Genomic DNA, 143,545 nt, shown 5'->3' with positions numbered 1-143,545 from the left:
TAGCATTTGATAAAATTCAACATCCTTTCACAGATAAAAACCCTCAAAAAACTGGGTGTAGAAGGAACATACCCCAACACAATAAAAGCCATATATGACAGATCCACAGCTAGTATCATACTGAATGGGAGAAAACTGAAAGCCTTTCCTCTAAGATCTGGAACACGACAAGGATGCCCACTTTCACCACTGTTATTCAACACAGTACTGGAAGTCTCAGCTGGAACAATCAGACAAGAGAATGAAATAAAGGGCATCCAAATTGGAAAGGAAGAAGTCAAATTATCCTTGTTTCCAGATGATGTGATCTTATATTTGGAAAAACCTAAAACCTTCACCATAAAACTATTAGAACTAATAAGCAAATTGAATAAAGTTGCAGGATACAAAATCAACATACAAAAATTAGTAGCATTTCTATATGCCAACAGTGAACAATTCGGAAAAGAAATCAAAATACTAATCTCATTTACAATAGCTATGAATAAAATAAAATACCCAGAAATTAACTTAACCAAAGAGGTAAAAGATTACTACAATGAAAACTATAACACATTGATGAAATAAACTGAAGAGGACACAAAACAATGGAAAGATATTCCATGTTCATGGACTGGAAGAATTAATATTGTTAAAATGTCCATATTGCCTAAAGCAATCTACAGATTTGATGTAATACCTATCAAAATACCAATTACATTCTTCCCAAAAATAGAAAAACTAATTATAAAATTTATATGTAATCACAAAAGACCCAGAATAGCCAAAGCTATTCTAAACAAAAAGAACAAAACTTGAGGAACCACATTTACTGACTTCAAATTATACTACAAAGCTATAGGAACCAAAACAGCATGGTACTGGCATAAAAACAGACACATAGACCAATGGAACAGAATAGAGAACCCAGAAACAAATCCATACATCTACAGTGAACTCATTTTCAACAAAGTTGCCAAGAACATACATTGGGGAAAGGATAGTCTCTTCAATAAATGGTGCTGGGAAAACCAGATATCCATATACAGAATAATGAAACTATTGCCCATCTCTTGCCTTATACAAAACTCAAACTGAATCGAATACTTAAATCTAAGATTTCAAACTATGAAACTAGTAAAAGAAAACATTGGGGAAACTCTCCAGGACATTGGTCTGTACAAACATTTCTTGAGTAACACCCTACAAGCACAGGCAATCAAAGCAAAAATGGACAAAAAAGATGACATCAAGTTAAAAAGCTTTTGCACAGTAAAGGAAACAATCAACAAAGTGAAGAGACAACACACAGAATGGGATAAAATATTTGAAACTATCCATCTGACAAGGGACTAATAACCAGAATACATAAGGAGCTCAAACAACTCTATAGGAACAAAATCCAATGATCTAATTTTAAAAATGGGCAAAAAATCTGAATAGATGTTTCTCAAAAGAAGACATTTAAATGACATATAGGTATATGAAAAAGTCCTGAACATCACTGATCATCAGATAAATGCAAATCAAAACTACAATGAGATATCCTCTCACCCCAGTTAGAATAGCTTATATCCAAAAGACACATAATAACGAATGCTGGTGAGGATGTGGAGAAAAGAGAAACCTCATACACTGTTGGTAGAAATGTAAATTAGAACAACCACTATGGAGAACCATCTGGAGATTCCTCAAAAAACTAATAATAGAGTGCCATAGGATCCAGCAATCCAATCCCACTGATAGATATATATCCAAAAGAAAGGAAATCACTATACTGAAGAGATGTCTGCACTCTCATATTTATTTCAGCACTATTCACAATAGCCAACATTTGGAAGCAACCAAAGTGTCCATCAATAGATGAACAGATAAAGAAGATGTGGTACATATACAGAGTGGAGTACTATTCAGCCATAAAAAAGAATGAGATCCTGCAATTTGCAGCAATGTGGTTGGGACTGGAGGTCATTACATAAAGTGAAATAAGCCAGGCACAGAGAGACAAAGTTTGTATATTCTCACTTATTTGTGAGAACTAAAACTTAAAACAAGTGAACTCATGGAGATAGAGAGTAGAAGGATGGTTCCCAGAGGCTGGGAAGGGTAGTGGGGGGTGAGAGGAGTAGGAGGGATGGTTAATGGGTACAAATATATAGTTAGAATAAATAAGGTCTAGTATTTGATAGCACAACAGGGTGACTATAGTCAACAATAATTTATATGTTGTTAATAATTAAATATTATAATTGGATTGCTTGTAACACAAAGATATGATAAATGCTTGAGGAGATGGATACCCTATTTACCCTGATGTGATTGCTACACATTGTATGCCTGTATCAAAATATCTCATGTACTCCATAAATACATATACCTATTATGTACCCATAAAATTAAAAAATTAAAAAAAACAAACAAGATTTTTCACTGCACAGGGATCTGCACCCTGACTCTTGCATTACTCGAGGATCAACTGTACAGCTATGTCTGTACATCTCACCCACTGAAGTTATCCTCACTATTCTTTTACCTCTATAAGTTGTAGAAAATGGATAATAACGTGAATTACTCTTGTTCATAGAAATGCAAATTAATTTGTCCCCAATGGGATACAATTGACCATTGCCCTATGGAAGAGCAGTTTTATGGCTATTTGTAAATTCATTTTACAATTCCTTATCCCTTGTTTATAAATGTATGGTTCTCAGAATTCTCTATTGAACCCATTGTAACATTTAATTAAAGAGTGAAATAACATCTTTGACATGTGTTCATTTTATATTTGCGCAAGAGTCTGCAAATCACCCTTTAACACATTTCATCACTACTCTTGAGTTCACTCTTCCCTCCTTCATAAAGCCACATCACCTTCTGACATGAAGCAAACCCTGAAACAAGGTCTGCAAATCACAGGCTCATGATGGCCCAGATCCTCTGGCAAAAAAGAAAGGACATCACATTAGATAGATGTCATAAAGTGATTGTCTTCATTATGAGCAGTCTGGAAACCCAGTCTCGGTAATGGTTTGAAGTCATCCAATATATATACTCCCCTTGTATAAATTTTACAGTTGTGTAGGTATGTTAGGTTGAACCACATGAAATTGCTGCTCTATAGGTTAAAATGTTCAACATCAGCAAATCCACATGATTTGACCTAACAGATATGTATGCAATTATAACATTCACATGGATGTGTATGCAGAGACACACAAAGTACGCATTCATACAGAGTAAAACTACATCATGAGCGGAAGTTCTGGGCTAATTTAGGTGTAAGCAGAAAGTCATGTTTCTTGATGAATGTGTTTCTGTTCCTTTAAACTCTAATTTCTGGAAGTTCATGTGAAATGGGGAGAGGGGTCTGTACTGTATTGTGGGAAACTTTTGAGGCCAGGAATCAGGAAACCTACAGCCTCACTTGCTCTAAGATGTATCCATCCCTTTAGTGGACATTACTTTAGTACCTTTTTCTTGGATTCTGAAGGGTTTTACAAGGACTCATGTGTTTTTTCCTGAGGATCCAGAATGGATAGGAGATTGGGTTGAGTTGAAGCTTAAAATTATGTTTTCCTTTTGTTTTGTTTCCTTCAGTTTTGAAGAAAAATATTTCCTGATATAACCTTTTTTTCCCCCTGATTGGCCTCTTTCTACCAAACTAAGAGAGCAGCAAACACAAAATGTGGTTGAGATTCCATTCGGCAGGAATCCAGTGATTCTGAGTTTAGCTCTCCACATTTTGCAGAGCACATCCTCATGATTCACAAACCTACACTCTCCCATGTCCATCATGGCGAAGGTGCCAACATGACGCTACTGACTCATGCACCAGAGGAGGGTGACACTAGATGCCCTCATGGAACCACTCGTGGTTGGTTTTCTAGTTATGGGAAAGGCTTGTGTTGAGTCATCTTCATGTTCTCACCTTCTCCTCTGCAATGTGTGTGACCTTCCAGCACAGGCCCTAGCCCTTAGAAATATGTCAGTCCATCTGGCCAACACGGTGAAACCCCGTTTCTAATAAAAATACAAAAATTACCGGATGTGGTGGCGGGTGCCTGTAGTCCCAGCTACTGGGGAGGCTGAGGCAGGAGAGCAGCGTGAACCCGGGAGGCAGAGGTTGCAGTGAACCGAAATCACACCACTGCACTCTAGCCTGGGTGACAGAGTGAGACTCTGTCTCAAAAAACAAAAACAAAAAAGAAAAAGAAAAAAGAAATAAATATGTCAGCCCGTAAAATCTGTCTCCAGAGAAAGGGAAGAGAAGGAATCACCACATGTTGGCATGGGTTATAATTGGTGAAGTTTACTATTGTGTACAGAGGAACTTGAATTTTCTCCAGTCATTAGTAGTAAGTAAAACATGCTTCTTAATGGAGTGACTGTTGGAGAGACATAGAGAAATACATGAAAAATATTTTATATGTATATGTATATATATGGAACAGGGTGAGGGAGACAAAAGAGAAATAATACACACTTTTTTACATAATAGCTTTTTAGAGGTATAATTCATACCATAAAATCACTCTTTTAAAGTGTGAAATTCAGTGTTTTTTAATATGCTTGAAGAGTTGTGTAACCATCATGACTACGTAATTTAGAACATTTTTATCACCCTTCAAAAAAAAAATCCCACATCTATTAGCAGTCACTCCCTATTTTCTCTTCCTCCCAGCCCCTGGCAATCCCTAATTTGGTTTCTAGCTCTGTGGATTTTCCTTTTTCAGACATTTCACATCCATGGTCTGATACAGCATGTGGTCTTTTGCGCCTGGCTTCTTTCACTTCACATTTTCAAGGTCTTCGGGGGTCATCAGTGCTGTGCCATGGATAAGAACTTCATTCGCTTTTGTGGCTAATAGTCTCTTGTATGGATAGACCACGTTTTGTTTCGTCACTCATCAGTTGATAGACATTTGGGTTGTTTCTACTCTTTGGCTATTACAAAAAATGCCATTTATGTACAAATGTTATGTAGACATATGTTTTGATTTCTCTGGGGTATACACCCTGGAGTAGAATTTTTAGGTAATATAAGAACTCTGTTTAATATTGTGAGTAACTGACACACTGTTTTCCAAAGTGGCTGCACCGTTTTACATTCCCATGGTAAACTAAGAGGGTTCCAATTTTTCTGTGTCCTTGCCAATACTTCCTGGTTTTTTTTGAGATGGAGTCTCACTCTATTTGGAGTGCAAGGGCGTGATCTCGGCTCACTGCAACCTCTGCCTCCCTGGTTCAAGCGAGTATCCTGCTTCAGCCTCCTGAGTAGCTGGGATTATAGGCACATACCACTTTGCCTGGTTAATTTTTGTATTTTAGTAGAGACGGGGTTTCACCATGTTGGTCAGGCTGGTCGCAAACTCCTGACCTCGTGATCTGCCTGCCTCGGCCTCCCAAAGTGCTGGGATTACAGGTGTGAGCCACTGCGCCTGGCCAATACTTACTATTATTTGTCTAATTATAGCCATCCTCATGGGTGTGAAGTGATATCTCATTGTGGTTTTGATTTTCACTTCCCTAATGGTGGATAATTTTTGGGCATCTTTTCATATTCTAATTGGCCATTTATATATCTTTCTTAGAGAAATGTCTGTTCAGATCCTTTGTGCATTTCTTAAAAAATAGTTTATTTTTATTTTTGTTATTGAGTTGCAGATGTTCTGTACTTATTCTAGAAGCAAGTTACCCTTCTATTCTGAATATATTTGATTTGCAAATATTTTTCCCATTTTGTGGGTTGTTTTTTTCGCTTGATGGTGTCTTTTGCAGAACAACAGTTTTTAAATTTGATCATGTCCAATCGATCTATTTTTTTCATTTGCCACTTGTGCTTTGTCGTTTTATCTAGGAAGACTTTACCTAACTCAAGGACATTAAAATTTACCCTTAGTACTTCTTCTAAGAGTGTATAGTTTTAGCTCTCACATTAAGGTTTATGACTCATATGGATTTAATTTTTGTGTATGTAACAAAGGAGTCCAACTTTATTCTTTTGCATGTCTATATTCAGTTTTCCCAGTACCATTTGTTAAAAAGATGCAAAGAGAGGAGGGTGATGCTGGACCTACTTATAAAACTACCAGTGTTTGATTCTCTAATTTCTAATTTAAAATTATATCTATGAGTCTAATAATTTTATAATTTTTAAAAATATTTTAATTTTTAATTTTGTGGGTACATAGTAGGTGTATGTATTTATGGAGTACATGAGACATTTTGATACAGGCATATAATGTATAACAATCATATCAGGGTAAACGGGGTATCCGTCTCGTAAAGCATTTGTCATAGCTTTGTGTTACAAACAATCTAATTATAATATGTTACATATTTTAAAATGTACAATAAATTACTGTTGACTGTAGTCACCCTGTTGTGATATCAAATATAAGATGTTATTCATTCTAATATATATGTGTATACTATAATGTATACATATGTATTCTAATTCCTACATATACATATATAATAGAAAAGAAATATATATATATACACACACATATATACATCTTTTTGTTTTTTAGATGGAGTCTCACTCTGTCACCCAGGCTGGAGTGCAGTGGCATGATCTTAGCTCACTGCAACCTCCGCCTCCCAGGTTCAAGTGATTCTTTTGCCTCAGCCTCCCAAGTAGCTGGGACTACAGACGCACGCCACCATGCCCAGCTAATTTTTGTATTTTTAGTAGAGACAGGGTTTCACCATATTGATCAGGCTGGTTTCAAACTGCTGACCTCAAGTGATCCACCTGCCTCAGCCTCCAAAAGTGCTGGGATTACAGGCATGAGCCACTGCACCCGCCCATTCTAACTATATTTTTGTACCCATTAACCATGCTTCTACTCTCCCCACCCCAACCCTTACTAACTTCTGGGAACCATCGTTCCCTTCCGTATCTCCATAAATTCAATTGTTTTAGTTTTTAGCTTTCACAAATGACAAAGTTTGTCAGTCAGTGCTTGGCTTATCTCACTCAACATGATGACCTCCAGTCCCATCCATGTTACAGGATCTAATTCTTTTCTATGGCGGAATAGTACTTCATCGAGCGTCTGCACCACGTATCCTTTGTCCGTTCATCTACTGATGGATACTTAGGTGGCTTCCAGACCTTGGCTATTGTGAATATGCTGCACTAAACACGGGCACGCAGACATCTCTTCAGTAGGGTGGTTTTCTTCCTTTTGGGTGTACACCTAGCAGTGGGATTGCTGGATTCTAGGCAGCTCTATTTGTCAAAATTGATTGGCCACAAACATAAGGATTTATTTCTGGACTCTGAATTCTACTCCATTGATCTACACGTCTGACTAGTACCACACTGTCTTGCTCACTGTCACTTTGCAGTAAGTTTAAAATCAGGAAGTGTGAGTCTTTCAACTTTGTTTTTATTCTTCAAGATTGTTCTGGTTATTCTTGGTGCCTTGCCTTTCCATATGAATTGTATAATGAGCTTGCCAGTTTCTGCCAAAAAAAAAAAAAAAAGCCAGCTGGGGTAATGCTAGGAATTATATCGAATCTGTAGATCAGTCTGGGGAGTACTGCCATCTTAACAGTAAATATCGAGTATTCCAATCTATGTTCACGAGATGTCTTCTGCTAACTTAGATCCTCTGTAATTCCTCCAATGATGTTTTGTACTGTAGTTTTCAGTGTAGAAGTCTTGAATATTTTGGCAAAATCTATCCTTAAGATATTTTATTCTTTTTGATACTATTATAAATGGAACTATTTTCTTACTTTTTTTTTCAGATTGTTCATTGCTAGTGTATAGAACCAACCAACTTTTGTATATTGATCTGCTACCTGGCAACCTTAAGGAACTCATTTTGTAGTCCTAATAGTTTATTTTGTGGCATGCTTAGAATTTTTAATATTAGATCATGTCATCTACAAACAGAGATAGTTTTACTTCTTTCTTCCTTATCTGATGTCTTTCACTTCTCTTTCTTGTCTAATTGTCCTGGCTTGATCCTCCACTACGACGTTGAATGGAAGTGGTGAGAGTGGACTTTCTTAGGGCGAAAACATTCCGCCTTTTACCACACACGGAACGTTAGGTGTGGATTGTTTGTAGATTCCCTTGATCAGGTGGAGGAAGTTCCCTTCTGTTCTTAGCTTTTGTGTGTTTGTATTATGAAAGATTGTTAGATTCTGTAAAATGCTTTTTTCTCTATCTCTTCAGATGACTCTGTGGTTTTGTTGTCATGCAGTGCATTACATTGATTGATTTTTCAAAGTTAAAGCATCCTTATATTCCTTGGATGAATCTCACTGGATTCAGTTTGTGTTTTGTTGAGGATGTTTGTATTGATTTTTATAAGGGATATTGGTTTGTACTTTCCTTATGATATCTTAGTCTGGTTTTGATATCAGGGTAATACTGGGGACATAGAATAAGGTGAAAAGTACTTCTTCCTCTTCTCTTTCTAAGAGTTTATGAGAGGGTCCAGACCTGGTGGTTCACACCTGTGATCCCAGCACTTTGGGAGGCCAAGGTGGGTGGATCACTTGGGGCCGAGAGCTCAAGACCAGCCTGACCAACATGGAGAAAACCCATCTCTACTAAAAATACAAAATTAGCTGGGCATGGTGGCACATGCCTGTAATCCCAGCTACTCAGGAGGCTGAGGCAGGAGAATCATTTGAACCCGGGAGGCAGAGGTTGCAGTGAGCTGAGATCACACCATTGAACTCCAGCCTAGGCGACAAGAGCGAAACTCTGTCTAAGAAAAAAAAAAAAAAAGGTTTGTGAGAGTTTGGTGCTAACTCTGCATATGATAGAATTCACCAATGAAGCCATATGATTTGATAGAATTCACCAATGAAGCCATGCGATTTGATAGAATTCACCAATGAAGCCGTGTGAGTCATTTGATAGAATTCACCAATGAAGCCGTGTGAGACTGAGCTTTTTGGTAGGAAGTTTTTAATTACTAATTCAATCTCCTTACCTGCTACATGTCTATTCGTATTTCTTATTTACTCTTCTCTCAGCTTCGATAGCTTGTGTCTTGTATACACATGTTAAAATAAAAATGTTAATTTGAAATTTCTCCTCATCCCTGTCCCCTACCTATTCTCCTTATTACTTGGGCTCATCTCCTTGACAGCAACTATAAGAAAAACAAGAAAGCAAAAATATCATCTCTGTACATGTGACAGATTCCTTTGGATTTTGCTCCCCTGTGGCTTCTTTTGATACGTTTGGTCACCTAGCCCCTCTTCTTTAAAACTTCTCAACTCTAGAAAAACAGAAGAAAAAAACTGAACGAGAGAAAGAGAAAGATTGCTGTAGTGAGATTTGAATCCATTCTGTAGTGCCGCATGGATAAAAGTAGGCCTATCAAATGTCACAAACGGGTTTGACTCACTTGGCATCTCAAAGCCCTCACAGCATGTAACTGCTAGCAAAGGTGTGGTGATTCATATCTTCTGCAGAATTGAGAACATGAAACTCTACATTGCCTTCCTCCTGAATTGTTCAGAGGAAATGTTATTTCTTCCCTGAAAGCTAGTTGCAAGTGGCTTTCCTTTCTTACTGAATCAAATGTCACATGTATTGAAAGATGACCACTTTCACACAGAGCTAGGTAAATAAGATTATGATTCTTATATGAATTCCAGAGTGATGATTTGATAAAGAGAGGAGATAATCCATCATTTCATCCTTGCAACAGACATCTCAATTTTGTTGTAATTAGAGATGAATTATTTTTCCTTTAATGTACTTTAAAAAACAAAAACCAACCACCATCAACAACACAAACACTCTCTAAGCTTGTGTTTAAACTGCAGTGGAAAAACTATTTTAGTTAACTTAGCATTTTCCTAGTATTACCTCACCTTAGGATTTGAGTTTTCCAATGACTGTGGCAGTGCCTTGTTATTTTTAGGGATTCGACAGCCTCTTCTGCAAACCATTCTCTTGAACTCTCCCTCATCTACCTCTGCATTGTGATATTTTATGTGTCAAAAAGTTTCGTTTTCTCTAAGATGAAGCTGGCTTATCTTTATTCAGTCTAGAAGATGTGATTGCACAGAAATGATCTAATAGTTGCCCACTGAAGGATTTCGCTGCACCTGAACTCATTCAAAATGCTTCTTACCCTCACACAACTATTGGGTTATGAAAGGAAGACCAAAGTGTCTCCACAAACTGGACTCTAGCTTGTGATTTTGCAATTAACTCTCTGCGGAACCTTGAGGTAATAATTTAATCTCAATTCTAGACTTTTTCTTATCTTCTCATAAAAGCTGATATTCTTTTTCTCTATAAAAATAACACTTGATCACTGATAGAAATGTTTTTAAATGAGCCTTTCAAACATTACCAGTCTTGCTCCACTGGCATTCCGATGCCTATATTGATTTTTGGCTCTATTTCTTTACTTATAAACTTGTTATTTTGAAATAATTTCAGACTTATAGAATAATTGTAGAAATAGTACATAGGATCCTTACATTTCCTATGCCCAGAATCGCCAGATGTTAATATTTTAACAGATTTGCCTTCTCTGGATTAATGTTTTTAATAAAGCCGTGATCTCTAGGATGGATTATGGAACACGGATTCCCATTCCATCGAGTGGCAGGCAGTCAGCACTTTCCTAGTCACTTTGTTCTTGTTTTCCTTCTAAGTTTTGTGTGCTTTTTAAACCCTGTTTCAGAAAGTCAAAGAAACATACCTTCTTATTCATTTAAACAACACTGAAGGATCTGGAAAAGTCTGTCCTTAATTATTTCATAACCGAAACGAAAACAAACTTTAGCATGTCAGTCTGATATTGTAAGCCATACACAGGAAGCCCAAGGTCAATGTAGAGCGTCTTATTCTAGAATGGTAAGCCAGGCTTTACTGTTTCTATTATTCTACAAATTACAGCTGACAAGCATGTATGAAAGCTTAACACAGACATTAAACAAACCAAAAAGACTTTCAGTTTCTACCTACACTGACAGATTATTTATCTCAACAGGTAAAATCGTAATAAATCCAAAAATCTTAGGAAAGGTATGAAAAGTTTATTTTCTAGTTGGAGAGGAAATTATGCTGACACCATACTTATGTTTTATTTTCCTTTTTCATTCATGGACCTCAGTTGCACAGAATCAGATGATTCATAATTCTTGTTTCATCACACAATTTCCCCACTGATCCATGCATGGCCCTTTTCTATTAATTTACTCATTTATTTATTTCTAGTAATACAAAAAAACCCCACGAACCCACCACCCATCACCACTGATCCATAAGCCAGGACTATGAATTTATTTTTTTTTTTGAGACAGAGTCTCGCTCTGTCACCCAGGCTGGAGTGCAGTGGCATGACCTCGGCTCACTGCAACCTCTGCCTCCCAGGCTCAAGCAATTCTCCTGCCTCAGCCTCCCGAGTAGCTGGGATTACAGGTGTGTGCCACCACACCCGGCTAATTATTGTATTTTTAGTAGAGAGGGGATTTCACCATGTTGGCCAGGCAGGTCTCGAACTCCTGACATCAGGTGATCTGCCCACCTTAACCTCCCAAAGTGCTGGGATTACAGGTATGAGTCACCGTGACAATGACAATTTAACTCAGGTTTTCTGCTCCTTTGCGATCTTCTATCCCTGCTCCACCCCACCTGACTTGCAGGCTGGTAACTGTGACCCTAAATGCTTGTCTATCATTCCCTTGCCTCCCTGTTTAACATGGGGTTTTCACTTTGTATCCCCTGATTAACAAGCCAATTTATTTTGTTTTATTTTTAAGTCCCTCCCAGATCCCACTCAGATATGCCTTTCACATTTTTGTGTTAGAGGGAATGGCTTGGCTCCTCCATTTTGGGGAAATTAATTCCTCATTTATTCATACTTAATTCTTCATTTATTCAAACAGGGTTTAAGAGCACGCACACCGGCAAGGGCAGAGAACAATCCCAGCTCAAGGGACCATAAAACCGAGAAGTCTTTTGTGGGCTGTCTCAGTTGCCTCATACTGGTCTCTTCATGACACGCCAGCACTGGGCGGCTCCTCCTCCGTGGGCTGGATCGTGTCTGTGGCCGGCCAAGCCCATGGTGAGCAGCATCAGGAGTTTCCTTTCTGAGCGCTTTTCCACATGAGAGCTGAATTATGAAATTATGAATCTGTATTAAGGAGGTTTTAAAGAGGGGAGGCTGACTTTGGGGGCTTTTTGCTTTCTTGAGGTCAATAAAAGTTGGTTTGGCAGGAAGGGGGCATCCCAGTGTAGGGGAGAGGACATTGGATTTTGAGCTTAGAGACGTGAATTACAGTTTCAGTTCTGCTGCAAGTAGCTGTGTGACCTTGAGCAAATGATTTCTACCTCACTGGACTCAGCTTCCTCTTCTGTAGAATACACATTTGAACCAAATTATTTCTTGTTTGTTTGTTTGTTTTGTTTTTGAGAGAGTGTCTTGCTCTGTTGCCCAGGCTGGAGTACACTGGTACAATCTAGCCCTTGACCTCCTGGGTTCAAGCTATCTTCCCATCTTGGCCTCAAGTAGCTGGGACTACAGACACACACACCATCATGCCCAGCCATTTAATTTTTGTAGAAACAGGGTCTCACTATGTTGTCCAGGCTGGTCTTGAGCTCCTGGGCTCAAGCAGTCCTCCCACCTCCCAAAATGCTAGATTTACAGACGTGAGCCGCCGCGCCCAGCCCCAGATGATTTCTAAGGGTCCTACCGGAGAAGGAACTTGGGGAAAGAATGAGTCAGGGCCTCACTGTGCTTCCTTCATTCATTTGGTTGTGGAGTCAACACACATGCCATTGGGTTCCTACAGCGTGTCGGGGGCGCAGGAGCTGAGCCCTGCCCCTCAGTGAAGTTCAGTGTCCTGCAGTGTATTTTCCAGTCTGTCTTCCTAAGTTGAGATCTGTTTATGAGCAAGGACACTGTCAAGCCTCGACTGTGAGTAACAGAAGCTACTGGGACTAACTTAAGCAAAGAGGTAGATTTGCTGGAAGACTACAGGAGTTGGAGTATTTCATAAAAGTCGTAAGCAGGACCACAACCGGGCCTGGGTAAAAGGCTAGAGACGCCACCCTGAATGTGGAGGGGAACCAGAAAGTCACCCCTCCATTTCCGTTTCCATGTCTTTTTGGGCAGCCTGCTTCATTCTTCACTTTCGCCGTAGCTGCTACTTCATGGAAAATAGCCTCGACAACCGCAGCATTTTATACAGAAGGAGACAAACTCTCTCTCGTCTCCATTCTGAATTCCTAGGGAATAACTGTGATTCCCTCCAATCCACTCTACTGTGGCCTGGCTGGCGTGGAGGTTGGGCAGGTTAAGGTCACACAATGGCCTTTCATCCTTCCCCCATGAGGACGGGAGGGAAAGACACGCCTGGGGAGGTGTCGTGTCCTCCGGCTCTGGCAGGGCCTGTGATCAGGGCTGGTTTGCTCATCTCTCTGTGCCTGGTGCTAGCTCAGAACGGGTATTCAGAACCTGCATTCTGAATGAATGAACGCGTAAATATAATCAACGAAGAGTGAAATTACAGGTAAAGAAAAACATGCCAAGTGAACCCCGCTCTTGGCTTTAAAAGGAAGTTAAAAGAATATTAGCGGAAGAGAATAAGCCACACAATTTTGAAACAGCGCTTCCTGGAAGGCATGAAACGCGACACGCGACACTGCGCATTCACAGTTTACAGCCGTGTGTTACTATCGTGCAATGGAGAGAACGCAAGTGTGTTTTCTTATAAGGTATCAAACAAGTAGGAAGTGATGACGGATGACATTTCTTTCGAGTTTTCAGCGACTTAGAAGTCTTTCTTAGAGCTTTTCATGTCCATGTCAAAATACTGATATCAACGAAGAACGACCAGTGCGGACAGAGAGGCCCGTTTGCCTTCTCGTAGCCGTGACCCTGAAATCCAAAGAATGTTTCTAATGGAGAATCGAGGCATTTTAGAGCTAAAGTGAGCCTGTCCCAGCGTCTCAATCTTTGCCCTAATTTTACAAAGGTGGTTAAACTACCTTCTGCCAGCTAGAGACAGAGGGGACCCCTGGCTCAGTGTTTTGGAGAATCGTGAGCTTCAGTTGTCACCAAAGCCGTGTGTGGATGACATCGAAAGTTGTGCCTGATTTGTGCGTGAACACCTCATTGTCCCAGGCCTGGCTAACACGTGCTACATCAAAGTTAGGATGCGTGGGTCTGAGCCTTGCCAGCCCAGAGTCAGGGCCCCAGAGAGGTCACAGGTTTATACTGACACTGTCTGCCAAGCAGGTAGCACATGGAGACACAGTGGTGGGGGAGCTGTCTTTTTTTTTTTTTTTTTTTTTTTGAGAGAGTCCTGTTCTTGTCGCCCAGGTTGGAGTGCAGTGGTGTGATCTGGGCTCACCGCAACGTCCGCTTCCCAGGTTCAAGCGATTCTCCTGCCTTAACCTCCCAAGTTGCTGGGATTACAGGTGTGCACCGTCACACTGGACTAATTTTTGTATTTTAGTGGAGTTGGGGTTTCACCATGTTGGCCAGGCTGGTCTCAAACTCCTGACCTCAGGAGATCGTCCCACCTTGGCCTCCTAAAGTGCTGGGATTACAGGCGTGAGCCCCCGTGCCCAGTCAAGAGCTGTTATATTTTATGTCAAATTGTATTTATTTGACATATATTTCTATAAATGTATTCCATAATTTTGTTCAATATTAAATTATATTTAACATATATTATACACACAATTTTGTGACAGTGTTATACTTTCCATAATTTATCTATTTCATATCTCGTGGGGACTTTTTAAAGAAAGGAATCTTTGACATTAAAAAAAATGTAAGCTGATCATGATCTTAAATCAATAGTCTAAAATTTTAACTTAGATCTAAAATTCCTTGAAGAATAAAGTCTGTAAGAAATTTCTAAGCATGACAATTCCACTCATGTTATTGAAGGACAACATATCCATTTACAAAGTCAACACATTTTCCTCCAAAACACTAAATGTGCTAGAAAAAAATACTTCCTGGAGAAGCGGTTTCCTTTTTGAAATAATTTCATCTTTTTCTGACTGCCTTTGGTTGACTAATCATGAGAAATCTCCCCTTGATGCGGTAATTCTAATTCTGACGCTGTCTCCATGGGGAAAAGAAAGCTTCCAATTTCTCTTTAAGAGGAAGTCAGTGCCTCAGACAGATAATCACTTCCCTGGAAGAACATCTCCTCACAAGTGGAGTTTTTAAGTTAAGAAGTTAACTTTGTAATGTTTAAAAATGAAAACTGCTGCTGGATTTGATAAGCTTAGGAGGGAAGCCCAGAATACCTTCGTCACTACTCATCGGGCTGATGGCTTTGTTCGAGCCTCAGGTGGGAACGGGAAGTGCTAATTAGGGCTTCCACAAAGACACCCGCACTGACTAGCACCCAAGTCCTCCGCGTCTCCAGAACTAAACCTTGACTTCAGCCTTGCCAAAGCCCTGCAGAACTATATTATGTAAGGGTACTGGCTAATCTTTATTTGCTGACTTTTAAACGTCTTTCGTGCCTAAGGAAAATCAAACCCATTGTTGGGGTTTGAGAAGGTAAATTTACCACACCTCTGCCGGTTACAGCTTTAAGACCAGGTACAGAAAGCAGATACAAGTCAGTGTATGAGCTTTATTTCTGGCAAGGCTGAGTTAAAAAATCTCCACTTGGACCCAAGGTCCCAATGGTCTTCCACTGAACTTAACCAGACCCACCCACCCACAGGCAGGACAGCTGTGGGCCTCCCCCTTCAAGGGCTGCACCTGGCTCCTTGGGCGCACCCCATGGAGGGGAGGAGGGCAGGTGCATCCTGTGACCAGGCTGTTCTAAAAAACCATGAGAGAGAGAGAGAAAGCACACCAAGGGGAGGGGAGTGGTGAACTTTACACAGTGACCCCAACCCTTAATGAGCAGCAGAATTAGTCATCCATACTGAAGAGTTAGAAAGGGGTAAGGAGAAGAAAAAAGTTCTTTCCGATGTCTGAAAGGTCAGGCGTTTCCTTTTCCTTGGCAGAGGCAGGAGCAGGTGGGGACAAGAGAATAGGTCTCCCTGTGGTTGGCCACTCCAGTGGGTCACTGCAAATGCTGCCATGCACACTAGGCTTTGCCAAGTGTAGCTTTGTCCATAGGGCATCAAATTTTGAAAGCCCAGAAAAAGTTTTATTTTATAATTTCGACTTGTATTTTAGATTCAAGACGTACATGTGCATGTTTGTTATATGGGTTTATTGCATGATGCTAAGGCTTGGGGGTGTGAATCATCCCATCACCCAAGTAGTGAGCATAGTACCCAACTTAGTTTTTCAGCCTTGTCCCCATCCCTCTCTCCTGCCTCTCGTAGTCCTCAGTGTCTACTGTTCCCATCTTTATGTCCATGTGTACCCAACGACCAGTGCTTAGCTCCCACCTATAAGTGAGAACATGCAATGTTTGGTTTTCTATTCCTGTGTTAATTAATTCACTTAGGATAATGACCTCCAGCTGCAAAGCACATTTTATTTATTTATTTTTTTTGGTAGAGGTAAGATTGTGCTCTGTCGCGCACTGCTGCCTTGACCTCCTGGGCTCAAGCAACTCTCCTGCCTCAGCCTCTTGAGTAGCTGAGACTACAGGTGCATGCCACCACACTTGCCTAAGCTTTTGTTTTTTACTTTTGTAGTGACAGGGTCTTGCTCTGTTGTCCAGGCTTCTCTCAAGCTCTTGGCCCCAAGTGGTTCTTCCACCTTGGCCTCCCAAAATGCTGGGATTACAGATATGAACCATTGCACCTGGCCAAGTTCATTCTTTTTTATGGCTGCATAATACTCCACACAGTATATGAACCACATTTTTAAAATCTGCTCCACAGTTGATGGGCACCTAGGCTGATTCCATGTCTTTGCCATTGTGAATAGGGCTGTGATGAAGTTTTAAATGATCGTTTGAAAACTCTGTGAAAGCCATTATATCTCACCTCTTCAGTAAACACTCTGTTCCCAGTATGGCCAGCATGGTCCCACCAACAGAGGCAAAGGGCTGAGCTCCAACCTCAGACCAGGACAGGCACCAGCAAAGCTGAACAGGACCAGGGACCCTGTCCGGAGCTGCACGCCCCGGCCATAGCGAATAATAATTAAGGATTAAACGCCTGAGCTATATTCATTTCCACCCCACACCTTCTCCCTAGATTTACCTTCTTCCCTGTATTAATACCGCCATTAAAAGATGGTGCTCTTCCTGCTTCTTCTTCATTCTTTTTTCCCGCGCCCGCGAAAAGACTACCTGACAGCGCAGGCGCAACATGACGTCCGACCGGAGAAACCGAGGCTTATCTGGCCATGCCTTCCTCAATGAGGTCATTTCCGCCTTAGCCCAACCCCTTCCCCTCCAAATGTATATAAGGCATTGCATTACCGCCATTAAACGAGACTTGATCAGAGCACTATCTTGTCTCCATTTCTCGTGTCTCTTGTTCCCCAAATTCCCACCCCCTCCTCCAGGGCCTACACTGACTATCCCGCGGGCCGGGATAGGACCCAGTACCCCTCTGTGGGCATGGGGACAGGCAATCGCGTCCTCCTCCCCTCTTCCCTTTCCCTGCTGCTGACACTGGTGCCTCTTTTGTTTTGGGAGTTTTTCCATGCTGCTTGTACCTAACATCAAAATTACAGGCTAAGACGCTGAAGACAGAAGGATTTCTTTCAAATTAGTGTTAGAATTCTTTCAACAGTTATTTATTGAGCACTTACTATATGCTATTCTAGTAGCTAGGCATGCAGCACTAAACGAAATAGAATGTACATTCTGGTGGAAAGAAACTGCAGTGATCAAGTAATTAATCTTCAGAGAGAATTTCACGTATGTGTGCATTTGCCTCTTATGTGTGTCCACGTAAATCCAGCTTGTCCAACCCACGGCCCACGTGCCACATGCGGCCCTGGGTGGCTTTCAATGTAGCCCAACACAAACTTGTAAACTTTCTTAAAACATCGTGAGATTTTAAAATTTTTTTGCAATTTTTTTTAGCTCGTCAGTTATAATTAGTGTATTTCATGTGTGCCCCGAGACAATTCTTCTTCTAGTGTGGTCTAGGGAAGTCAAAAGATTGGACACTCCTGCATGAATCAACATATTAATAAGGCACATTACAGTTACTTTGAGGGTTCTCATTGAGACAGTTCTTCAGGGGACATATAAGAGGGCATAGGTGACAAATCACAGACACCAACAAGATTTACACAAAGAATTTATTGACCATCTAGGCTGTGCAAGAGACACTTCCGTTTTAAGGCTTTTACTACATCGCAGGAAGCATGTTACAACCACAAACTGATTGCTCTTTAATGGTAAAAAATAAACCCCAAACTCACATCTTTGTTTTGTTTTAACCAGGTAGCTAAAAAGCAAAAATGAAAGTTTAGATAAATTTTACTGTGGTAAAAGACACATAACATAAAATATACCATTTTAACAATTTTTAAGTGTACAGTTCAGTGGCATTAATTGCATTCACATTGTAGTGCAACCATCACAACTCTCCATTGCCAGGACTTTTTTCATCTTTCTGAACTGCAACTCTAACTAATAAACAGTAACTCCTCCCTCCCTCCACGTTCTTGCCCCTAACAATGACCATTCTGCTTTCTGTCTATGAATTTGCCTAACACAGGTGTCTCACGTAAGTGGAATTGTACAGTATTTGTCTTTTTGTGACTAGTTTATTCCACTTAGCATAATGTCTTCAAGGTTCAACCATATGTAGCATGTCTCAGAATTTTATTCCTTTTCAAGGCTGAATGATATTCCACTGCACGCATACACCACATTTTGTTTATACATTTATATACCGATGGATATGGGGTGTTTCCATCGTTTGGCTATTGAGAATAAATCTGCAATAAACACTATCATACAAGTAGCTGAGTCCCCACTTTCAGTTTTTTGGTTACGCACATAAGAATGGAATTGCTGGGTCATGTGGCAATTTTACACTTAACTTTTGAAGGACCCAAACCAAACTGTTTTCCACAATGACTGCACCATTTTAAATGCCTGCTATCAATGTACAAGGGTTTCAATTTCTCTACACCCTTGTAAACATTTATTTTGTGTTTTTAAAATTATAGTCATCTTAGCAGCTGTAAAGTGGTGTCTCGTTGTGGTTTTGATTGGCATTTTTATAATGATTAATAATGTTGAGATTAATGGCCAATGTGCTATTTGCAAATCTTCTTTGGAGAATTGTCTATTCAGGTCCTTTCTCCTTCTTATTTATTGGGTTACATGTTTTGTATTTTTGTTGTTGAGTTCTAGGAGTTATTTATATATTCTGGATATTAATCCCATTCCAGATATATGATTTGCATATATTTTCTCCCATTCTGTAGTTGTCTTTTACTTTCTTGGTAATGTCCTTTGATATACAAATATTTTGATGAAGACAAATTGATCTAATCTTTCTTTTGTTTCTTGTGCTTTTGGTGTCCTGAGTGTCTACTACTGAACTCAAGATTATAACAGCTTATTGCTATGTTGTCTTCTAAGAGTTTTAAGACTTTATTATTTTAGAGGAGTTTTAGGTTCACAGCAAAATTAGGCGGAAGATACAAAAACTTTCCGTGTGCCTATTATCCTACGTATGCACAGCCTCCCCCACTATCAAAATCTCTCATGAGAGCTGTTCATACAATTAATGAACCTACCTTGACACCCCGTAGTCACCCCATAACCACCCCAAGTTCGCAGTTTACCTTAGAATACAACTCTTGTGTTGCATATTCTACAGGTTTGAACAAACGTATTCATCATTGCAGTATTTCACAGAATCTTTTCACTGCCCTAAAAAAAAAAATCTTCTGTGTCTTCAAAGATTTTATGGTCATCAACCCATGAGTTAACTTTTATGTATCATGTGAGGTAGGGGTCCAGCTTCATTCTCTTGCATATGGAAATCCAATTGTCTTTGCACTGTTTGTGGAAAAGACTATTACTTCCCCATTGAATGAACTTGGCATATATGTCAAAAATAAATTGGCCATACTGGGCACGGTGGCTCACGCCTGTAATCCCAGCACTTTGGGAGGCCGAGGTAAGCAGATCACGAGGTCAGGAGATTGAGACCATCCTGGCTAACACAGTGAAACCCCATCTCTACTAAAAATACAAAAATATTAGCCAACTGTGGTAGCGGACACCTGTAGTCCCAGCTACTTGGGAGGCTGAGGCAGAAGAATTCTGTGAACCCAGGAGGTGGAGCTTGCAGCAAGCTGAGATCGCACCAGTGCACTCCTGCCTGGGTGACAGAGCAAGACTTGGTCTCAAAAATAAATAAAATAAAATAAAATAAAATAAAATAAAATAAAATAAAATAAAATAAAATGGCTTATAGATACCTGGGTTTATTTCTGAACTCTCATTCTATTACATTGGTTTATATGTTTATACCTAGGCCAGTACCACATTGTTTTGCTTTTTGTAACTTTGTGAGCTTTGAAATCAGGAAGTGTGACTCCTCCAAATTTGTTTTTCTTTTTAAAGATTGTTTTGACTATTCCAGGGCCCTTGCAATTGCCTATGAATTTGAGGATTGACTTTTTCATTTCTGCAGCAACAGCTGTTGGAATTTTGAAAAGGATTTTATTGAATCTGTGTATTGCTTCAGGTAGTATTAACATCTTAACAGTATTAAGTCTTCTAATCTGTGAACACAAAATGTCTTTCCATTTATTTCTTTAATTTGTCTTCAATTTCCTACAGCAAAGTTTTACAGTTTTCACTGTACAATTATTTCACCCCCTTAGTTAAATTTATCTCTAGGTGTTTATTCTTTTAGAAGTTGTTATAAATGGAATTGCTTTATTTTAATTTTCTTTTTTGATGGTTAGTTGCTGGCATATAGTATATTATATACTGTATATATGTGTGTATATGTGTATATATATATTTCTGGTATAACACAAACTAAATTTTTTGTGTTAGTCTTGTAGCCTGTAATTTTGCTGGATTTGTATTCCTGTCGACTCTTTAGAATTTTCTATATATAGGATCATGTCCTCACAAATAGAGATAGTACTGCTTTTTCCTTTTTCATTTGAATGCCTTTTCTTTCTTTTTCTTGTTTAATTTTTCTGGCTAGAACTTATAATGTTGAATAGAAGGAATGAAAGTGGGCATCCGTGTCTTGTTAGGAGGAAATTTAAAAAATCTTAAAGGAGAAAGCTTCACTATCGAGTATGGTGTCAGCTGTGGGTTTTTATAATTGCCTTTTATCATATTTAGGCAGCTCCTTTCTATTCCTAGTTTTCTGGGCTTAAAAAAATCAAGAAAGGGGATTGAAAATGCCTTTTCTGCATCAATTGAGATGAGTATGCATCTTTTCCCTTTGTTCTATTAATTTAATTGATCTGTTACACTGATTTTTAAAAAAATTTTGAGCCACCTTTGCATCCTGGGTTAAATCCTACTGAGTCATGGTGTATAATTCTTTTAATGTGTCATTTGATTTGGTTTGCTGGTATTTTGTTGAAGTTTTTGCATCTCTATTCATATGGGATATTGGTCTATACTTTTCTTCTGATGTCTTTTTCTAGTTTGACATCTGGGTTATGATGATGGCCTTATAATATGAGTTCCCATAAAAAGTATTCCCTCCTCTATTTCAAGGATGGGAGGAAGAGTTTATAGAGAATTGGTGTTAATTTTTTAAATGTTTAGTATAATTTACCAGTGAAGCCATCTGGTCTTGGACATATCTTTGTTAGGAGGTTTTGATTACTGATTCAATCTCCTGTTTTATGTTTGTTGAGATTTTCTATTTCTTCATGAGTCACTTCAGGTAATTTGTGTGTTTCCAGAAATTCATCAATTTCGTCTAGGTTATCTAATTTTTTGGCACACAGTTGTTCATGGGATTCTCTTATAATTTTTATTTCTGTAAAATCTGTGCGAATGCCTCCACTTTGATTTCTGATTTTAGTTATGTGCGTCTTCTCTCTTTTTGGTTTGCTACTTTAGCTGAAGACTTGCCAATTTTTTTGCACTTTTTAAACAAGCCAGCATTTGGGTTTATTGAGTCTCTATTTTTTATTTTTTGTTTTGAAACAGACTCGCTCTGTCACCAGGCTGGAGTGCAAAGGCGCGATCTTGGCTCACTGCCACCTCTGCCTCCTGGGTTCAAGCGATTCTCCTGCCTCGGCCTCCTAAGTAGCTGGGACTACAGGTGTGCACCACCACACCCAGCTAACTTTTATATTTTTAGTAGAGACAGGGTTTCACCATGTTGGCCAGGATGGTCTCCATTTCTTGACTTTGTGATCCACCCGCCTTGGCCTCCCAAAGTGCTGGGACTACAGGCGTAAGCCACCGTGCCCAGCTTATTTTTTTCATTCTCAATTATATTTATCTCCATTCTAATCTTTATTTCCTTCCAACTTTACAGAAAGAAGTTTAGTTTTCCTCTTCTTTAGATCCTCAAGGTGTAAAGTTAGGTTTATTGATTTGAAATCTTTCTTCCTTTTAAAGGTAGGCATTGGCCAGGCACGGTGGCTCACACCTGTAATCCCAGCACTTTGGGAGGCTGAGGCGGGAGGATCACCTGAGGTCAGGAGTTCATGACCAGCCTGGCCAACATGGTGACATCCTGTCTCTACTAAAAATGCAAAAATTAGCTAGGCGTGGTGACGTCCACCTGTGATCCCAGCTACTTAGGAGGCTGAGGTAGGAGAATTGCTTGAACCCAAGAGGCAGAGGTTACAGTGAGCCGAGATCACACCACTGCACTCCAGCCTGGGTGACAGAGTGAGACTCCATCTCAAAATAAACAAACAAACAAACAAACAAAAAAAAAGGTAAACATTTACAGCTGTAGATTTCCTTGTAAGCATTGCTTTTGTTGCATTCATAAGTTTTTGTATGTAATACTTAAGTTTTTAATCATCTCAGTATATTTGCTAATTTCTCTTGTGATTATTTCTTTGATCATTGGTTGTTTAAAAGCATGTAATCTAATGTCCACATATTTGTGACTTTTTCATTTTTCCTTCTGTTCCTAGTTTCTGTTCCTGGTTGAAGGACATACTTTGTACACTTTCTTTTAAAATTTGCTGAAACTTGTTTTGATTCAACATATGATCCATCCTGGAAAATGTTCCGCCAGCATTTCGGAAGAATCGTATTCTGTTTATGTTGGGTGGAATTGGGTGGAATGCTCTGTACATGTTGAGCAGATCTAATTGTTTATTATGTTGTTCAAGTTCTGTGTTTATCTTTTGCCAAGTTGTTCTATCTATTCCTGAAAGTGGGTATTAAAATCTCCAACTATTATTATAGAACTCTGTCTCCCTTCAATTCCATTAGTTTGCTTCATATATTTTGAGGCCCTGTTTTTTATGCATATATGTTTATAATTGCTGTATCTTTTTAAATGAATTTATGCCTACACGTTTCCCAATACAAGTCTTGCTATCAAATATTTTCATCTCTGCTAATGTTCTTGGTTCTTGAATTTTCATTATTGAGTGCAATTGAGCATCTTTTCACAAGATTAAGTCATTTTTTTCCTTTTTCTATAAACTTAAGGCTCATAGCCTTAGCTCATTTTTTATTTTAAAATTATTGTTACACATAACAATTATTTTATGCTATTGTTGTAATAACATAATTACGTTATCTTAATTTACTAGAAAAGTTACTTCTTAATTCCAATGTACTTTGTAAACATTCATTTCCCAGTATGCCATTTGTTCCTTGACTTGTTCATAATGGCTTTTGCCATGCAGAAATACTTGACTTTCATGTATCTGAATTTATAAAAGTTTTCTGAGTTGTATAATAGCCAATGATTCTTCATTCAAAGGGTGTTTTGAAACATTTTTCCTTAAATGATTTTAGTACTTTTCTCATTTCTTTTTTTCTTTTTTTTTTACCTATTATTGATTTCTTCAGAATGTGTGCTGATACAAAGTGTGAGGGAGGGATCTATATTCACTCACCTCTCTGGGTGGCTTTCTAGTTATCCCAAACTATATAGTAACAAGTATAATCAATTAGCTCTGATGTGATCTAATTGTGAAAACAATGTGTTGTATCTGCCGAAGCCGACTTCCACTTACCAGATAATTTTCTAATGCAAGACAATGAAGCTGATCCCGTATTTTGTTTCCAAATCTGTCCTTAGTAGAAAAGACATCTAAGGGTTCCTAGGTCAGCAAGGCAGATAATTTGTCAACAAGTCAGTATTCCAGTATATTCCATTTAACCTTCTATTCCAGGCTGGGAAATGGGCTTGCTACAACCTGGACTTTATCTGCACTTCATTTCAATGATCGTATCTTTTTACAGCCTTCAGTGGGTCACTGCCTTGAAAACCTGTTAGGTGCCATTAGGTTTGCTTTTTTTTTTTTTTAATGAATGAGGAATGCAGCCCTATCGTAATCTGCTGTGAGACCACCCCAAGATCAACCATTGATCTACTGAGTTGTATCTCTGTTTTCTATTCCTATTATGATGTGCCACCCATCTAGAAGAAAATATTTTTAAATCACATACATGATAAAGAACTTGTATCTGCTATATACAAAGAACTCTTAAAGTCCATTTATAAGAAAACAAACAACCATTAAAAATGGTAAGTTTTTACAGACATATGAACAAAGACGATCATATGAATGGCAAATAAGCACAGAAAAAGATATTCAACATTATATGTCATTGGGGAATAAGACACCACTTGATACTAATTAGGATATCTCAAATTATAGATGCTGACCAAGCCAAGTATTGGTGAGGATGTAGAATAACTGGAACTCTCACTAATTACTGGAGGGAATGTAAGTTAAACACAGTCAAATACAAACCTGCTACATGATCCAGGCATTGAACTTCTAGTTATTTACCTAAGAGAAACAAAAGCATAAAATGTGTACATAAATACATATGGCAACTTTATGTGTAATCACCATAAATTAGAAACTACTTAAATGTCCATTAACAACCGCATGGATAAATAAATTGTAGTATGTCCAGACACATACAAAGGAGTATTCATGCTGCTCTATCATAAAAATGAATTAAGTATTAATGCATGCAGCAACATGAATAAATCTCCAAATAACTATGCTGTGTAAAAGCAGGCAGACAAAAAGAGTGAACAAAGTACATTATTCCATTTATGTAAACTCCAGAAAATACAAAATACTCAAGAGTTGGTATGGAGTCGGCTGGGTGCAATGGCTCACGCCTGTAATCCCAGCACTTTGGGAGGCCCAGGTGGATGGATCACTTGAGCTTAGGAGTTCCAGACCAGCCTGGGCAACATGGTGAAAACCTGTCTCTACTAAAAATACCCAAAAAAATTAGCTGGGCATGGTGGCACATGGCTGTAATCCCGTCTACTTGAGTGACTGAGGCAGGAGAATCGCTTGAACCCAGGAGGCAGAGGCTGCAGTGCCTAGAGACTGTGCGATTGTACTCCAGCCTGGGCAACAGAGTGAGATCCTGTCTCAAAAAAAAAAAAAAAAAAAAAAAAAGAGTTGCTACGGAGTCTGTCTGCAATGGGAGAACCACTGGAAGGTGTTGCCCATGGTGCTATGTTTTAGGGCTCTCTGGAATTAAATGTAAAACTGCATTCATAAGCTGATATTTCTGAGGAAAAAATTTCAACATATCACTCCTTGGGAAGGCTAGAATGAACTCTGTGGTACTGGTGGTACTGTATTAGAGTTGGAGACATCAGTATGAACTCAGCTTAATATAGATGGAGAGATACAGAATAATTTTAGCCGCGTGTGTCCATGAGTTTGTATACAATGTACATCCTAGGTCTGCCCAATGAGAGGGCCTTGAGTCAGTGAGCCCCCAGTGGCAATGGGCACCCCCAGGACCAAGGTCTTAATTTCTAATCATTCTTCAACAAAAGGAGCCAGGGTTCCTTGGAGAATTGGCTGACTATGGGACTGACAGGGAAAATACAGGATAGACCCGGAGTGTCTTGCAGTGCCAGCAAGAAAAGAAGTACCAAGAAACAAAGCAATTGGGATGTGAACAAGGGACACAGGAGCCAACTTGGAAGAGCTCCCAACAGCCAAAGCTGAAACCATTTGAACAAGAAAATAGAGAACATAGGATTGAATTATAACCCAAAGTGTAAAATAAACATCACGAGTCTATACGAACATAAACTGCATAAACAAATAAATACGTAAATAGATGAGAACAGACAAATCTTTCATATGGAAGGATTACAAATAATTTGTGTAATACCTTGCCCTCCAGGAGATGTGCTTTGTCCTCCCTCCCCGCCTCTGCCCACTCGTGCATGTGGGGCTTTGCTGGATGACTTGGTCCCAAAATGCAGAGCACGCCACATTCTGTTTCCTCATTTATTCATCAATGTGCCTTTGGGTTACTTCTATTCTTGACTAATTTTGAGTGATACTGCTATAAACATGGTTATAAAAATATCTGTTTGTGTTGTTGCTTCCAATCCTTTTGTGTATCTATACAGAAGCAGAATTTCTGTATCATATGGTAATGTTAAGTGTAATTTGTTGAGGAACTGCCACGCTGTTTCCCACAGTGGCTGCATCATTTTATATTCCCACCGGCAATGCACAAGAATCCCCATTTCTCTGCATCCTTGTCAACACCTGCTTTTGTTTTCTATTGCTTTTATATTTTTTATAATAGCCATCATAATGAGTGGGAAATAGTGTTCCTTTGTGGTTTTCAAGTGAAATTCTCTAATAATTAGTGATGTTGAGCATCTTTTTACGTGCTTATCAACCACCTGCATATCTTCTTTGGAGAAATGTCTGTTTAGTCCTTGGCTCATTTTAAAATTGAGTTGTGTGATTTTTGCTAATGTTCTTTATATAGTCTGGGTATTAAACCCCATTAGATGTGCAAATATTTTCTCTCATTAAATGGGTTGCCCTTTTAACTGTGGTTATAGTGTTTTCTGGGCAAACGTTTTTTAATTTTGATGAAGTACAATTTGTTTATGTTTTTCTTTTGTTGCCCATGATTTGGTGTCATATCTAAGAAATATTTACCAAATCCAATGTAATGAAATCTTTCCCCTATGTTTTCTTAATTTTATAGTTTCAGCTTTTATGTTTAGGTCTTTGATTCATTTTGAGTTAATTTTTGCCCATGGTGTTAGGTAAGGGTGCAACTTCATTTTTTTACAATACGGATGTTCATGGTCCCAACACCATTTGTTGAAAAGATTTATTTTCCCCTTGAATGCTTTTGTCATCCATGACAAAAATCTTATGTCCGTATGTATGAGGGTTTGTTTCTGGACTTTCTTTATACTCCATGGGTCTATATGTCAGTTTTCATGTCACTACCACACTGTATTGATTACCCGTAGCTTTGTAGTAAGTTTTGAAATCAAGAAGTGTGAATACTCCAACTTGATATTTCTTTTTTTTAAGGTTTTTGTTGACTATTCAGGGTCCCTTAAGTTCTATGTGAACTGTAGGAGTTTTCTATTTCTCAACATAAAACAATGTTAGGATTTTGATAGAGATGTCATGAAATCTGTGGATTATCACTTGGGGGTAGTCTTGATACCTTAACAATATTAAGTCACAATCCATAAATATGGGATGTCTTTCCATTTATTTATCCCTAATTTATTTTCAACAAAGCTTTATAGTTTTTGGTGTACACATCTTTGGTTAATTCCTAAAGATTTTATTCTTTTTTAAACACTATTATAAATGGAATTTTTAAGTATTAATTTTGAATTGTTCATTGTGTTTAGAAAAGCAAATAATTTTTGTGGTTGATTTTGCATTCTGCAACTTTACTGAATTTTTATATTAGTTGTGTGTGTGTGTGTGTGTGTATATAATCTTTCAGGTTTTATGTGATATAAGATCATGTCATCTACAAATAGAAAGAATTTTACCTATTCCTCTCCAAATTAAATGCTTTTTATTTCTTTTTCCTGCCTAAGTTCTATGGCTACGCTATGGGCTAAGTGTTGTATCCTCCCCAAATGCATTTGTTGAGGCCCTAATCTGAATTGAGATAGTAATTAGAGGTGTTGCTTATCCATGAAAAAGAGTTAAACTTTGTCAAATGCTTTTTCTGCATCAATGGAAATTATTGATGAAGAAGAAGAAAACTTACTTCTATTCTCTATTTCCTTCATTCTGTTAATGTCATGTATTACATGATTGATTGCCATATGTTGAAGCATCTTTGCATTGCAGGACACAGTTCCATTTGCTCACTGTGTATGATCCTTGCAATATGCTGCTGAATTTGGTTTGGTAGTATTTTCTTGATGATTTTTACATCAATGTTTATAATGGATATTCATCTATAGCTTTTTTGTCACGTTCTTGCCTGGTTTTGGTACCAGAGCAATGCTGTCCTCTGAATAAGTTAGGAATGTTTCTTGCTCCTGAATTTTCTGAAAGAGTCAGGAAAGGATTGGTGTTTTTTCTGCTTTTAATATTCGGTAGAATATATCAGTAAATCCATCTGGTCCTAGGCTTTTCTTTGATTGGAAGTTATTTATTTATTTATTTATTTAAGTTTTTTTGTTCTGTTGCTCAGGCTGGAGTGCAATGGCGCCATCTCGGCTCACTGCAACCTCCGCCTCCCGGGGTCAAGCAATTTTCCTGCCTCTGCCTCCAGAGTAGCTGGGATTACAGGCCACCGCCACCACACCCAGCTAATTTTTGTATTTTTAGTAGAGACAAGGTTTCACCATATTGGCCAGGCTGGTCTCGAACTCCTGACCTCAGGTGATCCACCTGCCTCGGCCTCCCAAAAAATGTTTTATTTCTTTATGACTCAGTCTTGGTAGATTTTGTGTCTCTAGAATTTTGGCCATTTTGTCTAGGTTATCTAATTTATTGGCATACAATTATTCATGGTACTCTCTTATAATCCTTCATATTTCTGAAAAATTGGTAGTAATGTCTCCACTTTCATTTCTGATTTTAGTAATCTGAGTCGTTTCTCTTTTTGTCTTAGTCAATCTTGCTAAAGTTTCTCAATTTTGTTGATCTTTTTGAAGAACCAACTTTTGGCTTCACTGAGTTTCTCTATTGTTTTTCTATTCTCTATTTCATTTATCTCTGCTCTAATCTTTATGATTTCCTTCCTTCTGCAGCTTTGGGGTTAGTTTGTTCTTCTTTTTCAAGTTCCTTAAAGTGTAAATTTAGGTTGTTGATTTGAGATCTTTCTTCTTTTTTAATGTAAGCATTTACAGCTTTAAATTTCCCTCATAGCAGTGTTTTCACTGCATCCCATAAATTTGGGTATATTGTTTTAATTTTCACTTATCTATAAGTAATTTCTAATTTCCCTTGTGATATCTTCTTTGATCCATTGATTGTGTAAGAACATGTTGTTTAATTATCACGTATTGTGAATTTTTCAGTTTTCTCTCTTTTTGTTACTGATTTCTAACTTCAACTTGCTATATTCAGAGAAGATACTTTTATAAAAATAACATCAATCTTTTAAAAATGTACAGACACTAGTTTTGTAGCCTAACATATGTTCCATCCTAGAGAATGCCCCATCTGCATTTGAGAAGAGTATGTATTCTGTTTTTGTGGGGTGGGACGTTTTATATATGTCTGTTGGATGTAGTTGATTTATTGTGTTTTTCAAGTCCTCTATTTCCTTGCTGATTTTCTGTCTGGTTGTTCTATTGATTATGGAAGTCTGCAACTATCATTGTAGAACCATCCATTTCTTTCTTTACTTCTGTCCATATTTGTGTCATGTATTTCATGGGTCTGTTTTTAGGTGTGTAAATGTTTATGACTGTTACATCACCTTGCTGTATTAAAACTTTTATTACTATCTAATGTCCTTCCTTGTCTCTTTTCAACATTTTTTTTTAACTTAACTCTATTTTGTGTAATATTTCTATCCCTTCCCCAGCTCTCTTTTGGTTACTATTTGCATGAAGTATCTTCTATCACCCTTTTACTTTCAACCTTTTTGTGTCTTTGGATCTAAAGTGAGTCTCTTGTAGACAGCACATAGTTGAATTATTTTAAAAAATTTCTTCATCAATCTCTGTCTTTTTGTTTGATGATTGAATTCATTTATATTTAAAATATTCACTAGTAAGGAGAAACTTATTTCTGCCATTTTGCTATTTGTTTTCCATTTTGCCTTTTGTTTTCATCTTTTACATTACTGTCTTACTTTGTGTGTGAGTTTTTGTAGTGAAACATTTTAATTGCTTTCTCATTTCTTTTGGTGTAAATGTTATAGCTATTTTCTTTGTGGTTTCCATGGGATTTACATTTAACATCTCATATTTATAACAGTCTAATTTGAACTCACAGAAGCTTACAGTTCTGTCTTTACCTTTTAATTATTGATGTCATAAATTATACATGATCAAAAACAATGACTAAAAATTGTTTCTCTATGTATTTGTCTTTTAAATCAGAAAATAAAAGGGGAGTTACAACACAAAATTACAATTATATTAACTTTTATAATTGCCCATGTAAATCCTCTATTGGCTGTCTTTATTTCTTCATATGGCTTTGAGTTTCTGTCTAGCATCCTTTCATTTCAACCTGAAAATCTTCCTTTAGCATGTTTTACATTTATAGCCACTATATATTTAAATCTCTTTCTTTCTCTCTTCTTCTTGAACTGACACAACACATATGTTTGTCTGCTTGACAGTATCCCATGGGTCCCTTGGACTCTGTTTACTTTTCTTCAGTCTTTTTCTGTTCCTCTGACTCAGTAATTTCCATTGTCCTATCTTCAAGTCTGCTGATTCTTTCTTCTGCCTGCTCATATCTGCTTTTGAAACTAAAGAGTTTCAAAACTTTACCAAAGTGAATTTTGTATTTGTTATTGTACTTTTCAGCGCCATAATTTCTGTTTTCTGTCTTTACTGATATTTCTATTCATTCATACCTAATTTTCATGAATTTGTCCACGTATTTGTCCATGTCTTCCTTTAGCTCTTAGAGCATCTTTAAGACAGCTGTTTTAAAGTCTTTGTGTCGGCCGGGCGCGGTGGCTCACGCCTGTAATCCCAGCACTTTGGGAGGCCGAGGCGGGCGGATCACAAGGTCAGGAGATCGAGACCACAGTGAAACCCCGTCTCTACTAAAAATACAAAAAACTAGCCGGGCGCGGTTGTGGGCGCCTGTGGTCCCAGCTACTCGGGAGGCTGAGGCAGGAGAATGGCGGGAACCCGGGAGGTGGAGCTTGCAGTGAGCTGAGATCGCGCCACTGCACTCCAGCCTGGGCGACAGAGCGAGACTCCGTCTCAAAAAAAAAAAACATAAAAAAAATAAAAAAAAAATAAAAAAAGTCTTTGTGTGGTAAGTCTGACACCTGGTCTTCCTCAGGTGTGGTTTCTGTCCATTTAGTTTGTTACTCTCAATAGGCAACTATTTCCTATTTCTTTGTATGCTTTGTGATTTTTGTTATCGTCATTGTTGAAAACTGGACATTTGGAGCTTACAATGTAGTAGCTTTGGAAATCAAATTATCTCTGTTTACCAGAGTTTGCTGTTTTTAAATATATATATATATATTCTATACTGGGGATTAGTCTGAGATGTAAACTTAAGGATACCTCAGGTCTTTTCTGAGTCTGTATCTTTCCGTAGACATGCATACTGACTTTCTAACTTTCCTCATATAAGCAATTTCTTTTGAATGTCCTAATCCTTAAATCTCAGCCAAGCCTCTTTCTGGAAGCTAGACACCTTCAAAGAGACTCCAGAGTTCCAAACCTCATTACATCAGTCAGGTTCTGGCAATACCATTGTTGACTAGGCAGAGAGAACCATTCTTGGAGCTTCCTACTTGGCCATCTTCCTTGACATTCCTCTGTAGGTATGTGTGCATATATATATATATATATATGTATATGTAATATGCACACTCAGACTGAAGATGAGTCCTTAAAAGTGGAAGACAGTGAAAGAAGAGTGGGTCAGAGTGATGCAATGTGTGAAGGATTCAAGCCACCATTGTTCGAAGATGGAGGAAAGGGGCCATGATCAAGGAATCCTGTGACCTCTGGCCTCAATTTACAGCAAATAAGAAAACATGGGCCCATGTTCTACAGCTGCAAGGAACTGAATTCTTCCAACAGATCATATGGGGAGGAAAAGTTCTCCCCTACAATCTCCAGAAAGGAATGCAGTGTGCTGAAACTTTGATTTTAGTCCAACAAAACCCATGTCTGACTTCTTTTATTTTTTTTTTGAGAGACAGAGTCTCACTCTGTAACCCAGATTGGAGTGCAGTAGTGCAATCTCAGCTCACAGCAACCTCTGCCTCCGAGTTCAAGTGATTCTCCTGGCTCAGCCTCCCAAGTAGGTGGGATTACAGGCATGCACCGCCACACATGGCTAATTTTGTATTTTCAGTAGAGATGAGGTTTCACCACTTTTGGCCAGGCTGGTCTCAAACTCCTGACCTCAAGTGATATGCCTGCGTTGGCCTCCCAAAGTGCTGGAATTACAGGTGTGAGCCACTGCACCCAGCCCATGTGACTTCTGACAGATGTTACAGTTACAGAACTGTAAGCTAATAAATTTGTGTTGTTTTACGCCATTAAAATTGTGGTAATTTGTTATAGCAGCAATAGAAAACTAATACATGCATCCAGTATTATTCTAGTAAATTCAATTTCTTTCTGCTAAAACCAAAAGAATCTTTGGTTATTTAAGAATTTAAGATCAAATCTATATATTCTCTGAATTAGAAAGAAAATGTGTTTTCCTAAAACCTGTGATATGTGCCTCGACGTGCTCAGTGTTATCTCTCCTTTGTTAGTCCATAATCTATGAAGACAAAGACATTTCTACACTACCATTGATTTTTCTTCAGAATTAGATCTGAAGTTTTGTTTTGTGTTGTTATTGTTGTTGCTTCCTCTACCAACTTGGATAAACTCAGCCAAGCAAAGACAAATAGTTAGCAGATGTTCTTCTTTTAGCAGAATTAGGATTACAGCAGTTAGAAATATACGTATATGAAATAAAAATAAAAAATTCTCACCTGTGATTCTGCTAATCGGTTTAATCTATGGGAATTTTTTTTTTTTTTTTTTTTTTTTTTTTTTTTTTTTGAGACGGAGTCTTGCTCTGTAGCCCGGGCTGGAGTGCAGTGGCCGGATCTCAGCTCACTGCAAGCTCCGCCTCCCGGGTTTACGCCATTCTCCTGCCTCAGCCTCCGGAGTAGCTGGGACTACAGGCGCCCGCCACCTCGCCCGGCTAGTTTTTTGTATTTTTAGTAGAGACGGGGTTTCACCGTGTTAGCCAGGATGGTCTCGATCTCCTGACCTCGTGATCCGCCCGTCTCAGCCTCCCAAAGTGCTGGGGTTACAGGCTTGAGCCACCGCGCCCGGCCATCTATGGGAATTTTAATGATGCTATTAAGAATTAAAATAACTTTATTATTTGTTTTAAAAGTAATGATTAGGATTTTGGGTAGGGTTGTTCTGTGATTATCTCTAGTGGAATACATCATAGTGAATGAGTGTGCATAAAAAAGATGGAGGGAGTTCACGTAGCAGACTAGTAGTCAAGTGTTCTCCTCTGAAGCCACACTACCTAAGTGAAAATACCACTCTTTCCACTTAGCACATCATTTTGAAGGCTTACCCTCTCTTCAGTTTTTGATCCATTGAAATGAGGATAAATATAGTACCTGATTTATAGAACTGTAAGTATTAAATCAGTTAATATATTTAAATTACTTAGATGAGTTCTGGCCCATAGAAAATGCCTAATATATTCTATTATTATCATAATAAAAATTATTATTACTATTCAATAAATATGAAGAACATTTAAAGTGGCTATTTCAAGTATTTTCAATGGGCTGATTCATTATTCTGATTCATTATTCTGAATTTTACCTTCAGATATCAAGCAACGTCATTGCCAAAACAGTTGATTTCTTATTGGTTAGGATGCTTTTCACTATAACATAAAACTCAGCTAAATGTGACTTAAGCCATAATGATATTTATTGTTTACCCAACGATTACAGTTTCTTTGCCTTCCATACAAATTTTAGAACAAGCTTATTGATTTCTACAAACAATCCTTCAGGGATTATAACTGGGATAGCACTGAATCCCCAGATCAACTTGGGGGAAAACTGGCACTTTAGAAATATTGCGTCTTTCAATCCATGAACATGGCATACGTGGTGTACATCCATTTATTTAGATCTTTGATTTCTCATCTCAGTGTTTTATTATTTCCAAACATACAGACCTCATATAAACTCTATTAGGTTTATATCTAAGTGTTTTCTGTTTATTGGTGCAATTGTAAATAATACAGTTTTTTAAAATTTCAATTATTGCTTTTTATTGGTATTATATAATAAAACTATTGATATTTTAGCACTGACCTCGTATCCTCTGGCCTTATTAAATTCATTTGGTAGTTCTAGCCATTTTTATGTATTATTTGAGATTTTCTAAGTAGGTAATCATGTCATATGCAAATAGAGATAGTTTTATCTCTTTCTTTCAATGTGTATTCTCTTCCCCACCTCACTTTAGTGTTTTGGCTAGGATCTCTAATATGAGGTTGAATAGGATTGGTGAAAGTGGGCATCCTTGTCTTGTTCCTGATCATAAGGGGAAAACATCTAGTTTCTCACCGTTAAGTGTGATGTTGGCAAAGTTTTGGTAGAAGCTCACTTGGAGGAAGTTCCCTCATATTCCTAGTTTGCTGAGAGTTTTTATCAAAAATGGATTTTGGATTTTGTCAAGTGGTTTTTCTGAATCTAGTCAAATGATAATTTATTTTCTGTACTCTATTGATATGGTGAATTACATTGTTTAATTTTCTAATATTTGAACCAGCATTGCATTCATGGAATAAATTCCACTTGGTCATGATTTATTATACTTTTATATGTTGTTTATTTGACTTGCTAATCCTTTGTTGAGGATTTTTGCACCTATATTAATGATGGGACTTGGCCTGTAGATTTCTCTTCTTGTAATGTTTTCATCTGGTTTTGGCACCAAGGCAATGCTAACTTCACAGAATGAATGGATAACTGTTCTCTCTCAATTATCTGAAAGCTTTGAAAAGGAATAAAATTCTGATACATGAGTGAACCCTGAAAACATTACACTAAGTGAAAGAAAATTATTATGCTAAGTTTGTGTAAAATTGGCACTATTTCTTTCTTAAATGTTTGGTAAATCTGCCCATGAAGCTATCTGAGCCTGGAGATTTTTATGAACTCTTTTAATATAAAATTTACCATTTTCACTATTTTTTATATTTTTATTTTTTGAGACAGAGTCTTGCTTTGTCGCCCAGACTGGAGTGCAATGGTGTGATCTCGGCTCACTGCAACCTCCACCTCCTGGGTTCAAGCGATTCTCCTGCCTCAGCCTCCCAAGTAACTGGGATTATAGGCGCCCGTCACCATACCCAGCTAATTTTTGTATTTTTAGTAGAGATGGGGTTTCACCACGTTGGCCAGGCTGGCCTCAAGCTCCTGACCTTAAATGATCCACTTGCTTCAGCCTCCCAAACTGCTAGGATTACAGGTGTGAGTCACGGTGCCTAGCCCATTTTGACTACTTTTAGATGTCCAATTCGGCGGCATCAAGTACATTCACAATACATGCAACCGTAAGCACCATCCATTTCTATAACTTTTTATCACCCCAAATAATAATTCCTCACTTTTACCTCCCCCAAGCTCCTGGTAACCTCTATTCTACTTCTGTCTATATGAGTTTGACAACTCTTGGTACCTCTTGGATAATTACTGTGGAATTATACACTAATTTTCCTTTTGTTCTAGCTTATTTTACTTGGCATAATGTTTTCAAGATTCATCCAAGTATCAGAACTTCATTAGTTTTTAAAGCTGATTAATATTCCATTGCATGTATAAGTTTTGTCTATATTTTGTCTATCCATTCATCTGTTGATAGACATTTGGATTGCTTCCATCTTTTTCTCCTAGGAAATTTGGCCTGAAGTATCTTTTTGAGTTCCTGCCTTCAATTTTGTTGTGATATACTGAGGTACACAGTATCTACCCCTGGAAATGGTTATAACTCTCCTTCTAGGTAGTTTATTTGGGAACTTGACTCAATTTGGTCAGGAGTTGAGTTCAGCTGGGCTTCTGTTGCTGCTCTGGTTCACTTCAGTGCACCACTGGCTTCAGTGGTCTCTGGTGTTCCTTTGTGCTGGGGATGGCTGCTCAGGTCCTGGAGCATTTTCCTCAGTGTTCCTGCTTCATCCTCAGCTTTGGCCTCCTTGGTACTCCTGCACCACAGACATTTTCTCTCTCTGTGCTCTTGCCACCTCCCAGAGGTAGACTGCTTCTTCTTACCTGCTACGAACAATCCTTGTGGTGGGAAGCAGGAGAATTCTTTGTTCTCAGCTTCAGGCAGGCCCTGTGTGTCTGGGACTTCAGGGTTGGGGTTTCCGCTCCTTCCCTTGGAGCTGAATTATCCTGCATGTCTTTGGCAGAGCTTGTGTGCCTAGGGTTGTCAGGTAAAATACAGGATTCCCACTTAAATTTAAATGTCATGTAAACAATGAAGAGTTTGTTAACATCACTATGTCCCAAATATTGGAATATACTTATAGTAAAAATTATTTATTGTTCCACGAAATTCAAATTTAACAGTATTTTTATTTGCTAAATCTGGTAACCCTAGATGTTTGGTGTTTTCTACCCTCCCCCAGTAGTAGGAGGCCCAGTAGGGCTCTGGGACCAGGATTGTTTTCTTCTCTTCCGCAAAGGTTAGAGGGTTTCTTGAAAAAATTCTTCCTCAGACATATGCATGTTCACCTGTGCCCTGGGATTGAATGTTTCCTGCTCCTCAAAGTGAATTAAAGCTTTAGTTCCACAGAAAAGAGGGTCTGGGGGGGACTCACGAGTATCCCGCAGTGACAGCGCATTCCCAGTCCATGTCTGCACCACCGTGAGGCACTTTCTAATCCTCCAGCTGCAGCCCTGAAATTTCTCTCATGGGAATCTGGTGGAAGCCCGTGGAGAAGAGCCTGGAAGTGGCTCTCGTGAGAATCTGGTGGAAGCCCGTGGAGAAGAGCCTGAAAGTGGCTCTCATGAGAATTTGGTGGAAGGCTATAGAGAGAACCTGGATGTGGCTTCTTGTGAGAATCTGGTGGAAGGCTGTGGGGAGAGCCTGGAAGTGGCTTTCTCTCATACTAGCTCATTCTTGGTTTCTAGAAATCTGTCTTGAAGGTTTATCTTCTTACCTACTTGTATGGTAGCTGGGGTTCTGTTTCTCCCATTTACCACTGGTAGACGAACGCTCAAATCCTTTCTACCCTTGGAAGGAATTGTCTTTTTTGGATATGGAACTATTTGATTGCTCTATGACCTCAGGTGTTTGTGGAGCTCAGGAAAAGTTATAATTCTATGGTATATCTAGTTTTTACTTGTTAGAGTGGGGGCAATACTCTTGCCTTTCTGTATATTTTCAACTCCTTATCTGTCTTTCTTTATGAGTAGAAATCTCAATGAAGACATCATAAAACAGAGCTTTAAATGTATGCATTAGAATGTTCTTTAATTGGTCTTGCAAAGTGCATAGGTTCCTCTGTTGTAATAAATAATAAAGATAGTGCCTTATCTTTAATATTCTCTAAATATATGTTAGGGACATTATTTGATCAACAGTATAACTGCAAGGATGTTATTGTAAGGAATTTTCAGGAGGACTGAGAGCCATCTCTCTATGAGCTTGTCTCTCTTTCAAACTGTTTCATTCCTAAGGCTATCTGCCGAGCACAACTGGGGTTGCCAGAACTACCAAACTACTGGAAATGAGGTGCATGATAAAATAAATTATTGCAAGTTAAGATCTCATAAAACCATCTTTGAGGTTACTTATTTAGCATACATTGACTTTTAAAAATTATCTTTACAATTTAGGACATTGCATAGTCCACTTCCTTAATATCCGTTGCTTATTTAAGCTGACAAATTTGAAATGATAGATCAGAAAGAGGCCTGCTGCATGACATGTATAATTCACTCTGCCAGTCAAATTTAAGAGTCGTTGCCTTCATCTGGCCTTTTTGCTTAGCATTACCTTCCACTGCTGACAACAGGACTGGCAGTGGCTCTCAGAGAGGCGGCCTGTGAGGCTGGAGGCTGGAGGTTCAAGATGCAGGTGTGCGCAGAGCACGTTTCCTCTGAGGCCTCTGTCCTTGGCTCATTCTCCCGGTGTCCTCACATGGGCTTCCCTCTGTGTCTCTGTGTCCCCACGTCTTCTTGTAAGGACGTTAGTGGGATTGGATCCAGGCCACCCCGATGGCCTCATCTGACCTGACTGACCTTCTGAAAGGCCCGATCTCCAAATGCACTCACGTTCTGAGGTGCTGGGAGTCAGGGCTTCATAGGAATTTGGGGAAGGGGGACCCAACTCAGCCCCTAGTGATTCCCACCTACTCCACAGGTGGCCCCTCGGCCGTGGCTCCAGGGGTCACTGGGCTCCAACCACGCTGTTCTTCCTCCACCCCTTCAGGCCTGCGATGGTCACAGCTTCCCACTGTCTGGTCTCCAAGCCCAGGGCTCCTCTGGGTTCTCTCCACCCTGCCATGCTGTTCATGAAGTGACTCTCACTGAAGGTGCTTCCGCTGACTGACTGGAGTTTTGTTTGCTGCTGCTGGGACACCTGATGGTGCCGTGGCCGTGAGTACCTTGGGCCACTTTCTTTCTCCCGCCCTGAACACCTAGGCGTGCAGCTCTGTGCTCCCTGTGGAGATGCAACTTCCTTGGGGTAGAAACCATTCTCGCTCTTCGTACGCCCTCAGGACCTTGCCCGGGGTCTGATGTATGTAGAGTGGGTGCCGGGCGTTTGGTTCAATGCCATCACTGACGATGGTTTCTGGCGCCACTCTCCCCAGCACTCTCTCCAGCCTCCTGAGCACTGAGTGTTGTGGACTAGGAAACAGCTCCTGGGGATCTCCTGCTCCCACTTCTTCCCCTACAGTCCTGCTCCGGTTCATCTCATGATGCTCAGAGAGACCTGCCAAGCAAGGCATCCTGACTCAGCCTCAAACTACCTTCAGTTTCTCCTGCTCCTGCCGTGACGGTCACCACCACCTCCCACTTTTCAGCACATCCCCGGACTCCAGCCTTTGTGTGGCTGCTCACATCCCTCCTCCCACCAGAAGCAGTGGCTGCTCTCGAGGGGAATTGAACTCAGCCTTCCGGGGGATATGCTCCAAATACCACGATACCGTGGATACCGACCAAACACAAAACAGCTTGGAGCAGGAGTGGCGTTTAAGGTCCTGTTAGTTGCTAGACAGTGGAAAGGTAGGGGAGCCCCAGAGGAGGGAATCTGCACAGCACATATTTTCTGATTCTGTCACTTTGTGTGGCCGTGAAAAATCACCTAATGTCTCAGTTGCTCAGTGGCTTAGACTAGCGTCTCGTGATCTTCAAGGACCTTTCAAGCTCTACAGTTTGATTTTCTTCAACACACGTCAACTTTGACTTGCTGATTTAGCTCATTACCAACCATCCATCTCGCAATGCTGAGTTTTCCTCAAGAAGAAAAGGTTTCCTTTCACAGGCTAAAACGTTCCCAAACCTGTATTCATAGAATTATGCCACTTTTATAGATTTGTAGCCTTTCTAAATTCAAAGGCTTTTCTCAGAAATGGTACTTGTGAGCACCCCATATAAAGGAGAAGGGAAGGCGTGGGGACAGTGACAGGCAGAAATTCACCAAATCAGCTGTGGCTTAGAAGCAGGAGCACAGCCATATGGCCCTTCCACTTGGCATACGGCACCTGCATCCCTCCCTACATATGGCCCCTTTGGAGGCGATGCTTCGTAAACCAAGAGCTCCAGAACTGACCAAGACAGGCCAATCTTATATTCTTTGCCCTAAATAACAAAAGTTGTTCATCTGGAAACACATAGAAGTATGTATGTTTGAAATAACTTCACAGAAGTACAGAAAGGGAAGGATGCTTGTTTTCACGGAAAGGAAGAGCCAGCTGAGCCAGTTCCAAGCATGCCTTCCTCTAAGCTCCCAAAGCAAATTTTACAAATTCAGAGTATACTTCATGACACGGAAATCATTTACGTGTGGGTCCTTGTTTCCTTGGAGTTATAAAGCAACACTGAGTTAAGAGTGGGGCAGGTTTTCATTTCTGTATCCCCAGTTACTAGCACAATGCCTAGAACATACGAGGTTCTCAATAAATGTTGGTCGAATGAATTAAAAAGGGCCCTTAACGCTTGGAGATAGAGAATGCGCACAGGGCTTGTGAAACCCTGTTACCTGGGGAGCTACTGGGGCTGAGGGACGGTATGGAGGAGGAGACTTAAGAGGGGAAATTAAAAGTGATTAATTACCAACGCATCGATGCACTCAGCCTCTCCATTTTATGAAAATCTAACAACTTTTAGGAGGCTGTCCATCTCCTTTTAAACAAATACTGTTTGAAGCCTTGGGATTGACTCAATTTAATGTTATAAGAAAAAGTTATTAGACTCTCATAGTTATTGTAAGATGTTTTCCAGGGAAAATATTCAAATAGAACCTGATACCTTATTGACTCGGTTGAGGAAAAGATCAAAATGTGTTTTTCTCCATGAAGCAATATTGACATTGAAGTTTCCTCAGCCAGTATTTCCCTTCTGAAAAGCATCAATTGCCCGGTCCAAGCCTTGAGTAGAAATTCATTCCTGCCATGTGTTCCAAGCAGCTGAGGGTGCCTGGCCCTGCCCAGCAATGGGAGGCAGCTGCTCTCCTTCAACCTCTCACACAGTGAATTATTTGTACCTAAAGAGGATGGGGTTTAAATCATAACTGTCTTTTTCTCGTTAAAGCTAAAGTATATTTCACCAAAATATACCACAGTTATAGGGTAACCAACTGTCCCAGATTGCTCATGACTAAAGGGGTTCCTGGGACACAGAACTTTCAGTTTCAGAATCAGGAAAATCCTGGGCAAACCAGGACACGCTGGTGATCCATAGCTCAGAGGCTTTTATACCAAATGGAAGAACCAAATTATGCCCCCTTTTAATGTGGTGACTAAACATGTTAGAAATAAGAAAATCTAACAAATTAAATAGAAAGTAACCGATACAACTAAACCCAGACATTTAAGAAAAGAGAAAAAGAAGGCCAAGGGATTATGAATGTTAAGTCTGTGACAGAGTTGCACTTAATCCACAACTAGAAGAAAGCATGTTCTGTTTCCAAGGAGCTGTTCTGCGAGCACTTGCTCAGACGTCTTACTTCCACAGCCCTGTGATACTCAGATATGTAATGTTACCAATTAGAATCAACACTTACACTGACTCGGAAGTTCTAGAGTTGCTATTACTTAAAAAACATACTTTTAGACCAAAAAGAAGCTTCGTACCGTGGCTCGGGTAAAACGCCAACAATGCTGAGAGCTTCCTGCCCCTTTGGCTTCGTGGTTATCACAGCAACAAAAACAGTGAAATTTTGAAAGCAAAAGTTTATTTTAAATTGTACATATTTTTAAAAGCACTACAGTAAGATGTCCACATATCTGTCTTATATATCAGTTATCTCTCTGCCCATCACTGCACCTGCCCACCTGTTAAGCTGCCCTGTAAACCTCAACAAGCAGGAGGGGAACTGCCATTTAAAAGTTACGTTTTCTGTCTGTAGAGATAAAGATCTCATCTCACCTTTAAGACAGACTGTGGCTTTGCTTGGGAAAAATTACCATCGTGGACACTTTAATCACATCAGAGGTAAGACAGGTACTGCTTTGTATTTTGGGGAAGGAGGGCAGATAAACTGTTGTCATTTAAGCCAAATATAAATGATTTTAGATTGACACATTGTTCTAGTCTGTTCAGTAATGCAAACTGTGCATGGATGAAACAGGGCAAGCTTAGCCCCAGACTTTTCTGCCCCCCTATTTTTTGCAAGGGGCATATGAGAGATGAGAAAGAAATCTATCCCAGCCTTGTGTGATCATGCTGCAATGGCTTGAGCCTCTTCCCAGCAGTTGTCCTCATGTTAGTTGTTGTTTGCGGGGTCTGGAGTTGAGGCCCCATGCAGAAAGGGCACACAGGTATGCAGAGAAGGTGAAAAGCACAGGTCAGACTGGGCGCAGTGCTCACATCTGTAATCCCAGCACTTTGGGAGGCCAAGGGGGGTGGATTGCCTGAGCTCAGGAGTTTGAGAGCAGCCTGGGCAACATAGTGAAACCCTGTCTCTACTAAAAATATAAAAAATTAGCAGGGAGTGTTGGCATGCTCCTGTAATCCCAGCTACTGGGGAGACTGAGGCACGAGAATCACTTGAACCCAGAAGGCAGAGGTTGCAGTGAACCAAGACCGTACCACTTCACTCCAGCCTGGGGGACAGAGTGAGACTCTGTCTTAAAAAAAAAAAAATGCACAGGTCAACCTTCGCTTGAAGGCCAATGGTCAATGGTATTCTCACGAGTAAACATGATATCCTGGAACCAGGTTGTTGCTTCAGATGAGATTGTCTCATCTGGGCAAGGACAGCTCCTCGCCTGCAGGCCAAGTGGTGTTTGGTCAAAACAAAACAAAACAAAAAAACCCAGCAAGTTCTCTGTTGTAAAGAATAGAGAAAATGATTCTGGGTCCATCATCTAGCCTGAGGAGCCCTCGATACGTGATGATTTTCTCAGAATTCACAGGGTTTTCTTGATGAATAACTAATCAAAAGAAGGATAAATATTAACACATGAAACCCAATGGAGAGTTTATAATGACAGTGTTATATCATGTCATACGAAACGGACTTCCCCTCTCATGGTAAGTGAAATTTCTCATGGGACATTCCATTCTCTCAGGAAAACCCCTGCTCCCTGTAGCCCCTACCCAGACATTTTTTAGTGTCTTCAGACCCACTTCAATTTCAGTTTTGCATGAAAGAGTGAATAACGAACACAAACAAAAGCAGGGCAAAGCTCTGCACTGGGGAAGAGCTCAACAGTGACACACGGCAGGCAGGCAGAAGCATCTCTGAGGAGGGCCACCCTAGCCCAGTCGCTTCTTTGAGCTGGGGCTTCCCTTGCTGTCCTCCCTTCTGTCTTCACTTCTGGACTGCCCCCTGGTCCCTGCAGGCGTTTGAAGAAGCAGAAGTGTGCCTCAGAGAGGGTGGCTGGCGGTGCAGGTGCAGCAGGCGCAGATGGTTAGGACTCTCTGTGCAGACACCTCGGGTCCCTTTCCTGCTGTCCACGAGACTGCAGTCCACATGATCATTTTGAACAGGATTTTAAGAGAGTTGGAGACCTCAGAAAGAGTACCACATCCAAGGCAAATGGTAAGACCTTCCGGCCATGCCTCCTTTTGCCCAGGCGAGTTAGGCTGAGAAAGCCCAAGCTCTGCCTCACAGGAGTCCTGCCAGACACTGATGAAAATGATGATTATTCTCCTGAGATTAAAAACGCATTCGTGGTTCAGCTTTTGTTAATTGTTTTGGACTGGAGTCATTAACCATAAAATGTTGTTTTTGTTTTGTTTCGTTTTTAAACCATGGAAAGTTTTAAGGGCCTAGTTTGTTGTCCCAGGTAGAGCTTCCTTTGTAGAGACAGAGAAGTACCTGGGCCAAGTCACACCACTCCACACATGGAAAATCAATGTAAGCAACTTCCATCATGGCCATGCATAAGTCAGGCATGGTTTCTTAACCAAAGATCAAAGAACAACATGATGCCAAGAGGCAGAACCACAGAGAGTATTGTGCTCTGCCAAGTATGGCTGTGGCTGCAGACCAAGGGGTGGAGTACAGCAATACGTGGAAGCATTGTGTGCGAGGGCTCCCTCCTCTCTCTCCTCTCTCTTCTCATCTTCTCTCTCCTCTCTCTTCCCTTCTCCTCTTCTCTCTCTCTCTCGTCTCATCTTCTCTCTCCTCTCTCTTCCCTTCTCATCTTCTCTCTCTCTCTCTCTTCTCTCTCTCATCTCATCTTCTCTTCTCTCTCTCTTCTCTCTCTCTCTCTGTTGAGTGTGCCCTATGTCTGTTTCAGAAACAAAAGACAACAGGATTCTGGTTTCTCCTAGAGAGCCGTCTCACATGGAAACTACGTTGCTCAAGAAAAGGAAACATGAGGAGATGGCAGCATTGATGGAGTCTCTGGCATATCAAAGGATGAATTATTTGTGATCCTTATGCCTGGACAAATTCAGCGGCCTCCCAGATGTGTTTCTTTCCTAAATGGACAAACATCTACATGGCTCCCCTCACACTAGGAACTATTTTAGATGCTGGACACTAAGACTGATTAACAACTGGTCCCTGCCCTCAGGCAGCTACCATTTGGGGGAAAACAATAGTTGTCCTGAGAATACACAGGGATACATGTTCTGACCTGCAGGCTGATAATAATGTGACCTCCAAGTTTTAGGAACCAGGGCTCTGTCTTATTTCCCCTTTGCTTGACACTGTTTTATAATCTGCCTGATAACTTCACTCCTGCAAGCCTCTGCCAATCCTCCCAGGAACTCTGTCCACAGACTTTTGTTGACTCCCAACTAAATGCCTGACAACATTTTCCCTTTACCTCTCCCAGATTCTCTGCCCTCCTGCTCACTTACCTGGACATCCATTCCTCTTGCTGCTCTTCCCTGACCCCACACTCTCCAGATATCTGTGCTGAGATCTGAGCCCCCCAAATCTCTTAAGTGAAAGGAGAAAACCATGTTCGTAATCAGAAGACTGCTTGGAAGACTGGAAATCGTGACCTTTGAAGAGCTGAGGTCGTACACCACAGGGGCCCATCCTCATGGTCAGGCTGCTCTGCAAGGCCCTGAGAACTCAGGTATTCAACTGGGCCGCCTCTGTCTGGACAGTGCTGGAGAAACAGAGAAAATGTTTTGCGCTTTTGCTTCCATAATTCCAGGTTCCACCTTTTTTCTTCTTTCCACAATTCATCAGATTCTAGCTTTCTTTTACTTTTAGTCATGCTTTAGCTAGATTAGCTCCTCATTTTAGCTTCTTGCTCTGAATTTGTTAATAATGAACAATTGTGGCTTAAGAATTCTGCAGAGGCCGGGTGCGCTGGCTCAAGCCTGTAATCCCAGCACTTTGGGAGGCCGAGATGGGCAGATCCCAAGGTCAGGAGATCGAGACCATCCTGGTTAACATGGTGACACCCCATCTCTACTAAAAAATACAAAAACTAGCCGGGCGAGGTGGCGGGCGCCTGTAGTCCCAGCTACTCAGGAGGCTGAGGCAGGAGAACGGCGGGAACCCGGGAGGCGGAGCTTGCAGTGAGCTGAGATCCGGCCACTGCACTCCAGCCTGGGCGACAGAGCGAGACTCCGTCTCAAAAAAAAAATTAAAAAAAAAAGAATTCTGCAGAGAACTAACACGATCTATTAGTGTAGATTTAGCGGGTTATTGAAGAGAGGGGGTTGGAGACATTTCTGACTGTCATGACTGAGAGGGTGCTACTAGAATGCAATGAGCAGAAGTCAGGGATGCTTCTGAATATGCTGCAGTGCACAGGACAGCCTTCTAGAACAAAAATTTATCCAGCCTCAAAAGTCAGTTTTGCCGAAGTTGAGAAACCCTGGACTGCAATATGTTCAAGAGGCCAATGAAGATTACATAATTACTTCTCTGTTGGGTAGAGGTTAATCTCAATGCTCTGAAATTATCACTAACACCTACAATGATTTGGCTAACTCTAATGGTTGAGCTTCTGTTTGTGGGCTTTTATACACCGCCACCTTAAAGTTTAAGGTTACTACTGCTCACTAAACACACCATTAACCAGTTATCCTTAGCCATGTGTAAGTACGGACTCAGCTGTCCTACACACTTTGTAGACCATTCCTCATTGTGCACACATGAAGGCTTTACCTGTTTTGGAGTTGTTGCCAAAATTTGTGATGTTGATAGTACTGAGAGGAAGAAAATAACAAGAAGAAAAGTGGAAGTAAAAATCTTACGTAGTGTGAAAATCCACTGGGCTTGTGATGCCTTAAAATTTTTATGAGTGAGATAAAGCACAAATGAATAAAGATTCTACTTTGGATGTGAAAAATGTCGGCTTTGTTGAAGAGTCTCCTCTCTTCCTTTCTTTCCATAATCAAGAGCTAGAGAGTAAAAGTTATAGAACTACAAGACGTGAACATCGGGAATTATTATTATAATAAAGAGAGGTGTTCCAGGGTTAGGGTGGAGGAGAGTACAGGGAGTCTCTTGTGGGAAACTCCCGAACCCCACAAAATCAGTAACTTTTTTTTTTTTTTTGAGACGGAGTCTTGCTCTGTTGCCCACACAGAAGTGCAGTGGCACAGTCTTGGCTCACTGCAGCCTCTGCCTCCTGGGTTCCAGCAATACTCCTGCCTCAGCCTCCTGAGTAGCTGGGATTACAGGCACACCCCACCAAGCCTGGCTAATTTTTGTATTTTTAGTAGAGACAGGATTCTGCCATGTTGGCCAGGCTGGTCGAGAACTGCTGACCTTAGGTGATCCACCCACCTCGGCCTCCCAAAGTGCTGGGATTGCAGGCGTGAGCCACCATGCCCAGCCAAAACCAATACATTTTTTTAAAAAAATCTTCCTCGTCTGACTTCTGGTGTTAACAGTCTCCTCTTTTCTCATTTAACCAAAAAGAAAAATTTGAGATTTTGATAGCAACTCTGGGCATGTGGACCTTTTAGGACCATACTGAATGCTGATTTTGACTGTAAGGAGGAAGCCATGGCAGGTTCTGAGTTTAGGGGGAATTGGCAAGCACATGGTCCAAGCTGGAGAAATATATCTATAAGAAGAGTATGAATAAGAGAAGAAATATTCCAAGCAGATGACATAAGAAAAAAATCGGTATGAATTTGTCATTCATGGTCAAGTACCAGTTTATGAACTGGTTGCGTTCTTAAACATTCATCTGACTGTTGGATGAACAGCCCAAGGAGGGCAGAGGGCTGCAGAAGTAATTCATTGGTTGCTGGATAGAAGCTTCAAAAATTCACAGTTTAATGGTCTTGTTTTAAAGAGAGGAAAAAAAAAAGCTAGATCAGAAAAGTTGATCATCTTGCTCAAGACCTCCTTAAGAATCAGAAATAGAGGCTGATTACGGGATTCCCCAGGCAGTCCACTAACTATTCTGTGCTGTCTCTAAGCAGGAAGGCGGTAAAAACAGTTACTTAATGGCAGTGTGTGGCAGAGGGGAAAGCAGGCTGTCCAGGTGACTGAGAAGCAGGCGGGAGAAGAGGAAGTGAAGGCAGTGAAGAAGGAACACGCTCCCAAAACAAGAGGCAGAAAGGGCACTCTGGGTCTGGTCCCATCCTACCCACAGAGAACAGGCAAGCCCATACTGAGGGCTTTCCACACGGAGGGTTTTGATACCATTTCTTGCCCAGAAGATATGGTGTACAAGGACAGATCAGAACTTCACCTGTTTTCTCAGCCACAAGAAATTATTAATTTATTTCACAGATATTTACAAAATCACTATTTTGTGCTAGATTCTGTCCCAGGCCACATGGCTGTAGTATTGAATAAGACAACTTTTTTTTTTTTTTTTTTTTTTTTTTTATCTGAAAGTTGCTGGTGAGTGAGACAGATAAAAAGAAAGCAAATACATATATTTTCCGATCAATAATACTGAGTAATATGACAGTGACTGGAGGACCCACCTGGAACTGGGTGGTTAGGAAAAGCCTCTTAGGAGAGATGGCATTTGGGCTGATACCTCAGAGATAAGAGGCAGCTATGCAGAGACCTGGGGATCCAGGTGTCTGGATAGTGAGCACAGCCCAGCAAGCCTGACAGGTTCAAGGAACACACAGGAGACCAGCATGTCTGTAACTCGCTCAGCAAGAAGATAAAATGAGGTCAGCAGGAGTGAGCCAGGACACATCAGATTGATGCATGTACTCATTCAGCAAATATTTATTAAGCACCTACTATGTTCAGGACATTGTTGAGGATACATACATTAAAAAGAAAAAATACTGGCTCAAGGATTCTGTCCCCGGAGAGAAACTTAGAATTTACGAACGTTGATAGAATGCCCAGAACAATTCTGCTACAGGTTAGAAATTGATCCGTTCCAGACGGAAGCACGATGCAGACATTCAGGGGCACACATCGTCCAAGGCCGTGGGGTCTGCGGTCAGAGATCCAGCCATCTGCTCCCCCAGCGTAGGGAGGTCAGGCCTCCCGGGGGTGAGTCACGTAGCCCACCTCTCCCCACCCGCGAGCCTTCTCGTCTTGGTGCACCGGGCAGGGCCGCAGGAAATCCCCCGGCCTAAATCTGTCGCCCTCAGAAAACCCAGGCAGGGGAGCCCCCAGAGACCAGGCCTCTGATTAGCACCTGATTCACGGAGGCAGCCAAGGCAGGCCAGCGACTGCTGGTAACCGGCCCCCGGAGTCGCCCCGGGGGAAAAGGCCAAGGGGCTCTGGGCACCCCCGACCTTCGAGCGGGCTCGAGACCAGCGCAGCCGCCGGGTCAGGGCAGCGCCTGCGCGTCCGCCAGGCCCCGCCCCCGGGCTCGGGCGCCCCGCGGGCGGCTCGGGCCGCGCACGCGCCGTGGGCTTGGGGCCGCCCGAGAGCCCGAGGCCGAGCCTCCCCCGCCCGGCGGCCGCGAGCCGGGGTCCGCGAAGGCGGAGCGGGAGCCCGACTACAAGTCCCAGGGTGCGGGCGGGCGGACCGAGGAGGGACGCTGGGCCTGCCCGGTGCGCACGGGGCGGGGACCGGCCAGGCGGGACCACTGCCCGGCACGGGCTCCGGGGCCCCTGCGCTGCTCCCGCCGGGCCGGGAAGTTCCAGGCCGCGGACGGAAAGCCCAGCCTTCCGCGCCGGCCTCGGGAGCGCGCCGGGTGGCCCGGCCGGTCCCCGCCGCCGACTTGTCGACACTGCGCGCACTCAGTCCCGCCCGCGCCTCCTCCCCGCCCGCCGCCGCCGCTCCTCCCCGTAACATGCCATAGTGAGCCGCGAGCACACGGCCAGGGGCGCTAGGGTTCGCCTTCAGCCACCATGGGGAATGGGATGAACAAGGTAACGTCTCCCCGCGTTCGCGCTGGGTGTGCTCCGCGCTGCAGCCTCCTCTGCGGCGGGTGCCGGCCCCCCGTCCTGGCTGCCCGGCGACTGGAGCCCGGGGCGCCCCTGCCCGCGGGGGGACGGGCGCGGAGGGAGGGGCGGCGCGCCGGGGCGGCGACTGCGGATCGGGGTTCGGAGGGGGCCCGCCCCGCCCTCCCGGCTTCCGGGTGGGCAGCCCGAGCCGCCGCCTTCGCAGCCGGTGCGTGTCTGAGGCTGGAGCGAGCCGCGCGCTTCGAGAGCCTGGACGCGTTCCGCCGGGAGAGCAGCCGAAGGGATGTGGTTTCTGTTTTCCCTCCTCTTCGCTCCCGAACTGCGCTCTGGAAGCGTCACCCCCCACACATCGTTAGCGAACGGGCGTCCGCTGTCATGTCCTCTTTCCCTTCAGAGTCTGTGCGGCCGCCCGTGGGCGCAGATAGTTTTTCTGTGGACAGAGAAGTTAGCAGAGGCCTCGGCCCTGCGCTGTTTCTAGATAAGTGGGAAGCGGAGGAAAGGTTCGGAGCGTTCGGTCGTGTGACGCTGCGACGAGGGCAGCCTGTTGCTGGGGGCTGCCCCGCGGGGCCTTCCGGAACGTCTGCGCCGCTCCCTCTGTCCCGTCAGTGTCTGGGCCCCACCCTGGGTTCGCCGGGCCCCGCACCTCCCGTCCCAGCCCGTGGGATCCCTTTCCTGTCCGCGGACGCTGCCAGATGCCAGCCCCGGCGGCGGGGAGTTGCCGGCGTGTGTTCGTGTGAACCACGAGGTTAAGGATTTTGTTACTTGGCGCTGGGCTGGTTTCAAGGAAGGAGTCACCAGACTTTACAGAGCCCACAACACAGACAGTAGCTTTTGCAGGTCTTTGAATGGTCCTGGGTTGGATGAGTCGTCTTTCCGCTTCACTTTCTTTGCGCTCCGCCCACCCGCCGCTCTACACGCTGTCGGCGTCCACACTTTCTGCGTGGGGATGGCAGTGCGGCTGTGTTTCCTTCCGTGTCCCTCAGCACGGGGTCGGCAGTGGTTTGGGAGTTTGGGCTGGAGTGTTGCAAATGCGGATTCCCGGTAGGGAAGGGGAGATGCAGTGGGGAGTCAGTCCAGGGAAAACCTAACTTTTCCCGTGCCCATGTCATGTTTATTGTGTCCTGGTTACTCAGTTTGTGAAAGAACTATTGTGTGTTTGGGGCTTGCATACCAATACTGAGGTATTTTGGTAAACAGAATTGTATTCACTTTTTTTTTTTTTTGGCGAGTGATCAAGTTTGGAAACAGACTCTCTCCGGCTAAATACTTGTATTATATTCCCATGAGCACTGGAATCCATCGCACCACGAGTCTCCTGCTTTTTAAATTAAAACAACAATAAAGATGGTCTTCGTAAGTTTGTGGGCTCCGTTTGCCTTGCCATTGATGACGGCGGTATCTCAGCTTTCCTTTGGTTATTTCTACAGTTTTTCCCACTTGAGCTGTTCACTCTCCACCGTTTTCAGCATTAAATTTATAGTATTTGTGTAATACAATTCAAAAAATATATTTAGGAATACAGATGGTTGCCTAAGGGATCAACGTTATTTTCATGCTTTTCAACAAAAGCAGTAATATTCATACACTTTTTACCTTTCAAAATGGGTAATAAATTGCTTGACTTTTAGTATCTTGTGAATAGAGACTCACAGTGTATAAATGAAGAAATATATGTATAGAGAGATTTAGAGACTTCTCTGCTTCAACGCTTGTTTATTATGTACATACTGTGAGCCAGGTGTTGTGCTAGTGGGTGGGGAGGCAGGAAAAGGGAGTGCGGTGGTAAGTGACCCAAAAATCCTTCACAGAACCTTCAGTATAGATCAACGCTTGTCCAGCACTAATATGATGCGAGCCATGTATATAACTTAAAATGTTCAGGAGCCACATTAAAAAATAAACTGGTGAAATTAATTTTAATAATATATTTTATCGAACAATATATTAAAACTATTGTTTCAACATGTAACCAATATATAAAATTATTCGTGGAAGATTTCATGTTTTTTACTATGTCTTTGTGAAAGGAAAAATCTCGGGATCCCCAGATCACTTATATATTCAAAGCATAGCATGTATTTTATACCTAAATCACGTCTCATTTTGGACTGGCCGCATTTGAAGTACTCAATAGTCACTGTGGCTGATGGCTGCTGTGTTGCACAACACAGGGTGTGTATGTGTGTGGGAGTGAGAGAGAGAGAGAGAACACAAGGTGGGGAGGAGTAGAGGCTCCAGAGGATAACATAGGCAATTTCAGAAAAGTGGGGGAAGCAGAAGATGGGATGAAAGTGACCTAGAAGGGGCATTCAGCCCAGGCAAGGAATCCTGCTGCAGTAAACATGTTTACGTGAGATCAGGAGGAACTACCCCAAATCACAAGGTTAGTTCGTGGCAAAGTAGATTGCTGGAGGCCAGTGAGTTAAGAACCTTAACCAGAACTTTTCCACATATTACTGTGTGACTTGGAACGAGGCTTCATGTTTTTCCCATCTGTAAAAAAAAAAGAATGTTGATTTGCAGAATCAGTGGAAGGTGCTACCCCTAGAAATCCTTTTCTAAGAACATTTATAAATATGTGCAATGCCTCGGGAACTAACGTAACTTGGAATGTGTGTGCCCTGAGGTTACTGGGACAAGATTTCTTTCCAATCTCATACGCATTGGTCATTTTTGGCAAAAGAACGTTTCTGGTCTAAACAGTGCAGGCTCCATTCTGACTGCTTTGGGAGAGCAGTTTCTATTATTTCACATCCCCATGATGGCTCTTCTTGTCAGTACATTCCGGTCTCCTGTATGGCAAAATACTGTGCCAATTCCCATTAGGTATACACAGCAGATTATCAGAAGATGGAAGGGAAAAAAGGCTTTTGTATTGTAGAAAATTAAAGATGAGGAAATGAAGGCAGGACCGGGTGCGGTGGCTCGTGCCTGTAATCACAGCACTTTGGGAGGCTGAGGCAGGTGGACTGCTTGAGTCCAGGAGTTTAAGACCAGCCTGGGCAACATGGCGAAACCCTGTTTCTATCGAAAATACAAACAAGCAAACAAACAAAATCAGCTGAGTGTGTGATGGCTTGCATCTGTAGTCCCAGCTGCTTGGGAGGCTGAGGTGGGAGAATCACCTGAGCCTGGGAAGTCTAGGCTGGAGCGAGTCGTGATTGTACCACAGCACCCCAGCCCTGAGCAGCAGAGGGAGACCCTGTTTCAAAAAAAAAAAAAAAGCAACACCATTGTGAACCATTTGTTTTTTTAACACTTTATAAAATCTCAGCCTCACAATAGCCCTATAAGGTCAAACGACCTTATATTTGCCCAGATTGGGGAATGGAGATTTGGAGAGGTTAGGTAAGATAAGGTCCAGTGCTAGGCAGGGCGGAACTGGGTTTGGACCCCAGTCTCTACTGATTTTCAGGATAGGAAAAGTCTGTCCTTTGAGCTGGGTGCCAATTCATCCCAAGTCAGTTTTAAAATTCCTAAAAAGTAATTTGAAAAGCTCCTCATAGCTTCGATTACTTGTCAAATAGCCCAAATCACCTCTCTTCCTTCATGTTTGACATTGATAAGGAAGGGGGTAAAAGGCAGCAAAACTAAAACTATTTTTTTATTGTTTCTGTTTGTGTGTGCAATTCCTAGGTAGATGCCCCACGCTGGCCAAAATTATAATCGCCAGTGAGTTTATGGTGTGTTTTGAGTACGTTACCACGTAGAGTAAGCCACAACGCCATGAAGCAGGTCCTGTTATTTCCGTGCCTGTTTTCTCGATGTACACAGAGGTTAGGGAACTGCCAGGGTCACCCAGCTGGTGGGTAGCAGAGCCGGGACTCGAAGCCACAGTGGCTCAGCCACAATGCAGAGTGCCTCTAAGATACTCGTCTGCTGAGATGTTCGTCTAGTAAATGTCTCTGGTAAGATTAGGGTTAAAGTGAGCAGGGTGTTGCATGCAAATGTCGTGTTCCTGTGGAGCCTTTGAAAACTCCTAGTTGACTCAAAGTTCTCTCGAGTCTGAACCCTCAAATCTTTTGGGGGAGAGCCTGTAAACAAAACTCCTGTCCTCACTGTCTACTTATTAGTCTTCAGTACTACAATACCCCATTAAAAACAAAACAACGACTAGTCTCTAGCCAAACATTATGTCAGAGAAGGCTGCCCGAAATGCTTCTCATGTGCCAGCAGTCTTTATCTTGATCAGCCTCAAAGTGGGCTGAAGCCTCGTGTTCTAGGGCAGGATATGAGGACCCTCTGGTTGGCATCTTGCCCTCCACTGACTGCCAGGGTTCGTTCAGCTCATCAAGCATCCGGCCTGCCTGCTCTTGTGGCCTCTTCCTTCCTCCCTGCTGTGTGTCCTCTGAAAGCACCCTGCCTGGTGGGAATGGCTGCCATCCTGTATTTCTTCCTGCCTGGTGGGAATGGCTGCCATCCTGTACTTCTCCCTGCCTGGCGGGAATGGCTGCCATCCTGTACTTCTCCCTGCCTGGTGGGAATGGCTGCCATCCTGTACTTCTCCCTGCCTGGTGGGAATGGCTGCCATCCTGTACTTCTCCCTGCCTGGCGGGAATGGCTGCCATCCTGTATTTCTCCCTGCCTGGTGGGAATGGCTGCCATCCTGTACTTCTCCCTGCCTGGCGGGAATGGCTGCCATCCTGTACTTCTCCCTGCCTGGCGGGAATGGCTGCCATCCTGTATTTCTCCCTGCCTGGCGGGAATGGCTGCCATCCTGTATTTCTCCCTGCCTGGTGGCAATGGCTGCCATCCTGTATTTCTCCCTGCCTGGTGGCAATGGCTGCCATCCTGTACTTCTCCCTGCCTGGTGGGAATGGCTGCCATCCTGTTCTTCTCGGGAAGCCTCTCATGGTGCTGGGAGGCCTCACTTCAGTGGGTGTGTCTTGTTCCCTTGGGGAGCCCACTGTTGCTGAGAGGGGCTGGCTACCAAAAAGCCTGACCTGGGGAACCTCCGCCTCTCTGCTGCTTCACGGCTGTGATCTTGAACAAGTCACTTAAGATGTTTCTCAGCGTCAGGATTGTTTTCCTTCCTGGATTCGTAGATGTGTAGAACTGAAAGACCTTAGGAGGTTAGCTAATCCAATCTCCTCCTCCCTGGCTCTGAAATGAGGGTAATGATACCTTCCCCAGTTACTACTTGAGTTACTGGGAGAAGCAAATGGGAATTTATTAGAACACAGTTTTCCAAACTGTAAAGTTCAAATACAGTCTGTTTTGAGTATTCTTGGATGTGACTGACACTTGTTTGAGGATGGCTTTTGCCCTGTTAGGAAGATGAGGGAGTGTAGTTGGGAAAGGATTATAATTCAAGGGGAATATGTTCCCTCTAGGCACAGACCGGTGTTCCTCAACGGCTGCTCCTGTAGACATTTCAGGATAATAACTTGTGCGACTGCCCTGTGGATTATGAGAGGTTTAGCAACATCTCAGATCTTCACCCAATAGTTGCCAGTAGCACCTCCTCCCCACCTGTGACAACCAAAAATGTCCCTGACGTTGGCAGATATCCCCAGGGAGTGAAATCATCCCCAGTCGAGAACCACTATCGAGGGTTCTTCCTCTCAGAATTTCCTGAGGCCTGTGTGGTCTGGAACTGGAGAGTTAGCAAAAGGTGGAATAGGGCTACAGGGTTGAGAAGCTGTATTTTCATACGGGAAGGGACTGGAAGGTCAGGCACTTTTGTGCTGCTAAATTCATGTGTTTCCACCTGGCGGCAGGTGACTTGGTTGCCTGCATAGTCCAGTCATCCATCCATTCACCTGTTCATGATATTATTATTGAACACCTGCTATTGTCAAGGCACTGTGTTAGATCCTGTAGTGGGTGGTTACTATGAAAGACACGAAGACCCCGCCATGCAGATTAGTCCCAGGCAGCTTGGAGAGGGGCCTCCTGCAGGAGGTGAACACTCAGCCGCTGCTGCGGGACTGACAGACAGATGGCCACGTGCTGGTGGGCTCTGGTTCCTTTCCTCTACACCACCCCCGAGGGCTCTCTTTTCTCCATTTAATATTACATTTTTGTTTCATGTTGAAGAGCAGATGTTAAAGGCAGTGTTCTAAGGGCCCAGGAGAATATTCTCATATTCTTCCCTTTTTATATGCAAACTGGTTAAGTCCATGGCCAAATGGCATTTAAAAAGTCGGTGTGACATTTAACCCTTCAAGGAATCCACCAGAGTTTTTCCCCTTCCTCCCTGGCTTTGAAACCCAGAAAGTCCTTTCCGACATAGAAAGAATTAAGATTCCACCGCCACCCCACCCCACACACGGCCTTCTGCGGCTGCTTGCTCAGGAATTCACTTCTCAACATCAGTTTGGGTGGGGTTCTTAGATTCCATGCATCCTGAAGGACTAAAAGAAATGTTTAAAAAATAAACTCAAAATATTTCCTGCCTTAGAAGCAGTATTCTTTTGTGCTTAAGTGCGTTTTTGTGGCTGAGGATTTGTGTTTTTGCATTTCTGTGAAGCTGGAGTTAGCACAGTGTAACACGTGGGTGTGAAGCTATCCGTCAAGAGGAACCATCAAGCATGGAGAATCTTTAGGATGATTTCAGAGCATTTCTGCAGAAGGGTTCTGCCTATATTATCTATGCCCAGACAGTCTTGTAACAGAAAACAGGAATCTTTGACCTGCAGAATGCCAGAGACCGTCTTCCTCTGTGGCCTGTGCTGTTTCATCACCGTTTGTTCACTGACTTCCTCTCAGTGTGTTCGACTCTGGGCAGGTTTTAGGGACACATTAGGAGACAAGACAGATGCAGCCCCTGCTGCAAGATCAATCCGAAAGTCAGGAAATGAATAAAGCCATTTAGCCACTGATAACTGTGGTGAAGAAAATAAAACAAGGCGATATGAGAGAGAGAGTGCCGGGGAGTTCGGTGGTCAGGAGAGACCTCCCTGGAAATGGTCATCTTGTGGGAGGCTGCTCAGGACCAGCATCCCCAGCACAGGGAAAGGACAGTTTCAGAGGCCTGAAGAGGATTAGCATCAATTCTGTGCTTTTTACTTTAGCGTAGTGGGACATTCCCGAGTTGCGTTTACAAACTCTTTTTTCCGACTTGGCCTGGCTTTCTACCAGGTGGTCATGATTTCGTTTTCTCTCTGTGTTTCTTGCTTCTGGCTTGAGCTCAGCTCCTGCATGGGCTGACTGGTCAGCCGGGTTGTACCAGATGAACACCTTGTTTTTCCCAGGTCTCCTCTGCTGGAAGTTACTCGATTTTATTTCATGTTCTCTTTCTCTGTACACAGGGATTACCAGCAACAAAAATATCGTGAAAGTAGATGGGTCAAAATTTTTGTGATTTCCAGGTTGAAAGCCCACATCAGGGTCCGTGGTGGTAAGCAACAGCATCCAAACGTGGTTACCTTGGGTGGAACAGAGCAGAGCAGACAGCCTGGTGGCTGGAGAGCCAGACTCGGGGCAACCTTGGCAGGAGCAGATGCTTAAACTGGTCACTGAGAGCATTTCTGGGGCTACTGCAAGATGCTGATGCTGCAGCCAGTGGACTCTGAAGGTGCCAACAGCCCTGCTGCCTCTGTTGCCAAAGAGGACACTCCAGGCTGTCCCTGCCGTCGGCGAGCAGACTTGTCACACACGGGGCACACCCATGTAGCAGCGAAGGCTCATGTGAGCAGGTGTCCGGCTTTGGCAGCTTCTGTACTAAGAGCCGGGCTCTGCTTCCCACCCAGACTCCCTGGGCCCAGGATATCCCCAAACCTAGGAAAGGGTTTCAGAGACTGGAAAACCACTAAAATAAATGGCCATTACAGGGTTTGTGATTTTCGAGCATACCCAGGGGATAAAGGACCCCACACAGTGGGAACTTCTTCTCTGTTTAGAACGATTATTTGGGGCAAAGAAAGTGCTCTTGCAAGGTGGGACCAGTAAGGGGTATTGGGAGAGTGGGGGTGACCTGGCTCGGCTGGACGTGAGAAGGAAGTTAGGGGAACCCTTCAGAGATACGTTGGAGCCAACGTGCGAAAGCCATGCTGAATATGTATTGAATGTTTGGCCTTGATTTTTTAAGTAAAAGGGTTGTCACTGAACATTTTGAGGTAGAAAATCACCCAGGAAGAATATGGCTTTAGAAAATTAATTTGATAGGACAGAGGAGTGAGTTCAGTGTTTACTACTGTAACCCCCGTGGGAACTGAGGCTCTGGGCAAGGCCGAGGAGGGATACCGTGAGGGTCTTCTAATTCCCGGGAGGAGGGGAGCGGAGAATTGAGAGAGGTGCCACAGCGGTGGGAGCCCCAGGTTTTCCATGCAGGGTGACTGGGAGAAGGTGGCATCATCGGGGCAGGAGGACTCGACACGGGGGTGGGAAAAGAGTGGTTTGCTCGAGATGGTTCTGCAGCAAGCCGGGCTCCAGACGGTGAATTTAGGAGTCAGAACATCACGGTTCTACAACATTAGAATGTGGAGATGGTCTACTCTCATGCCCTCATTTAATTTTAAAGATAATATAAAATTTATTAGTTTGTGTTTAGTAGAGAAGACAGTAGATGTACAAAGAAAAAAAGCAAAGATGGGCCGTAATCTGTTTTCCAAATAATCCCTCTTGAATTAAAAAAAAAAAAAAAAAAAAACCACCATAAACTGGCATAGTGCATGCACAGGACTAGCGCGTCAGGTGGTGTAGGCAAGCTCAGAGAGAAGCGCAGAAGCACCCCTCCGGGACGCTGCCGTCGCCGTCGCCGAGGTGCGCGTGATGACGAAGGGAGTGTGCTGCGCACAGCTCTGCCTTTCCTGTTTTTCATACCATTTTCAAGATGTATTAAGTTAAAATGCATGAGATTGTCTTCCTCACAGTCCCATACATCTTAGGCATCTTAGTAGTATTTCATTTCATGGCACCTAACTCGGAGTCTGGATAGCGGCCAGTGGCCACGGTGTCCGCTGTGCAGGGCCATCTCCTTGCACTGGCCCCTGCCTTCTCTCCATCTCTCTCCCACTCCTCCCCATTAGAGACAGGACCCTTTCTCCAGGCTGACTGTTCTGTCCCCTACCTGTCTGCCCGCTCCTCTTGGGCTGCAGTTCCCCTGAGTGCCACTGTCCCCAGGAAGCCCTCTGTGACCCCAGAGTGGTCAGGTCACCTCCACTTTCCCTACATGAGCTGCTCCGTGAGGGCAGGACCCTGTCTCTCAGTCACACCGGTACCCCGAGTGTGCAGCGTTGTGCCCGAGGAACTTTATCCACGGCAGTATGTTCTCTGACTTTGGGCAGATAAACATGCTTATGGTCTGGAAACATTTTGATCTAGAAAATCACCCAGTGATTGTAACTGTAGAGATATGGAGCCATTTGCAGTCACTGCTGTAAAAGAAAAGTGTTTCTGACACTTGCTTAAGCCAGCAAGGAAGACTCCATTCAAGACTATTGCAACAGGGGAGGACTTGACTCCAGTGTGGCAGGGACGAGGGTGGATGGAAAGCCGAGGGCAGGGTGAGGGAGTGGGTGGAACGCCACTCAGGGGAAGTGGATTAGACGTCAGGGTGGAGGAAGGGGCGCTTGGTGGGGTCTTAGGGGATACACTCAGCAGGTCTCTGCTCGCCAAGGACCGGGCCTTCTTGAGAAAAGGACTCAGGAACCTGGCTAAAGTTCGGTCAAGGAGGGGTCATTGCACTGCCAGCCAGAAGAGCCACGTGGCAATGATGCTCTTTAGTATCTACTGCCACATCCTGAAAAAGACAGGAGAGACCCTTGGGAATGAGAGACTACACACAGCAAAGCTCTGTGCAGCCAAGCATCGCCAGAGAACGTCAGCGGGATCCACATCCAGGGCGAACTTGCATTGTTCCTGTGTTTCAAAATAGGAATGATAAAGTATAGACTCCACCCTTCCTCCCAGGAGAATCCTAAAGACTGATTATGCTTCCAGAAAGACCTGTCAGGTGTTTCAGCTCCCGGGCAGTGTGCTGACGTTGTCCTCTGAGACGTCGTCTCACATGCTCCTGGTTACGGGGCTAACCCGACCTGCCTCCATCGGTGACTTCAGTCACGGACATAACTGAGCTCCGTCTCATGGGGCACTCTCCAAGCTAATTTCGCATCCTTACCACTCTGGGTATTGAGTCAGCCAGGGTGATCGCACAGCCCTGCGCCCGGGGCACTGCTGGTTTTTGCCTATTTTCCTGAAGTAATGATTTAGCAGAGCCTGTTTTCATTCTTGGACTGTCCCAGTTTGGTTGATACATTATGTGGCCCCTTGGCTAGTTGTCCCTCTGCAGAGAGACTAACTCTGGGCCTAGCACTGCTGCCCTGATGTGAGCCACGATAGATCCCCTGCAATGACTAGACATGAGCCATCCGTTTTTAGCGAGGCAGCCGGTGGTCAGGAAGATTCTCGAAGAAATCAGCAAACATGAAGAACCGTACTACAGGCTCTTTCGACTTTCTCAGTGGGAGTGAAGGAAGACGGGAGCTGCGGGGATGGGAGTGGCAGACAGGAGGGTGAGGCTGGGACATCCGGGGATCTGTGGTGAAGTGTCACCAAAACCGCTGGGTGTATGTGCTTGGAAATCATGGTGAGTGATACAGTGAGCACATTTTAATGAATGGTACCGTGTCCTTATTTAAATTTTAGAGTGTCCATGCAAAGTGCTGGCAAGACAAGAATTTGCTTCCTATTTCGCAAATCATGGGTGTGAAAGAAACCACCCCCAGTTCTCATTGCTGATCTGCGAAATCATTCCGTATGGGGGCTGGAGGTGGAGAGGAGGGCTTGCCCGGAAGTCTCTGTTTTTAACAGAGTCCGGAGTTCTGATGGGGAGTTTGGTTTGAGAACCACTGCCTTGGACATTTTGCAACAAGGATGTTTTCTTATTAACTTGCATATATTTGCAGGTTGGATCATGTATTTAATTATTTAACAACCCCTTGTTGACTGTCATCCCGGCCTGGGGCTCGGGAGGCAGCAGTGAGCGACAGGATTCGTTTGCTGCCCAAGGAGTTTTCCCTGACAGACAGATGGGCCTTCACCTGGTCATGCCCTCGCAACAGCATCGCCACCCAGGGGACACGGAGGGCTACCAGCACTGAGTCGGGGGCCGAGTCGGGGGCCAACCCTGGACTCAGGGCTCAGGACAGGCCAAGGGTGAGGTGGGCGGCAGCGTAACCGCCTGCAGCGGGCACCGTGTGTGCAGCGGGCACCGTGTGTGCAGTGGCCTCGTGCAGCAGAGCGCAGGGCTGCGGGGCCGCCAGGGCTGCGGGGCCAGGGTGGACAGGCGGGGCAGGGGACTTGGGCCCTCAGAATGCCCACCAGCATTGCAGGGCTGCAAATGAGGATGACGGGGTCAAAGCCGGGCCCTCAACCCGGCGAGGCGACGGGCACCACCTGCAGCCTTCCACAGGCCCCTGGGGGTGCTGGGTCGCCCGCGTCTGTCAGGGAGGGGCTGTACTGGGGAAGCGCCTGGCCTTTGCAGGGATCCTGCTGCTGGGTGAGGCCCCTTCCGCAACACCATCCACTGAGAGTCTGCCAGGCTCACGTCTGTGTCTGTCTTCCTCCTAGATCCTGCCCGGCCTGTACATCGGCAACTTCAAAGGTGAGTTCTTGCTTTTTTGTTGTTGTGGAAAAATACACAGAGCATAAGATGTGTCTTCTTGACCATTTTAAAGTGTGTAGGTCAGTGGCTTTAAGTAATTTGCGTTGCTGTGCAGCCGTCACCAACATCCTTCTGCAGGACATTTCCCGTTCCCAAACTGAAACTGTGTCCCTGTTAAACACTAACTCCCCATTCCGCTCCTCCCAGCCCCGGGCAGCCACCATTCTGCTTTCTGCCTCTAAGAATCTGACGACTCTCAGAGCCTCCTCCTAGTGGAATCACACAGTGTTTGTGCTTTTGAGATGGGCTTATTTTAGTGAACACCGTGTCTCAGTTCATCCATGTCACAGCAAGTGTCAGAATGGCCTTCCTTCTTAAAGCCGAATAGTATTCCATGGTGTGCAGAGGCCTCATTTTGCTTCCATTTATTTGTTCGTGGACATTTGGGCTGTTTCCACCAAAAGTGAGTTCACTTTCTAAAAGATCAGCTTTAGACTTCTCATGGGTGAGACTGACAGGCCAAGTGTAGGCTCAGGCTACGGTCTGTTCTGGGAGTGGCCACCACGTGCACCCAAGCCCGTCGCTGGGTGCACCCCAGCCCCTTGCCCGTCCCCGATGGAGTGGGGTGAGGCTGTGAGGCTCCAGCTCTGCCTCAGGTGCTCCTTTTAACTCTCCACACCCGTTGGGACATTATCATCAAAAGATGGTGGACAACAGGCACGCTCAGCAATCACGTGACTGACTTATAACCTTTGACCACTTTCATTTTTTAGTTACTGTTGAGAAATTTTCAGAAGCCTGTTCTTTTTAAGTCACCCGGGAAACAAGAGTGACAATTTCATTTCTGGCAGATTCTCCTCGTCTGCTGCTGCTGCTCTTCTCACACATTTCCTGCCCCTTGTTCGGTACTGATTGATTCGCTGTCGGCTACTGACTCTATTTTCACTCAGCTCTAGAGCTCGGTGGTCCCTGGGCCTATCGGTTTCCAGGGAGGGGCCAAGTCCGCCTGCCAGGTGACATTCAGAGTTTGTGTAAGTGAATCACTGAGATGAGGTGGGAGGATAGAGATGAGGGGCCCTTAATAGGCTGGGAGGGGCTTGGGAAGCTTGCAGACAAGGCCCCACCGTGTTAGGTTGGACAGAGCCGGACCGTGTCGTCGGCAGCTCCTGCTCCTCCCTTCCCTCACAAGCCGGAACTTGGCCACTCCTGTCGGCTTTCTGGATGCTGCTGAAATTTCCGAGTTCAGCTTCAAACTGATTGTGCAAATAATCTTTATTATTTCTCTGCGCTCTGTATGATGTTTATTTCCACACACCTCCTGCCCCATCTCCCTCCAGCTCACTCATTGGCCTCCAGGAGAATTAAGCACAGAGCTGACAGCTACTGATTGTACAGCGTGTTAAAAATAGTACTGGGCTTGCTAAATTAGTAAGCGTTGTGGTTCTGAAAAAGCAGCAAACCTGTTGTGGGGGGCAGGCCGGGGGACATTAATGTAGCGAATGTCAGAGTTACTTAGTGAGGTATTAACTATTTTCATGGGGAAAGGGAGTGTCTTTGAGAACAGAGTTTAGGATAAGTTCTTAGAAGTAGAATTGCTGGATGAAAGGTTTGAAATTGAACATTTTAATAAATATGAACCAAATTCAATACTTCTGACAATAGTATGTGAGAATTTCAGCCTTAATCATGAAAGGTTACCTTTTCTGGAAGGATGGCTTTAAGAAAATATTTAAAATTCTTTTCATACTACACGCTACACCTGTTTTCTAAATATTCCGTGACATAGGACTCCTTCCAGCTTCCTGGGTCTCGTGCTTTGTGGTTTAGTCTCTGAGAGTGCTGTGGACAGCCCACCTCCTCTCCTTGTTCTTCGGGTCGATGCTGTGTTACTACCTTGAGTTATTCTGATGTTGGCATGAGGTTGTGTTTTATTCACTCGTTAGCCAAACGTTTATTAAACGCTTTCCAGGTACAAGGCTTGTCTGAAAGAAAGGAAGGAGAGTGCAGTGAATTGGCAATAGGGCTGGAAGGAGAGGAAGTATTTTCCCCCGTTGTGCTGTGAATTCACTTGTTCATTGCACAAGCTTGTCGGGAGCACACAGTGTGCTGGGAGTTGGATGTGGACCAGCGTCCCTGTCCTCAGGCTGTCAGAGTCCAACAGCAGGTGCAGAACAGGCAGGGGCCAGTGTGTGTCCTCAGACGAGTTACACACCTGGGGGTGTGGACTGGGAAGATGGCGTCTGCCTCACAGGGCTGTCGCGGGGCTGACCCAGATGATGGGTGATGCCCTTGGTGGGCTCAGTGCCCAATACCTGGTGCCCTGAGAAATAAACACCCACATACTCACTGCTACTGCCATGGGGCCCGATAGATGCCAGGTCTGCAGTAGGCAGCTGGGTGGCATTAGCTGGCAAGGGTGGAAACCTGTGTGGAATGTGGCCTCTTTCTTTTTTCCTGGGCGGTGAATCCAGCTGTCATCTGTGCTCTCGCCTGGCATCTCATATAGTCATTTATCTTGCTCTTTTAAAATCACAAGTAATACGTACCTCTTGTAACACAGGAACCAGGAAAGTGGAAAGGAACGTGGACAATCACTCCCTTCTTCTGTCCCTTCTCCTTCCTCCCCTCCCTTCTCTTCCCCTTCCCATTTCCTCTCTTCCCTCCCCACTTCCCTCCTTTTTCTCTCCCTCCCTTCCTTCCTTCTCCTCTTCCCTCCTTCCTTTCAGTGGGATCCCTCACATGTCACTCGGCAACCCTTAAAAAAAAAAAAAAAAAAAAAGCTTTGTAATGAATCAACAAATGGTTTTGCAGCACCTGGTGACTATTCCTCCTGGAGAAGACCCACAAACAAACCCAGCTCTGAGCCCGGCCTTTGGGTCTTCGACGCTTTGGTGAGAGCCTCTCTGTTGGGGCTGCCCACACGCCAGGAGGGAAGCCAGAGAGAGCAGCCCCTCCCTGGGCCAGAGGGTGGGTCCGTGGCTTCCTTCCAACTGGGCACCAGCAACAGTGGATGTCAGCTGACAGAGGAAGCCCTCGTTGTTTGAAGATGTCCACAGATTCTAGAAAAGAGGGAACGCTCTTCGGCACGGTGTGTTTGCCGGTGGTGCGTGTTGAGACCATGTTCGCAGTCTAGAGCTTGTGTTCTGTGTCTGCCAGGGAGACAGACAGCCCTGGTGGGTACCCAGTTGTTTGGACAAGGCCAGCCTGGTCAGAGGTAGTCTGCTTGCCAGCTCGCTGAGACAAAATAACCATGCTCGATAGGTCAGCATATGTCCATCCAGACTTACCTTTTCCACGTGGATTCCCACTGGTTACCTTCCTGTTGGTTTTATGAGTTACCAGCCTGTTGCATTTGTGATTGGCAGTTGGGGAGGGGCCACTGGCACCAGGCCGAAGTCCGTCCCCTCTGGGGCTCGCTGTTAGGGTGCACGTGGCCTTCTGGGGTTCTCGCTAAAGTGCACGTTCTGATCAAGTAGACCCGGGGTGGAGTCAGCTCCGGGCGATGCTGTGCTGCGGGTTGGAGTAGACCCGGGGTGGAGTCAGCTCCAGGTGATGCTGTGCTGCGGGTTGGAGGACCCCGTGCTGAGCACCAGCGTGCTAGTTTTGCCCCTGTAGGTCTATGCTCAGGAGGAGCGCGCTGGAAATATACAAGCTTGTGTCTGTGCCCCGAGGAAGCTCCACCCTGGGCCTTACAGATGGATTCCCAGCTCGTGACCTCGCTGCTCCCTGGCCTTCCAGGACAATCAATAATGTGAAGTCCGTAAGAAATAAAGTTCCAGGGTCATCACCCAGCAGGTTTCATTAAGCATTTTATGCACTCGAGTAAGTGGGCAGAGCCTGTGCCTCACGGGAAGGGATGCATCAGCGGACGTGGTGCGAGCGTGCAGTGAGGAAGAGGAGAAGCGCTGGCCCTGGAGTGCTTCCCTTTGCTTTGGAGTCCAGCAGTCCGCTGGCTGTTGTGTGATATCGAGTGGTCTTCTGTATTCAGAAAAGTATACTTTTTTTTCCCCAGGCCGCTTTAAAAAGATTCACTGTGTATTTGTATTATAAAGGCATTTTACTGGGTGAAGAGAATGTTCTAAAGTTATGATCTGTGACGGTTACGCAGCCTTGTGAACGTATGAAACCACTGAATCATGGACTTGATCAGGGTCCATATTATGGTATGTGAATTATATCTCATTAAAGCTGCTGTGAAAGGAGCAAAGTAGATTGAAACAAATACGGATTGTTAAAATTCGAACGCCAGGCGGAATGGGTGTCAGGAGGAGCCAGGCGGGAGGGTAAGATGAGCTGGCCCCGTCAGGCTGCCCCACGTCTGCTGGGTGCCTGTCCCACCTCCTGCGGGTTCGCTGCTTGTCTAAAACGTCCATGCTGGTGGCGATTGGAAAATCCCATTTTGGTGTGAATGTGGGACTGGCTGCCTGTGGCTTCCAAAACGATTCTAGCTTCTGCCTAATTAATTCTAAGCCAGCCCTGCTGGTACCCCAACCTGTGAGGGGTGGGGCGTTGGCAGTGAGTCTGCATGTGCTGTGTAGATGGCTCCCATCCATAGCAGGGGGCTTCGAGGTAACTGTTTAGCTCAAGCGGGAGTGAGAGGCGACTGTTCCTGCATGATGGATGCCTTTCTGAGCCTGATAAAGGGCTCGTGTTCCTCATATAAAAAGGTTTTTTCTTTCTCACTTTGGGTCAAAAGATGAGCCGGTCAGAGATAAACTGAGGCAAAATACTGGAAAGCAATAGCCCTAAATTGGAAGCTCGAGAATTTGAATCTGGGAAAGCAGTAGCCTGGAATGTGAAGCCTGAGAAGTTGGAGCAATGAAAAGAGTCTTAAAATGAAACTGGTATTTTGATATTAGTTAAATTTTTTTCCTGACGTTGCTGAATGTTTAGAACAACGTTTCTTGATTTCTGCGTCCTCATCCAGGCTTGTTGGAAATGGAGATGCCTCAGCCCCGGGCTGGATCAGGAACTAAGCTCTGGCCTCCGCCTTTCTACTGAGCCTCTTGATAGTTCACAGGGTGTTAGACTTCGGAGCCACTCATGTAGAATACACACACACACACACACACACGCGCGCGTAAACGATAAAGAAGGAAAAACCCACTTGTAATTCCGTCTCTGAGCTGGGGCTGCCTTTGTACCAGTCCCACCATGCTCCCTGCTGTGTTTGTCTCTGTGCTTTTATACGTTGGGTTTGTGTCACATTCATGGTTCACATTATACCCTGAGCATTTTCCCATGCCATGAAATAGTCTCCAGAACCGTGACAATTAAACGTTTGCCTTTCTTTGTTGTTGTTGTTTTGTTTTGTTTGAGGTGGACTCTCTGTGACCCAGGCTGGAGTTCAGTGGGGCGATCTCGGCTCACGGCAACCTCCGCCTCCTGAGTTCAAGCGATCCTCCCACTTCAGCCTCCCTAGTAGCGGGGATTACAGGTGCACACCACCACGCCCAGATAGTTTTTGTAATTTTAGTAGAGACGTGGTTTCCTCATGTTGGCCAGGCTGGTCTCACACTCCTGACCTCAGGTGATCTGCCTGTCTCGGCCTCCCAAAGTTCCAGGATTACAGGCGCGAGTCACCACGCCCGGCCTAAACATTTGCCTTTCAATCCATTTCTCCTGTATCATTTTGAAAAGCTTGGCCAGGCTGGGATGGGGGCGCAGGGCAGTGGACCTCCTGATTTCCTGCTGGCCCCCGTTTTGTAGATTAGTAGAAGGTTCCAATTCGGGGGATCACACCATTCAGTCTTCTTTTTGCAGGTGGGAACATTGGAAGGGAATATAATTTTATTTTCTTCTTAGTTTCATATGGAGATAATTTAATAGCCAACTGAGAGCTGATAGACAATTCTGTTTGGAATTTCCAGAGCGAGTTTCATTTTCTAATTGTGCTTTAAAGTGAATCTAGATGATGTAAACCACAGGCCTGTCTGATTCCAGAACTGTCCATGCTTTTGACATCTGGGGAAAGAAGTAATGCACAGGCTCCTTTGTCTTCCAGAGTTAGTGGTTCTTTTGTATTTAGCTTTTTAAGAATTCTAATCATTAACAGGTCATTGAATTTAAAAAAATATATTTTAAATATCCCTAATATTATGTGTCTCATGCAAAAAGACTGACCTAAGGTCGTCTCTTACAAATGCTGACTACAAAATGGTCTCGTAAATTTAGCTTCTTGATGATGTAATCCATCATGATTACAACGTTGATTAATCGAAGTGCACTTCAAGTTCTAGATGAACACTTTTTTTTGCCTAAAAGGAAGAAGCTGAGGCAAAATTAATACAGAGAGTTTATTTGGGCCAAGCTTGAGGACTATAGCCTGAAACACACTTTCAAGTTGCCTTGGGGAGTGCTCCGGAGAATAAAATAGAGGCTCAAGTTTTTAAAGAAAAAAAGGCGAATCAGGAGAGTGGTGATTACAAAAACTTGTTCAGCAGGAATTCTCATTGGTTTATAGAAGTAACGTTGGTTAATGACTGGCTGTACGATATTGAACTGTGATGTGCGGCATCTTATGGCTCCTTGGCATCAGTCTAGGGACCACATAGCAGATGGTTCGAGGTAGCCATTTAGCCAAGCGGGAGTGAGCGGAGGCTGCTGTCATATTCCAGAGGCCTTTCTGTGCCTGATCATTTCAAGGGACTCTTGTTCCTCATAGAAAGTTTTTTTCTTTGTCACTTTGGGTCAAAAGATGAGACAATCAGAAATAAAGCTAGACAAAAGGTATGAAAGCAGTAGCCCGAAATTCCCTACATGTATGGTCAGTTATGAAGTTTCAGGAAAGAAATATGCAATTCATTTTGTGGGTTTTTTTTTTTTTCTGGCTAGAGTTTAGGAGTAATTAACTTGCAAAGATATCAAAATGTCCATCCCCTTTCTTCTCTGACAGATGCCAGGGATGCGGAACAGTTGAGCAAGAACAAGGTGACACATATTCTGTCTGTCCACGACAGTGCCCGGCCTATGCTGGAGGTAAGAGAGCAGCGGGGGCGTGTGTGGGTGTCTTTGTTTGTATCCCGTGGGAGTGCGTGTGACGTTCACGAAGGCAGCCACGTTCTCTCCGTGCGAACCTGCTCCTGCGGTCTCTGAGGGTGTTCCCATTGTGCTCAGGCCGTATTTACGTTACCGTGCTGTCTGTGGCGTGGTGCAAGGGTGTGTGCTTTTTCTGATCACCCTCCTGCTGTGTTGCCACTTTGGCTGTCTTGGCTAAATGCCTAGCAATAAGCTGATGCTGCATTTCCCACTGGACCTTACGGACATTTAAAGCCCATTTTCATTCCTTTCAGAGTTATCTCTGGTTTTAAAATCCAAAACGCTTCAGCCTGCTCATTTCCTGATTTTGTCCCATTTAAGCTGAAATAGCCACCATTGGCATTCAGGGGTAAAAGAAAACAGAAGGTAAATTGTGCCTGGAGGTTTCCCAGGGCCCTGTAACCTCGAGACTCGTGTAGAAGCTGTTGTGTTTTAGGTTTTCAGGGTAAACAGGGTGTGTCTGCTTGTGCACTAATTCCAAAAACATCTTTAAATTTACCCTGATGGACGGTTGGAGCTGTTGGCTAGAGGTAAAATCTATTTATGTTTATTGGCCTTGACAGAGCCCAAGTTACCTCCTTTTAGAAAATAATGCTGTGTGGTTGCGACGTGTCTGTGTTTTTCTATTTTAGGGTGGGGTGTTGGAAAGGGAGGGGGTGACTTGTTCTGAAAGAAAGAATCCTGGTTCAGGCTGTTTTCATTTAGATTTCTATTAGGCAAGAGTAGGTAATGTTTTTTAATTGTATCTATTCTCTTTAGCCATAAAGGCTGCCAGATTTTAGTTAGTATAAAGCAAGCTAAAACTAGTGAGAATGTAGAATAATAAATGATTCTACTAAACATTGTAGTACCAGAGAACCATAGATGGTGAACAAACCTCAATTTCTCCAGATCGCCGAGCTCCTACTTCCTTGTATTGTTTAGCTCATAAATTTTTTTGGTAAGGTGCCGTAATTTGTGTTCCAGCGTGATTTTATTGGAAATAACAACAACAACAAAACAGTTTTTGGAGCCTAACAGTTCTTTTGAAAATAGCCATTTTTTAATCTATCAACAGTAGTTTGTATTTAAAATACAGCCAAGCTATGGCCAAGATGGTAAGTTAAACTGCAAACTGGTCATGATTGACTTCCTCTTAAATCACAAGATGAGGCTTGAGGTTTCCTTTATTTTAATAAATTGCAGAGATGCCCTCTCCACCCTCAGCCCCCAGGCCTGCCTCCCTGCCTTACACTCCATTTAATGGAACACACTGTCGTGTGTGCACATGACCCTTAAATCTGCTCCCATTGTAACCTCTGTGTAGACAGGAGATCTGCCAGCGTTAGAAATCAAAGCTCCAGCCCTTGTCACTCGGGAAGCCACAGGCTGGCGAGTGAAGCAGCGGGGGTTGTAACTCAGGTATAAAAAGCCCACCGATTGTGTAAAACCTCAGAGGTGCGGGCAAACTGTGTTCCCAGCACAACACCATGCAGATGCTTTTTTATTCCCTTTGTAGCTCAGTCTATAAGGACAGATTCTGCCATTAAAAAGAGAGAGAAGTGCTGCCCTTTTTCTTCACTGGGATGGCTTTTTCTTGGAGACATCCTGTTGTGGTCTCTGGGTGCTGTTATTATCTTAGCTTCATAATAAGTACTTCCATGTGATTTTATATTTATTAAGTGTTATAGCACTGTTTTGTAGCATAATGTAGTTTAGTATTGCCCCCTTAGCATTTTATTAATCTTTAAGTTCGCAAGTAATGCATGGTCTATTCTTATTTTAAAAATTAAAACAACAGCCTCTGATTGCACAGTGGGGAAAAGTGAGGCACCAAAGTTACTTGAATTGGTGGTGCCCACACTAAGTTATACTCTTAGAAGTTTCAAATCTTTGTTTAGCTGTCTGCCTGGGGCATAAAGGCAGCCTTCTGTCTTGAGTTTCAAATCCAGATCCGGAAGCTGTGTCCTCACGCAGCCCGAGATGAGTCAGGGAGATGATGTGTTTGCAGTCGGTGGGGAATTAATGGATGGGTTTGATGCCTCGGCAGCTCCATGTTCTGCCGGCCTGATCCTGGGAGAGAAACGGGGCAGGGATGAAGGTGAGCGGGGCGACTGTGCGGGGCCAAGCAAATGCAGTGCGCTGACCCCCCGGTTGGTGAGAGCCCCCAAGTGAGGGTGAAGGGATAAATGGTAGGCGAGTAGAGAGCTGGGCCTCCTCTATTTTCTGAGATCGTCAAAACCACACGTGTTTATTGATGGCCGCTAGCTTCTCTGGGCAGCCCCGGGCTGGGGCTTGGTAGGAAGTGGGAAGGTAGCTCCTGTCTAAAATGGAAGGGTTTTGGTCTTACTACGTCCATGCGGGTGTCCCGCGAGCCCTGCTGCTGTGAAGCCGTGTACTGGGCACTGCGCTGTGGATACTTCTTTGGGTCATTTCCAACGAACATCTCAGTGAGTTTAAAGCTCTGGGGTACTTAGCATCCATTACAAAGGTCTTTTTTCTCAAAGAGTTTCTACTCTAGTTCTACGTTTATTGTGATGAAGACTACGTGAGAGAGGGTATTCATGTTGTTGGATGTGGTCATGCAAGTTTAGAAAACTTAGCACACTTTGTTCCCCTCTGGAAGGTTCGCGGTCGTGTAGTCAGAATAAAGGCTTGAGAGCCCTGTTGTGCAGACATATATCGGCCTTTGTGAGCCGGGAAACATGGTGTGTGCTTGCTTATGTGATGTGCCTCCTACTGAGACCCCCCTGGAATATTTCCTGTGAAATCCAGGGGATCCAAATAAGGAGGCCCCCATGGGAGCCTCCGGGGTGAGCACTGGTCCAGAGGGCTGCTTACGCAGCAGCTGGGCCGAGGCACCTGGGTGGGAGGGGAGGGTGCCACTCTGGGCTTGTTGCTGGCTGAGGCTGCCTCCGTACATAACGCTGCCTTTCAATCCTGGTTTACTTGGTTTGTTGTGAGAACCTGCCATAGGCAGAATGGAAGGTTGTACAGTTTTTGAGTCTGTTCCATCCTCTCTGGAGATAATGATCTGTAACCTGTCACAACTCCTGACCAACGACTGTGCTATGAAATGCACCCGCTACGAGAGATCTGATGAAGACAGTTTTAGTCCTTATACACTTACTGAGTTTACGTAGGAAGGAACTGAGGAACTTGGGACTTGGTTGCTTTTGGTTGGATTAGATCGGACTCCATTATTTGGGTAATTTGCTGGGGGTTGGGGTTTCCCAAAATAGCATTCACAGCATCTTGTACTGTTCCTCCAGCCTGGCTGGAGAAATAACATGGAAGGTCTGTTCTCAGGCCTTCGGAGTGGCCGTGCCTTGGCTGCGGTCAGGGAGCGGCTGGATGGTCTCCAGTGCGTCTTGGGTGGATGAGACAAGGTGTGTTTAGCCCCTGGACCATGAGGGATGAGGTGGTCGGCCAAGGGAAAAAGGCCTGTGTCTCCAATTTCTACCTCTTCAGAAGAGTGGCTGAGGAGTAGACCTTCCAGAATGAAGATCTTAGAAACGTAACAGAAACCTGGGGACTTGCAGGCTTTCTGGTCCGCCCTAAAGTCACATCTGAGATTCTGAGCAGCTCTGGCCCGTTTCTGTGCCCGCCGCTGTGTGTCTGAGACAAGTCCCAGCTAAGCAGGGTCTAGAGGTCAGCAAGCCCAGCTCCGTCGCTGGGTGGACAGAAACCTGGAAACCTGGACGACGGGAGACATGAAAGGGCTTGCCTGGGGTTCATTCCCACGGCCGTCTGGATAGCCTGATGGAAGCCGGGAGTCCCCGTTCAGACCGGTGGTTTTCCCGGCATGCCTCGCTGCCTCCGTTCTCTCCTGGCACGACCGATGTTTCTGATATCCTTAGTGGTATTGGTAGATCTTACCAGATCACCTTTGAAAAAGGTTGTGTGATTTGTGCTTGTTCTAGCAATGTATGAAAGTGCCTTTCCCCCCTACGCCATCACCAGCACAGAGCTTTGATCTTCGCTCTTCTTTACTTCTAATTAGCAAGATTTTTGCTGTTATTTGCTGCAAATACCCTCTTCACACATCCCGTCCCTTTCCAGATAGTTCTTCCCTTTGAAGACAAAGGGTTACTAATTTATTCATTTATTGAGCCCCTACTACGTTCCAGGCCTTGGGACAGGTACTGTGGGTAACAGAAATGAGTTCATTCCAAGATCTTCCCTGGCAGAGCCTTTGGTGTATGCACAAGATATGCGTTGTAGATGCTTTATAAACATTAATGACAGTGAGAGAAGAGCCGTGGCTTGGAGCAGGTGCAAATCCCGTAGGAACAGAGCCGGTGGAAGCCCAGAGAATGAGGTCCCTCTTCTGCCGCCAAATCTGGAGACATCTGACTGGGCCTTTGGCGATGCCTAGGAATTCAGAAAATGTGACCCCTGGCCTTCCAGCCAGTAGAGAATGCCAGGACATGACCCTCTGAGAACCCTGAGTCCAGCAAGGTGGATGGTGTTATTTTGGTGCCTCTGTGGCTTACCCAGGCTGGGCGACTTCTCATCATCTGTCAGCACGTGGCAGGGCCAGGGCTGGAACCGAGGCCTTCTCACTACAGAGGCAAGAGTTTTGCAGCCAGCCATAGCCCTTCAGGAGTACACTTTTGGTATCGAAACTTTGGAGCACATGATGCTGGTAAAATGGTGGAAAATCATTGCCACGTATATTAATTTCAATAGAGGGTAAGCCCAGACCTGCTTAAGAGGAAAAAACAAAATCCTCCTCCACCTGTTTCCATGCTTCGGACTTTGTCAGGGGGTTGCTCGTGTCTGCTCAGAAGTGTCTCCTATTTGTGGGGCTGGGCGGGGGCAGCGTCTCCAGCATCTGCTGATGGTTCTGGGTTTGAGGGTTGGTGAAAACTCCGGTTGCAAAGACAGTGATTTTTTAAATCAGAAACCCGATATTGTTTGTAGTTGCTGAGAAAATAATATTGGGCAATGAAAGGTTTCTCCCTTCCCCTGAAAAAAAGAAACAGAACTCCTAATGTAAAAATTTCGGTGTTTCATTTTTCATTTTGTGTATTTAACCAGAGCACCTGCAGGAAACAAAACTGTTTCTCACTATTAACAAAAAAATGTTTTAAGAAATATTATCACGCCTTCACTAAGCTTCTAACACGAAGAACCTGACCTTTTTAAAAATAACACGTAAGATTACAGTGCAGGATCAGGTAGAGAAAAAGTGATTTATACTCATCTGTGAAGACCGGGTATTGTTTGTATACCAGGTAGATTTTATGAGCTAGAGTTCAGCTTGGGTATTTTCTGTCTTCAGTGTGAACCATTTATGGTATTTTTAAAAGAATGGGATGTTTTCATATGCGGACATTTATTCTTGGTGATTCTGTTTATATTTCTTTTAACACTGAAGACATTTTTGGAAGTGCTGGTGCCAGGACTTCAATTGTGTTAGTTTGTGGTTGGCTTCTGCCTCTGTTGTTATCTGTATGCCTGTACTTCTGTCTTTATTTACCTGCTTACTGATGAGCAAGCTCCCCAAGGTGAGATGCCCAGTCTGCTTGGATGGCCCCGTCCTCTTTCCCTGGGTCACTGCCCAGCAGCCACGTGGCCCTGAGGTTGAGGCTCCTGGAGGGGCCCTGGTTTCCTGCCACGTGTTCCTCTTGCTGATCCACCCCGTTTCTCTTGAACAGAAGTTTTGTTGGCTCCCCAAATGTAAAGCAAGCCAGAAACAAGATGATAAAGGGTGTTTAAAGCTGAAGAAGGCATGTGTGTATTCTCTTTCCTCTCTTCCCACCCTCTCCTGCCCACATGAATTCTCCCCTCCCTCTGAGTCAGCCCCAGCTCTCCTTCCTCCAAAAGGGACACCGTCAAGGCCCTCCGAGCTCAGCCCCAGCTCTCCTTCCTCTGAAAGGGTCACCGTCAGGGCCCTCCCTCTGAGCTCAGCCCCAGCTCTCCTTCCTCCGAAAGGGTCACTGTCAGGGCCCTCCCTCTGAGCTCAGCCCCAGCTCTCCTTCCTCCGAAAGGGACACCGTCAGGACCCTCCGAGCTCAGGACTTCTGCCCCCCTTCTGTAATATCTTCGGTTTGTGCTCTAAGTTGGGCCATGAGTTATGTGTGCACTGTCACTACTTCTGTAGGGTATTAAGCATCCATTTAACCTGTGCTTGATGACCTAAGTGTTCATGGCCCACATCGGGCTCCTGAGCTGGCCTGCAGGCCCACAGAGGCAGCCGCCGTGCTGGGGTTTCTCTGGTCCTTAGCGCACTCAGCGTGGATCCAGCACACACGGGCCCCTCTGCAGACGTCTGCTAATGAAAGGCGAGATATGCACCTTTGTAGCCCCATTCCAAAGTGAGAAATCATGTCTTGTCGTGTCTTTGGTCACTGGTGGTTCATTAGGGTATGAAAGTAGAGTTGGGTCAAGAATGATTTCTTTATCACGAGCAATTTGTGAAGCCAGAGGATCGGTTAGTCCAATGCAGCCTGGCTTCTAGAACTGGGCTGTCTGTGTGGTTCCTCCTTTCTCTGGTAAGCAGTGGTGCCTGTGGATGTCCTGCTCTATAGAGCTGCTGTGGCCTCTAGTTCGGAATGATCCTTTCCTAAGTTATTAACAACCAATAATCACCTGCACAGCTCCTGTGACTTTCTGACTGATCTCTAGAGAGCTACCTTTGGTTGGCATTAAAAGCTTGGCTCTGCAAGGAGGACCATGCATCCAAGACACAGACAGTGACAGTCAATTAAAGGTGGCTTTGCCGTGGTCAAGCCCCATGCCAGGGTGGGGACACAGCTTGTGGAAACGCTGTCACAGACTTCGTAGAGCTTATCATCATTAGGAAGAGCTGAGAGGACGTTCAGGGCACAGGGACTTGTGTTCTCGTCAAGGGAGAGCCTCATTTTCTGTGGCCCTCCTGCAGCAGCCACTGAGGCTGCCATGCAGGCCGTCACCTCCAGCTCCACCTTTCACCAGGTGACCACAGCAGGCCTCAGCTCTCAGGACCCCAGGGCCTTTCCTGTCCAGAACCTGCAAGTCACAGAAGCTATAGGTTGCACTTCTCCAGGCACAAGGAGGATAACGCCCCAAAGCCACACATCTCCCACACACAGATGAGTGCGGACGTTCAGGTGTGCAGCCATTCATGGCAGCCCTGTTTGTAATGGCAACAGGTTGGAGCCAACCCCCATATTCGGCCGAAGGGGAGTGGTCAGTGATGGGTCATCCGTATTCAGGAATACTTGGCAGCAATTCAACAAGAAGAGGAAGACGTCTGTGTGTTCACAGGGTTAAGTCCACTGTTAAGAAAAAGAAGCAAGTTATAGGATGATACCCATAATATAATCACATCAATGTAAAATTTAAAGTCAATGGTGTGTTTCTCTATTACATTTATATGCATGATGATGCACAGATAAGGGCTGGAAAGGACCATGCCAGACTCCTCAAACTGGTTATTTCCTAGAGAACTAGAATGGGAAGGGAGGGAGGGACGGATGGGAAGGGAGGGAGGAACGGATGGTTCCCACTTTTTCCTCTATTTAAAAAAGAAAAAAATTCTTGAATTTATTTGTCACAATAAGATCATGTCCAAGTGTCTATTTGAGTGAAGAGAGGGAGAGAGAGAAGGGAAGGGCATCTGTGGCCACGCTCTGTGTGTCTGGTAGTGACAGGTAGATTTCATTTGAATGTTCAGGCCTGACTGGAAGGCAGTCTGTGTTTGGCTACATCCTGCTGTCCATGGCCAATTGGTCCAAAGCAAGTATGTCATCCACTTCGTTTCAGTCATCTTAATCTTCAAAGGGAGAAGATGGCCCAAGACACTTCTTTAATGGTCTAGACTTTATTTCCTGTGTGCTCTATTTCTGCCTGATTGATTGGACACAGAATGAATCTGTGCCCCTTTTCAGGACTCACAGATCCCCGCGGGACACAGCTTGAAGCACTGGGCAAGATTTCCTATTCACGTTGGCCATTGTTTCCAGCGTGGGTGAATTCAGCTATCTTACCGAAAAACGCTGTGGGTGTCAAGTTGCTAGAAAGGTCCAAGTCTTTTGAAAACCAGTTGCTGTTTGACCTGGAATGGTTTTCAGATTGACAGTTGTTTCCAGCACACCTCAGTTGTTTCACCTCTCTAGGAAAACCTCTTTGAAGCCACCCAGAATCAGTGGTACTTGCTGTACCAAAAGCTACAGCAGCTTTCATGTGTTGAGGCAAATTTGTTTGAAGCCAACCCCAGATTTAAATAGATATGACTCAAATAGAAATGATTATAGCAGGGATCGAAAACTGTCTAGTAATCGCTGTTTCTTGAAGCAAGCTGCATCTAGGTTTCTTGTGTGGCAGTCAGGTGTGTGAGGGCGGCCCCTCCGCCTGCTGGTCCTGCTGCCACAGACTCACTTGCAAATGGAGCCCTAGAACCCCTGCATGGCTGGACTCAGAGGGCTTGAGATCTTCCGGTACTTAACTGAGCCTAGGGAGGAAACGGTTTTTTAAATTTCTAAATCAAGGAGCTCTTTTGGCCTGGCTTCCTAGAGGTACCCTGTCCTGCAGCTGGGAACCTTCTCTCTCGGGCTCACACTCACTGACCAGCCTCTCCTTACAGCTGTAGACTTCTGCAGAACGCTCTTTCTAGATTTTGCCTTTGTGTTTAAGTCCCGGTGTCTGGACGTTTCCTCCTGACTGCTCTGCTTGAGCAATCGCCTGGCACAGGTGTGCGGAGGACTGCGTTCTTGGAGTGGGCTTCCCGGTTTGCATCTCACCCCGTCCACGGTGGGGAATGTGTGAGGGGCGAGATCTGCCAGGATCTCCAAACCCAGGTTTTGGGAGAAGCATGTAGTGCGTAGACGCCGCTGCAGCCAAAGTGCCTATCGTAGATGGCACAGGCTCTGCCAGTCCACGCACGGGCTGCATGGCCATGGGCTGGGAGATCTGGGGAAGCCTTTGTCAGGAGAGGGGTGTTGAGGCAGCCTCGCAGGACTGGTGTGGTCTGACTCAGTGGGGAGGGGGGCGAGGGGCATGTCTTCCGTAGGTTTAGTGCTTCAGGGCAGGTCAGGGACGGGGAGAGGAGCCCCACCTGATGATGGAGTGGTGACAGTGGTCAGCACGGGTGAGGGTGGTGCCGTCTTCAGTTCTCCTTTTGGCCGCGTTGGAAGTTGTTATCCCTTCAGACTCAGCAAACATTTATTGAGCGCCTACCTCGTAGCAGGGATTGGGGATAAAATACAAAGAGAAGCGGAATGTGTCCCGGCATTAAGGAGAGGCGGGCGTGTAAATCCTTAAAAATGCATACCAGAGGCTAGGGCCCTGGGAACCCAGGAGAAGCAGCTAACACTGCAGGGCAGACAGCAAGGCTTCAACAGAGGTGAAAATTTGGTCCTAAATGAAAACAGAGGTTTGCTAGGCAGTGATGGAGATGGCAGTTGAGTTGGAGGTGGGATTCTGGGTAGAGAAAGCAGTACGTGCAGAGGCACAGCGCACACTGAGGGATGGGGAATGCAAGGAGAAGGTGTGTCCTGGCACTCTTGAGAGCTCACCAGCGTGGCCAGACTGGAAAAGCAGGCTCAGAGCAGATTAGCAGAGACACTGTTTGTTAAGCTGTGGAGTCTGAACTTCATCTTGCAGTAAGCAGAGACCCAGCAAAGATTCATGAATGAAGCCAGGGGACACGTTCAGATTTCTTTTGCAGGATGTTGCCTCGAGGATGGAGTGGAGCGAGGGAGGTGGATACCCCAGAGACCCTCAAAAGCTCTTGAAGTAATCCTCGTTAGAAGTGATGAGGGTCTGAACTGGGATGCTGGGGACTGGATTCTTTTTAGAAGTGAAAGGATCAGATTTGATCTGAAAATCTTCCATAAAGTGACATAGCAAGCTTGAAAATGAAAGAAGGGTAAAGATTCTCTGGCAAGAATCAAGCAGAAAGGAGATGGCATAGCGATAGTTTTTATGAGATAAAATGAAATTGAAAGCAAAAGAAAAATTAATAATGATTAGGGTAAAGAGGGAAACTACATAAATAAAGGAACAATCCATTAAGAAGTTACAACAGCCATAAACTCAGGCACCTCATCAGACATCTTCAAAATACAGACAGAAAGTCATTTCTCAGGCTGGGGAGTCAGGGATGCCAGTGAGCCATAAGTACCCATGGCTCTGCCTCCCGGGGATGTGAGTGCTCAGGAAGCAGAGCCAGGTGGAAGAAAGGGACCAAGCTCAGCCGTGGGTGGGATGTTCGTGTGATACTCATCAGTGGATAGAAATACAGGTCCAGGGCTCAGGAGAGAGGTCTAGGCTGGACTTGAAGGTTTGAGCATCACAGTATCGCAGTGTATGCATGTAGGAGGCTAAGCCCTTGCTCTTGAATAAAACCATGCGAGAAAATGCTAGGACAGCATGACTGGGGAATGACGGTGGGCCATCCTCCAGCGTCTTGCTTTTATGTGGTGTTATGTGATGGACTTCGCAGCCTGTGAGCACATGACCTTGTGAGACAGACACATCTTTGTTACTCCTGTGACCCGCTGTGTGGGTTCTACTTAGTCTCAGCTCTTTGAGTACAGTCCTTGGGGTTCCCTGCAGGGTGCCTCGGGGCCCTCTGGCACCAATGAAGAGCTTGTGTTTTGCTTCGCCCACGCTGAGATGCTACAGCTTCTCCTTCACAGACCCCAACCCGAGAAGACCCTCGTGTTTGGCTGTTTTAGGTGCTGTGGACACTGGAAAGGGGAGGCTAGGTGACATGAATAGTAAGTCTGGGATGCTTTCAGAGGAGATGCAATTCTGGAAGGAGTTTGAAAGAGAAGACAGGCTCAGTTTGGTAGAAACGACCGAGGGGAATGTCCATGGAGAGCGTCCGCGGAGGGAAAGTGCGTCTGGTTCTGGGTCAGGACAGCACTGTGTGTGTGGCTGGCTGACAGAAAGCTTAAGCTTCGTGGCGGTGGTGGTGATGGACGAGGACACCTACTCCAGGGAGATTCCGTGGGTTGTGGCTGCTTGGTGGGGAGGGCCTTCAAGTCTGCAGTCCGAAGTGTAAATGGGAAGTTAAAGGGGGGTTGGCTAAGACCCAGAGCCGGGTTAAAGGGCTCTCTGGACACCATTGTTGTTTTTAGCCATAAGAAAATATGCCCTAGTTTACCAAAGACTGGTTTAAGCAAATCTGCTGTTTTCAGGTGCCCTGAATAATCATTGCCTGCTAGGCAATGCAGGTGGACCTTGCGTCTGCCCACACCTGCAAGGGAAGTGATCCAACCTTATTTTAAAACTCTGAGAGTGAAGCAATAGCACCTAGCTAGTTTCATCACCTTGTTACAGGCTGTGAACGAGCTCTGTCCATGCTTTTAAAAATGTGTTCCCCTCGGTGTGGCCAGACTCCCTGGGATGTTTTAAAGACGTGTGTGTGTGTGTGTGTGTGCACATGCACATGTGTGCGTGTGTTGGGGTGGACAGTATCAAACCCTAGGTTTGGACTGAAATATTATTTCTCTTTCTCTCCTTTCAGTTATCACCACAACTACTGCCAGCGTCAGGTTTCAGCATTCATCACTGGGCAGGGGCATCACGAGCTAGCTCTGGCCGCCTTTTCCCATGGGAGAGCGAATGAAATGCATGGTGAAGGTTCTGGGCATGGGAAGGGAGTAGGTGCATCTGAAATCTGAGTTAGAGCCTCTTTCTCTTGAGGTCCAACTTTTCGTTCTCAGATTTTTCCAGCTAGTGGAGGTTAATCCACAAGGCCCTTGGCTCCTTCCGTGAGAGGCGCAGCCACTGTCGGTGCCAGGAGAGGACGCGGGGGAAGTGGCGCCTGGGGCTTCCCTTTGCCATCTCAGGATGGCTGCAAAGGCACCGACTTCCCTGTCAGTTTGCAACTCGGGTGAACAGAGCAGAGCTCAGACCTTAGCTTGAGACTCCTACTCTTGGAAATTATTCCTGAGCAGAGTAGTTCAAGGATCATTTCAGCCGTACTGACCTGGGAGGAGGCAGAGCCTAGCCAGGGTAGAATAGGTACAAATCAAATGTATCTATTTTATGAAATACCTCGTTCCAGATCCGCCCCGCAGCACCCAAATGGAAAGCAGTTCGGAATCTCCTCTAGATGATTGTGGTGAGAGTAGATCTAGGCTGCAGTTAAATTGCATCATGGAAGGGCTCCACCCTATGCCCTGAAGAAAAAAGATCTCATAGCTGGCAGAGGAGGGTAACGTTTCCAAGTGTGTTTGGTTTTTGCCTTTTGGTTTTTAAAACTGTCCTTTAGGCTGAGGTTTCTGATGAACCCTCTGCAGCTGCCCCTACGTAGGCAGTGGGTTTCTAGCCGCACGGCTGCCCCAGTGAGTGTCCTCTGGCCTCATTGGTGACCGGGGCACTCTCTTCCCTGTGCTTCCACATGTGGGCTCTGACCGAGGTGACCTAGGGCCTCCTTCTGTGCCATGGTGCAAGAGGATGCAGCTGTCAAATAAAAATTGCCCATCAGACTGCTAGCAATGGCAGGCATGGAGAGGGTGGAGGGCGTGGAGAAGGGCAGGGGAGGCCCAGGAGCAGTGACCTGCTGGTCCTTAAGCAGAGCAAGGAAGACGCCCTCCCACCCGCACCTGCCGTGTGAACACCAGGCAGTGAGCGGGAATGCAGCACGTCTCTCAGACTCACTGACTCCGTAACAGAGAGGTGTCCCTCCCAGTGTGGAGGAGAAACAGAAGAGCTGCTGTTCTCACTTCTATCCACTCTCCCAACCCATGGACATTCTTTCTGCCCTGAGCTCCCATGGCCCTCACCACGTCCAGCCTTTGCACGTCCTGAGCCTCAGCCCTGCCCGTGCAGAACTGGCCAGCCCTGGAGGGCAGCACCCTGCTCTGGGCCAGCGTTTGCCTCTTTCCAAACAGCTTCTAGAGTGTGAGAGTGTGATGCCAGAGGGAGGACGTGGGGTTCAGCCGGAGGGTTCGTCCGTGCTGTTCAAAAAGGGCTTCCTAGATGCTGCACATTGTGTCCAAGCCTGAAGACAAGCGGTGGTCTGCAAAGCCCGTAACCCGTCTGCAGCTGATGGACCCAGTCCATCACCAGCGAGGGGCTCCGAGGGCTCACTGGCTTAGCCAACTGCAAAGCAGGCACAGTGTTCCCAGCAGTGCTCTGCGCCTCCCTGAGGAGGGAGCTGTGTCTAAGGCAGGCCGCTGCGTCCTGCCGGGAGCGGGAGGCTGGCTCAGGGCGGTCGGTACAGCACACAGCTTGAAGAGCAGTGTGGTCCTCTCCCTGCTGGTGCCTGGAGTCACCTGCCCTGGGCTTCTGCGTCCTGGCGTGTGTGGTGCCGTATCTGCTGGTAACGGTGCAGATGGGATTGCCCTTGAGGGAGAGTCACTGGCGACAGTCCTGTCAGCTGCCGTTTATTGAGCACCTACTGTGTTCTGGCACTGCACTCAGTATTTTTCACATGTCACATTGACTTTCCTTGTGTCAAGTCCTGTGTTCGAGGGAAATCCTTCTCTCCCTCTCTGCATTAAAGGAGAACTGAGCTCAACTGCCAATTAGGAATGTTGCAATTCTAAGAAGGTAGTGTGCTGCAGCAGATGTCGTTTAAATGTCGAAGACAAATGGGACATGAAAAACAAGCTGTCAGCCACGAGAGTGACTCGTGCAATGGGACTGTCCAGACCAGGGCTTGGCACGCTTTGTCTGTCAAGGCCCAGATAGTATCTGGGGCTTTGGGGACTTCAGCTGCAGCTACTGTACCCTCCACCATGAGGTGCGGAGCCACAGACAGTAACGTACATCGGCGGGCACAGCTGTGCCCCTGTGAACACGGGCCCTAGTTCACCCACCCTGGGCGTTGCTGTTGGGCAGCAGGAGCATTACTGAGAGGAAACGAAGGGCTTCCGGGAGCCCAGCCACGTCTGAAGCTTGGGGCTGGGTAACCCCCAGTTTAATGCAGCCCCCAAAATGCCCAGCATCTTTGCCTTGTCTTTGCCTGTCGTGGTTTTCCACACTCACCACTCTCCCTAGATGCTGCAACAGAGCCCCACTTACAGGATGGAGGAGAGCGAAGGTGGAGGCGCGGGCCTGACAACGCCCTGGACTGGTTGGCCTGCGCTGGACGGTGACTGCGGGGCTGCCTGCAGGTGCCGTGGCCAGCCTGGGAACAGTGCTGTCGGGGCACATTGAGTTGGTGGCCACATGTTTAAAATTCTGGAACGGCATGCCCCTCCTCGTGCATTCCTTTCTTCACTTGCAACCGTTTGCAGGAGAGGTGCCAGGAGACTGATGGATGATGACCACAGCCCTGGGCATTCGAGGAATCCGGGGGTCTAGTGAGAGAGACTGGCCCTTCACACAGTGCCAGTCCTCTCTGCCAGGGCCATGTGCCGTGAGCTGCTGGTGGTGTGGGGTGCCCAGCACGGGGCTGAAGTCTGCTAAGCGGGAGGCCGAGGAAGTGAGGGAAGGCTCCACAGAGAGCCTGGTGGGTACATCAGGGAGGTTTTACGGAGAAGGGCCACACAGAAAGCTATTCCAGAGAGAGAAAACCACAGGGACTTGGCAGGATGGCCGGGGGCAGGAAAGCACAGAACATGTTGGGAGACTAACGGCAGCACCGGGTTGCTGGCGTTCGGGGAGGCAGGGGTGATGGGAGGGAGATGTCGTGGATGCGAGGTCAGGAAGGGGTGTGGACCCAGGGTTGCTGGCATTCGGGGAGGCAGGGGTGATAGGAGGGAGATGTCGTGGATGCGAGGTCAGGAAGGGTGTGGACAGATGTTGAAACACTGTGAAAATGGGTCTTCTCTACTTTGCGGAGAGAGCCCCTGAATATTTTTCAGCAGCTGAGATGTGTGATCAGGTCATGTTTATAAAAGATAAATTTTTCCCTAATGATACATACAGAGAATGCTCCTAGAAATACCTACTGCTGATTTCTAAGCAGCAGCTTTCCCTCCTGGCAGGTTTTTGATACGGGCTGTTCAGGATTCACCTTCATTAAGTAATGCCACGGAAGGCCAGTGACTCTGCTGAAACTGGCCCCGTTTTCCTGAGTCACAATTCTGTGCATCAGCAAGTCCTCCAGCTGAACCGAAAGCACCTGATAGGGCTTTCAGTGGTGAGATGGAGCTAGAGTGAATCTCCCTCGCCGCCTTCCCATAACCCAGCCCGTACTGGCTGGAGGAAATCCAGCATTCTGACTGTGCCCACTTTAGCCTTGCACTGAAATATCTTGAACAAAAATAAGGTTTTGAGTGCTCATCTGTTGATCTGACAAGTCAAATGTATGTCGGTTTTTGACTAACCTGAAAGAAGTCACAGGTGTTGGAGGTTTCTCATTTGCATGTTGTCTCACAGAATCAAACCAGAGGCTAAATCTTGTCTCTCCACTCTGACCCCCTCCTCCCTCCCCGCCCATCAGTACCACAGAGTTCTTGGAAGTTATTATTTGTAGTACTGTTTCCTAAATTTAGCGAATGCAGGAAGAATCAGTGGCAAATGGGTGCTTTAAGAAAACACATGTTCAGCTTAGAACCTGGACTTAAAACATGAGTAATGCAGCCTAACTAAAGGAGCATATTTATCTGCCATGGCAGCTTTCTACAGTAATTTATTTGGGACTTTTGTTGTGATGCAAACAAAAAAGAGGAGAGGTCTTGTCTGCTGGACCTTGCCTATTTTGTTTTTTTGTGTTGACTTCCAGTACTTAGTCCATAGGCATACATAAGTTCTTCCAGGTGTAATCTTCCTTGGGATGGGATTTCCGATTCTGCTTTTTCCCTTTAACCTTACATAATTTCTGCAAATGTTATGGGCCATGTGAACGTCATACCTGGAGGAGAAATAATCAAAATGCATGTGCCAGGCACCGAGTTGGGCTTCCACACACGTAAGTGAGCATTTTCACGTGCTGTGGAATAAAGACACCTTGCAAAGAGGAGACAGCTCATCCCACCTGCAGTGTGCATCGAAAGCAATTTCAAGTTCGTGTTTGCCATCTCCTGGGTCTGCGATCTTCAAGTGTGGCCAGACTGTGTACACAGTTTGCTTGCCGTCAGGTTTATATGACAGTGTGGTGGTCAGATTCGTAGCGGGAGAAAGGTGGTTGTCAGGGGCTACGAGGAATGACGAGTTATTACTTAATAGCTGCAGGGTTTTACTTAGGAAAATGAGAAAGTCCGGAGATGGGTGGTGGTGATGGTTGCACAACAGTGTGAATGTACTTAAGGCCACCGAACGGTACACCTTAAATGGTTAAGATGGTAAATCTTTTTTGTTTTTGAGACAGAGTCTCGCTGTGTCCCAGGCTGGAGTGCAGTGGCGTGATCTCAGCTCACTGCAACCTCCACCTCCCAGGTTCAAGCTGTTCTCCTGCCTCAGCCTCCTGAGTAGCTGGGACTACAGGCGCCCGCCACCATGCCTGGCTAATTTTTGTGTTTTTTAGTAGAGACGGGGTTTTACCATGTTGGCCAGGCTGGTCTCAAACTCCTGACCTCGTGATCCACCTGCCTTGGCCTCCCAAAGTGCTGGGCTTACAGGCACGAGCCACCACAGTGCCCAGCCTACGATGACAAATCTTATGTGTATTTTACCACAAAATAGTGTAGAGAGAGCTTGTCTCCAATGAGAGCCTTCTGCTGTGTGTTTCTCATCATCGTGTTATAAGCTGTGACCTTGCTTCTGATCGGGGAGGGTGGTTCAAATTTAAATTTGGCTTTTAATTCTATTTTTTTTTTCGGGGTCAGGCTTCTGGGAATGTGGTGAAAGTAGCTCTTGAGGGGTCCCTGGCTGGTTTCACTCAGTTGTTAATTGTGGTGGAGGGTCCATGTGAATACAGTGTGTACAGGGGCTGCACAGGCCGGTGCAGCAGGGCACCCGACGCCTCCCTCACGGGACTCACGGTCAAATAACAGACACCATTGCTGGAGGAGGACCCCTCCTGGGCTCGCCCGTGCTGTCACGGCTGCCGTACGGGCTGAGATGAGAAACCGGGGCTTCTAGTCGTGACATGCTTATTAGCAGCCAAAATAACGTTTCCATTGCGTGATTTCCTGATCCTGGCCCTTAGAAACTTGCTTTCCTCCTCCTTGTGTTTTGAACAGGCTCCTGCAGGGATCCAGTTCTGTCCTGTAACTGGGTTCTGTTGGCTTTGCAGGAAGAGAGGCATGGCTTCTGAAGGGTTTATCTTCTTTGTGCAAAGTAGAATGTCAGCTGGGCTCCTCAGAAGACTCTCCTTCTTACGATGCCTCAGAAAGAGAAGAACAGTGAATGTTAGAAATCATACTTGAAACAAGCGAGAGTTTGATCTCTTTCTTTACCAGTCGTGAAATCAGAACCTTGGCCCTGCTTCTCAGGGACCTGCCTCCGTCTCGTTTTAAGTGTAATCTTTAGTTTCAGGCCCAAAGAAAGGTAAAAGCCTTACTTTTGGTGGTTACTATACTTGCTGAAACAGAAAACTGAGAAGTATTAGAACTTTTGAGAAGATGGACGTAGACAGCTCTGGGCGCTGGTTCCAGAAGAGCTGCTGGAATCCTTTCTGAGCTTTCTTCTCCTCCAAGTGACATCTGTTGTTTCTTTCAAAACCTGAACACAAAACCTCCCCTAGAAAGCTTTCCTTAGCAGGCCCCGTCTCTCCTGCCTCTTGCCTGCATCTTCCTAATTTTGACATCACCTGGTTTTATACCAGTGGTTTTATACTAACGGTTTCATACGTGCTGTGTGGTATTAGTCACATTCAGTGTACACGTGGTCCCCTCAATCACATTCGGTGTACACGTGGCCCCCTCAATCACATTCGGTGTACACGTGGTCCCCTCAGTCACGTTCAGTGTACACGTGGCCCCCTCAATCACATTCGGTGTACACGTGGTCCCCTCAGTCACGTTCGGTGTACACGTGGCCCCCTCAATCACGTTCGGTGTACACATGGTCCCCTCAGTCACGTTCAGTGTACACGTGGCCCCCTCAATCACATTCGGTGTACACGTGGTCCCCTCAGTCACGTTCGGTGTACACGTGGTCCCCTCAATCACATTCGGTGTACACGTGGTCCCCTCAGTCACGTTCAGTGTACACGTGGCCCCCTCAATCACATTCGGTGTACACGTGGCCCCCTCAATCACGTTCGGTGTACACATGGTCCCCTCAGTCACATTCGGTGTACACGTGGTCCCCTCAATCACATTCGGTGTACACGTGGTCCCCTCAGTCACGTTCGGTGTACATGTGGCCCCCTCAGTCACGTTCGGTGTACACGTGGCCCCCTCAGTCACGTTCGGTGTACACGTGGCCCCCTCAGTCACGTTCGGTGTACACGTGGCCCCCTCAGTCACGTTCGGTGTACACGTGGCCCCCTCAGTCACGTTCGGTGTACACGTGGTCCCCTCAGTCACGTTCGGTGTACACGTGGTCCCCTCAACACAGGTAGAAAGAGACTGTTTCTTCCTCCCCCTTTCCTCTCTCTGGTGCCCACTTTGTCATGTTACGCCACGTAAAATGCCGTCATCAGCTGCTCTTTCTCTGTCCTCACCGAAACCATGACGGTCTTGAAGCACACACAGAGCCCCGTTCTCTTAACTGTTTCTGTACCTCAGTGCACTGGAGATTGAAGCCCTGTAGCTTGACATTTAATAGCCTCATAAAACTTTATGTTAACTGGCTTCCCACCAGTCCGCTTTTTTGGAACATCATGGAAAGTGCTGGATTCTTATTTATTTAGTGAGAATTTTATTGCAACAGGAAGACAACCCATTTTACCTTGACTTTTTCAAGTAGTAGCAGTGGCATGAAGGAGTGAATACCTTATAGCAAACACTATACTAATGGAAACATTGCTGCTATTTTTGTTACTTACACATTTTTCAGATTGTTCTAGAATTTTTGCTTTTTTTAAACCTCCAAGTTTGTTATAGTTTCCATAATTTATCTAAACATATCCTTTATTTCTATTTCTGTAAACTTCAAAACTGAAGCGTGGTCCTGTCTTTAGGACCTATGTGGTGAGACCATCTATGCGGGCCCAGCTTTCTTGTGGCATTGGGGAACTCATGCTGCTTTCTGAATTAGTAATTAACTGTCGTGACTTGTGCACATGTGCAGGTATCTGAAGCTGTTTTAAGGCAACTCACATTCTGTAGTCTGTGGCTTGGAAGAGACTTTTCATGCTTTGTTAATAACTAAACCAAGATAAATAGGTGTTCCTGGGCGGCGAGCAGCTGAACCTTTTTGACAGTTTTGACTCCTTCCTGGACCGAGTTTGCATGTTCTTATTGTGGATCACGCCGACTGGCTCTCAGCTGCGTCCTGTTCCCGTGGCCGGGAGGGACGCTGGTGTCCCTCGAGCATGTGTGGATGGCTTGTCCTTTGCATGGTGTGGGCCGAAGCCCAGCTCTCGTCTCGTGGTCACTAGGACAGAGGATGGTGCTTCGCAGTGTTTTTCTTTCCTTGCACTCATCTCGCAGTGTGGCCTTTGTGCTCGTGCTCATCCTCCCGCTCATCACTCCGCGGACGTTTCAGCGAGTGCCTGTGACGTGCCGGGCTCCCTTGCAGGGAAGTTCGTTACTGTTGCTGTTGTTACTCCGTCTTCGACAGAATATAATCTTGACTTAGGTTTTATATTTTTATCTGTCCTGCCTTCACCGCAGGGGGTCCCCAAATTGTGGTTGGGAGCCACTTTGTTCCTCTGTAGCGGATTTACAGATGGGAAACGGCAGCTCCACACGACTATCCCCGCAAATGTGGGCAGGGCCAGCGTGGCCAAGAGCTGCCTTCTCATCCTGGGTGTTCTCAGATGGAGAGAGCGCCTTTGCCGTCCTCCTGTGGGTAGATTCTCGTGCCCACCTGACAAGGTGCTCCTGCCTCATGGGACCAACCTGATTTGGTCCTTTTATGCATCGGGTGCCGCAAAGGGGAACACGGCGACACACGGAGACGGCCACTGGAAGCACAGCACGGTCCGGTCCCACGGCTGGTACTTAGAGTGAATGCTCTCAGCCAGCAAAGAGCTATTCAGCAGACCCTCTGTCCATTCTCTTCCTGTCCTCCTTTTTGTCTTTCTTTCCTCTCGATATGTAGACCAGGCTGATTTCAGATTCTGCTAGAATAGAGTGGCTGTCAGTCAGCATCTGTGACAGGCGGGCATTTCCGTCGCGTCTTAAGCTTCCTTGCCAGATGGAAGTCGCTGACACTGAAGATGGCACTAGAAGGGAAGGTGGGAACTTGAGACTCCTTCTGGTCTGTCTGGAGGTCCTGGTCTCCAGGGAGGGTGGAGGAAGAGTGTGGGAGGAATGGATTTCACAAGCTTCTGGACTGAGCGACTGCCAACTCTCACTTAAGAGTAAAAGGAAAGAAGTGAATGAGTCATTTCAACGGTGGCTGCAGGAGGTATGAGCACCTATACCAACAAGCTTGTCTGACCTCCATGAGGGAAAGGACTGAAATTACTTTTAACAACAATATTTCCTTTTCTGTTTGCTTTCCCTTTAAGTCCCAGCTGTAATACTCTCTGGGTTTGAAGATACTTTAGAGTTTCAGACAACTGCTCAGTGTTCCCGGCAGAGCACAGCCCACGGGCCCAGGAGAAATGAGGACAGAGACAGGAGGAGGCAACTGGGGATGACAGAATGAAGGCAAAGGAGGGAGAAGCTGCTGCTTCACTTTCCTCTTCCACCAGCAGATCCTCAATTAACCCTTGGCGTGGCTGAGGCCCATTCGGTCTTAAGGGAGATGTTCCCATGTGGATAAACAGCAGTAAAACTCCTCTCCTTCAAGACCCAGAAGGGCCTTTACTGGAAGGTGGAAAGATTGATGCAAAGCGGGAAGCAAAATATACAGAAACTGTGAGGGGAAAAATGTTTTTGATTCACACTGTACAGAAACTGTGAGGGGAAAGTGTTTTTCTGACCCCTTGTCTCTGTGGAGGGGGCCGCAGATCCTCTCACTCACGACCGTCATCACTGTGGAAGAGGCCACAGATCCTCTCACTTAGGTCCTAGTTGCGGTGAACAGACCCTGCTCTGACCCAGTTTCAGCAGGAAGCTGAGCTCTTACTAAGAGAGAGTCAAAGCTCATGGTTCCCTCGGAATGGAAGGAGAACAGGTTTTAGACTGAAGTTCAGGAGCGATTCCCAGAAAACTGGCCCCAAGCTCAGCGCCCACCTTGCCACGAGCCGGCCCGCCTGTGCCCGCCTGTGCCCGCCTGTGCCAGCGACGCGCACATGCTCTGTCCCCGCCCTGCGCCTGCGAAGCCCATGTGTGCTTCCCAGACCCCACTCGGTAGCTCTCCATCTGACTCTGAGGGTGGACCCTTGGGTCCGTGAAGCCAGGTGGGGAGTCCCTGATCGCAAGGGCGGTTGGGACACGAGCGTGTCTGGTGCCCGTGTTGGAAAAGGAGGACTCACAATGCCAGGAGTTATTAAATGTGTAGGGGGTGTGGAAGGATTGGGGCAGCTACACATTGAGTTGTTCCTATTAGCAAATACAGCACAGAAATTCCTGACAATAGGAGTTAATGGTAAAAGTTTAATTAAAAAATGCAAAAATTATTTGTGAGTAATTATTGAAGATGTGCGGCGTTGTAACTGCATCTTCCGAGGGACCTGAGCTTGTTTGCTGTGTCACTCTTCTCCCTCCCTGTGCTTTTGTTCTTCAGGGTTGGTTACTTTTCCAGTTTCTGATGTGCTTCCCTCACCCCTAGTATTGTCTGTGACATGGTGGCAAGATTCTGTGAGATTAGGCAATTAAGAGAGGAATAATTTAAAAATAATTCATCTAATTCTTCATCAGGCTCTAATCTCTTACAAAGAGAAGATCAGATTTTTATGTTTTGTGTTTCTACTTGGCAGAGCATTTGAAACAGTCTTTCAGTCCCTCCGAAAGAGAAACAGCCAGTTTTTTAAAAAAATAAATCTCAAATTTAGCATGCCTGTTATAGCATGGATTTACATAAACCTTTTTTCTGAGTGTTATAGAGGAGTATATGAAGTTTATTTTTTTCAAATTTGGTCATTCTTTAAAAAAGAAAAAAGAATGTTTGTTTGATATATAAACCTTTATTGTCCTGAAAAGCAAGCAGAATGAAACAAATTATCCCTAGGGTAAAGCTCATGTTGGTGCATCCATGAAATTGTAGCTGTCATGATACTAAAATTGATGTAGAAAGCTGTAATGTGACATTATAGTTTTCACTTATTATGTTAAGGCTTTTACGAATAGTGCTTCCTTTTTGAACATTCAGATTCCTAAATGAAACATATAAAAAATTTGGAATATATAAACTAGCATCTGAGATGCTGGTTTTGAAAGTAGTGGAAACTTACTGAAAAGTACTCAGTATTTCACTTGTTTGACGTGTCCTTTGAGTTTTGCCTGAACCTACAAGCTGTTTGTAGACCAAAGCAGGTTATTTGTACGCATGGTCACGGAAAATAACCAGGAACTTTAATTAGTTTTTCTGCAGTTCCTTGGCAACAAAAGACGAGTGAAAAACTTCTCCTTTTTATTTTTTATTTTTTGACTTGAGTAAATAGTTCCTTAAATACTTTTCTCCACTGAGTTTCATGTTTTTATTTTTATGTTTTTACTTTTTATTATTCTGCAGGGAGTTAAATACCTGTGCATCCCAGCAGCGGATTCACCATCTCAAAACCTGTAAGTTTCTTTTTTCTGTCTTATTTGGAGACATTTAAAAAAATGAATAGAGGACGATAAAGTCAAAGAAGTAGAAGATTGTGAAGTCGTCAGAGCTCGTGGGACCCTGGTGGACCCTGCAGGCCTGGTGCCCCAGGGAAGAGGCTGTGAGCCTGCGACGTCAATGCTGGGCACGCTGGGATGAGCTGTGGCAGGAGGCTCCTTGCGGCTGACTGGTCCTTCCGTTATGCAGAGAGACCCACGGCATGTCCACAAGAAGGGTCTGATGTTTAAAAAGGGTACCTTAAACCTTTAGTGTGCTCATCTTTCCTCTAGAAATAAAACCGTAAGGGATTTGTTGGGTTTTGTCTAAAGCAGCACCGTCCAATAGAAGTAGATAGTAAGCCACAAATGGGCAGTTTTAAATTTTCTAGGAGCCACATTTTAAACAGCAAACAGAAACAGGCAACATTAATTCTAATAATATATTTTACTTAATCCAGTATATCTAAAATACTATTTTGATATGTACTCAATATAAAAAGTTAATGAGCAAGTTTATGTCCTTCTTTCATACGAAGTCTGGGGACTCTGGTGTGCTGTTTCGTACTTCGCACGTCTCAGGTCAGACCAGCTGCATTTCCAGGGCTTGAGAACCCCAGGAGGCCGGCAGCTGTCTTACGGGACAGCAGGCTGCTGAAGCCTGGCTGAGTTGGACGAATAGGTCGTTCTGGCTGAGGAAAGTCCGGTCCTCTATTTCTTCATAGCCGAATAAACCTTTGATGTCGTTTTAACTCTGTTTGCACCTAGAGAGAGATTCGTAATTGCCCCCTTTTCCGTATTGAAGAAATCCTGTGGAGACGGGTAGGATTAGGTTTGGGCAAGATAGGGGGCAGGGCCCTGGAGACCCACGGCAGCTACAGCTTTAGCAGTCACTCGGGGCTGTGTAGAAGGAACCCGGAAATACCATGGTGTGGAGTAGATGACAGTTTTCCTGAAGCACAAATGTGACTTTTGCAGGCTGAGAGGCTGGGGCTGGAAGTGAAGTACTTAGCCCGTGCCGCTGAGTCCGGCCTCTGGTTCTCAGGTTGGCCCAGTGCTGTATGACACAGGTCAAAGACACAGCAACCCTCCTGGACTACGTGTCACTGCATTTCACAGGGAAGTTGGAGGCTGTGGTGAATTTGTGAACTTGAGAGTCCCCAGGCTTGTCTGGATTCACCTTTTCTGCCCCAAGCACTGGTGCATGCATACCCTGCGAATCGGGAGTGCAGGCCGTGTGCCCCGATGTTCAGGATCCCAGGTGTCCCACCACTCTGGGAATTACTAAACGCTGGCCATCAGCCGACCTTGAGTCTTCACTGGGGCAGAGCAGAGAAATCACAGTTTATGCAATAATTTTGTGAGATCTACCTTTTTGGGAAAAAAAATAGAGCTGGAGTAAGATGGGTTGACCTGGGAAAAGTGAGGTGGTAGATGAGGAGGGGAATGGGAGGTGGGAAGCTGCAGCCCTGCAGCCACTGTGTGCTACCCAGGGGCTGTGTTTCCACATGCACTCTTGATACTTCACAGAAAGGTGAACCTTTAAGATTGAGGATATGGTGGAGGAGGGGTTTTCCTAGGAAAACAGAGTAGCGCTCTCGGCCTGGAAGGAGGAGAAGCAGCATTAGAGAACTTCCTTGGTTCCTGGTCGTGTCAAGAAACAGAAGTGGTTGGAAGGCATGGTGCACACGGAAGGAAGTGAGCCGCTGCCTTTCTCTGAAGACCACAGCAATCTTCTGCCCATGTTTTGGTGGCTATTTTTAGAATGGTTGCTTTGCTCTTATCTCAAACCGAGATTCTGACATGCTGTTGAACTTGTCAGTACCTGATTGGCAGTTTGATTCTGTAGAAGAAAAACTCAGATGTGACCCTGGACACCTGTTGTCAGTGCAGGTGGCTACGTGTCCTTGAGCTGTCCCTAGTGCTTCCCAGCTTTGCTTGGAGCTGAGTGCCGTCTTTGTCTGTGACAGTGACCTGATCTAAGCGTGGAGTGGCCCCTCGCACTATAGACACGTAAGCAGTCGACATAGATGTTAAAAAGTCTCAACTGTAAAGCCAGTTACCCCTACCTTGGGCATTTTAACCATCTACACCTCTGTTCTCTCATCTGAAAATGCCTGCCCTCAGGATTTTGGGAGGCAAGGTCATGTATGTGAAGGTGTTCTCTGTGAACTCTGGGCACTTGTACAAATGAGTCTGTTTTTACTCAGCGTGTATTAACGTATCTTGAGAGTTACAGAAAAGGTAGTTGTGATAACAAGTTTTGGTGCCCAGGAAGCCTGCTTCCGTTACTTGAGAGACGTGCCGACGTGGAAGGACAGGGGAGACAGAGATATGCCAGCTTCTTTTCTGAGTTCCAGGTCTCGTGGGTCAGTTCAGATCATCTGTCAAAACCAGCCTAGTTGCAGTCACCTTTGGTGCCGAAGGACTGGCCCGTACTTTTTCTTTTTAAAATACGCATAGATTTAGGGGGTGCAGGTGCAGTTTTGCTCCATGAATATATTGCTTAATGGCGAAGTCTGGACTTTTAGTGCATCCGTCACCCGAATAGTGAACGTTTTACTCTGTAAGCAATTTTTCATCCCCCACCTCCCTCCTACCCTTTTAATTAGTTCTCTCCCATCCCGAATATGTAAAGAGGTTCTGTTAAGTTTATGGTTTGCCTTTGTAACTCGTTCTTTGTATCTGGATGACAAAGAAAGAGTTACAAAGGCAAACTATAAATGTAGGTGGGCTTAGGGGTTAGGTAGGTGTGGCAGTGCCGTGTGTGGGGCCTGCGTGTGGAGGATGTGCCCTGCTGCACTTCCCAGTGAAGCTACAACAGTACGACTTCTGTTTCAGCTGGAGGAGGAAGTCGGGACCGTAGCTCGTGAAAAGGCGGAGAGAGGTGGACACTCTGCTGTTGGGAGTCGTGCTCTTGTGTGATGTTTTGGGGAAACGTTTATTTTTAATCCATTAGTAACAGCAAAGCTTATGAATAAGTCAGGCTTCGGCACACATGTGTCCCTGACTCTAAATATTGCTTGCTGTACTAGTTATGTGGAAATGGTGGAGTTGACTTTGGAACTTGGCGTGACTCAGCTTGTGAAGACGCAGGCGATGAAGCAGCTTGCGTTTCTCTTTACCGGTTACGGTTTCTGCTGGAAGCCATGGTGAACTTTCTAATGGGGAGCATATTTTCACAGTGTAATCAAGTGATTCACCTCAGGTTGGCAGGCAGAACACCTACCTCTCTCAGGGCATTTATTAGGGTGTTTATTACTCACCAAGTATCCGGTGCTGACGATCCACTTTTGCTTTCTGTATCGTCAACCAATGAGGATGGTCAGACGACAAATGTTCGTTATTCTCTAGTTAACAAAAGCGAAAGAAGTCTTACCTGCCACTTGGAAAATGCGTTCTGCGGGACCTAAACGATTTGAAATCGTAGCTCTTTAGCCACTTAAAAAATTCTTGGTGCCTCGGAGTTTCTCTGTGCAATGATAAAATAGATTCTGGAAACCTATGTTGCTCATTGTTTCAAACTTAAGTACAGATGTTAAAAAGGAATGGCAGTTTTGATGTAACTGAACACTTTATGTCTTACATTTTCCCCACAAATGCCTGCACTAACAGGAATTCCGGCTAGTTATGCTTAGGAAGAGATTTGTGACCTTCGAGACTAGCTGTTGTCACTTGACATTCAGCTGCTGCGAACTGCCCAGAAAGGTCAGTTTTCTGTCTTGGCCTTAATCCTCTCAAATCTCCCCCTCTGGTCTTCCAGGAACTTAAAATGCAGAAACCTGGTTTGAGATAATAACGTTAACATGTTAGAACTTCAGCTCACAGTTCCCCAACCGGCGAGCCCTGCCAAGTCAGGAAATGTAAAAGTTCAAGTTCTCAGAGTTGTGATAACCCCACAGACCTATTGTGGTGTGTTTTGCATGATTTTGTCATAATTAGGGGCATCCTAGAGTTTCTATCAAATGCACACACTGCATGTTCCCCGAGTGGCCAACGTGGTGTGGGTTAGGGAATTAAGGGCTTTGGAAATACTTACTTGCTTTTGCTTTCTCTCTGGGATTTCTTAGGCAAGTCATTTTAACCTTTCTTCTCTTATCTGAAACGCCTGTCTCACGGGGCTTTTATAGTGTTAGGTGGGATGATATCGGTGAAATTGTTTTTTATGAACACTAAGCATTTCTGAAAATAGGATTATGTTTTCTGTCTGTTCAAGTACAGAGTATTAATGTATTTTGAAAGTGAATGGTTAGATGCATATTAACTTATTTACTCATCCTGTTTTAATATATTACATTGGCATTTTGTAGTTTGACGTCATGAAGCAAGTAATCATAGATTTTTTTTTCTTTTTCTGTGAGGTCCAAGGGCATTTGATCTCTGCCAGGCTGTGGAGTCGGTGGGCCTGCATCATTGCAGTAACGCCTTCGTGACATTCAGTGGTTTTAGAATCTAGCAGGTCTGTAAATTTCTTGAGGTTTTTGTGGGGAGAAGCAGCATTAGCAATACAGAGAGCCTGTATTGAAAACATCGGTAAAACGTCCGTGCCTTATTCTATCTCCCTATCTTTTTGTCTGTATTTTCTTTAACTGACACCTTCTGTACTTTCAACTCTCTTTTTCTCTCATTTATGTTTTTCTTTATTTTATTATAAAGGAGCACTTTTACAAGACTAGAGCTAGATGGGCCCTTGGACTGCTGTGGTCCTGCTTCCGGACCGTTCCTGAGGGCTCTGCCAGCCCGTGGCGATGTTCTCCTGCTCAGGGAGAAAGAAATGAGAGCTGAAAGTGGCATTCAGTTTTAAAGACTTCATTTATTCAACTTACAGAACTATCGATCAGTCTTAGACTGTGTCCTTCTCTTTTGATGTTGAAATATTCTTCTGGGGGATGATGCAGTAAATAGTAGACAGGTCTTTCCTTGTTTTAGTTTGCTTTTAAGAAGACCTGGTCTGGCAAAACGAAAAGTACAATATATGTGTCCCCCAAGTATTTTTAATGTTGACAGTGCATGAAATACTGAAGTTGGGAATCACTGATAGAAATGTGGGCTGGTTTTGTGTGTAGTGCTGGGCGCTCACGGGGCAGCTCCTCCGTGCCTGTCTGGTGAGGACGCCCACTTACCTCGGGGTGGAGTGGGGGCGTCACCGCCAGCCTCTCGCTGCAGAGCTGCTGGGGCAGGGCCTGTGGGTGGGGGCTGTGGACAGATCCTGCCCCGGGAGGAAGCAGCTCTCTGATACGAAACCACCTTCCAGAACCTGGACCCAGAGAGAATACTCTACTCATTTGCTGTTAGAAAACAAACAAACAAAAACATTTTTTTCTAAGCAAAAACATACATATTTACATACATAATGTATAAAAATATACATTTTTTTATATATAAGGGTGCTTGCCTTTTTTGGATTTCTCCTTTGCTTTCATTTGCACACACACTTTTGCATCACTTGAAGGAAGGAGGAGCCCCCTGGGTTCCTGTGGCCTCGGCTGCTGTTACAGCCTGGTCTGGTACCACGGGCTTTTGGGGTAGGACCGGCTGCCATTCAAGGTGCTCAGCCAGATCTCTGGGCTCCCACTCCAACAGGCAAGGTCCTTTTGAGCAGGACAGGACCACCTTAGATCCTACAGTGGGAATCGAGGCCTCCAGATCTTGCAGTTCTGGAGTGAGAAGTCGTTGTCCGGCCTCAGAAGTGAACACCACGTAGTGTGACTTACAGGCTCACCCACCATCTTTTCTTAGACTCTCTGTAGGTCAGTAGAGCCCGTCTGGGCACTGGCTCTTGGCCTTCGATGCAGAAAGGAAAGGAACCAGGCAGAGGATGCTGGTCCGTGAGGAGGGAGGGAGACAGCTGCAGGTGACTGGGCTGTTTGCGAGTTCCCTCTCCCTGGAGGTGCCCCTGCTGCCCGAGGTGTGCTCCGAGGACCAGGGGCAGGAGCGGGCGTGATAGCCCCAGGCGCCGTTTGGTGCGTTTCTAACCAAGCGCGGTCCGGTCCGTGCTTCCCGTGCATGCCTTCCCTGGCTCTCTGTGGACAGAGCCTGTGCCACATGGCTGTGCGTGGACGTCAAGGTGAACCGCCAGTGAGACGGAGAGCAGGAACAGGGAACTTGTGTTCATCGAAACAGCCTGCGGGGGGATAGTGCCTCAGACGCGTGCTTCTGCTTCTAACTGCAGTTGAGCAATAGAAGGACCGGGACCGTGGGTGTTTCCCGCTGTGGAGGAGGGAGTTTAATGACCAGAGCTGGGGCTTCTGCCATCAGCTTCCCTGGAAATAACATCCCACACAGCCCTGCCCCGCAGTGGCAGAGTGCTCGCCCGCCTCTGGGCTTTTCTTGGAAAAGGCATTTCTAGGAATATCGCTCTGGCTTGGCCTTGTGCCGAATCGTGTCCATGACTCAGGTTTCGCGGGGGGGCTCTGAGCAGCCGCCTTGTTGGCATCCTTCCGGCTCCTGGCGTGGCGCCGTGAGTAGCCCTGTCGTGATGCCCGCACAGGGGCTCTGCAGCCCAGGCCCCTAACGCGGTGGTGGGTAGGAGCATGTCCTGTGGGCTCTACTGGACTAACTCTCACTGCAGACGGAACGAGCTACCGGGCGTGGTGGTGCCGAGTGGGGTCACCTCTCCATAACCTCCTCAGCTCCTTCCCATGCCCACTCGGCTGCCTGGGCACGGATGGGTTTGGATGGTGCCAGGCTGAGCACACACCCTCTTTTATTTTGAGATGTGGCAAGGCTGACTCTTGGACCCAGGTTCAACCCCACAATATGTAAGAAGCCCGGTTTCACTGTATTTGTGGTTGGGGACGTGCAGATGTCAAAGCCAGATATAAGAAGTGGTTCCCACTCCAAGGTTTCAGTGGAGGGATTCAGTTGTCATCTTTACAAGACCTTGGTGAGGTTCACAGAACTGAATGTGACCCGGTCCTGTCCCCAGTCAGAGGGGCACTGCTGGCTTTCATGTTGCCGTGTGGTCTTTGCCGTGTGTTCTGAGGTGCTCTGTGGTTTTTCATTTACTCGGGCGGTCGTCATTCATTTCTAGACTTGCTTTTGCTTTTTTGGCTGCTGTGCCTGCAGACACGGCTCCTTCTGAGCAGAAAGAGACCCGCCCGGAACAGACCAGAGCGGGTCCTGCAGCGGGGGCAGCATCTTGGCACCCGGGGGGGCCACAGCAGTGTGAGCAGCCTGGGGCACCAAGGAGGGCGCCGTCCAGCTGCACCCCTGCAGCCAGCCAGTCAGCTGCCCCAGCCTGTGCACTGGCCTGTCTCCCGTGTGCAGGGGCCTGCAAGGAGGGCAGGCCCCTGGTGTAAACCACCAGGCAAGTTGCAGACCAGCCGTCTGGAGCCACGTCTGGGCCAGATGAGTTGGCTCAAGGTTTTCAACATTGTTGAATTAGTTGCGTAATATCAGGTAGCAGGAATTTGGCCACGCGTGGCGGAATACATGTCTGACTGACACACGACGTTCTAAGGGAGACACGCTTGGCAGCAGGTAGTGCAGGTCTGAGCACGGCGCTCGCTCCTGGCTCCGTGGCGGGAAGTCAGGGGCAGAGATAGACCATTTTCCTCTCTTCAGGAAGGGAAAGGTTTTCCAGAAGTCCCTACCCGCGGCCTTTCCATTACTTCGGCGTGGACAGGAAGTCCGTTACTTCGGCGTGGACAGGAAGTCCGTTACTTCGGCGTGGACAGGAAGTCCGTTACTTCGGCGTGGACAGGAAGTCCGTTACTTCGGCGTGGACAGGAAGTCCGTTACTTCGGCGTGGACAGGAAGTCCGTTACTTCGGCGTGGACAGGAAGTCCGTTACTTCGGCGTGGACAGAGCTGCAGGAAGACAGGACGTCCTTCCCAGACAAACTCAGTGCAACGGACGTGTCTTGCTCCCGTTCCAGTACCTGCAGACCACAGACTTCCCTGCCAACCCACGTGGCTAGTCCTGCTGAAGGGGTGGGGAGCTCCCACCTGGCTGCCTGGCTCTTTGCTGGGGGCCAGGCTCCTGCCCAAGAGGTCGCCTTGGTGCCCCACTCTGCTGTGCACTTGGCTTCACGGCCTGGCTGTGGTGGGTGTCTGCTCTGAAGTCTTCTTCAGCACGGATACCTTAGATTTCGGGATTACAGCAAGAAAGCAAGAATCCTTTCTTGCCTGCTGTGTACCAAGCCACCTTATGAGTTTACGTCTGGGAGCAGTTATCCCTGGAACAGCTAACAGAAGCAGATGTGCTAGTTAGGGATGTCAGGTCAGAGTCTGGAGTCCTTGATTTGGTCCCCTAGGGATTTGTGCTTTGCTGACACTTGGAGTTGTTGCAGAACATGTGTGTGCATGTTTGTGCGTGCGTGCGTGCATATGGACAGTTGCTTCTGCTCCCTGGCCGTCCTCATCTCACTGAGCATCTACCGTGAGGCCGCTGAGTTTCTTCTGCAATCGGTACTGGGTGAGTTTGTTAGGCCGTGCCTGAATTTCTCATTCTTACTACACTCATGTGCCCTGGCGTTCTGAATGTCTTAGTTTATCAGAGTCCCTGGCAAATTGTCAATATTCAATCAGTGTTTAAAGAGAAGTCAGTTTAGTCCATGGGCAACTTTTGCTGCTTCATAAGCCATTCAAAGGTAGAAGACATTGGAGAGGTACATGTGCTCTCCGTCCCCTGAGGTATCTGCACTTAACCCACAAACCAGTCCAGAATGAGGTCTGAGTGGCGCGGGACACACATGCCGCTTGGGAGCGCACCAAAGTGGGGCTTGAGTCCTGCCTGGCTTTGTGTCTCAGGGGCTTGGCACACGGCCGTGCAAGTAGGCAGTCCCTGAACTACTTGCTGAATGAGTGACAGCTGGGGGCTGATTGAGTGACAAGAGAAAAGGGCAGTCTGAAGAGCTAAGAGTTAGAAGAAGAAAGGATTAAGGCATGCGTCGTCATTTAGAGCTTATTTCTATTATTTATTTATTATTTATTGAGACAGGGCCTCGCTCTGTCGCTCGGGCTGGAGTGCAGTGGCATGATCTCGGCTCACTGCAGCCTCAACATCCTGGGCTCAAGAGATCCTCCCACCTCAGCCTCCCAAGTAGCCGGGACTGCAGGCATGCACCACCACACCCAGCTAATTTTTTTTTTTTTTTTTTGGTATTTTCTGTAGAGATGAGTTTCGACATTTTGCCCAGGCTGGTCTCGAATTCCTGAGCTCAAGTGATCTGCCCACCTCAGCCTCTCCAAGTGCTGGGATGACAGGTGTGCCCTGCGTTCAGCCTATTTAGGACCTTAGTTTGCAGAGCATGTTGGCACGTATTATCTCATCCGGCCTGTGAGATGCCAGCCCCACTTTATAACTGAGAAGATAAGTGGCTTGTCCTGGACCACATGGTCCAGTAAATGGCAAAGAGGGATTACAGCCAGCATTTCCATCTCCCCACAGCTCTCCACTGAGCTGCAGACAGGACTGCCAAAGTCCAGGGAGACCAGTCTGGAGAATGCTGTTAGATTTTCCAGATTGCCGGGAGTAAATTAGCTTTTAGGACTTGGAAAGCCCACACGACATGGACACCTTCCTCACCCGTGTCACGGTGGCCTGCACCACCCACAGCCGGTGTGAGGGTCCCTGTGTGCTGCTGGGGCTTTGAGGGGCTCAGATTGAACATGGGGGGGCTGTCCAGACCTCTCCCAACCCCAGTCCGTGGTCGCTGTGAGTTTCAGGGATTTCTTACAGAGAAATTCCGGACAACCCACAGCCTTCCCTAGGCCTCAGCGTTGTAAATGACGGCTTCTAAGGCAGAGACGCTGCAGCCGCTTCTAAGGCAGAGACGCTCCGGGTTTTGATGGTACGGGACTGGGAGAGCTTTCAGTAAACTACAGGAAGAATAAATTCTGGTTTCTTTTTTTTTTTTTTTTTTTTTTGGCTCTGTTGCCCAGGCTGGAGTGCAGTTGCGTGATCTCGGCTCACTGTAATCTGTGCTTCCTGGTTCAGGAAATTCTCCTGCCTCAGCCTCCCTGGTAGCTGGGATTACAGGTGCCCACCACACCCAGCTAAGTTCTGTATGTTTAGTAGCCTCAGCCTCCCTGGTAGCTGGGATTACAGGTGCCCACCACACCCAGCTAAGTTCTGTATGTTTAGTAGAGATGGGGTTTCACCACGATGGCCAGGCAGGTCTCGAACTCCTGACCTCAAGTTATGCGCCTGCCTCAGCCTCCCAAGTTGCTGGGATTACAGGCATGAGCGACCGCACCCAGCCGTGTTATGGTTTCCATTACATGGTGGATTATTTGATTACAGCAAATAATAATGTAGTATATGTTTCAAGAGAGCTACAAGAGAAGCTTTTGAATGTTATCACTACAAAGTGATAAATGTTTAAAGTGATTAAACATTTATCAGGTAATTATCTTGATTTGATCATTTATACAATGTATACACGCATTGAAGCGTCACACTGTAGCCCATAAATATGTAGAATTTTGTGTCAATTATACATAAAAATCAATTAACATTTTAAGAAAGAAGCCTCAGGTAGAAATTTCTTTTCATCATATATTGAGTAAAGTAGACAATGTCATTTCTCTTTTTTCTTTTCCCAGGACAAGACATTTCAAAGAAAGTATTAAATTCATTCATGAGTGCCGGCTGCGCGGTGAGAGCTGCCTCGTACACTGGTGCGTGTGTCTCGCTTTAGCGTGTTTTGGTCGGCTCGGCTTCCTGTCAAGTGTTGTTCTGTGTGTGAATAATGGTTTCACCTCCCAACAGTTTGCTGTAAACTCTCGGTCTCACATGCGTGCTCCGTGTGTCCAGTGCTGTGTGTTAGTCACCGTTGCCTTCTGTTGAAGGAGAAGCCTAACTCGTTTTGCTTTTATTTATTTTTTTCCATTTCCACTGTTAGGATTTCTGTAGGGACCGTGAAGGTTACTGGACAACAGAAACTTCCCTTTGCTGGCTTGCCTCCAGCATTTCGTCAGAACAGCCTCTTACAGATGACACAGATTCTCTAGGCTCATCCCTGAAACCTCAGTGGCTTTTTGGAGACACTGTTGTGTTTTTCTTTAGGAGACTTGATGGTAAACGTGGATTTTCAGTACGCCAAAATGACCCAGTTTAGTGACAGCTGTCTGTTTGCATTCCGCTGTTTTGTGTCTTTGCATTCCGCTGTTTTGTGTCTGTTTGCATTCTGCTATGTTTTGTGTCTGTTTGCATTCTGCTATGTTTTGTGTCTGTTTGCATTCTGCTATGTTTTGTGTCTGTTTGCATTCTGCTATGTTTTGTATAGATACACACACACGTACACACAGTGAAAAGAAAGCTGCTGTATCACATTTAACCCGAGGATGATGCATCTGAAGCTCTTGGCCGTGCGCCTGGCACAGAGAGAGTCCTTAGTGAAAGTGGGATGGCATTTTTATTACCACTCGTAATCATACTAATAACATGGCTAATTTGTTCACGGAACCAGTCGCCAAAATTCTGGAGCCAAGGCTCTGTTTTGTAAGTGCTGGGCCGGACATGTCCCCTCTCTGTCTTGAATGAAGTGTGTTATTAATTAACTGAAAGTCTAACAATCTTTTGACATTCCCCGAAACAGTTACTCTGTAAGCTCGTTAGGTCTGTGAAGTGGTAACTCCTGGGGACTATTGCTGCTGAGGTTGGTGGCACCCCTGCCAGGACAGAGGGGACGCAGGGACCCAGCGCATGACATCCAGAGAAGCCACCTGTGTAAACTGTGGTGTGTCCTGAGGGCCAATAACCCGTGACACGGGAGGACGCTGATAGCTCCGTTGTTTTCAGAATGGCGTCTGCAGTTTCATACAGTTCTTGAAATCACATGATTTTTCATCTCACTTGTTTAAAGAGTAGAAAGTGTAATAAATACAAATGTAGGATTTTAACGTTCATTTCTGTTTGGCTTTAACATACCTTGGGGGTTCAGGGAGCCAGTGAAAGCGGAATTCTGGGGCTCCCGCTGCTGGGCCTCTCCTGGCTCCTGGTGAATGTGAATCTCCAGGGTTGCAGCCCGAGGGGATCTGTCTTCTAAAATCTCTCCTAGCAGTTCTACTACAAAACCCTGGTGAAGAGCCACTACCTGAGAGTGGGGTTTCCAAATTATTGTTTATATTTGAATATGTGTCGGCCTGATATTCTAGGAATTAATATTTCATACAGTTAGGTACCTCTAAAGATAGGTTTTTCTAAAAGCGAGACATTTGCTAAACTCCCCCATCCTAACCTGTTGCTAGAACTCTCCAAGTCTGATGAAGCACAGCCTTCCTGTGACCACCCTCATTTGCATGTACATGTAAAACGGGCCTCCCTCGGCCCGCTCCAGGTAACTGACCCTAACCGTTGCTGGCTGCAGGGTGCCTCGCTCCCACCCTGCAGACACAGTGTGCCTGCTGCGTACTCTGCGTATTTGTGTCAAAAAGAGCACAAAAGTAAGGTTGGGTAAGGGCTTCTGTATGTCGTGGGCTTTAAAAACTACAGATCTAGCCCTCGTGTAGCTAAGAAAACTAGACTTCTAAGGAACATGAAGCACCCTAAACAAACGTAGGTTATAAATGGGTTTGTCGTGTAGACCCTGGAAGCCTCAAGTTCCCTTGGAATCTCAGTTATGTCATCTGTCTGGGGAAATGGGGAGACCTGAGGAGGGGCTCGGAGCAAGGGGGCATCTGGAGCCACAGCCCATAGAAAACCAATAAACGAAGCTCAGGCAGCGGAGGAAAGCGTGCGATTCTGGTGCCAGGAAGTAGAGGAGGCTGGTGCGCTGAGCGCTGAGTGGCTCCCTGGCAGTGAGCTTGCTGTCCACACATCATCCAAGGCACAGGGAGACTTTCTAAACAAGGTCCTCAGAATCCCCCGCTCCACGTGGATTGGGCGATGGACCCGGGGATCTGAAACTGCCCTCACACGTGTGCTTCTCTTGGCCCCGCAGCCTGGCCGGGGTCTCCAGGAGCGTGACGCTGGTGATCGCGTACATCATGACCGTCACCGACTTTGGCTGGGAGGACGCCCTGCACACCGTGCGTGCTGGGAGATCCTGTGCCAACCCCAACGTGGGCTTCCAGAGACAGCTCCAGGAGTTTGAGAAGCATGAGGTCCATCAGGTAAGCAATTCCTAGGGGACATCAGAGATTCAGGCCGGTGCCCCTGGGCAGTGCCCACAGTCTCCGTACACAGCCAGCATCATGGCGTTTGGAGTTGAAAGGCCCACGGAGGACATCGGCTCCCAGCGCGCCCAGCTGCGCCCCCTCAGAAGTCATCACACATCCCTTGTGCACCTGCTGAAGCCACAGGCGCCTACCTTTTGTCGTTTTCCTTGTGCCTGGTACCCCCACTAGCTTGTTTCTCTCCCTTTGGGTGACGTACCATTTCCTTGGTCTGGCCTATTTTCATGTCCTAGGCCAGCACCTTGAAGGAGCTGTTACTCCTCTTGCTTGACCCTGGTTAGCCAACCACAGAGCTCCGACTTCCGCGGCTGTTTCCCTGGTGTGTGCACCTGTGTGACGTGTCGGGTTTGTTTCGTCCTCTCCAGTATCGGCAGTGGCTGAGGGAAGAGTACGGGGAGAGCCCTTTGCCGGATGCGGAAGAAGCCAAAAGCATTCTCGGTAAATATAAGGAGCAAGGGCGCGTGGAGCCCCAGCCCGGCGCCAGGCGGTGGAGCAGTTTTCCGGCACTGGCTCCGCTGGCCTACGATAACTACACGACGGAAACCTAACGCAAGGCACCTGCTGCCTTCCTTCCCACTGCTTGTCTTCAGTGTGCCCGGCTGGGCGGCCGTGCGGTGGTGGTGGCCGCTGGGGACAGGAGAGGGAGATCGCCAGGGTGAGGTGGGGCATTCAGGGCTCCTTCCCAAGCAACACTGCCCAGCCCTGCTCGAGGCCCCTTCACGCCGCCCGCCCCCACCCTGGCTGCCTGAGCTTGCTGCCCCTGGGATGCCGCCCAGTGGCTGTGCACGCGGGTGTGTGTGAGTGCACGTGGGTGTGTGTGAGTGCACGTGGGTGTGAGTGTGAATGGATGCATGCGTGTGCCTGTGTGAGAGTATGTGCACCGTAGGTGTGTACCTGTGTGTACATTGTGAAAGTGTGTGCACATGAGTGTGTGTGTGTGCACGTGGGTGTGTGAGTGCACGTGGGTGTGAGTGCACGTGGGTGTGAGTGCACGTGGGTGTGTGAGTGCACGTGGGTGTGTGCACGTGGGTGTGTGAGTGCACGTGGGTGAGTGCACGTGGGGGTGTGAGTGCACGTGGGTGTGTGAGTGCACGTGGGGGTGTGAGTGCACGTGGGTGTGTGAGTGCTCGTGGGTGTGGGTGAGTGCACGTGGGTGTGAGTGCACGTGGGGGTGTGAGTGCACGTGGGTGTGAGTGCACGTGGGGGTGTGAGTGCACGTGGGGGTGTGAGTGCACGTGGGGGTGTGAGTGCACGTGGGTGTGGGTGAGTGTAAGTGAATGGATGCATGCGTGTGCCTGTGTGAGGGTATGTGCACCCTAGGTGTGTACCTGTGTGTACATTGTGAAAGTGTGTGCACATGAGTGTGTGTGTGTGTGCACGTGGGTGTGTGAGTGCACGTGGGTGTGTGAGTGCACGTGGGTGTGTGAGTGCACGTGGGTGTGTGCACGTGGGGGTGTGAGTGCACGTGGGTGAGTGCACGTGGGGGTGTGAGTGCACGTGGGTGTGTGAGTGCACGTGGGGGTGTGAGTGCACGTGGGTGTGTGAGTGCTCGTGGGTGTGGGTGAGTGCACGTGGGTGTGAGTGCACGTGGGGGTGTGAGTGCACGTGGGTGTGAGTGCACGTGGGGGTGTGAGTGCACGTGGGGGTGTGAGTGCACGTGGGTGTGGGTGAGTGTAAGTGAATGGATGCATGCGTGTGCCTGTGTGAGGGTATGTGCACCCTAGGTGTGTACCTGTGTGTACGTTGTGAACGTGTATGTGCACATGAATGTGTGTGTGTGAACTCTTTCTCACTGCTGGAAGTCACAGAATGCATATTGCTGCCTAGGTTGGTGTGGCCACCTTTGCTTTTGTCCAGGACTCCACATGGAAGGCATTGGAGCTCGACCTCTGAAAAGCTACCCAGCAAAGAGCAGTCTGTGCTTGTGGGCAGACCGTGAGAACTCAGGGGCGAGTGGCTAAAAGTGTGGCCACTCCCAGAACCCACCCAGGGTGGTGTGGTGGGGGCAGCAGGGCCAGACTCCCCTAGATGGAGGGTGGCTCTGGGGCCCTGGAAGGGGTGAGAGACTGCCCTGAGCTGGTCCAGTGGGCCAGAACTTTATACCAACTCAGCAGTTAAGGGAAGTGTCTTAGATTGCCTCAGTGTCAATGCGAATGCACCAGGCTGAGCGTTCCCTAGCGCCTGGAGTCAGGGCCACTTTCCAGCCCATCGAACCCTGAGTTCTCCTTGGTGTTTGTTCTCTGGAACTGATTGCGCTTGAGCTCTGTGGTGGGCAGGTGCACTAGCCTAAGGTGGCTGCACCAGGGCGCCCCCGCTCTCTGCTCCTTGCCAGCTTCATTCACTCCCAGCCTCTTGCTGTGCTCACGTTGCAGGGGTTCCTCCTCAAGGTTTGCACGCACCTGCAAGAACTGGGAAGAAAGAGCATTTATTAGGCACTGTAGCAATTTGCATTTTAAAATGCCTGAGCATTTATTAAGCTTCTTGGTGTTCACTTGGGTTTGATAATTGACCTGAGCTACCTCATTGAATGTTTTTGGAAAGGTGTTTTTGGTGTGCAAGTCACCTTTGCCTCGCAGTTGAAAATGTTTGGTCATGATTGCGTTTGAAACCAGAGGGGAAGGTACCGATATCATTGAGCTATTTAAAGTTGCCAGTTTGGGCTCCAGCAGTGCTTTCTGGTGGGTAAAATTCCACATTCAGGCCGCGAGAGCATCTACAGTTTGTACTTGGGGGCTGCAGGCATCCTGGGACGCTGTACCCAATTCAGTGGTCTAGTCCTTTACACCGACCCAAATTCCGTAAGCATGCAGTCACTCAGATGAAAAAACATACTCGACCTCTCCCTAAAAAGATGTTGCAACCCAGTGTCTCTGAATTCCACCCCAAGAAGAGCCCTGAATGAGAAGAGCGGTTTCCCGTGCATGTGGAGGGTGTGTCAGCGGTGAGCGTTCTGGGGACCGGGGAAAGACACGTTGCCTGATGCCGCGCACGTGCGCAGGCCCTGGGTATACACCCAGAAAGGGGCATGTGGCTGTAGAACCATCCATCCAGCTACAGCTAAACAATTTGCCAATAAAGTACATGTTTTTCCTAAGCCAAAAATAAATACAAATATGTTAACGGAAAAATGATTTAGGATATTAGCTTGAACGCTTAAATATTTGCATCTTTACAAGCCTCTCAGTGTATTCTTGGAGTTCTTAAAGTGGTGTTTTAATATTTGTTGCCAGTAATGTTCTTTCTTCACAGCCGCTCCGGGAATTCTGAAGTACTGGGCCTTTCTCAGAAGACTGTAATGTACCTGAAGTGTCTGAAATGTTGCAAACCCGCAGAGTTTAGGCTGGTGCTGCCAAAAAGAAAAGCAAAGTAGAGTTTGTATTTTTAAGTATCCAGTAGTGATTTGTAAACTTGTTTTTCATTTGAAGCTGAATATATACGTAGTCATGTTTATGCTGAGAACTAAGCATATTCTTTAGCAAGAGAAAATATTTTCCCCTTATCCCCACTGCTGTGGAGGTTTCTGTACCTGGCCTGGATGCCTGTGAGGACCCCGGGAGCCTTGCTGCACTGCTGTGTGGATGGCTGCGCGCTCGTGGTTCCTTCCTGTGAACGCCCCCCAAGGACAGCCGAGTGTGCTTGTGTGGCGTGAACTCTGCCCGTGTGTTCTCAAATGCTCCGGCTTGGGAAGTAGCCCTTGGTGTGGGTTTTATCTCTGGTTTGTGTTCTCCATGGTGGAATTAACCGAAAGCTCAATGTTTTTATTAATAAAGGGCAACTTAGCCACGTTTAAGGTCATGTGCAATGCGTTATTCCCGAGCCAAGGGGCAGCCACCACGCTCCCCTCTGCCTGTGCGATTGAAGCCTGCTCCTGGTTTTATTTTAGAGGCTCTTGTTTTCCTCCAGAAGGCGCTAAAGCAGATGCTACAAAAGGTGGATTCATGTCTCCAAGAAAGAAAAACAGGCCATCAGTGTGAGGTGAAAGAAATTTGGACGTGAGAGTTGGGTTTTGCCTGCACGGAGTGGGAACTGCATGTTTGGTGCCTGGAATGAGTCGTGTGTGCCCAGGAGTGTGCAGCCAGCCCTGCCGTGTACGTCGGCTGCACGGCACTGAATACAGTTACTCTGATTCCATATTCAGCTCTTAATCTGAAGGAACATCACCTGACTTGAAGAGAAGTTTAAGTCAGTTTGTAACATTTTCCTTCTCTGATTTGGTGGGAGAAAAGGGAAATTTAACTCTACAAGGGTAAGTTTGGCTTGATCTAAAGGCAGGTGAACTCACGAGCTGATTGACTGTAGGTGGCAGACTTTATGTAGATTCTGATGCCTGGAAGCTCCTGGCAGTGGCTCGGGGAACGGCTGGGGGCCACAGGAGAGGCAAAGCGAGGTGAGGCACCTGGCCAGGTTCCCAGAGGTCTGACTCCTGAGCTTGTAGCCTCCGAGCAGTCCCGAGGAGCGTGAGGGGACCCTCTGATCAGTTTCAGGCAACAGAAACACCTCGGGTGGGACGACGCTTATCCTGAAGCAGCGTGCGTGCCTGGTGTGGCACAGGTAGCTCTGTCGTCGGTGCCTCTGAGTGTTTTCATGGGCCAGACCAGCGAACCCTGGATGTGTCTCCTGTGGGGCCCGCTCGGGAGGCAGCAGCCAGGCCCCAGCACAGTCCCGGGAAGACCTGTGTGTGTCTCCTGGAGTGTGAGGCAGTGGCCACAGCGGGAAAACAGGTTTTCATGCAACAGCACCCGTCTGCAGGGTCACCCAGCGCTCAGCCAATGTCACTTCTCACTGCCGTGTCTTACCGCAGGATTTATCTGACGCCAGCACCCGCCATCTCATAACGGCGAGCTGGTCTGCAGGTCACGAACTGTTGCCCTTAAGCTTTGTAAACCGACAGAGAAGGTATTTCACTCACCTGAGGCTCAGAGGGGCCGTGAGATGCCCCTCGGAATGTGCCTGAAGATGTCCACGTTGCTGGGACTGGAACCTGCTGGATCTTTTGGTCCCAAATCAGTGGGCGGGGAGGGAAGGAATGGGGGCACAAGGGCAGCTGTGGCTGGAGCAAGCAGCTGGGAGGAGCTCAGCAGAGTCCCTCATGGGCTCCGGAGGGTTCCACTGAGGCAGGCCCAGGCCCCAGGTGCCAACACTTGTTGGCACAAGTGTTGAAACCAGGAACCTCTCCTTGCCCGCCCCCCTCCAGTCTCTGAGAGTTTGTTTTGGGCCATCGAGCGGGGGCAGCCAATTCCGGACCTCTGTCTGGAAACTCGGCCATGCTGAGGTGGTGTTGACCATCTTAGATGTTACGAGCCAGAGATTCCGGTCTGTTCACGACCCGGCCAGGCTGTGTGGGTCACCCTGGAGATGGGAATTGGCCACGTCTGAGCCCTGTGAAGACCTAGGTGTGTACAGTGAGGTGGGCTGAGGGCCCGACATTCCGGTCTGTTCATGACCCGGCCAGGCCATGTGGGTCACCCTGGAGATGGGAATTGGCCACCTCTGAGCCCCGTGAAGACCTAGGCATGTACAGTGAGGTGGGCTGAGGGCCATGGCTCTTTCCGTTATGCTGTTTTTTCTTCAATTTCTTTGAACACGGGTCTTTTCTAGCCTGAAACTCAGAACTACAACCTACAGGCAGAGGAGACTTAACTGGGTCAGCTGCCTCTCCATTCATTCATTCGTTCATTCACTTGACAAATTTATATTCATCGTAACAGGCACTGTGGGATCCAGCCAGGCCTCAGACACACCCCTGATTCTCAGAAAGACTGTGGCCTGGTGGGGTTGGCGGTTAGGAAAGCTGTCACAGCAGGGTCCCCGGCCCCTGGGTCACAGACTGGTGCTGGTGCATGGCCTGTTACAAACTGAGCCACAGCAGGAGGTGAGCCGTGGGCGAGCGAGTCCACGCCCCTGAGTCCCGCCTCCTGTCAGATCCGCATCAGATGCTCTTAGGAGCACAGACCCTATCGTGAGCTGCGCACACGAGGGATCCAGGTTGCACGCTCTTGATGATAATTTAATTAATGCCCAGTGATCTGAGGTGGAACAGTTTCTCGAAATCATCCCTGCCCCACTCCGGTCCATGGAACAATTGTCCTCCACAAAACCGGTCCCTGGTACCAAAAAGCTTGGGGACCGCTGGCTTCCAGGATGGCGTGGTGAGGACTGTTGCAGCTGCCCTGGTGCCACGTGTGGGGAAAGGGGCGAAAAGACACGTTCCAGTTGGAGGAGGTGGGCGCATTTAAGGGAAGTGTCTTAGAAAACGCAGTACCTAATTTAAGACCTGCAGTGTAAGCCATGGAATGAGTGGGGCATGGTGGGAAGGAGGGAGAGTTCGGCTGGAGGCCCGGCCCAGCGCGTGGGCATGAAAGACCTTGGTGTCAGGAACGGCAGCCACTGCAGGACTAGAGCAGCCTTCCCAGGACCGGGCAGTAGTGGAATCGTGCCAGCAAGGCTGTGGGCACAGCCAACGCCTGACCAGTCAGGTTTGCTTCTTAGGCCAGCCCTTGGAGCGAGGCAGGCTCAGAGGGGCAGCACCTTCCCGTGTTCTCAGAGGTCTGACTCCTGAGCCCGTAGCCTTGTAAGTGCTGCCGACGGTGGGGGAGTGGGGGGCTTGCGGAAGGGTGCTGAGCCAGCCGGACACGTGCAGGCGGAAGGCTTACTCGGGTGCCCACGTGGGGTGGGGCTGCATGTGGGGCCAGCCAGGAGGCTGCTGCTAGGACTACCCCAGTGAGAACAAACCGCAGCCTGCCACGGGTCATGGTGGTGGAGGTGAAGAGGGGCCCAGCAGGCCAGTGGGCTTGGTGGAGGGCGGGGAAGGACACGCAACTCTTCTTGGTGACTGACTGCATGTTGGGGAGTGGGGGCCCAGTGCCCTGCCCACTCCCTGGGATCTTGCTAACTGCAGTGGCCCTTTTGTCCCAGCATCTTCCTGGACTGTGTGGTGTGTGTGCCTCTGCAAAAAGGCTTAAGGAAGATGCTACAGAAGGGGCTGACTGGGTCCCAGATCAGGGGCCTTCAAGTGGGGCTGTGCTTGGGTGTAACGTGGCTCTGCAAGTGAGATACTCATGTTTGTGCATCATCCAGGACACATTTCAAGGGACCAGACTCATGAAAATGAAGGTTGAATTCAAATTTCCAATTTCCTGTTTTACTGTGAAGGATAAAATATTGGTTCTCCAAAGACTAATGTTATCCCCTGGTCAGGCTGGCTCTGTTTCTGTTGTTAGCAAGATCTGGGGAGATTACCTTAGTCCTGGAGCACTGTGCAGTGAGCACGAGTGGTCAGGACCTGAAGCTGGCAGCCAAGGCTCTGTCCACGCCTGCCGTGTCCCCGGGCTGGGGCACTGCGGGGGCAGCAGGTGAGGCACATGTGATCCGAGAGCAGGGCTGCTGCTCCTGAGGCTGCCGTTCTGGATCCCAGGCAGACCCCTGCTGCCACCTGCTCTCTCTGCCCATGGCGATTATTATTGTTATTATTTTGTGTGTGTGACAGAGTCTCACTCTGTTGCCCAGGCAAGAGTGCAGTGGCGCAGTCTCGACTCACTGCAACGTCTGCCTTCCGGGTTCAAGTGACTGTCCTGCCTCAGCTTCCCAAGTAACTGCAACTTCAGGTGTGTGCCACCACGCCTGGCTTAATTTTTATATTTTCAGTGGAGACAGGGTTTCACCATGTTGGCCAGGCTGGTCTCGAACGCCTAACCGCAAATGATCTGCCTGCCTCAGCCTCCCAAAGTGCTGGGATTGCAGGTGTGAGCCACCGCGCCTGGTCTGCCCCAGGTGATTCTTTTCTCAGATCACCTTCCTTAAACTTGAGTGTTTCCAGATCTCAGCGCCGTTTGTGCTTTTCCCTGGGTTCCTGCTAGTGGCTTTTCTTGTTTATTGGGTGCCAGCTCTTTCTAGTTTCAGTCTCAGCAGAGAATTCTGTTTCCAACTTCTGGAGCTGCCTCGTGTTATTTGGACACAAGACAGCCATAAATTCTGCTGACTGGGGTGTGCGTGTGGGGGCCATGTGTATTTTATTGTTTTAATTTTATTTAATTTTACTTCAAAGAACACCTTAGCCTACAGGATGTGCAGCATCTCGGAGCGTGCTGAGCTCAGGTACTTGGCCATTCAGGTAGCTCAGGCAGCAGGTGCCTGAAAACGCTCAGGGAAATGGCCAAGCCCTCATCGTGCAGCCAGAGCTGGTCACGGTGCTGCTCTGCACACCAGCCTCTCACCATAAAAATAAGGAACACACTAAGAATCACACCCCTGTGATCCCACATCAGATGTCTCCTCCCATCCTGAGTTATTAATAATTTTATTAAGAATATGCTTTCAACACGCTGTATTTATATATGTACTTAACAAGAAATCACCAAGACTGCAGCGGGCAGTTCCTCTTCCCTTTCCTTTTCGTCGCCCAGAGAAAGGGAGAAAAAGAAACAAGGCTCTGACTTGCCACTTGGAGGCTGAGTTCCCTTCTTACCTGCAGCGGGTCTCCTTCCGCCCTCAGGCCCAGCTTGCTGTGAGACTCGCAGTATCACAATTACTGTTCTCTTGCGGCTTGGACTTAACCAGCTTAAATTACCATCTGACTGAAGGGTGCGAGTGCTGGGTCTGCATGTGTTTCTTTCCATCGGGGGAAAGATTTGCCAGTGTGCGTTTGAACATCTGCAAGTTTGGGTTTATTTTGGCTCCAAATTTGTATGCAAACTGTTGGTCATGAAGAGGTAGAAGTTCACAGCAAACCTTCCTGAAGCTTCTAGTTCAGTTTTTAGAGCTTGGTGTTGGAAGAAATGTATTTCAGCAGGTGCCTGAAAGTATGGGGAGTTCAATATTCTAATTGCGTGTGGTGGCGGCTGTTGGTTTAGAGGTAGGTTTAGCAGAAAAGACATTTTGGAAGGGGTCATTTCTGTGCGTGTCCTGTGTACACAGGCCTGATTTTAAAAGCTATATAGGCCGGGTGGAGTGGCTCACACCTGTAATCCCGGCAATTTGGGAGGCCGAGGTAGCTGGATCACTTGAGGTCAGGAGTTCGTGACCAGCCTGGCCAACATGGTGAAACCCTGTCTCCAGTAAAAATACAAAAAATTAGCTGGGCGTGGTGGCGTGTGCCTGTAATCCCAGCTACTTGGGAAGCTGAGGCAGGAGAATCGCTTAAACCCAGGAAGTGGAGGTTGCAGTGAGCGGAGATCACGCCATTGTACTCCAGCCTCGGCAATAAGAGCAAAACTCCGTCTGAAAAAAAAAAAAACCTAGATGACGGGGGTGAGGGATGCTCTTTGGGTTAATAATTCCTTCAAGGAATAATGTTACAGAGGACAGGGTGTGGAAAAGTGCTAATCCCAGCAAGAGCCACCTTCCCAGCTTGGCCCGAGGAGCCACATCACCACGCAGCAGCCCCCACAATGCCCAGCAGTGGCGGGAAGATTGGCCCCTCTCTCCCTCAGAGGCACGTCGTCCATCGTCCTGCGCTGGGCCGTGGGCACCCACCCCCAGCAGCGGCCCCATCGGCTCAGACAGGAGTGCACCTTGCTGGTGAGCAGGTTTGCTGCTTCGCAGTCGGCGCTGGGTTTCCCCAGACACTGATGGGCAGCCTTTTTTGAAAACAAGAATCAGAAGACTCCAACACATGCACCCAAGAAATGCCACCTTCTGCTTTACAAAGGGTGTGCCCTTCCTGGCAACAGGCCCAGCCCCACAGAGCTTCCTCAGAGCCAGTGTCCCGGGAGAGGCCTGTCATGTGCCAGGGTCAGCTGCTGGGATTCTCCTGGGTTCTGTGTTAAGCCGGGCCAGTGCGGTGACACAGGGAAAGCCAGGAAGGTGTGAGAGGAGAGGAACCGAATCTTGGCTGGTTGCAGCGGCTGTTTGCAGGTTCAGGTGCGGCAGGGTGGGCTGCCATCGTTTCATGCCTGGAAAGTCACTTCCACAGCAAGAGACCCGCTCCATGCCTTGCCAGGCCCTGCCATCACCGTGACCCTCCAGCTCCCAGGACCACCAGGTGCACAGGTTGGGGCGGAGGTGGCATCAGCAGATGAGAGCCTTGAAGTGGCTGGGGCCAGGCGGACCTGGCTGAGGTTCAGTTGGATCCTGATTCTCTGGAATACCTTGGGGAAGTCCCCGAGGAGGCAACACACTCATGTGGGGAACTTCTCCCCTCCACTGCCATGAAAAAAACTCCCTAAAGGGATGAGGGGTGCAGACAGCATCCTGTCTCGTGGCATTGATGTGGCCAGAGCCAGCCTCTCTGGGTGGCATTTGATGTGTCTGGGAAGCTGCTTCTCTCCCCAAAGACCTCCCATTAGATGGCAGGGTGGTCGACCTGAGCATGGCCAGTAGCCACTGGGCACTGATTCGTGGTGAGAACTGGCAGAGGACCTTTTCTTTGGAAATCACGTCCTCGTGACCAACTTGTGAGACAGGTTTTACTATGATCTTGCTTTCAGATGAAGACACTGAACTCTAGTCTGTCAGCCAGGAGGCAGCCAGGTCAGGACTGGAATGCAGGCAGTCTGATCCCAGTCACAGGCAAGGTGCACCTACGTCACCCCAGTGCCTTTGAAGTGCCAGTACGGTGAGGAGGGTGAAACCCATGCACTGCTGGCAATCGTGCCACCATGTTCTTCTCTGAGGATGGGCGTGCATTCGATTAGAGGCCTTGTCGAGTGTGGGGAGGTAAAGGAGGAAGGCGGGGAGTGGCAGAGCGTGATTCACTTCTTGCTTCTTGCAGCCAAAGGGTGCTCGTTGCATGTGCAATAGGACGACGATGCACGGCTCTGCCCAGACCTTTCTGCTTTAGCCTGCTGAGCCCTGGGTGTCCTGGGCCTGGGGGTGCCCTCCGCAGGAATATAGAACTGCCTGTGTGTGCAGTGGTGGGGGGTGTCCTGGGCCCCGGGATGTCCTCCACAGGAATGTAGAACTGCCTGTGTTTGCAGTGGTGGGGGGTGTCCTGGGCCCCGGGATGTCCTCCACAGGAATGTAGAACTGCCTGTGTTTGCAGTGGTGGGGGGTGTCCTGGGCCCCGGGATGTCCTCCGCAGGAATATAGAACTGCTTGTGTGTGCAGTGGTGGGGGGTGTCCTGGGCCCCGGGATGTCCTCCACAGGAATGTAGAACTGCCTGTGTTTGCAGTGGTGGGGGGTGTCCTGGGCCCCGGGATGTCCTCCGCAGGAATATAGAACTGCTTGTGTGTGCAGTGGTGGGGGGTGTCCTGGGCCCCGGGGTGCCCTCCACAGGAATGTAGAACTGCCTGTGTGTGCAGTGGTGGGGGCTTTCTGTTCTCGATGCTCCATCTCTGTGAAAGGTGAGCTCCGCATGTCCCACAAGGTATCTTCAGAAGCGCAGAGATGTGCTGTGCTTGTCCAAGAAAGCACGCTGTGTGTCCAGAGTGGTCGAGGCAGGACCCTCCCCACAGCCTGGCACCAGGTCCTGGCAGGAAGCAGCCCATCTCGAAGAACTCAGACGAAGACGGGCTCCTCAAGACCAGGCAAGAGAAGCAGCCCTGGGTGTCGGAGCAACCAGCCTGGCAGGAGCTCCCTTCAGCCCCTGAGGCTGAGGAGCAGGGCTGGGCCATGGTGGCAGCTGAGCCCATTGGGACCTGGACCCTGGAGGGAGCCAGCAGGCCCTGGGCAGGGCAGGCTTTAGGAAGTGCAGCGAGGAAGAGTGTGTGGGGCGGCCTGGGTGGTGGGCACCGAGCGGGTGGGTTGCCTTTCACACAGGCAGCCCTGGCCCGTAGCCGTGGGTAGGGCTGGCGCCTCAGTGATTGGATGGAGGAAGTGCTACCAGCTTCTGAGAAGCATCTGAGTGTCAACAAGCTGACACTGAAAGTGGGTCTGAGTGGGGAGTCTGTGCTCCAGAAATGTGCTGTTTGGAGCTTTACCGTGACCCCTGCTTTGGGAGCATTCCTGCCCGTGTGCCCCACTGATCTCTGCTTTTCCTGGAAGCCTGTCAGAGAACCAACCCCTCCCGGGGAAGGTCATCTGTGCTGTGGGCATAGGAGCGTCTGCCATGAACAGTGGCCTTTAAGAGACCCCCATGAAGAGGGGTGGCCTCGTCTGCAGCCCCATCTGCCGCTGTGCCCACAGCCCCCCGTGAGAGCAAGGCTGGCACCACACAGACTGCCGCAAGGAAAAGGAGTATTTAATCTGAGCAGCCTCTGTTCGGAGACTGTGCAGAGGAGGTGGGGAGAGAAGGCAGTCACTCCGGAACATTCCATGAGCCGAGCGAAGCCTGGAGCCCAGGCAGGGAGGCCCACAGGGGCTGCTCGGTGGGGGGTACCCTGGGCGGGGATGGGGGTCTGGGAGGAGGGGTGATGGCACGGGGGCACGAATGGCCTGCAGGGAAAGGCCCGGGACTGGCATGGCCTTGGCATCGCACTTGCAAACGCTGAGGACCTGTCCTGGGGAGGCCAGAGACTGGAAGCAGGAAGGGCTGGTTTCCAGGTGCCTGCCCAGGAGGCTCCTGTGCTGTGAGCTGTGGGCGGCTGTGGAAGGCCCTGGGGCTTGGTTGAGGCCTGGTGAGGCTGGGCTGGTGGCTGGGAGGGAAAAGCAGTCAGGAGTGGGCGGGAGCCACTGCCTGGACTCGACGCCTCAGGGGCCTCTCCATAGAAGGATTCAACAAATGAGGCAACCATGTGGGGCCATCGCCATCGTCTCCTTGTTGTGACTGGCTGTGGTGGCTTTTGGGTTCTCTAGGAGCGGAAGCAGCATTAGGGGTGCAGAGGGCACACTGCGGGGTTTACACCTGTGACAAGAGGAGGAGGCCGCTGGGTCCTCCAACTACAGCTCAGTCTCGCCTCATCTCCACCTGCCCCGTGGGAGCTGCCGGCAGGGACTGCCCTTCCGAGGAGCCAGGGTTGGGGAAGGGTGCAGAGGTGCCTGGCCCTGTGCCCCCACCTCACCTGGGTGTGACCAGAGTAGCACGTACTGCCAGCAGAGGCCGGAGCTCAGGGGCACCCACCACGCTCTCCCACTACCTCTACTGCAAAAACAAAAAGCAACCACAGTGCACCTGTTCAGTGATGTGATCTGATTGAAATACTTGTCATGCAGCGTGCCCTCTTTCTGTGCCAGGAATCACCACGTTCATACCCCTATTTTACTGGAATATTTCTTTTCTTTTTTTTTTTTTTTACACTGGTACGATAAATATAAAGTCCAATAAAAGAAAAGTTTTGCTGCATCCCTTTTTTCTGTCCCTTATTTATTTTATCCCATGATTATGAATGATTGTCACATAGAGGGCTGACATTAATCAGATTTCCCTAACACCTGACACTTGCCAACTGGTTCCATTTCATTTTTTCTACAGAAACAGAAGTGAAAAGGTCTTGAAAATTATCTGACTTTTCACAGCTTCTTTCATTCTTTCTAGTCCTTTCTTCAAAGGTAAGTGAAGATGACTGGGGATTGTTGAGGACCCTGGATGAGAAAGCTGCTTTGTTTTCCTGAGTGTGTTCTGTGGCATCCCTCCCACTAAGAGGCTCGGCATGGGAGAGTCGACATCTCACCGGAGGCCGATAGAGGCGGAAACTTCTCCCTTTCTCTCTGTCAAAGAAACCCTTTAGGGTGTCTTGAAATTACCATTTCCCCGAGTGCATTTCAGAGTCAGATTTGTAGTCATCTTATGTAGATACAACTTGTGAAGACTCTACCTCTGCTGCACCAAAAAAACAAAAAATCCCAGAACACCTCTGTGGGTGATGTGATCTAATTTAAGCATTTGTGAATTTTTGATGAGGTCCAGTCACGCCAGTGCCTCTTTCTGTGCAGGGAATCCCCGTGTGCATTTCTCTAAGGTGGGGCTCCAGCCTTCCTGCCAAGAGACCTGAAGCTTCTTGAGGGCAGGGCCTGGGGCTTTTCCGCCACTTAGAAGGGACTAGTGCACTGTAGGCGCTGGGTCACCTCCCACCACGGACCCTCCAACGCTTGTCGAACAGGCAGGGCCAGCGTTAGGCGCTGGGTCACCTCCCACCACGGACCCTCGAACGCTTGTCGAACAGGCAGGGCCAGCGTTAGGCGCTGGGTCACCTCCCACTACGGACCCTCGAACGCTTGTCGAACAGGCAGGGCCAGCGTTAGACCACCTGGAGCGTCATAGGCTTCTCCACGTGTCGACGTCATTTGTTTCTGGGCCTTTCTGTTAAAAAAGAAGAATGAGGAATTGACTCTCAGCCTCTTAAAGCTTTCTTTTTTGCTTCCTTAAGCTTAAAAAAAATCATTTTGACACGTTCATTCCCTTTTCTGCATTTAAATCAGATGATAAAATTACGGTTGGCCCCACTCTGCCCCCACCCAGCTGACACCAGGCACCCACCTGAGAGGGAGGGGCCGCACTTGGAGGCGAGGGAAGCCTGGCACCTAGCACCTTCGTCTCCGCCTGTGTGAACGGCTCCTGCAGCTCCACCCTCCAGCTTCGCTCACCTTCTGGTTTCGGTCTTTAAATTATTATCTCTTTCTGAGCATATCATTGACCTGATTCTTGTCACCTTTCACTCAAATCCATGCACTTACTATCTGATAGCCTTGCTCTGTTTCCTGGATTTTTTCATTCACTACCTTTCTCACAATGCTCATTTCTTGGAAGAGTTTGATGTTGACTGTTTGCTGTGAAACTAGCTCTGAACAAAATTCACTGTAGCAGTTGAAACGGTTGTTTAAAGCAACTTTTCTTTGAAAGATGCACAGCTTCTGATACCAGACTCCCACACTGCTCTGTAAAATGCCCAGGTTAACACTGAACAACTTGAGCCATCAATCCCGAGCCACTGGACTGACCACCACGTTCCTGCTGTGGGCTCCCGGCCTGGACTTCACAGGGCCTTTGTGAACACTTCAGGACCACACATGGCATCCAGGTTTACAAATCTGTTTTAGTTTGCAACATCTTCTATGTAGTTTCTTAGGGAAAAAATAAAAAACAGATTCTTTAGATTTTCTGTCCAATAGTTTCTTTCTGAGATTACAAAAAAAAAAAAGTATTGTTCCTTCATCTATGTCAGAATCCAGAAACTACTTTTATTTGGCCAATTCTAGAATGCTTTCAAAATATTTTCCGCTTACAGAGCACTTTCACAAAAATTAACTCTTTTTCCCAACAAACCTGTAAAATAACTAGCACACATTTAGCTCTGAGATTAGTAGAGCCTAATCTACCACTGCAGCCCGACTCTGAGTCCAAGGCTCTGCCCTATACCGCATTGGAACCCAGGGACAACGAGCTCGCCAAGTAGCAAAACAAAGCCCTTTCAGAATAAGTTAGAAGCAAATGTCAAGATAGCCTAAACAAATGACATAATTGATTTGAAATGGATTTGTTTTTAAGTTAATAAAAAAAGACAACTAGCGGAGGGGACCACAGTTACCCAATCTACAGGACAGTGTTGTCACCACTCAATACAGTCATGCAGGAAAATGGGTTTCCTTGAGGATATGCCTTGAGGCTATAGGACTTTGAAGTCATCTTTGAGGCCAGTAGTAGGCGTGGACTCTGTGTGTAGGATCCCACCAAGGACGTCTGGACACACAGCTGGGCGCCATCGTGATTAGATGGCAGTGAGTAGACATGGATTTGTCAGGAAGAGACATTGCTGGACGAGGCAAAGACAATTCCAAAGTCTCCCAAATTCTTGGAAGATTCAAGAAAGACAAAGGTACCAAAAAGAAGCAAGAGGCCCCCAGAAGCTTCGTGGGAGGGCGGATGAGGCTAGTGGCTCAAGCACTGAGCAAGCAGGGAGGAGGAAGTTGGACCTGGGTGACTGTCTGGGAGCAAGGGCAGGTGCTTCAACAGAAGGGCACGCTCTGGGGAGCACTTGAGGTGGGCAGAGCTGCTTCATCCACAGCTGGACAGACCGAGCACTGAATTATGTGTTCTGAGAGATGCAATTCTGACCCAGTGACTGCTACTCAGCCTAATACAAACCATCAAACACAAACGAATATCCTTTTGAGGTGGTTCAACCAACGTCCTCTTGCTCCAGAGGTAAGAATTGTTTTGCCCCAAAACTTTTACCAAAAAAAAAAAAAAAAAAAAAAAAGCCTGCAAGTCCTTGGAAAAGAATGATCTTAAAAAGAAAAATCTCAGTGGGAAAAGAAGCAATGGGGTGATTAAAAAGTGGCTGTGTGGGTGCGGTGGCTCCCGCCTGTAATCCCAGCACTTCGGGAGCCTAGGCAGGCGGATCACGAGGTCAGGAGATAGAGACCATCCTGGCGAACACGGTGAAATCCCGTCTCTACTAAAAAATACAAAAACTAGCCGGGCGAGGTGGCGGGCGCCTGTAGTCCCAGCTACTCGGGAGGCTAAGGCAGCAGAATGGCGTAAACCCGGGAGGTGAAGCTTGCAGTGAGCTGAGATCCAGCCACTGCACTCCAGCCTGGGCCACAGAGTGAGACTCCGTCTCAAAAAAAAAAAAAAAAAAAAAAAAAAAAGGTGGCTGTGACAACCACCCGTGTAAAGAGACGATGATTCAGTGGGATGGTGGGTGTCCTGACTTTCTGAGCCGGACTAAACTGAGTCAGCACCACCACCACCACCCTCTTCGACATCTACCAGGTTCAGACTCAAAGGTTAGGAAGCAGAAAACCGTGACATTCTTCGGAAGTGAAAAACAACCTGAGATTTGGGAAATTAGCCTGACTGGCATCACTTGGGTGGCAAAGATTTTCTTTTGTCCCAGCTGTATACTTTTTGATCTGATACTAGCACTAGACAAATGTTCATGTGTGGAAAGAAAACTTCTCAAAACGACCTCTGAAGCTTATATTTATTTATCTATGTGCCAAAAGGAAGCAGGTGAGATTTAAGGTAAAAACAAACAAAAAACTATCTTCTGTAGTGACATCACCTTTTTCTTATTTCCATATTTTATGAGACCCTTGTTCTTAGTGTGCTTGTTGCTCAAATCTCACTCAAGGAGACCTCACTGTAAAATCCCCGATGTGTATTTCACAGAACAGGCAGGGACCACACTGCTGTCCTGTGACGCTTCAGTGCCTGCCGGCCAACAAAAACCAAAGAGAATGTTCTACACGCCGTTTTCTAGGAAATGAGTGGGATTTGATCAGGTGGATCCTGACCTCCCACTCAGAATGATTTACGGCTTCGGTGGCTCTTCCTGCAGTGTTACCAGGTGCTGCTGGGCTCGTCACCGGCTTCACTGCCCTCCTACTCAGGCTCAGCGCAGCCTCTCCAGTCCACAGTGTCCCAGTCCTTAGAGTAGGAGCTGGATTTCTCGGAGTTTTGCTCTTCTGTAACTATCAGATGGAGAGTCACTAAAAGAAGTGTCTTTTTGATGTGTGGCCTTTGGGAGAAATTGGAATCATGAAAACTGTTTCCACTCCTCAATGTTGCCATAGCCAACACGTCTAGAAAATGATAGAATTTTCTATTGTCGCCTTTCTTTATCCAAAACTTTGCCAGATTGGGGTCCCAGAATAATTTATCCCAAAACCCCAGTTTCTAGCCCATTTCTCGCGTTGCTTGGCTCTGAAGAGCTGAGGATTCCTTGAATGGCAGGTGCCGCCTCCCTTGGGGCCGTGCATGCCGCCTCCCTCCGGCCGTGCGTACCTCCTCCCTCCGGCCGTGCGTGCCGCCTCCCTCGGGCCGTGCGTGCCGCCTCCCTCGTGTTTATAATGTGGCAGGAAAGGGCTCTCCAGGAGCAGACAGACGCCCACCTCATGGCTCTCCAGACAGGTCATGAACCCCCTGAAAATCTCTAGGTCTCTAAAAGAGTGGATTTTTTTTACAGTAAATTAACAGCAGCTGATTCTCCAAGAAGACATGGGTTACCCCATTTACACTAAGGGTCCTCAGAATTTCTTTGAATAGCAACAGCATCTGTCCTGTAATGCAAACCAAAGGAGAGAGAAACTTTTTTTTTTTTTTTTTTTTACCATGGTAGAGTTTTGAGTGGGCAATGGGGAATTCTGGGTGTCTGAGTGGTTTCAAGCCTTTTTCCTCTTTAGATAGCAGGTCACACTGGGCGTGTTTCATCGCTGATACCAATTGTATTATATCCTAACAGGCAACGCAGGCTGCCTTCCGAGACACGCCCGTGCTGACCCCGGCCCCGCCCCGGCCGTGTTGAACTTGGGTGATCATGCATACACATTATTTTCCACAGAAAGATACACACCAGAGCTCATTAGACAGCCCACTGGGTTGCATCAGGTGCTAACAGACATTGCAGCTGTCTGACCAGCAAAAATATTGTGGGCTTGCAGTAACGGTCATGTGGCTAGCTAGAATGTGGGGAATCTGATCTCTCTGTTTTTAGGATTATTTCCCGTAGTTAAAGGAAGTCACTGGGATTGGTTTTAACTCCTATTTTGATTTTCTTCTACAGAACACCGTCCTCTCCTAATTTTTTTCACGCTTTTTGAAAGCAGCTTTATTGAGGTAAGATTCACCTATCATAAAATTCACCTGAGGTCAGGAGTTCGAGACCAGCCTGACCAACAAGGAGAAACCCCATCTCTACTGAAAAATACAAAATTAGCTGGGTGTGGTGGCAGGCATCTGTAGTCCCAGCCACTCGGGAGGCCGAGGCAGGAGAATTGCTTGAACCCAGGAGGCAGAGGTTGCAGTGAGCCGAGATCAAGCCATTGCACTGCAGCCTGGGCGACAAGAGCAAAAGTCCATCTCCAAAAAAAAAAAAAAAAGAAAAAAATCACCCATCTACAGCGTACAAGGATGTTTGGTGAATCTCCTGTGGTGTGCAGCCATCTCCTCCATCCGGTTTCAGAATATTTTCATTGTCCAGTGAGATCCCCGGCCTGTGTGCTTCCCATTCCCACTCCCCATACTGACAACCGCCAATCTCCTTTTTGTCTCTACCAGTTTGCCTTCTTAGGACATTTCATATAAAAGAATCATGCAACCTTTCACGTCTGGGTTTCTTCACCCAGATTCAGCCCCCGGGGCACGTCTGGGTGGTTCTTTCCTTTTGGTTGAACAGCCTGGTTTCTTTCTTATTGGAGTACAGGACCGATCGCGAGTGAGTCGGACCAGTGGTTCCCCTGGGGCCAACTGCCCCCGGGGCATTTGTCTGGAGACATTTTTGGCTGCCACACCTGGGGTGGGGGCCGCTCCTGACATCAAGAAGATGGGGACGCTGCCAAGCCCCTGCAAGGCACAGGGCAGCTCCGCACTGGGAGTTACCCCACCCAAGTATCACGAGCACCAAGGCGGAGGATCCAGTGTTAGACTCACCGAATTTCACCATCCAGGCGCCTGTCTAGAGCCAAGTGGTCCACGACGTAAACCTCCTTCCCTCTGAGAGTGCTGCACGCCACTGTCCTGGAGTTTTTGTTTAATTTTTACATAGATTTGAAATACAAACTCTTTTGTGGAATTGATGACTTTTCTTACCATTTGGGTAAATTCTGGAATCTCCTAAAATATTATTGGTAGTGTGCGCTGTCCGCGAGAGGAAGATGAGGAGAAAAACAGCACAACCCTAGGCTCGTGGTTGAGATATCCACATGACCTGGTTTTAGAAGTAGAAAAATCTCAAGTGGTTTGGCTGATGCAGGCTAAGATCCCATGAAGCTACAGAAACAGGTGGGAAGCTTACGGTAAAATCATATAATAAAGTACATTCAGTTTATTCAGCAACAAGTTGCATTTCGTTTGTTTTTGTGGTGTGAGCACCAGTGTTCCACATTCTGGTTCCACTGTTCGTATGAAGGAATAAGTTCACAGTGGAGTAGAGGTGAAAAGGAAACAGATCTAAAAAAACAAAACTAAAGAAGTTCTTATCATCCAGCACTTGGCACAGCATAAAATCCCTTTAGGAGCAAGAAGAAATCAGCCTGAATTAAAATATTTTGTTTTATCTGAGACCAGGGACTCGCTGACCGCTCACTTCTTTTTCTCTGGGGTGGCTGAGATGCCAAGACATGAAATTCCATCTCTCAGTTCTTTGGAGCTCTGTGTGTTGATAAATCAGAAACAAAGCACTCTGTTTGGAGCTTAGTAACGTAAAAGGAGACTGCTGTGATGTGAGTCGGTAAACTGTAGCTGGCAGAGGGTACCTTTGGGGATTTGACGAATAAACAATGGCAGCGTTTCAGCTGCCCAGGCAGTCTCCTTTCCCTGACCCCTCTTTTGCTCCAGTGGGCAACTTTGCCTCGGCCCTGCGAGGACACGGGGAGGTCGTGGGACCTGCCCGGGGGCTCTGCTGCAGCCTCGGGTCCCTCATCTCCTTCCTTTTTGTTTTGACACAAAGAATAACCACACCAGAAATATATGGTGAGAGTAAACTGAGGGCAAAGCACACACATACACACACAGAACGCATGCATAAACACGTGTGCACATGCACATATACACGTACACACAACACATGCATATACAATACAATGTGTGCATATGCACACGCAGACACGATACACGCAGATACACATATGCACAGATACATCCACACATCCACATGCACAGAATACTTGCATACACTTACAGCATGTGCACACACACCATACATGCATACCCACATACGTGTGCATGCACGTGCAGGCAGACATACATGATGCATACATACACATATACAACATGTGCACATATGTACATACACGCAATGCATGCAGACCATACACGATTCATGCACATACACATACAAAGTGTGTATGCACACTAGTACAGGACTCACACACACACACTCTTCAGAGTTATTGCAGGCACTTGGACACATTCTTTATTCATCACTGCCAGATCAATATTGTGTCCTGTGTTACAGAGGAGGAAGCTGATGCTAAAAGAGGTTAAAAAATTTGCTCCGAGCCACACAGCAGGTAAGTAATAGAGCCTGGGTCGAAACCACGTTCTCTCCAAATCTGAACTCCGAAAAGCAGCAGCACAACGGAAATATTCCCTTTAAAAAGATGTGGCTCCACTCGCTGGTATTCAGCCCAGTCATCCCAGCACCACCGAGCACCACTCACCTGTGCTGAGCGAGGGCGTGGAATTCTACCTGAACGTGAAGCGCAGGAGTGTGATAATAGACGGAACCGCTCTCTCTCCCCCACCCATCCCCCCGAAAGGAAGGAGACGTAGGCGAAGCCCCCGCCCCGCACCACGTTTCTCTAAACCGTTCCAGGAATAAGCAGTTTGCTTTCTGGCTATTGGAGGTGGTGGCAATGGGAGGGGTTCTGAATTATCTGGGCTCATCTTTCTCTCCAGAACTGGTGATCGGATGAAGCTCTGCGAACCCCAGGGAGGAGAGTGGTTAGTGGTTGCTGTTACAGTCCCCTCAGGAGTGTGTCTGTTCTTCCCTAAAGGTGACTTTCTGTCCCCCAGAAATCTCTGCAGCTGATGGAGGCCTGCGGACTCTCCAGGAGCAGGAAGCTGCCAGCTCGGTGAGAAGCTGTTACCTATGAGAACTCAATGCCCAAGCTCTGCTCCCTGAACCCACACAGGCGCCCTGGGCAGAGCTGGGCTCACAGCCCCCAGGACTTCCCTTCTCTTTGTTTCTGTGATCGCCTTCTCATCCTTGGGTCTTCTTTGGAGACATTTTATTTTGTAAATTTGAGGATTTCAATTGCTCTTATTATTATTATTATTTTGAGATGAAGTGTCACTCTGTTGCCAGGCTGGAGTGCAGTGTCGTGATCTCTGCTCACTGCAACCTCCGACGCCCTGGCTCAAGCGATTCTCCTGCCTCAGCCTCCCGAGTAGCTGGGATCACAGGCGTGTGCCACCGCCCACCTAATTTTTGCATTTTTAGTAGAGACGGGGTTTCACCATGTTGGCCAGGATAGTCTCGATCTCCTGACCTCGTGATCTGCCCGCCTCAACCTCCCAAAGTGCTGGGATTATAGGCGTGAGGCACCGCGCCCGGCCATTACTATTATTTTTTAAATGGGGACTCTGGCACTCAGGAAGTGTTTATCCCAACTTTGGAGACATGCTATGACCTAGCGTGCAGCCGGGGAAAAGTGACATCAGCCCTAAAAGCAGTGAAATTCCTCAGGCCACTCAGCCCTTGCCAGACGCTGGCTTCCTGCACGGCCGAGTGACTGGACTGTGAGTCTATTCCACGCTTACTGACCACCTTCTCTACCAATGAACGCGAAGCATTTCATTTCTTCTTAATGTCAACAAATTTTAAAGAACAAAAATTGTATACGTTTATGGTGTACAACATATTTTGAAAATACGTAAACATTGTAGAATAAGTACAAGGCATCCATTGTGCAATGCAGTGAATATAATCAATAACAATGTATTGTATGCTTGCAAGTTACTAAAATAGTGGACTTAAGTATTCTCACCCCTAAAATATAAGTATGTGTGGCAATGAATATGTTAATTAGCTTGATTTAACCATTGCATGAAGCATTTTGATGAGTTTTTTAACCCTCCTCCTGTTGTCCTTAGGAAGAAGTGCTTTTCACAGCTTCTGAAAGGAAAAGGAGATATGCCCCATTTTTACTCCAGAGGGCAGGATGGCCACTAGAAGAAGAGGGCAGCAGCTGCCGCCTCCCTCTCCCTGCCTGCCCACTCGCCAAGGATTGTTCAAGCTTCCTGTCCTTCAGCGTCAGGCTGAAGCTGCGAGTCCCATCCTCAGACTGCTGGGAAACTCGCTCAGGGTCACGGAGTTAGAAACGGCCTCGCCAGGTCGCAGGCAGAGCCCCGGTCTTGAAGCTGTCTGTGTGGTCCTGCCTGGCAGACCCCAGGTTTTCTGTGGCTTGCTGCGCTGTGAGGGCCCGTGGAAGCCCTCCCCAGAGGGGCTGGTGCAGAGTTCTGGGTTGTGGGCTCTGGGATGTGAAGGCAGCAGACTACGGGGGGAGGACTGTCAGCTTCCAAAACGCTGCCGGCATAAATGTTGTTGAAGGAGTGATTCATTCTGGGAGTGTGGGGTCTGGGTGACTCTGAGTCCCTGTCCTCCGAACATCTACACACTGCACCTCCGTGTGGGCAGGGGGCACAGGTGCCCACCTCCCATCCCCTGAGACAGGGTTGATAGCACTGGCTAAGACCTTAGGGTGAAACACACCAGCATGGGGCTCAGCATTGAGGGCTGAAGATAGAAATCCATATTCAAATAGCCATTCTGAGGATTTCTGCTGCACAGGCTGATGTCTGGTCAGATCTGGTCAGCACTTCATGGTCTGGGCCTGGACAGGCAGCTGACCAGACCCGAGCTGGGCCGGGGCCCGGATCACCGTTTCTGGCTGGCTCTTTATTGTATTATTTTTCTTTCAGTTTTGTTGCTAAAAGTTCTTTTGGGGGTTTTCTGCTTAAAACCAGAACCTGCACGTCCACGTAAAGGGGCTCCCTACAGTGGGCTGTGGCAGCGGCCGGAGAGGTTCCCCACACGCTGCTGTGACTTTGATAATATGAGCATTGCTGGCTGGCACTCTGGGCTTAGTGTGGCTTCAGCTTATTTTTGATATTCTAGATGCAAACACGTAAAGACGATGTTCTGACATGTTATTTTGGAGACCCTTTTCGTGCTCTGCCTGCCCCAATGTAGGCTCTGAGGGGACCCTGGAGCCACCTTACCCTGCTGTACCCCAGAGCAGTGCTTGGCACGGGGTGGGCACTCTGCATATGCCTTTAGAGGGAGCAAGGCCATTTGGGTTGAAATCACCTTCTCACGAACCCAAGGCTGACACAGTGGCAGGGAATAAACACATGCAGAGGCGCAGACTCATGGTTGGCTGTGCATCCGAGCCTGTCCTCTCCATGCCGGAGTTTCCTACAGGTCAGATGGGCCTCAGAGAAGTGCCCCAGACCCCCTGGCATGCTACATCCATCGAGTCTGAACAACTTCGCTGTAGATTAACAGAAGGGTTATGGAGGGGCCAGGATCCAGTTTGGGGGTCCTCAGATATGTCAAGAGCTCACTGAAAAAAGAACTTTGATGATAGATTCCCAAATGGGAGTTAATGACAAAGATACAGAGAAGTAGTAATAGCAATAGTTACAAGAGCAGTAGCAATAGCAGTGGCAGTAATAGCAGTAGTGCTGTAGTAGTAGTTGTTGTAGTACTCAGAAGTCACAGCAGTAGCAGTAGCAGCGGTGCAGGAGCAGTGGCAGGAGGAGTAGTGGTTGTAGCAGTGGTTGCAGTAGTAGCGGTTGCAGTAGTAGCGGTTGCAGGTGTACTCGTAAAGGTAGGAGTAGTACCAGCGGTTGCCATAGTGGTGGTAGGAGTAGTAGCAGCAGCAGTTGCAGTAACTGTGGTAGGAGTAGCAGGAGCAGTTGCAATAGCAGCGGTTGCAGTAGCTGTGGTAGGAGTAGTCCCAGCGGTTGCCATAGTATTGTTAGGAGGAGTAGCAGCAGCGGTTGCAGTAGTAGCGGTAGGAGTAGTCCCAGTGGTTGCCGTAGTGGTGGTAGGAGGAGTAGCATCAGCAGTTGCAGTAGCTGTGGTAGGAGGAGTAGCGGCAGCAGTTGCAGTAGTAGCAGTAGGAGTAGTCCCAGCAGTTGCCATAGTGGTGGTAGGAGGAGTAGCATCCGCAGTTGCAGTAGTAGCGGTTGCAGTAGTAGCGGTAGGAGTGGTCCCAGCGGTTGCCATAGTGGTTGTAGGAGTAGCAGCAGTGGTTGCAGTAGTAGTGGTAGGAGTAGTCCCAGCGGTTTCGTAGTGGTGGTAGGAGGAGTAGCAGCAGCGGTTGCAGTAGCTGTGGTAGGAGTAGTACCAGCAGTTGCCATAGTGGTGGTAGGAGGAGTAGCAGCAGCAGTTGCAGTAGTAGCAGTAGGAGTAGTCCCAGTGGTTGCCATAGTGGTGGTAGGAGGAGTAGCAGCAGCAGTTGCAGTAGTAGCAGTAGGAGTAGTCCCAGTGGTTGCCATAGTGGTGGTAGGAGTAGCAGCAGCGGTTGCAGTAGTAGCGGTAGGAGTAGTCCCAGTGGTTGCCGTAGTGGTGGTAGGAGGAGTAGCATCAGCAGTTGCAGTAGCTGTGGTAGGAGGAGTAGCGGCAGCAGTTGCAGTAGTAGCAGTAGGAGTAGTCCCAGCAGTTGCCATAGTGGTGGTAGGAGGAGTAGCATCCGCAGTTGCAGTAGTAGCGGTTGCAGTAGTAGCGGTAGGAGTGGTCCCAGCGGTTGCCATAGTGGTTGTAGGAGTAGCAGCAGTGGTTGCAGTAGTAGTGGTAGGAGTAGTCCCAGCGGTTTCGTAGTGGTGGTAGGAGGAGTAGCAGCAGCGGTTGCAGTAGCTGTGGTAGGAGTAGTACCAGCAGTTGCCATAGTGGTGGTAGGAGGAGTAGCAGCAGCAGTTGCAGTAGTAGCAGTAGGAGTAGTCCCAGTGGTTGCCATAGTGGTGGTAGGAGGAGTAGCAGCAGCAGTTGCAGTAGTAGCAGTAGGAGTAGTCCCAGTGGTTGCCATAGTGGTGGTAGGAGTAGCAGCAGCGGTTGCAGTAGTAGCGGTAGGAGTAGTCCCAGTGGTTGCCATAGTGGTGGTAGGAGGAGTAGCACCAGCAGTTGCAGTAGTAGCGGTAGGAGTAGTACCAGCAGTTGCCATAGTGGTGGTAGGAGTAGCAGCAGCGGTTGCAGTAGCTGTGGTAGGAGTAGTCCCAGCGGTTTCGTAGTGGTGGTAGGAGGAGTAGCATCCGCAGTTGCAGTAGCTGTGGTAGGAGCAGCAGCAGCAGCAGCCGCAGTGCAGTCGTGGCAGTAGCAGTAGCAGTCGAGGTAGCAGTAGCAGTAGCAGTAGCAGTAGCAGTAGCAGTAGCAGTAGCAGTAGCAGTAGCAGTGCTATAGCCACAGCAGCAGTAGAGCCTCAGCAGCAGCAGCAGCAGTAATAATAATAGTCACAGGAGCAGCCACGCTTTTGTGGGCACCTCCTATGTGGCAAACACTGTAGTAGGTATCATTTCATTCAGTACTAGAAGGAGCCCTGCTGAACAGTCTTCATGGCTTCCGTTCCCCATGGCATTTGAGCCCCCTTCACTGGCCTCACAGGAACCCCTGGCCGCGGTGCCTGCCCACTGCTCAGCCCTCCTCTGGCCACATGCCCCACCAGCACGCAGCCTGCATCCTCCTTTCACTTCCTCAAAGGCTCCGTGCCCTCTCCCCTCTGCACTTTCCACCCCGACCCCACTGGCCTGTCTCCCTCACCTCCATGGACCTCAGGTTAAGTCATGCGTGGTGAAGGCTCCTGCAGCTCAGACATGCTGGTTCCATTACTGTCATTGCGGCTCAGTCCTTTATTTCCCCGTCCAGAAAAGAAGGGTGTGCTGGGGAAAGGACAGGGCCCATGGAGGGGCACCAGTGCCACCTGAGGGAGCCCAAGGCAAGAGCTGGAGCAGGCTGAGAAAAAAAGGTGTAGCATTACATTCTCACCCCCAGAGCAAAATAAACACCCACAAGCCCATATTGATACAGAAAGTGCAAACTCAGCGAAAGGAGCACGTTCGTCTGCCTTGCCCACTACCCGCTGTTGTGCCCCTCCAGGCCCTTGCAGGGAACACAGCATCGCAGGTGCTTTGTAAAGAACAGTGGCGTGAAGGCAGTGGATGTGTGCCAGGCGAGGGTGGCGGCCGGAAGGTCCGCTGGTGCCCGAGGGAAGCGGTCAGGATCAGAGTTGGAACTCTGCAGCTGGCTTTAAACTTTGCTTTTTTCTGACTGTCTCCCAAAGGTGAGGAAAACTCAACCAGATTCCTTGTTCTCACATCCCAAAGACAGTCAGGAGCCAGGACTGGCATTTTACAGCTCGGCAAGAGGCTGACCTGCCCCCAGAAAGTGGAAAGGACTGGCCTTTACAGTTTATGATGCCACATTTCATGAATCTGAGAATCCATGCCACCCATGGTCCTGTTTTACCAATGCAAAAGGGCACATCAAAGGGTCATTAAACTCGTGTCATTCAAACTGTAGTTTTGAAAAGTTCAATGAGAATGCTTTGCCCGTGATAAGAATCACAAGAGATTCTCCGAGTGCTTTATCCTGGGAGAGCTGAGTGGCACGTTCAGCAGCGCGGATGCTTCTCACGTTACCGTCGGTGGCCCCTGCTCTTGGGGGCCGGAGCGGTTCACCGCCTGGCTTTCGACTGTTCGTGTATAAATTTGGCACAGGCATGCCGGTGGGTTCCACAGAGTCCATGTAAGGATTGCACGTTAGATACCAAGCTTCCGGTGACGCACCGGCTGACATGCCCCACGGCGTGTCCGTTTCCCGGCCGCTGCAGCAGCCTGAATTCAGCTCTGCAGAGCAACTTAGCTTTCCTGAACCTTGGTTCTTTAAGAGCTATTTTTAGAAAAATTAGGACTGAGGTTTGATTCCTGGTTTTAGGCTCCCCAGGCTGGCAGAAGCTGGAATTGCTTCAAAGCCACCAATTCCTTCTTTGGCCACGCACCAGTACTCCTGCTGAGGGATGAGGAGCCACCAAGGGAGACAGAAGTCAGCCGAGCTCTGCTTGTTCCCCTCACACTGGCGAGCTCCTACGTGTGTCAGTGGCTGCTCCAGGTAGTGTGGGCACAGCCAGGGCCAGAGAGACCAGCTCCCTGCTCTCCAGGGGCCAGCATCTCCAGTGGATTCAAATGCAACTGACTGTGACATGGATTAAAATATGTGAGTATAGGTTTCATGGAGAAGTGACTGATTCCTTGGGCTATAGCAGGGAAAATACCAGAGGAGCCTCAGACATCTTATGGGGCCAGAAAATAAAGAGGTGCTTGAAAAAGAAAGCAATGCGTCAAGAAGTCACGTGACTAACCTGAAGGCGCTTCCAGTGGCCAAAAGTGGAGCAATTTGAGCAACAAAATAAATAATGAGAATAATGGATTCTAATCCACAGAATAAAAATGAATATCCATAAGTCCAGATTGAGGTAAATAAATAATTGAATAAATAATAAACAACAGAGAAGAGACAGTCTTCCTCATAGAAGAATCCGGGTTAATGATTGTGGAAGGAATGAGAAAAATACAAAATCACCACTAGGAAAACTTTACAGCAGCAACTGCTGTCAGCAGGAGCCACAGGTGGACACTGAAACCACTGGGCAAGGCTTTGAGAAGCAGCTGTCGCAGCTGATGGAGAAATCCTGCATCAACCACCTTCGCCAAGTGATCCAGGGAAACGGCACCACCCCTAGGACCACGGGCATCACATCCCCCAGACACGTGGCAGTGAGAAGGACACATGCCCCCCGGTGGGATTCCTGCCAAACATGCACTAACCTCAATGCAACCGAAGGAAGCTCAGACAAACCCAACAGAGAGGCAATCCGCAGAGTAACTGGCTAGAACTGCCAGTGTCAGGAGCATGAGAGACGCGGCAGCTCGTGGACACACCGTGAAGAAGACTCTACTGACCAGCTCCTCTGTGGAATAAAGTGAAAGGGCTTAGGATAAAAAGACACTTTTAGCCGGCTGTGGAGGCTCACACATGTCATCCCAAAACTTCGGGAGGCCGAGGTGGGCGGATCATGAAGTCAAGAGATCAAGACCATCCTGGCCAACATGGTGAAACCCTGTCTCTACTAAAAATACAAAAATTCACTGGGTGTGGTGGCGCATGCCTGTAGTCCCAGCTACTCAGGAGGCTGAGGCAGGAGAACTGCTTGAACCCGGGAGGCAGAGGTTGCAGTGAGCCGAGATCGCACCACTGCACTCCAGCCTCCAGTCTGGTGACAGAGCAAGACTCCATCCAAAAAAAAAAAAAGACACTTTTAAACCCTGGCAGCAATGAAGCATCATGTGGAAACCTTGAGAACCAAGTAAAATGTGCAATAGCAGTGTGGTCACCAAAGGGGCCGAGTGAAGTGGAGAGGGAAAAGGCAGCTGAGGCTGGCCAATGTCCATGGACAGTTAGGGTAATGCAGACCAACATTTCTTATCTTTAATAGCAGGTGTTTACAAATCAGCCTTATTTGAAAAACTGTCTAAATTCTCCTTTGCCTGATGGGTAACTTACTTTGTGCACAGCACTATTTTAGGTTCTATTAAAGATAATTAAGAAAGAGAATAGAAAATAAGAGTTTACAAGGAGAAATGCACAAGTCAAAGATCAAAAAGCATGTCCATCAAAGAAAAGAGAACCCTGGTGTACTGTTGGTCAGGAGGTAAATTCGTTTAGCCATTACGGAAAACAGTGTGGAAGCTCCTCAGAAGATTAAAAATGGAGCTACCATATAATCCAGCAACCTCACTACTGGGTGTATGTCCAAAAGATATTGAAATCAACGTATTGAAGACAGGTCTGCCCTCCCAGGCCCACTGCAGGATGAGTCACAATAGCGCAGATCCAAAATAAATCTTAGTGTCCCATCAGTGGACACACGGACAAGGAAAATGTGGTAGATACACACCACGGGATGATTCGGCCTTAACGAAGAAAGAAGTCCCGTCATTTGTGACAACATGGATGAACCTGGAGGACATTATTCTAAGTGAAATAAGCCAGGTACAGAGACAAATACCACACGATCTCATTCACATGTGGAATCTAAAAACGTCCAACTCATAGGAGGTAACACAGTGGTGGGAACCGGGGCGGGAGAGGGGCTTAGGGGGATGTTGGTGTAAGGATACAAAATCTTAGTCAGATGGGAGGAATTAGTGCAAGAGCGCCATTGTACAGCATGGTGACTATATTTAATGACAGTGAATCGCATACTTGAAAGTAGCTAGAAGAGTAGATTTTAAGTATTTCCAGTGCACAAAAAAGGGGAGTTTATGTATACATGCTAGATGTGGCCATTCCACAGCGTGTGTGTGCACATATAAACATATGGTACACCATAAATATATACAATGTTGACTTTTCAATTAAAATAGATAAAAGGAAGATTTTCTGACCAAAGTAAGTAGCTGATACAATTATATTACGCTGTGTTTAGATGCTAATTACATTACAAAACAATTTCCATGTGGTTAGGAAATATCTTTTTTAAGTGCCCATAGACACTACGTGTATTCTGAGCTACAACTTTGGGCAGCCCGCTGCAGGCGAGGGGTCAGAGAGGCCCCGTCCGGGAAGAGGAAGCTGTGGTTTGATTAGAGCCGGGACGGGCATTTGCCTGTTTCTGCCAAGGACAGAGGCTTGAATCATTAGGAGATGGGAATAGGCTGGACATGAGACGCAGCAGTGAGGTCTGTTTCTTGTTGTTTATCTTTTTTGGGCTGAAGGGGGCAGCTGGGCCACTGGGCCCAAGGTTAGGAGAACAACTGGTGTCATGATAAAGATCTTTCAGGGTTTTGGTCAGATGACGGGGTTGATTAATGTCATGGTGGGGCCTGGAGATTCTGAGAAGGAGGAGAGGAGTTCGGCTAGACGCCCAGCGGGTCATGAACGACTGTGTGTGCAGAACAGCCCCAGAGCCCACAATGGGGAGGCAACATGAGGAGGGGACCGTGGCCTTGCCCAAGGCCGAGAGGCCCAGAGGCTCAGAAAAGAGATGAGGCCATTGGATTTTTGCCAGGAAAATGTCACTGGTGGTTTTGGTAAAAGCAGTTCCTCCAAGGTAAAGACCGAACTAGAACTACTCAACTGAAAATTCACTGAGGGGAGGAACCATGCTGTCATATATCTTTGTATTTCCCAAAAACATCTAGCCCAGAACATCATCTTCAAATTTTTGACATTGGGGTTCTGTGTTTTCCTGCTAAAAGCTTCAACCAAAGCCACATTTCAAACAATTAAGAAAAAGGCATCTTGGAAGGCCAAGGCAGGCAGATCACGAGGTCGGGAGTTCGAGACCAGCCTGGCCAAAATGGTGAAACCCCATCTCTACTAAAGACACAAAAAATTAGCTGGGTGTGGTGGTGCACGCCTGTAATCCGAGCTACTTGGGAGGCTGAGGCAGCAGAATTGCTTGAACTTGGGAGACAGAGGTTGTAGTAAGCCAAGATGGTGCCATTGCGCTCCAGTCTGGGCAACAGGGCAAACCTCTGTCTCAAAAAAACAACCAACAACAAGAAAAGGCATCAACATGAAAATAAGTAAACAGAGTCAAGATGTGTTTAAGGAATACGTTTTACAATGCAAAGAAGGAGAATGGAAGACTGGCGTAGAGGGGGGGCTTGAAAAAAAGTTAAGGTCAAGAGATATTGTCCTAGGGTTTGACATAAATCAACATGGTTCGTCAATCCCAATGTGTGTTTTCTGCTCTTAAGAAAATATCTATATGGTTTTGCTAATAATACATGTTTATCCCCCCAAAAGTATAAAATTCAGGGAAAAAGTTGAGACCAGAACAATTTATACCAGTAACGTGTGACCCCATCACCTATGTTGGTAACACGTTGGGGATTTCCCCGAGGCTTGTGGAGTTTTCTCAGAGTTAAGATCCTATCATGCATGCAATTTTGCGTATGCTTTCTTCCCTTAACCTCATATCATAAGCGTTTTCCCCAAATTAACCAACATTTTCATATAGTTTTCCTAACTGTGTAGATGTGCCACTGCGTATTTAGTTGCTCCCCCATGTCTAGATACTTAAAATATTTCTAAGTTTTACAGTAACCAACGCTGAGATGGACATCTTTGCAAAAGAACGATCCCATTACTCTCCAGAAGGAAGCATGTGCATTTCAGCTGCATGGTTATCGTCTTGTGTGTTCTCGTGTAAACGGGTGTGAATTTGCTTTTTCTTTTTAGTAATCATTCACTCCTTTATTCATTTATTCAAAAAGATTTTATTTGGAAATCTAATATGCGGAAACACAGTTCTAGAACCGGCAGTCTCAGAGAGCAAGAGAGACGAGGCCCCAGCCCACGTGGCACTCCCAGAGACGAACGCCGCAAATGAGAGGCGGAGGTTGGCCAGCACAGGAAGAGAGGTGCTGAGGCAGAAGGGAAGGCGCCTGAGATGTGCGAGTGCCCGGGACACCGAGGGTCTCCCCGACATGCAGCCTTTGAGTAAAGACCTTAACGAAGGCGGGGAGCAGGCAGTCATCCAACAGGGATTATTACTGAGGCTGAAAATGTTTTCAATATTGATCGCATTGGGCTCATTCCTTGATGAGATGTGTGGCAGGGGCTGTCCTCACTCCCCAGCTGCTCCTGTTGACTTCGAGCAATTCTACCAACCCGTCCACCTCCATGTGCTCTGTCTAAATGGAATCACAGTGCCTGCCTCAGCTCCCTGCTGGGTTCTGTGAAAATCAGAGGGCTGGTGCAGAGAATCCCACTAAGTCAGCTGCAGACCAGACATGAGGCTGGCCCCTCTGCAGCTTGTCACCGAATGCCAGTCTGACGTGACGGCTACGTGGAGTCCTCTGACCTCCTTGGGGGCCTCAGTGTGTAAACAGGTGCCAGGCTTAGCCACCTCCTCCCAGCATGCGGCTTCATGTTTCAAAACCAGTTTTGGGGAGAATCCTCCCTGCAGTGGCTGTGCTCATAGAAAGGGACCCGCAATCCTGCCCCTCCACCCACACACCCCCGGCCCGGTCACCGTGCTCCTCCCGGGGCTGCTCCCACGTGGGTCTGCCCGACAGGCATGGACACCTGCGGCCCTTCCTTCCAAGCCCAGCAGCCTGGACAGGAAGTTACTCGCTGTTCCCACCCAGGGCCGCTCCACGCTGTGCTGAGGAAAGGCTGCCTGCAGGGAAGCGATCAGCGCTACGGTCAGAGGAAACCCAGTTCCTCCTGACCTCCCCTCGGCCCTAACCTGAGACGTCTGGGGCCGGAAATAGAGAAGCTTGCTGTTAACCTCAGTGCCCCCGGCATTCTGCACAGGTCACGAGCCCTCTCTTCCCTGTGTGTCTGCCCATGAGAGCCATATTCACACACCCAGGCCGAGCCACCTACGTAGCCCGCTTGGGAGTGAACTTCCAGCTGCTTTTTACAGGACAGTCCTCCTGAACGTCCCTCTGGCCCTGCAAAGCCGGTTCTCAGCCAGACTTGCTACCTTCCATCCCAAATGCCACTCCTCGGTCATGGTTTCCTGTCCCCAGCGATGGCACCGTGGCCCCTGGTACTCAGCATCTCTGGAGTCCTGCCTCCCGGGGTGTGCAAAGACAGCCCTCCCTGATTCCCAGGACCACCCTGGCCCAGCAGCACCCGGTGCTTTCACTGGGGCTCTCTTGCGCCTCCAGTCCAGCCTGGAACCCCTGGCACAAAGTGTCGAATGTGCCTCCCTCAGCCGCCTTTTTCTCCAACTCTGCTGTTCAAAGACTGGTTCTCAGATCCCATAAATCAAAATCTCACAGCTGTCTGATGGAAATGCAGGTTTCTGGGTCCACTGGCTGAAGCCAGATCGCTGGTTGGGGCCTGCAAGTGACTCTGACATCCAGTGATGTTGAAGAGCCAGTGACCTGCCCGTGGAGTACGGACTCTCGCTGGCGTTGGGGCTCCCCATGGTCTTCCTGGATGGGCTTCAAACTTCCTTTCTGGCCCTGATGCCCTGGGTCCCACCCCCGCCCAGACTACTTGCTCTTCCACCCTCACATGGGAGGAGTTACTGCCAGGCTGGGCTCTCCGCCTAGAATTCCTGCTTCTATGGATTGAAATCTCAGGACTTCGAAGCTCAGGTGAAACGCCGCCTTCTTCGTGATGCTTCCTTTAGTTCCCCCAGCTGCCTCATCCCCCTTTCCATTTTGTCATCATCGTCTTTCATTCCATCTTCTGCTGCCCTGGAGGATGACACTGCCCCCAAGTGAGTTGACGTGCCCCCAGTGCCAGGCCAAGGGACTGTGCGTGTCCCCTCACAGTGGCTCCGTGTCCTAGCCATCCTTGTGTCTTCCTCAGTACCTTGGTTCTGTGCCTCACAAAAGCTATTGGGTTGAAAGAAATCACAGAACCTGAGAAGAAACCCATGCTTCGTCCAGACTCACGATACGATTCTAGCTGGAAACCGTTGCAAGAGGAACGCCACCAACGTCAAGTCCTGCTTTTGCGAGCCCCCTCGCCAGAAGGGAGGGAGGATGTGCAGTAGAATGTCCCCTCAGTTCACAGGCCAGGGCACCACTCCGGAGCAGGGACTCAGAAAAAGGCAGAGAAGTGTTTGCTGGCACGTGGGGAGTGCAGCATGGGATACTAGTCAGGAGGGGTGGAGGGGAGGAGGGCGTGGACGGGCAGTGGCCCCGCACCCCACAGCATGGCAGGTGGAGGGGAGGAGGGCGCGGCACGTCAGCAGGACGTGCATGGCTCCTGCTTATGTTTCTCTGAGACACCTGGTCACACCACAGGGTTTGTGGTCCCTGGAAAAGTAAAGTCCCTCCTGGGGTTACGCAGTGCATACTGGGACATCCTCCTCCACCACACGAATGGTTACGCAGTGCATGCTGGGACATCCTCCTCCACCACACGAATGATTACGCAGTGCATGCTGGGACATCCTCCTCCACCACACGAATGGTTACGCAGTGCATGCTGGGACATCCTCCTCCACCACACGAATGGTTACGCAGTGCATGCTGGGACATCCTCCTCCACAACATGAATGGTTACGCAGTGCACGCTGGGACATCCACCTCCACCACACGAATGAATAAAGCCAAGAGAAATCTCGCTCAGACGCCACAGGGATGCATTCTCTGTAACTCTCAAGTGTCCTTCCGATGCCAGTTGGCCCCGCAGTGCCTGAGTCCTGAGAATCTCCTGCCATGGGAGACCACAGCAGAATCCACCACACCTCACCATCAAAGGCTGGGGAGGCGACGGGCCCCACCTCCACTGAGGATGGTGCCGCCAAGGCCAGAAGCTGAGTATAAGTCGACATTCAAAGAATAGACTTTCCTTGAAAAGTATTCAATAGGCCAGTGCAAGAAAACAGTGTCCACTAAATACACACTCATCAACTTCATGTTTTCACAGGGATATCGAAATGATCACATCCTGCAACTAAACTTTGCACCTGGAACTTGAACTTGATTTTCAAATGGAATTCGGAAGTTTCCATGAATTAAAAAAGGAGGGTGGTTTATAATGCATAAACCAGACTGGCAGAGGAGAAGAATGTATTAGGGGTTTTTTTTACTACAGACAGTATAAAAAGAAGTCAGGAAAGAGTAGAGTTCACCCCCAAAAGGAAGGCAAATAACTCATAAAATGAAACCTTCACATAAATCACAAATTAGCAACATTTAACATTTTAAGCTTCCCAAAAGTTCTGTGCAGTCCACTCTTGATGAGCAGATGGAACCTGGAAGAATTAATTTGTGAAACTGTGACGGTCTCATCAGAGACTGCAGCCACCCATGAGTGTTCAAGGTAAAGCAAAATGCATCTGCCAAAGAAGCGTAATTAAAATGTGCACAGCATAATTCCTGGGATCTTATATTTGATATAAGTTAGCTCCATTTACACTTAGCAGATCCAAATTAAAACAGAGGCTAAATTCAGTGAGCAGAGAGAAAAGCCTGCCCATGGATTTATTCTCAATGCACTGCCTCCTGGCTTTGGTGATTTTGCAAAGAATTGAAAGAAAAAGCACAACATTCAGAATAGAAAGGGAATTTCTGAAGGGAGTTTCATAACTGAAATTTCAGTTTGAACTGGATGAGGGACGCTGTTTAGTTCAGTGACCACTGAGGATCTCCGGCGGGCTTCGGGGTGTGCAAAGACAGCCAGGATTCAGCCCGCCCCAGTGGAGGGCCCCGCAGCACAAAGGCACCAAGGGGTGGCGAGAGGACAGCCAGGGTGCTCACAAGCTCAGCAGGAAGGAGGCTCACATCTCATGGAAGACTCAGGATGGTTCTGGTAGAATTGTCCTCTGGAAACCCTCTGCTGCCATTATTGGGTGCTGGCCAACATGCCTTATGCAAAACACTGACAATAGCATCCACCTTTCCGGAATGCTAGCACGTTCTGGGCAATGCTCAGACTGTCCTGTGAGTTGAATGCCCCTGGCAGGATGCACGTCCACTCCCGCAGGGCCATGGTGCCTCCCTTGTCTCACTTCTCTGCTTTGACCCTTCCCAGAACTCTGAAGGTTTGAGATGAAATGACTGAGCCACACCTAGTGCATGAACAAGCACCAGGGCCTCTCTGCAATGGCTGCTTCAAGGGCCACAGAATAAGCATTGCGTGGTGCCCCCAGGTATTCCTTCTTTTGCTCATTGGACCACCCTGAGAAGCCTCAGGGAGGCAGGAACCTCCTCTAAGGCAGCAGGAGAGGGTGAAGGGGCAGCCGACAGGTGCATCTCACGCCTCCATGTTCTCCATGGGGAGGGAAGTGGGCTAAGAGGCGAGTGGGGCAGAGGCCTAGGCCAATGTGAAGGGTCGGGAGTAAGTGGGGAGAAGACTGGAGGGGGTGAATCCAGGAGTCAGCTGAGGCTGCACTGTGCAAACACAAGCCTGGTTACGTCTGTGTAGCTTAGCTTCCCCAGCCCACCTGAGCCAGACGGGTCTGCCCGTGCTCCCCGCTTCTATTGACATCCAGCAACTCCAAATGACCTCTCCCATCTCGATGTGCTCATCTCCGAAGCCAAATCTTACAGCCTGCCTCTCTTCCCCACCAGGCTATAGCGGGAAATCATTGAGGAAACCATGGTTGAATATATCGCACGGCCTCTCGTGTCTGAGAGGAGGCTTCACAGCCAGCAGGCTGCCGCTGGTGGGCAGGTGTGCATGGCGGTTCTGTGCCTCCTGTGCGGTGAGTGGGAAGGGCAAGGAGAGCTTGTCAGTGGAGTGGGCCAGGCTGTCACATCAGATGGGCCAGGCCTCACATCGCTCTCTGTGTCCTAAGAAATGTCTGGACTTGAGTGCGTGGGTTTGTGGTACTGCAATGCCGCAGTGCCTTGGGGAGCCCCCAGGCAAGCCCAGAAAGTTCTAGGAGGCCACAGCCCTTCACTCAAGTTCAAGGGTTCAAAGCGGGGACTCCACGTCACACTTGTGAAGGTGCCCACCCCAACAGAATCTGTGGCTCTGCAGGACACGTCGGGGGCAGACCTCTCAGGCCTTGTCGCAGTGGCACTGCCCTCCCACTTGGCCTGGGTAGCCGCTCACGCTTCTGAAACAGGAAACATCAGCTGCATTCCCGAGTGGGAGCCTCAGAGCATTAGCAAGAAGATAATGTTGCAACTTTTTAAAGCTAAATATATGTGGAGGGAAGCTGAAAGAGGACTTTTGACGAGTCACCTAATGTTGATGTTGAAATTAACTTAATGACCCTCTGGCTAAAATCTGTTCTCGCTTGGGAAGCACCTGAACCCTCGTTCTCCCGCCGCTGCTCTGACCCCTGGAAAGCAAGGAGCAAAGGCACACTCAGCGGCTCCCACTCCAAAATGCCCTCCCGAGTCCTCCCAAGCAGCCAGAGGACGACTCCACACCCAGAACCCAGAGGAGCCTGGGACCCAGGCCTCAGGTTCCTGGCCCATTTGTCATTGCCCAGCGTCCTCCTGCCAGGAAGGAGCCAACCTTATCTCCCATCCTGCCCTGCCTAGAGAAGCCCAGTTCTTCCATCAACGTTCTGCTCAGATGTCACTGCATGTTACATCTTCCTCACACACTCCCACCAGCCTTACCGCATCGTGCTTGGTTTGCTGAGCGACGTGTGGGTCTTTCCTTCCCAACCCTTCTCTCCCTCAGAGGTGCAACGACTTCATATTGAGGCTGTCCATTCCCCCACTCCTGACCCATCCACCAAGCCTGGGAGGCACGGGCTTAATGCATCACAGTTAAAAGAAATGAATGGTTGAATTGCACAGAGAAGACACTGCGTCCCAGGAGATGTGCCCTGCGCAAGATCCCTGCAGCACATGTTGGGAGGCTGTGCCCAGGTAGCACTTAGGAAAGAAGGATGTATGCCCTGGGCTGCTGGGAGCACTGTGGGAACTCTGGGACCCCCCTCCTCCTCAGAGCTGTGCTACCCTGATTTGGAAACAAGACAGAGGCTTCTCTCCGGGAAGAAAACATGTCCCCTTTCCACCCAGGATCCACCTGGCTGGGGAATCGGCCTAGCTGGGGACCAGGTGGGCATGCAAAGGAGGAACGGGGCTGTGTCTGAAGGAAAGATGCCAGCAGGATGCAGGAGAGCACTCATGGTCCTGGGGTCTGGGAGTGCTGGGCCAAGGAGGTGTGGGGAGCACGGATTCATACAAGAGAGACCGGTTCAGTCTGTGGCCATGCTCCTGGGACACAGCCCTGAGCACCCAGCAAGGCCCCAGGAGATGCTGAAACACACGGCTGGGATGACTCCCAGGAACGTGAGACAGCACTGACTACAGGAAGCCAGGCAGAAGTGCAGCCAGGGCGTGCTGTGGGAGAAGGGCTGGGAGGATGGAGCTCGCACACTGGGTCAGAAACCTTCACATAGCACTTGTCCTCAGTAGGAGCCAAGGTGGGGGTGAGGAGTGGCCCACTTACCGAAACTCTCAGAGACCCCTTGGGGAATTTGTGCTTCTCGTTTCTGCAAATCTGGGCTCTGCAAGGTTCCAGGAGACACAGCAAGGGTGCACTGGACTCTAAGCTGTGGGAGGCCTCTGGGAGGCTCCTTGGGTGGAGTTTAGCAGCAAGAAGGCTCATGTTGACCCTGGTCATCAAGAGGTGTGGAGCTGCTGCATACAATGGGGCAGGACCCCGGCAACCCATCCAGGCACCTCTTGGCTCTCCCTGTGTGTACTGATGGAAAATGGTACGTGGAGATGCAGCACCCCTGGACCAGGAGGGGCATGGTGACCAGTTCAAAGCCCTCAAAGATGAAGGCTTGGGTCTGGCCACTGAGCTGTTGAGGAAAGGTGGGAGCGTCTAGAAAGGACAGAGTGGGAGGCACTCGAGTCTTCACTGGGCTTCCAGCTGCAGTGGCTGAGGCTGGAATTTGTTCCACGAACTTCCCTCTTCTAAGTTTTCTCCAGAATAAGGTTGCTTTTTGAATTTCAGATAAACAACAAGTAGTTTCTTTAGTGTAGGTACATCCCAAATACTGCATGGAATACCCCTATACTAAAACAAGTTATGCAACGTTTATCAGAAATTCCAATTTAACTGGGAGTTTTGCATTTTTATTTGCTAAAACAGGCAACCCTCCTCCAGGGATGGAGGCCCACTGGAACCAGGAGGAGCTGCCCTCAGGAGCTATGGGAGAAAATGGGTCACAGCAGAACGAGTTGTAGACTTGGGTGGATGTTGCTGGGCACTGTTTAGATTCCCACTTGGGAGTGAGAGGTTCATTCCCTCGGGCACTGGGACTCCTCCTGGGAGGTGGTTCTCAGCAGGCAGCCTTCTGTGGCGATTGCACCAGCTGGAGAAAGCCACCGTCCCAGGTCACGTCTCCTCTAGAGGCAGCTGGCACCCAGTGCCAGCTCAGTCAGGGTGTGGGGGCCGGATCCCTTCACTCCACGTTGGAACAGGCTCGTCCTGGCTCCAGAGCTTTCTGCAGCATTGACTGGAGTCCATTTGGCTTGGCGTTGCATCATAGGCACCTCTTGGCCAGTTCTGCTCCCTTCCCCTTGACTTCCAACCAAGCATGCTCCCTAAGAGTACACGCTAACCTCCATCTCAGAGTCTGCCACTGTCCTTGTTAAGGGCTGAGGGAGGACTAGGATCATTGTCAACAAAAGCCTGACCCAAGAGGCAAGCCATAGTCATGTTTAGAGCTTATTACTCTGAGCCCCTCACTGCTTCTAGATGTCACGGTTCAAAGGTGATTGACAGTTCTGTGTTTCCCAATGCCTGCTGGAGAACTAGCTCAGCATGGACGGTGAGACGGCATCTCTCACTCTGCCTGTCTCCCCGGTAAACTTGTTCCTCCTCCTCACTTCTCTATTGAGGTTCTTGGCAATAGGATTCCCCCCGTATTCTCAGAGGATAGGTATGTTCCAAAACCCCTAGCAGATGCCTGAAATAGAAGATAGTACTGAGCCCTTTATAGACTATGCTTTTTTCTGTACACACATAGCTAGGATAAAGTGTAACTTATAAATTAGGCAGAGTGAGAGGTTAGCAACACTAATAATAACATCAGGCAATGATGACCATGCGCTGTAAGAAAGCTGTGGATGTGCTGTCTGTCTAACATCTTCCTGCATGGCACTTGCCCTCCAATGGCCTGATGGCTGCCACACGGCTGACGGGCCAGCAGCATATAGAGCAGGGTCTGCTAGACAAAACAGTGATTCACATCCCAGGAGGGATGAAGCGGGACCCTGCGCGATGTCACCACCCTGCAAAGAATGGCATGCAACTTAAAACACGAAGTGTTGATTTCTGGAATTTTCCATTTCACATTTTTGGACTGAGGCTGCCCTCAGGTAACTGAAACGGTGGATACGGGGGACTCCTGTGTCATTCCCAATCCTGGAAACCCTCCGGCAACCCCTGACTCCCCGACCACCCCATCCCCCGCCAAGCACGTTCACTCAGCCCCATACCTGCTTGTCCTTCCCTCCTCTGCCACCCATGCACCTGCCCATCTGAGAGCTCTCCGTCTCACCCTCGAGGCCTCCCAGGCCTCCTGGCCGTTGTTCTCTCTCGGGTGGTACCCACATTATGGCCGGATAATTCCTCCTTTACTGTAGCTCTTACCTGAGAGCTCTCCGTCTCAC

At 47.1% G+C, this 143,545-nt stretch overlaps 1 protein-coding gene across 8 annotated transcripts; it reads left to right on the top strand.

Annotated features, from left to right (window-relative positions):
• Window positions 1-48,060: 48,060 nt before the first annotated feature.
• Window positions 48,061-107,007, top strand: LOC105464795 (dual specificity phosphatase 22). Of its 8 annotated transcripts, XM_011712855.2 has the most exons (8): window positions 48,439-48,915; window positions 60,463-60,496; window positions 67,392-67,474; window positions 90,023-90,072; window positions 100,644-100,718; window positions 102,983-103,154; window positions 103,583-103,655; window positions 106,467-107,007. In XM_011712855.2, the coding sequence occupies exons 1-8, from the start codon at window positions 48,895-48,897 to the stop codon at window positions 106,511-106,513; spliced, it is 555 nt and encodes a 184-aa protein (XP_011711157.2). In that variant the 5' UTR covers window positions 48,439-48,894; the 3' UTR covers window positions 106,514-107,007. The 8 variants fall into 8 exon arrangements, with proteins under 8 accessions (XP_070953849.1, XP_011711157.2, XP_011711155.2 ...); XM_071097748.1 differs by lacking the exon at window positions 48,439-48,915 and adding an exon at window positions 48,061-48,085 and having other exon boundaries at window positions 103,583-107,007; XM_011712853.2 differs by having other exon boundaries at window positions 48,513-48,915; window positions 103,583-107,007.
• The last annotated feature ends 36,538 nt before the right edge of the window (window positions 107,008-143,545 follow it).

This window comes from Macaca nemestrina, chromosome 5 (assembly GCF_043159975.1).
Source record: "Macaca nemestrina isolate mMacNem1 chromosome 5, mMacNem.hap1, whole genome shotgun sequence".
In the NCBI taxonomy this organism is placed as follows: domain Eukaryota; kingdom Metazoa; phylum Chordata; class Mammalia; order Primates; family Cercopithecidae; genus Macaca; species Macaca nemestrina.
This window is presented reverse-complemented; position numbering and strand designations above follow the sequence as displayed.

Coding starts and splice junctions, on each gene's coding strand:
- LOC105464795 (XM_071097745.1), top strand. CDS start 81,720: ATGATGACCACAGCCCTGGGCATTCGAGGAATCCGGGGGTCTAGTGAG. Junction 100,719..102,982: donor GAGAGCTGCCTCGTACACTG/GTGCGTGTGTCT, acceptor TTGGCCCCGCAG/CCTGGCCGGGGTCTCCAGGA. Junction 103,155..103,582: donor AGAAGCATGAGGTCCATCAG/GTAAGCAATTCC, acceptor CGTCCTCTCCAG/TATCGGCAGTGGCTGAGGGA.